This window comes from Theropithecus gelada, chromosome 1, assembly GCF_003255815.1.
Source record: "Theropithecus gelada isolate Dixy chromosome 1, Tgel_1.0, whole genome shotgun sequence".
Taxonomy (NCBI): Eukaryota; Metazoa; Chordata; class Mammalia; order Primates; family Cercopithecidae; genus Theropithecus; species Theropithecus gelada.
The window spans coordinates 38,528,071-38,650,699 of NC_037668.1; the positions used below are offsets into that span (position 1 = coordinate 38,528,071).

Genomic DNA, 122,629 nt, shown 5'->3' on the forward strand with positions numbered 1-122,629 from the left:
GGGGGGGGGGAGGGGGGAGGGGAAGGGGAAGGGAGAGGGAAAAGGAAGGGGAGGGGGAGGGGGGAGGAGGAGGGAGAGGGGGGAGGGGAAGGGGAAGGGGAGGGGGAAGGGGAGGGGGAAGAGAGGGGGGAGGGGAGGGGGAAGGGAGGGGGAGGGGAGGGGGAAGGGAGGGGGAGGGGAGGGGGGAGGGAGGGGGAGGGGAGGGGGAGGGAAAAAGAAAGAAAAGAAAAACTGTATGACCCAGATATTCCACTCCTAGGTATACATCCAGAAGAAAACAGGTACTCAAATACTTATGAATGAATCATCACAGCAGCACTATTCACAACAGCCAACAGGCAAAACCATCCTAAAACCTGCATCAACAGATGAATGGACAAACAAAATGCAGTCTATCCAAACAAGGAACCATAAAAGGAATGAAGTACTGATAAACTACAAAATGTGTGAGCCTCAAAAACATGATGAAACTCAGAAACATTCAGCTAAGTGAAAGAAGCCAGACATAAAAGGTCATGTATCATATGATTCCCCCATTTATATGAAATATCCAAAATAAGTAAATCCATAGAGACAGAAAGCCGATTAGTGGTTGCCAAGTGCTGGGGGCAGAAGGGAGTAGCGAATGCCTGTTTAATGGGTATGAGGTTTTCTTTTGGGATGACGAAAACATTTTGGAACTAGATAGAGGTGGTAGTTGCACAATGCTGAATGTACTAAATGCCACCGGATTGTACATTTTAAAATGTGATGCTGGGGCTTCCAGTTTCCAGTCCAGCATGTTACGAGATTAGAAGTTGCTACTCTGTCCTAATAACAAGTAAAAAAGCCAAACAAACTGAAAAATCAAGAACTATTCTTAGATCCCTAAGAAAAGTGAGATCACAAAGCAATTGCTACCCCCAAAACTGGAGACACAGGCTGAGTGTGGTGGCTCGCACCTGTAATCCCAGCACACTTTGGGAGGGCAGGGCGGGAGGATTGCTTGAGCCCAGGAGTTTGAGACCAGCCTGGCAACAAAGTGAGACCTCATCTCTACTAAATCAAAATAAATTAGCCGGGCATAGTGGCACGCACCCATGGTCCCAGCTACTCAGGAGGCAGAGATGGGAGGACCACCTGAGCCCAGGAGGTTGAGGATCCAGTGAGCCTTGATCATGCCACTGCACTCCAGCCTGGGTGACAGAGCAAGACCCTGTCTCAAAAAAGAAAAAAATAAATAAATTTTAAAAATTGGAGACACAGGCAAATACACAAGGAATCACAATTTACAGAGCAGAAACCTCCATGGAAACCGGTGCCAGGGCAGGAAAACCTAAGCTGTAATTGACAAACTGCTGGAGCTCAACGTGCAGAACTCTGAGAGTTAAAAATTCCAGGGAGCCGGGCGCGGTGGCTCATGCCTGTAATCCCAGCACTTTGGGAGGCCGAGGCGGGTGGATCATGAGGTCAGGAGATCGAGACCATCCTGGCTAACACAGTGAAACCCTGTCTCTACTAAAAATACAAAAAATTAGCCGGGCTTGGTGGCACACGCCTGTAGTCCCAGCTACTCGAGAGCCTGAGGTAGGAGAATGGCGTGAACCCAGGAGGCGGAGTTTGCAGTGAGCCGAGATCCTGCCACTGCACTCCAGCCTGGGCAACAGAGCAAGACTCCATCTCAAAAAAAAAAAAAAAAAAAAAAATTCCAGGGAAACCCAGTCACTGTCCCTCCTATGCTTTTCTGAGTTTAACCTCCAGGAGCTCTACCAGGTTCTCATAATAAATATCAAAGAAAATAATCTCATACTTCTAGCAGGGTGGAGGGAAAAATAACCATTTGGAAATATGCCAGAGCCTTCTGTTCTTCTTAACACCTTAAACATTTAGAAGAATAGAAATTATGCAATGTCTGCAGCTCTTACACCACAATGGAATTAAACTAAAAATCAACAACAGAAAGATAGCTGGAAAATCCCAAAATACTTTGATATTAAACAACATATTTGTAGGTTGGGCACGGTAGGTCACACCTGTAATCCCAGCACTTTGAGAGACCCAGGCGGGCAGATTGCCTGAGCTCAGGAGTTTGAGACAAGCCTGTGGAACACGGTGAAACTCTGTCTGTACTAAAATACAAACAATTAGCCGGGCATGGTGACGTGCGGCTGTAGTCCCAGCTACTCAAGAGGCTGAGGCAGGAGAATCACTTGAATCCAGGAGGCGGAGGTTGCAGTGAGCTGAGATTGCACCACGGCACTCCAGCCTGGGCAACAGAGCAAGACTCCCATCTCTCAAAAAAAAAAAAAAAAGGCCAGGCCGGAGACTCACGCCTATAATCCCATCATTTTGAGAGGCCGAGGCAGGCGGATCATGAGGTCAAGAGATCCAGACCAGCCTAGCCAACACGGTGAAACCCCGTCTCTACTAAAAATACAAAAATTAGCTGGGCGTGGTGGCGGGTGCCTGTAGTCCCAACTGCCTGGGAGGCTGACGCAGAAGAATCACTTGAACCTGGGAGGCGGAGGTTGCAGTGAGCCAAGATCATGCCACTGCACTCCAGTCTGGGTGACAGAGCAAGACTCTCTCAAAAAAAAAAAAAAAAATTATAAATAACACATGGATCAAAAAAGAAATCTCGAGAAATTTTAAAATGTTTTGAACTAAATTAAAAAGAAAATATAATTTATCAAAATGTGTGCGATGTAGTGAAAACAGTGCTTAGTGGAAAATTTAAGCATTTAATACATATATTAGAAAAGAAGAACTAAAATCAATTATATAAGCTTCAACCTTCAGAAACTAGATAAAGAGCAGCAGATTAAATACAAAGAGAACAGAAGAAAATGAAATAAAAACTGAAACAAAAATCAATAAAACTGAAAAAGGAACTCAATCGAGAAAAGCAACAAAACCAAAAGCTGGTTTTCTGAAAAAAAAAATCAATAAAACTGATAAGCCTCTAGCCAGGCTAACTATGAAAAAAAGAGAGAAGACACAAATTCCTAATATCAGAAATGAAAGAGGGAACACCACTATAGACTCCACGGACATTAAAAAGATAAATAAAGGGGCCGGGCGCGGTGGTTCAAGCCTGTAATCCCAGCACTTTGGGAGGCCGAGACGGGCGGATCACGAGGTCAGGAGATCGAGACCATCCTGGTTAACATGGTGAAACTCCGTCTCTACTAAAAAAAAAAAAAACAAAAACAAAAACAAAAAAATTAGCTGGGCGTGGTGGCGGGCGCCTGTAGTCCCAGCTACTTCGGAGGTTAAGGCAGGACAATGGCGTGAACCCAGGAAGCGGAGCTTGCAGTGAGCCGTGATCGTGTTACTGCACTCCAGCCTGGGCAACAGAGCAAGACTCCATCTCAAGAAAAAAATAAAATAAAATAAAATAAATAAATAAATAAGAAAAAAATTCAAAAAAATTAGCCAGGAGCGTGGTAGCATGCACCTGTAATTGCAGCTATTCAGGAGGCTGAGGCAGGAGAATAGCTAGAACCTGGGAGGCAGAGGCTGCAGTGAGCCAAGATCACACCATTGCACTCCAGCCTGGGCAACAGAGTGAGACTCAGTCTCAAAAAAAATAGATAAATAAGAGGCTGGGTGTGGTGGCTCACACTTGTAATCCCAGCACTTTGGGAGGCTGAGGCAGGGGGATCACCTGAGATCAGGAGTTCGAGACCATCCTGACCAACATGGAGAAACCCCATCTCTACTATAATCTCAAAATAAATAAATAAATAAATGAATAAATAAGAAATACTATGAACAACTCTATGCCTAAAAATTTGATAACCTATATGAAATTTATCAATTCCTTGGAAGATACAATCTGCCAAAACTCACCCAAGAAAAACCAGACAATCTATATAGACCTGTATCTCTTAGAGAAACTAAATCAACAATTAATAACCTTCCAAAATGAAAAGTACCAGACCCAGATGGGTTCACTGGTGAACTGTACCAAACATTTAAGGAAGAAATTCCACCAATTCTCTACATCTCTTCCGGAAAACAGAAGCAAAGGGAATACTTCCTCACTCATTCTATGAGGCCACCATTATTTTTTGTTTGTTTGTTTTTTTGTTTTTGAGACAGAGTTTCGCTCTTGTCGCCCAGGCTGGAGTGCAATGGCACGATCTCGGCTCACTGCAACCTCCGCCTCCCGGGTTCAAGTGATTCTCCTGCCTTAGCCTCCCAAGTAACTGGGATTATAGGCATGTGCCACCACACCTGGCGAATTTTTTCTACTTTTATTAGAGACAGGGTTTCTCCATGTTGGTCAGGCTGATCTCGAACTTCTGACCTCAGGTGATCCGCCCACCTTGGCCTCCCACAGTGCTGGGATTACAGGCGTGAGACACCACATCCGGCCTCGGCCACCATTATTCTATCAAAACCAGACAAAGATGTTACAAGAAAACCACATACCAGTATCTCTCACAAACACAGATGCAAAAACCCTCAACAAAGCAAACAAAAAAACCGCAAACACACGTTTACTATAGTATTCTAAGTCCTTTACAAAGTTGGTTCAATCCTCCCACCCACTCTGTGAGGGGGTATTATTATTTTCATCCCCATTTTACAGATGAAGAAACTGAGGCACAGAGAGATTAAGCAAGATGTCCAAGATCACACAGCTAACGAGCCGCAGACCTGCGGTCTGAACCTCAACAGTTTGGTTCAGAGTTCATGCTCATAACTGGTCCACTACGCTCTTGTAGTGCCAACATTTAGGCAGAACTGAGACCCTGGACTTTCTGACAAGGAATGCTTCCCTCCAAAATAGAAAGACGTTGTCTGATTAGAAGAATTCCAGCAGGGCCTGGCTAACTGATGTCAGGCCGCGTTATGAAGAGGATCCTACATCAAAAGCTGCCCCAGCCAGACCATTTCTAAAGCTCTTGTCAACTCTGCAACTGTGAGTTCCACAGAGTGTGCAAATTTCTGAAATGTTCACATTAAAAAGTGCTACAAATTTTCAAATAATGGGACTTTGTTAATAGGATGCACTATCCATCCAGACTTTTTAAACTCCACTCTAATTTTATAATCTACTTTCCTGACTCAACTGTACATGAAAGAGGCACAGACTCACCCGAATGTTCTCTATTATAGGGAAACAGGGTTAAAGACACCCCAGACCAGATCCCTCTGTTCATTCCTCCCTGCCCTACTCTGAACTACCAAAGTACCACACTGACAACAGTAACAACTTCACCTGTTTCCTCTTTGCTAAAATGGGCTGACTGGGCTAAATGATTTCTCAAGCCCCTTCCATTTCTAGAATTCTAGCTATATAATTCAGGAGTTGATTTTTTTTTTTTTTTTTTTTTGGACAGAGTCTCACTTTGTCACCCAGGCTGGAGTGCAGTGGCACGATAAGGGCTCACTGCAGCCTCAAGCTCTAGGGCTCAAATGATCCTCCCACCTCAGCATCTCAAGTAACTGGGGCCACAGGCACCCACCACCATGCCTAGCTAATTTTTTAATTTTTGTAGAGACAAGGTCTCGCTATGTTGTCCAGGCTGGTCTCAAACTCCTGAGCTCAAGCGATCCTCCTGCCTCAGCCTCCCAAAGTGCTGGGATTACAGGCATGAGCCACCACGCCCAGCTAAAAGTACTTAACATTCTAATGCAAAAATAATATACGAGCAAACAGAGCTTATTTAAGTGGGAAGGCACGCTGCCAGATTTTAAAAGCAAAGGATTCTATCATAAAAGGGTGGAAGGGATTAGATAACCTCTCAAGGGGAAACTGGATTTATGGGATATAGTCTAGGCAAAAGCCAAATCATTGGTAATCAAGGACAACACCAAAATAAACCAACAAAGCGCCCAGAATAGCAGCTCTCAACCTCTCCCACCAAGGCCAGCAGCCCGGGTACAGGCCCATGCACAGCTATTCCATGCGTAAAACCAGATTCTGAGAAAAGCCGAAAAGATTTTTCATAAAAACAAAGCAAACAGTAACACAAAGGTCTTCTATCGTAGTAGTTATAAAAAGTGTTTCACAGCTGGGCGCGGTGGCTCACGCCTGCAATCCCAGCACTTTGGGAGGCCAATGTGCGTGGATCACTTGAAGTCAGGAGTTCAAGACGACGAGCCTGGCCAACATGGTGAAATCCCGTCTCTACTAAAAATACAAAAATTAGCTGGGCGTGGTGGCATGTGCCTGTAATCCCAGCTACTCAGGAGGCCGAGGCACAAGAATTGCTTGAACCCAGGAGATGGAGGCTGCAGTGAGAAAGATCACGCCACTGCACTCCAGCCTGGGTGACAGAGCAAGACTCCATCTTAAAAAAAATTAATTTTTTTTTACAAAGTGTTTTACAATGACATCAGCCATTTAAAGATCTTACAAAGGCCATCTCATGAGAAAAAACAAAAGTTCTAATCTTTTTCAACTATTGAACTTTTTTGCTAAAGCCTTGACCTTTTTGTAGACCTCATGAAAATATTAATATGGTGAAAGGATACATTACCAAAGAATAAGCCCAAATAAACCTGATTTTAATGTTTACTTATATTTTTGTACCTATTCTTGCCTTTCCCTTATTAAAAAATTGTATCCTATAATAAAATTAAAAAGGTGGCGAGGGTAATAATCCACAAGCACACAGATCCTGACTGCACATGGGAACGGGCACCACCTGTCCACCTGTGAGGGCCTCCCTGGGAGTAGCAGCAGGTGCTCTATGTTATGGGCAATTCCAGGCCTAGAGCCAGAACTCCACCCAGCTTCTCCACTCAAGAAAGCAAGGAGTGGCCGGGCACCATGGCTCACGCCAATAATCCCAGCACTTTGGGAGGCCAAGGCGGGAGGATCACTCAAGCCCAGGATTTTGAGACCAGCCTGGGCACCACAGTGAAACCCCATCTCTACAAAAAATACAAAAAAATCAGGCAGGCATGTAGCCCCAGCTATTCAGGAGGCTGAAGTGAAAGGATTACCTGATTTCGGTAAGTCAAGGCTGCAGTGAGCCGAGTTTATGCCACTGCATTACAGCCTGGGCGATGGAGTGAAACCCTGTCTTTAAAAAAGAAAGGTCAGGTGCAGTGGCTCACGCCTGTAATTTCAGTACTTTGGGAGGCCGAGGCAGGGGATCACGAGGTCAGGAGTTCCAGACCAGCCTAGCTAACATAGTGAAACCCCGTCTCTACTAAAAATACAAAACTTAGCTGGGTGGGCATGGTAGTGCGCACCTGTAATCCCAGCCACTCGGGAGGCTGAGGCAGGAGAATCACTTGAACCCGGGAGGCGGAGGTTGCAGTGAGCCGAGACCGTGCCACTGTACTCCAGCCTAGGCGACAGAGTAAGACTCCATCTCAAAAAAAAAAAAAAAGAAAAGAAAAGAAAAGCAAGCAAGCAAGGGGCAATGTAAACTATGAAGAGACATAATTCTAGGAAAAAGCTGAATTAACTCTCATTTCCTTTCTAAGTAAATCACTAGTAAGCTTTGCTTTGTTACTTCAACTATTATTTAGAAGCAAAATTACTGGTGACATGTCCCCTCGTTGTATTTTGACATCAACGACTGCCCTAGAGCAGCAGATGATCTAAGGACTCCTGAGAGGGGGCCCCCAAAGCTCTCCATTTCCCAACTATTATCTGTGTGAAGCCGAGTTTTCTTCATCTGCTTCAAACAGATAAGACAATGCAGAATCTAGCTGTTTTCTCTTAAGTAGGACATTAATGAGATCAGCAAAAACTTAAAATGCCAGTCTTCTTACTAAGTTGTTTCTGGTTTTTGGAAAACAGTTAATTTTCACTAAAAATATGTTATTTAGGTTGGGCACAATGGCTCACACCTGCAATCCCAGCACTTTGGGAGGCCGAGGCAAGTGGATCACCTGAGGTCAGGAGTTCAAGATCGGCCTGGCCAACACGGTGAAACCCCGTCTCTACTAAAAACATAAAAATTAAGCAGGTGTGGTGGCGCGTGCCTGTAGTCCCAGCTACTCAGGAGGCTGAGACAGAAGAATTGCTTGAATCCAGGAGGCGGAGGTTGCAGTGAGCCAAGATTGTGCCACTGCACTCCAGCCTGGGTTACAGAGCAAGACTCTGTCTCAAAAAAAAAAAAAAAAGTTATTTAAGTCACCATGCAATGGGCTTATCATTGCTATTTTAAATAATTTAATAATTACATTAATAGGTTCTCACTTTTCATTTCTAATAAACATCCATAGATAAAACCCACATATGGCTGGGTGCGGTGGCTCAAGCCTGTAATCTTAACACTTTGGGAGGCCAAGGCAGGTGGATCACCTGAGGTCAGGAGTTCGAGACCAGCCTGGCCAGCATGGCGAAATCCTGTCTCTACTAAAAATACAAAAATTAGCTGGGCATGGAGGCGGGTGCCTATAATCCCAGCTACTCCAGAGGCTGAGGCAGGAGAATTGCTTGAACCCAGCAGGGAGGCAGTGCGTGGAGCGCATGTTGCAGTGAGCCGAGATCACGCCACTTCACTCCAGCCTGATAAGAGCAAAACTCCCTCTCGAAAAAACAAACAAAAACACAAGCTCTTCAAAGTCCACGGTAATTTCTGAGCCCAGGGGTCCTGAGACCAAACAATCTGGGAACCCTAAAGGGTTAGGTTGGGTTCAATTCTACTACACACCATACCTGGTGCAATGTCTGCTGAATGAATGACTTTAAGAGATCGTTACAAAATACCCTGTAGAATATGATTGCATTTTGTTTAAAACTTTATGTAGATAAATTTTTACAAAGAAAGAAATCTATAAAAATAGACACAAAATGTTGATGCTAATGATAGAGAGGCAGTATTTTAAGTCATTTTACCTTACTTTCATTCTGTTTTGGACTGTGTTTTCTCGTTCTACAGTAAGGACGGGGGGCGGGCCTGGAGCAGCACTGCCTAAAGTGTGTTCCCCGGGACACTGGTGCCACAGGTGTCACAGAAAGAGTCCCAGATCAAGTAGTTGGTTTTACCCCCGGCTCAGCAATTCCTCCAAGTACACTCAAGACTGTGAGAAGCCCTGCCGTAACGAAACCTGTTTAACAGCGCCTCCCAAGCTTACATGACCAAGACCCCACTGACCTAACCACACCTGTCCACGTCACACACCTAGGGAGACCCATCTCTCATCCTAGATGAGTTTCAAGGGGAAGCCTGCAATTGATCACTGCATTCTTACATTAGAAGTCACTACGTGGACTATGTCACCATTTTTACAAAGGACAACTTCTGGCAGAGATAATATTAAATGATACATGATACACCCCACTGGAATATCTGGGAGTTATATCAAATACATTTTTTACACTGACTTTAGTAAAATGTCTCTATACAAAGGAGTAAATTTACTTCATATATATTTAGGAACTTGGTAAATTCAAGTAACGATTTTAAATAGCAACACTTCAGTTAAATTCTTTGATGAAAAACACTAAGTGTGTCTGGCCCTAAGTCATTCCTCTACACAGCGTACAGCAGTGAGCATCCCCTGAAAGGCGTGGCCACCGTGCGGAGGCAGTGCCTGCAGAGGCGGCTGCTTTGCAGAGGGCCCACTGCCCCCGCTTGTGCTTGCGGCTCTCCTGCCTCTCCTCCACCTCAACACCTTCCTGCCCTTAGAGGCGGCGCCTCCCCCTGGGCATGGGGGCCCCTCCTCCCTGGGCTTCCTGACGTCCTTCTGCAGATCCCAGTGGCAGGCTACTTTCTCGCTCCTTTTCTTCTCACTGGCTCAGTCACCTAGGACTCCAGGAACAAGGCTTCTGCCTCCTTCACAACCCTGCTCTGGTACCTCAGTCCCCTAGCCCCTTCATCCAAGGTGGGAGTCACGGGGCCACTGATTGTGGCTGCCGCCCCCACAGAATCCTGCGGCGCTGCCACTCCTGTGCCTCCCATCACTCCATCTGAACCAGCGCCTCACTGCTGGTTTACAGAATGACAGTGGCTTCTCTGTACCCGCCAGGGTAGTGGTTCCAGGACCCCAGTCTATACCCGAATCCACCAGGACCCCAGAGTCTATACCCGAATCCACCAGGACCCCAGAGTCTATACCCGAATCCACCAGGACCCCAGTCTATACCCGAACCCACCAGGACCCCAGAGTCTATACCCGAACCCACCAGGACCCCAGAGTCTATACCCGAATCCACCAGGACCCCAGTCTATACCCGAGTCCACCAGGACCCCAGTCTATACCCGAATCCACCAGGACCCCAGTCTATACCCAAATCCACCAGGACCCCAGTCTATACCCGAATCCACCAGGACCCCAGTCTATACCCGAATCCACCAGGACCCCAGAGTCTATACCCGAATCCACCAGGACCCCAGTCTATACCCGAGTCCACCAGGACCCCAGTCTATACCCAAATCCACCAGGACCCCAGTCTATACCCGAGTCCACCAGGACCCCAGTCTATACCCGAACCCACATATACTGAAGTTGTTGGTCCTGCAGAACCCAAGTATTCAAAGAGCCAGCGCTTCCCATATGCAGGTTTCACAGCCCGCAAATACTGTATTTTCCATTCACGTTTGGTTAAAAAAAATCCACTTACAAGTGGACCCCTGCAGTTCAAAGCCCAGTGGTTCAAAGCTCAGCTGCACTGTACCGTGACAGTGGGTGAGCGTGTACGCACGTGCATGCATGCGCTGGATGTTTACTGCCAATTTGCCCAATTTCCACTTGTTATGGGTTAAGTATGTTTCTGACAGTCACTTTTGGGAGCTTTATAAGCACTATTTATAACAAGTTTCCATGGGGAAGATACAATTTGGGTTCCAACTTGAACTCCAAACAGACCAATATGAGTTACCTTTTCAAAAGGCTTAGGTACCAGGAAACAATGTATCAAGACAAAGCTAGGTTGAGGCAGTTTGCCAGTGATTGCTAAAAGATCCCATGAGTGGAGGTGGTCAGGAATGTCAGCAAGGGGCGAGTTCAGTTTACCCAGGCCTGGGGATAGACTGAGTGGAGGAGTAACATGTGCCGAGCTCTCAGGAAAAAGACCTCAATCTGACCAGAACGAGGCATGGACTCACACTGGTTGGCCACTGCTGTGGGGCTCAGATGCCAGGGTTCCATCACTGCTCTCTGCACCCGCTTGCCCCAGCTTACCTGTCTGTACTTGGGTTTCCAAACGATAAGACAGTACAGGCAGGACTGCTCTACCCTGAGCCAAGGCTGCTGTCCCAAATCCTCATCTGGTCTCCTGCGCCACTGGGCTGAGTTTCCAGATATAACAGAAACTTCAGGAAACCCTTTTCCCTTCTCCCTCAGGCCTAAGCAACAACCAGATCCGGCCGAGGGGCCTATGTTTGTTCTCCCTTTGCCCCTGGCTTCACTCTGTCCACCACAGTGAAAACCTCACACCCAGAAAACACCCACAGCCCAAGCTGAGGGGAAACAACGGCCCTCCAGGCTCTGCCCTGATTATCTGCCAAGACTTAGACCTCCGGCCTTATGCTGTCACTGTCCGCTGGCCCCAGACGCCTCCCAGAGAGTCCTCCCTGAGAAGACACAGGATGTGAGTGACAGCCCATCAGACACACACCGCCCAGCCTCCAGGAGCCACTCTGAAGCGCCCACGCAGACCCAGATCTTCCTTACTCGCCTGATGGTCTGTCCCCTTCCTGGGTCAGCACCCAGCCCTGAATAATTCAGTCCTTCGATCTCTGCAGTCAGGCTCCTGTGCAAACCACTCTGCACCACGCATTCCTGAAGATAACATGAACGGCCTCTTAATCACCAACCCACCTGCCTCTCCTCGGTTCTCATGCTTGCATTCACTTCTCTAACATCTAAACTGGGTCGGGCAGGGTGGCTCATGCCTGTAATTCCAGCGCTTTGGGAGGTCAAGGAGGCTGGATCACTTGAGGTCAGGAGTTTAAGACTAGCCTGGTCAACACGGTAAAACCCCATCACTACTAAAAATACAAGCAGTGGCTCACGCTTGTAATCCTAGCATTTTCGGAGGTCTGGGCAGATGGATTATGAGGTCAGGAGTTCGAGACCAACCTGGCCAACATGGCAAAACCCCGTCTCTACTAAAAATACAAAAATCAGCCGGGCATGGTGGCGGGCGCCTATAATCCCAGCTACTCAGGAGGGTGAGACAGGAGAACTGTTGGAACCTAGGGGACGGAGGTTGCAGTGAACTGAGATCACACCACTGCACGTCAGCCTGAGAGAAAGAACAAAACTCTATCTCAAAAAAACTACAAAAATACAAAAATTAGCCAGGCATGATGGTGCGTGCCTGTGATCCCAGCTACTCGGGAGGCTGAGGCAGGAGAATAGCTTGAACCTGGGAGGCAGAGGCTGCAGTGAGCCGAGATCATGCCATTGCATTCCAGCCTGGCCAACAGAGTGAGACTGAGTGAGGAAGGAAGGAAGGAAAGAAGGAGGGAGGGAGGGAGGGTGGGCAGGCTGGGTACAGTGGCTCATGCCTGTAATCCCAGCACTTTGGGAGGCTGAGGCAGGTGGATCATCTAAGGTCAGGAGTTCGACACCAGGCTGGCCAACATGGTGAAACCCCATCTCTACTAAAAATACAAAAATTAGTCAGGTGTGGGAGTGTATGCCTACAATTCCAGCTACTCAGGAGGCTGAGGCAGGAGAATTGTTTGAACTCGGGAGGCGGAAGTTGCAGTGAGCCAAGATCGCGCCACTGCACTCCAGGCTGAGCAACAGATGATACTCTGTCTCAAAAATAAATAAGTAAATAAGTAAAGGCTGGGCACAGTGGCTCACGCCTATAATCCCAGCACTTAGGGAGGCCAAGGCAGATAGATCACCTGAAGTCAGGAGTTCGAGACTAGGCTGGGCAACATGGTGAAACCCCAACTCTACTAAAAATACAAAAATCAGCCAGGTGTGGCGGTGTACGCCTGTAATCCCAGCTACTCAGGAGGCTGAAGCAGGAGAATCTCTTGAACCTGGGAGGCGGAGATTGCAGTGAGCCGAGATTGCGCCACTGCACTCCAGCCTGGGCGACAGAGTGAGACCCCATCTCAAAATTAATTAATTAATTAATTTAATTAAACAAATAAATAAATAAAAATAAAACCTAAATTGTTGTGACCACATCTATCTAGAATGCCTCATTCCACATACCTCTGGATCCTCTTTCCTCTCTGTTCTCTGATCAATTCTCTTGCTCTTGGGACCCTCACAACAATGTATGACATACTTTACATGCAACAAGAAAAGTTCAGTCAACACAATCTGCTCAGACCCACTGCCATATGCATTGCTTTAAGTAGCGGTAAAAAGCCCAAACCTTCTAAGAACACTCAGAGAAAGTCTAGAAAAAGACAAGGTTAACAAACTTTACCAATTGAATCTGCAAATATGTATTAACCAGTGGCATTAATGACCTCTCTAAAACATTATTTCATCCAAACAGACATTAACGTCACAGTTGTTATTAAAGTCACCAGAAGGGAGGGAAAAGGCTGTGTTATGAAACTATCCCAGTGGTACGTGCTCCAATTTAGAAGAGGCTTTAACATGTCAGATTTCATATAAAAAAGCATTTAAGCCAGTATTTATTCTCTATTCAAGGCTCTGAATGTTTAGAAGACACGTATTCGCTGCTTCCTAGCTGAACAAGAGGCGGCTCTCATACACTTGGGCATGGACTTTTTAAACCCTTGCCAAATGAAAACGTTTTCTACAGGAATCATGAGCTGATATCAATCGATATTTACAGACAGCTCAGAAGCAAGCTCTGACCTTGCCAACTTAGGGCTTTATAATCAGTCAGGATTATCAAGGTCCCCTACCGACTAGTCACAAGGCACTAGTAACTGAGGGGCTCGAAAACTCAAAACGACTGTACCCCACCTGTTACTCCCCACCCCCACTGTTCCTTTAATAATTTAGCCCAGAGTGAGGGAGCCTAAGGAGAAAATGAAATTCAAGTCAGTTCATTTTACTATTTACTTACTAGTCTGATAAATGCTTGAAATGCATGGCAAGAAAAAAAAAAAAAAAAGATTAGGGATTATCCAAGAATTTTAATTATTTGTTATCCTTGTTACTAATTCTATAGGTAATAAGAAACTAGCATGAGTTAGTTAAAGCATTTTAAAAGTAAACATAGGGCCGGGTGCGGTGGCTCACACCTGCAATCCCAGCACTTTGGGAGGCCAAGACAGGCAGATCACGAGGTCAGGAGACCATCCTGGCTAACATGGTGAAACCCCGTCTCTACTAAAAACACAAAAAATTAGCCGGGCATGGTGGTGGGCGCCTGCAGTCCCAGCTACTCAGGAGGCTGAGGCAGGAGAATGGTGTGAACCCGGGAGACGGAGCTTGCAGTGAGCTGAGATCCGGCCACTGTACTACAGCCTGGGTGACAGAGCGAGACTCTGTCTCAAAATAAATAAACAAATAAATTAAAAATAAAAGTAAACATAAGCCAGAGCGGTAGCTCAAGCCTGTAATCCCAGCACTTTGGGAGGCCAAGGTGGACGGGTCACGAGGTCAGGAGATCGAGATCATCCTGGCTAACATGGTTAAACCCCATCTCTACTAAAAATACAAAAAATTAGCTGGGCGTGGTGGTGCGTGCATGTAATCCCAGCTACTCGGGAGGCTGAAGCAGGTGAATCGCTTGAACCGGGAGGCGGAGGTTGCAGTAAGCCGAGATCCCACCATTGCACTCTAGGCTGGGCAACAGAGCGAGACTCAGTCTCAAAAAAAAAAAAAAAAAAAAAAGTAAACATAATCTACTTAACACAAGGGCTTTAATCCCACAAATCAAAAGCGACCCTAGTTTTCCATGAGCCTCTGGCTACCATTGGTTCTCACTGTCTACTGAGAAAGGAGTAGAGCCGGTCCTTTGCTGGGTGCTGCGGACGGAAAGATGACGGGGAAGCCTGCACCCTGAGGCCATGGAGAAAGAAAAGCAGGCGACTTCTCCCAAGGGGAGGGAGGAGCATCAACCAGAGGTGCAGCTGCACAGGGACACAGAGGACAAGCAGCTCTGGTGAAAATCTCAGGCCCTGGGCCCACAATTCGACTATTAATACTCTGTCATCTAAGTTTATCAATACTCAGGACCAGTTCCCTCCAGGTGCCAGGAGTCAGGCATAGAAGGGCCCCTAGGTTGGTTTAAAAACCTACTGCCAACCGGGCGCAGTGGGCTCATGCCTGTAATCCCATCACTTTAGGAGGCCGAGGCTAGCGGATCACCTGAGGTCGGGAGTCAAGACCAGCCTGACAAACATGGAGAAACCCCATCTCTACTAAAAATATTAAATTAGCCAGACCAGTGGTGATGCATGCCTGTAATTCCAGCTACTTGGGAGGCTGAGGCAGGAGAATCACTTGAACCTGGGAGCTGGAGGTTGCGGTGAGCCACGATCATGCCATTGCATTGTAGCCTAGGCAACAAAAGTGAAACTCCACCTCAAAAAAAAAAAAAAATCTATTGTCAACCAGGTGAGGTAGCTCAGCCTGTAATCCCAGTACTCTGGGAGGCTGAGGCGGGAGGATCACTTGAGGTCAGGAGTTCAGGACCAGCCTAGCCAACATGGTGAAACCCCCTCTCTACTAAAAATACAAAAATTAGCCGGGCATGGTAGCGGGTGCCTAGTAATCCCAGTTACTCAGGAGGCTGAGGCATGAGAATTGCTTGAACCCAGGAGGTGGAGGTTTCAGTAAGCCAAGAATGTGCCACTGCACTCCAGCCTGGGTGACAGGGTGAGACTCTGTCTAAAAAACAAAAGAAAAACCTGTTGCCATCTTGACATTTTTTATAATTTTTGGGCCAGATGCAGTGGCTCATGCCTGTAATCCTAACACTTTGGGAAGCTGAGGCAGGTGGAGTGCCTGAGCTCAGGAGTTCGAGACCGTCTTGGGCAACATGGTGAAACCCTGTCTCTACTAAAAGTACAAAAAATTAGCCGAGCTTGCTGGTGCATGTCTGTAATCTCAGCTACTTGGGAGGCTGAGGCACCAGAATTGCTTAAACCCAGGAGGACGAGGTTATAGTGAGCTGAGATCGCACCACTGCACTCCAGCCTGGGCAACACAGTGAGACTCTGTCTCAAAAAAAAAGAAAAAGTTTTAATAATTTTTGAACAAGGGGCCCCACACTTTATTTTGCATTGGCCCCTTGGATTATGTAGCTAGTTCTATCAATCTTCATCATTAACTACATCTGAAATATGCAAAAAAAAAATCAGTGGGACTAGATTCTGCATTTCAGATGGAATTAATTATATTCTTTAAAAGCCACTTAATAGACAACCTTATACAAATCATTCTAAAGTTTTACATTTCTTCAGTTTAAATTTATAACATTCAACTGTTTTGAAGTGGTCCTCAAAAGTACTATATAAGAAAAATTTTAGGCTGAGCAGGGTGGCTCATGCCTACAATCCTAGCACTCTGGGAGACTGAGGCAGGCAGATTGCTTGAGTCCAGGAGTTTGAGACCAATCTGGGCAATATGGTAAAACCTCATCTCTACAAAATAATAATAATAATAATAATAATAATAAATAAATAAATAAATAAATTAGTCAAGCATGGTAGAGTGTGCCTGTAGTTCCAGCTACTCAGGGGGCTGAAGTGGGAAGATTGCTTGAACCTGGGAGGGCGGAGGTTGCAGTGAGCCGAGATCGTGCCACAGAACTCCAGCCTGAATAAAAATGTCTTTGCTATACTTCAAGTATGTAAACAAAGATGATATCCATTTTTACTGAGTTTTAAAATTCCCTTTGAATATAAAGACATATTTCTAAGTGTTTTCTATGTTTGAAGATTGGGTAAACGAGGAATAGTTAATTAAATAAAATCAAAGGACCAGAAAAAATAATTTACTTTTAAACAAAGCACATTTTTAGCCAACTAGCATAACAAAAATGTAATGAATGAATGAAATGTCGGCTGGACATGGGGGCTCACGCCTGTAATCCCAACACTTTGAAGGGCCAAATAGGGCAGATTGCTTGAGCCCAAGAGTTCGAGACCAGCCTGGGCAACATGGTAAGACCCTGTCTCTAAAAAATTTTAAAATTAGCCAGGTGTGGTGGTGTGCACCTGTGGTCCCAGCTACTGGGGAGGCTGAGGCAGGAGAATGGCGTAAACCCGAGAGGCAGAGCTTGCAGTGAGCCGAGATCGTGCCAGCACTCCAGCCTGGGTGACAAAGCGAGACACCATCTCAAAAAAAATAAATTAATTTAAAAAGAAAAAAGAAAAAAAGGAAAGAAAATAAAATAAAAGAAAAAGAAATGTCACTTTCTAAAGTAGCTGCAGTTTGAGAATTGTCATGTTTTTTCCAGTCCCTTTCATTAAGTGAAGCCCTGCTCCTGGAAGCGGGATACTGACTGTGTGTGTGACTGGGTGGGTGTCCCCCAAACACTGCACGTGCAGCCCTGTGCTAGGCTCATTCCTGAGAAATCCACAGAAATCAAGGCCCAGGCCTCAATGCTCTCGGCCTCTCTTAATGTGTGAGGTGGTAAAAACAATGAACTGTAGGCCTGGATGCCTGCAAAAATACGAAGGCGTGATAAAATTCAGTCCTAAGGAAACCTAACCAAAGGCTCAATGTTTTTAAGAAAAGGGTTGCTCTGTCAGCTAGCAAGAGCCCCGTAGCAGTAGAGTTCAAACAGAGGCTGAATGATCAACACACAGGGACATATGAGGAAACGTCTGTTTTACAGGGAAGGCTATTTAAAGTATAGAGGAAAGAACTTTCAAAGTTCCTTTCAACTCAAAGTCTAAAGTCCGGGATAAAAATTATATGAGAGACAATGGCAAAGGAAGGAATTGGTTAGATGAAATGCCAGTTTGCACCTAGACTAGGAAAAAATTCAACTTAAAATTCTAACAAACTAGAAGACTGTGAAATGTGTATTTGATTAGGAAAATGCTCCTGTGAGTGATGACGGAGGTCAAGTGGATACAGGATGGTGCAGCCACTTTGTACAACCAGCCGTAGTTCCTCAAAATGTTAAACACAGGCCGGGCATAGTGCTCACGCCTGTAATCCCAGCACTTTGGGAGGCCGAGGCAGGGGATCATTTGAGGTCAGGAGTTGGAGACCAGCCTGACCAACATGGAGAAACCCCGTCTCTACTAAAAATACACAATTAGCCGGACATGGTGGCACATGCCTGTAATCCCAGCTACTCGGGAGGCTGAGGCAGCAGAATTTCTTGAACCCGGGAGACGGAGGCTGCAGTGAGCAAAGATCACATCACTGCACTCCAGCCTGGGCAACAGAATGAGACTCCATCTCAAAAAAAAAAAAAACTTTTTTTAATTTAAAAAGTTAAATCTAAGACTTACCCTAAGACCCAACAATTCCACTTGGGTGTATATCCAAGAGAAATGAAAACATACGTCCACACAAATTCCTGTACAAAAATGTACATAGTAGTATTTTCCAAATACAAAGTGGAAATAACCCAAATGTCCATCAATGAGTAAACGGATAAACAGAATGTGTTATATCCCTACAAGGATATATCATTTACCTGTGAAAAGAAACGAAGTCCTGATACATGCTACAACATGGATGAACCCTGAAGACATCACACTAAGCAAAAGAAGCTAGTCACAAAAGGCCACATATTATGATTCCCTTGATATGAAATGTCCAAAATAAGCAAATCCATAGACAGAAAGTAGACTCGGGGTTGCCAAGGGATGGAGGAGGAGGGATATGGAGAATGAGCACTAACAGATATGGGGTTTCTTTTGGGGGTGATGAAAGTGTTCTGAAATTCGATAGTGGTGGCGGCTGCACAACTTTGTGAATATGCTGAAATCACTGAATTGTATGCCTTAAAATGTTGCATTTTATGGTATGTGGATTCTATCTCAATAAAGCTGCTTAAAAAAAAAGGAGTGGATGCAGAAAAAGGTGGTTTGGTTTGTTTGGTTTTGTTTTGAGACGAAGTCTGGCTCTGTCACCCAGGCCAGAGTGCAGTGGCATCATAAAGGCGGTCTTCCTTTTATTTTGAGATGGAGTTGTGCTCTTGTTGCCCAGGCTGGAGTGCAATGGTGCAATCTCGGTTCACTGCAACCTCTGCCTCCTGGGTTCAAGCAATTCTCCTGCCTCAGTCTCCCGAGTAGCTGGGATTACAGGCATGTGCCACCATGTCCAGCTAATTGTGTATTTTTAGTAGAGACGGGGTTTCTCCATGTTGGTCAGGCTGGTGTCGAACTCCCAACTTCAGGTGATCCGCCCACCTCAGCTTCCCAAAGTGCTGGGATTACAGGCGTGAGCCACCACGCCCAGCCGGTGGTCCTCCTTTGTCCTACACAATGACTCGGAGAAAGTACAGATCAAGGTAGGCTTGAAAAGTGGCAGACTCAACAGAAGTTCTTGTCAGGGGAGAATCAGACAGAACGAAAACAGACAGCTGAAAGACGATTCTTCGGCCGGGTGCGGTAGCTCACGCCTATAATCTCAGCTCTTTGGGAGGATGAGGTGGGAGGACTGTTAGAGCCCAGGAGTTCGAGACCAGCCTGAGCAACACAGTGAGACACCATTTCTATTAATTCTTTTTAAGATGATTATTCATGTCTGACCAAAAAAGTAAAAAAGCAAAAACATGACTCTTCTTCTGATATGCCACCACATACTTCTTACTGGGGTTCCGGAATGGGAAGGAAGTTAACTTTCAGATTTTTTTTTTTTTTTTTCTGAGATGGAGTTTTGCTCTTGTTGCCCAGGCTGGAGTGCAATGGCGTGATCTCGGCTCACCACAACCTCCACCTCCCGGGTTCAAGCGATTCTCCTGCCTTAGCCTCCCGAGTAGCTGGGATTACAGGTATGCACCACCACACCTGGCTAATTTTATATTTTTTAGTAGAGATGGGGTTTCTCCATGTTGGTCAGGCTGGTCCCTAACTCCCGACCTAAGGTGATCTGCCCGCCTTGGCCTCCCAAAGTGCTGGGATTACAGATGTGAGCCACCGCACCTAGCCAACTTTCAGATGTTTTAAAGGTATTTAAGCTGCTTTAAACTCTGTTACTTTGAAGTACGTGAATCTCTGCCAAGAACCTTTAAAAATAAAAACTTTAGTAACAAATCTCGTGAAAATTTTTAATCTAATAATATCCTAAAACTAAATCAAAAAATAAGCAAAAATACACCTAAAACATAGGAGAAAAAGAACCTATCAAATCAGACAATCAGCATTCTAGTTCCCAGGCGGTGGCAGCTCTTAGGGAAAAGATGGGTATTGTATGTCAGGCTGACACAGTGGGGAGGCTGTCACCATTTGAGGGTTCCTATATGGCCTTTGCATAGCCTTAAAACATCACTTTTGAGGGCTTGTTAGTTTGGCTTTTTTTTTTTTTTTTTTTTTTTTAGAGACAGAGTCTTGCTCTGTCGCCCAGGCTGGAATGCAAGTGGTGTGACCTTGGCTCACTGCAGCCTCAACCTGCCAGGTTCAATCAGTTCTCCAGCCTCAGACTCCTGAGTAGCTGGGACTACAGGCATATGCCACCATGCCCAGCTAATTTTTTTTGTATTTTTAGTAGAGATGGGGTTTCACCATGTTGCACAGGCTGGTCTTGAACTCCTGGACTCAAGCAATCCACCCATCTTGGCCTCCCAAAGCACTGGGATTAGAGGTGTGAGCTACCATGCCTGGCCATTTGGTTGGTTGTTTTTAGTTTGTTTGTTTTCTTTTTTTTTTATTATTATACTTTAAGTTCTAGGGTACATGTGGATAACGTACAAGTTTGTTACATATGTATACCTGTGCCATGTTGGCGTCCTGCACCCATCAACTCGTCAGCACCCATCAACTCGTCATTTACATCAGGTATAACTCCCAATGCAATCCCTCCCCCCTCCCCCGTTTGTTTGTTTTTTGAGACTGAGTCTCACTCTGTCACCAGGCAGGAGTGCAGTGGTGCAATCTCGGCTCTCTGCAACCTCCGCCTCCCAAGTTGAAGCGATTCTCTTGCTTCAGCCTCCCGAGTAGCTGGGACTACAGGTGCACGCCACCACGCCCGGCTAATTTTTGTATTTTTAGTAGAGACAGGGTTTAATCATGTTGGCCAGGATGGTCTCCATCTCTTGACCTCATGATCCACCCGCCTTGGCCTCCCAAAGTGCTGGGATTACAGGCGTGAGCCACTGTGCCAGGCCTTGGTTGTTTCTTAATGCAAAATCATAACATTGTGTAAATCATTTCCACCAATCTTGAATCTGTAGTCCTGAAACACTACTAAAATCCGTATTTTGTTGCAAATCAACATTGTAAATTTCACTTATAAAGACACATTTCTTCAAGCAACTCTTTTTTTTTTTCTTGCGACAGAGTCTCACTCTGTCACCCAGGCTGGAGCGCAGTAGCGCGATCTCAGCTCACTGCAAGCTCCGCCTACCAGGTTCACACCATTCTCCTGCCTCAGCCTCCGGAGTAGCCGCCCCGCCATCAAGCCCGGCTAATCTTTTGTATTTTTTTTAGTAGAGATGGGGCTTCACCGTGTTAGTCAGGATGGTCTGCATCTCCTGACCTCGTGATCCACCCACCTCGGCCTCCCAAAGTGCTGGGATTCCAGGCATGAGCCACCGCGCCCAGCCCCTTCAAGCAACTCTTCATACTAAATTAAGACCCACTGAAAACACAAGTTTTAATGATCTAAGCCCTCAACCAGAATACATAAGAAATAGACTCTTGGTGGTTTTTTAGGATAATCAGATCTCTATTTTGTTTCAACTCTTATAAATGAAAACTCTATCCAAAAAAAATTAAAAAACATATTTTCCTGTCTCAAAGCAATAATCAAAATAACTCAGCACTTTTTTCCTTTGTTCTAAAATTTTAACGTATCTCAGCTTCCTCATTTTACACTTAGACTTGGTTTAATAAGCTTCACTAAGTCTTGCAGCTAGTTCTATGAAATTATAGCATTTTCTAGTTTCAGTGTAATAATTATATTTTATATCCCACAAAAACTTCATTTATTGGTCATATTCTTCATAACTAAAACTGAAATATTAGTTGCTGTTTTTGGCTTAAATATCAAATACTGGCACATATAATGTATGGTATCACCTCCTAAACCTTCCTTTTGAAAAATAATTCCGGCCGGGCATGGTGGCTCACGCCTGTAATCCCAGCACTTTGGGAGGCCGAGGCGGGCGGATCACAAGGTCAGGAGATCGAGACCACAGTGAAACCCCGTCTCTACTAAAAATACAAAAAATTAGCCGGGTGTGGTGGCGGGCGCCTGTAGTCCCAGCTACTCAGGAGGCTGAGTCAGGAGAATGGCGTGAATCCGGGAGGCGGAGCTTGCAGTGAGCCGAGATCGCGCCACTGCACTCCAGCCTGGGCGACAGAGCGAGACTCCCTCTCAAAAAAAAAAAAAAAAAAAGAAAGAAAAATAACTCCTATAAAACTGCTTGGTTTTATGCTTTTTCTCCCAAAAGAAATATCCAGCCAAAGGATGAATTCCAGCTAACTGAAGGTTCCAGTTAACCGAGTTAATGTTCTAAAATTGGAATATATTCAAAATTGTTCATATTTTATTATTTCTTCAGCAGTTATAGGTCTCCTTTGAGAAATAAATGTTATTTACTTTCATTCAGTATTAACAATGTTAGACTACGGGTAATACTGAGGTCTATATTCGAATGACTTTTTTCCACATCATTACTTATGAAAAACGAAGTAACAAATTAAGAAACCATCTTCCCAAAAAAGCTGAAAATTACAGTATTTTTTTAAAGGGACTGACAGGTGTAGCCACAGAGCTACAGCCTTCGAAGGCCAAGACAGAGTGTCATGATCTAATATCCCCAATACTGCAACCAACAGAATGGATCCTTGAACTTTTTTTTTTTTTTTTTTGGTATTTTTGTAGTGACAAGGTTTCACCATATTGCCCAGGCTAGTCTCAAACTCCTGCACTCAAGTAATCTGCCTGCCTAGTCCTCCCAAAGTGCTGGAATTACAGGTATGAGCCACTGAGGCTGGCGCCATGATCCTTGAAAATTTACCCACTAATGAATTCCCACATCCACACTGCAGAAATTAAGTTTGGGCCAGGTGCAGTGGCTCACAACTGTAATCTCAGCACTGTGGGAGGCACAGGCAGGTGGCTCACTTCAGGTCAGGAGTTCAGACCAGCGTGGCCAACATGGTGAAACCCTGTCTCTACTAAAAATACAAAAATGAGCCCAGTGAGATGGCATACGCCTGTAGTCCCAGCTCCTGGGGAGGCTGAGGCAGGAGAATCTCTTGAACCCGGGAGGCAGAGGTTGCAGTGAGCCAAGATCTCCCCACTGCACTCCAGCCTGGGTGACAGAATGAGACTCTGTCTCAAAAAAAAAAAAAAAAAAAAAGAATTTAAGTTTACTTTACACTATGTAATTTTTTTCACTATGTAGCATTTATCTGTGAAGTGAAAATTAGGATGCAAAGCTACTACGCTGTCTAAACTGAAATGCTGTTATCCATCTACCCATTCATTCATTCAATCACACAATACTGGCATGCCTCCGGTGTGCTGGTGACGGGAAACATATGCAAAGCAGACACCCTTCCATCTTGGGGCATATGTTCTACAGAGGGGAAACAGACGGTAAACAACTCAATAAGTAAGCAACAAGGCATGTTAGAATGGGCTAAGTGCTATGGAAAAAAGAAAAAGTGTTGCAGGGAAACAGGATTTAGGGGTTCAGGAAGAGAAATGATTTCAAATAGGATGGTGAGAAGAGGCCTCACTAAGTCTGTGTGCAAATGGAAAAATAACCGTGATTTTTATTTATTATGTGGCTTCGAAAAGCATTACACGGTTGCGTTTTTCAAATATTCATATAAGCTTTCTATTTTCTCTGCTTCACTGTTCTATTTCCTGATCTCCAAGAAGAGGGCAGGTAGCCAACGGACATGACCGTCCAGGGCACGCCAAAGATATTTCTTCTAATATTTTGGCTTACTTACTTTGTTTTTAAGACTGGAGTCTTGCTTTGTCACCCAGGCTGGAGTGCAGTGGCGCAATCTCGGCTCACTGCAACCTCCGCCTCCTGGGTTCAAGCAATTCTCCTGCCTCAGCCTCCCAAGTAGCTGGGATTACAGGCACCCACCAGCACACCCAGTTAATTTTTATATTTTTAGTAGAGACAGGGTGTCACCATGTTGACCAGGCTGGTCTCGAACTCCAGACCTCAGGTGATCTGCCAGCCTCAGCCTCCCAAAGTGCTGGGATTACAGGCGCGAGCCACTGCGCCCAGCTCTACTCAACATTTCTTGAGAACTACAGCTATAATTAAAATAAAATTTGAGGGTCTCTACAAAACTAATAGTTCAAGATGCAATTTATATTAGAAAATTTATCATTTTCTCCAGCAGTCTCTACGTAATCTAACATTAACGATTACTAAAGGTACCTACAGCATGAACAGGAGTTCATGTCGTACTGCCTTACGGCAGTAAAAACTTCAGATAGGAGTTGAAATGATCTCTTAAAATGAGCCCACAGAGTATCTCCAAACTGTAAATTTACATATGAAATTCACTTGTAATATTTCAAAATGAAATTGTTATTAGCATTTTGTGTAATAATTCCAAGACATTTTCTAACTCGCAACCTGAAAAAAAAAACAATGCGACCAAATAACTGATGTGTAAAATGTCTTTATTCTGAAGACTAAGAATCTTGAACTACTGTCTAACGGCACCAAGAAAACTTTAGAGAAAGCAAATCACAAATGACTCAACTAGTCAACACATCTTTCACACCACATTTCTGTAGGTCTCGGGTAATGAAGATATTCAAAGTTGAAATGTATGCTGTTTAAGTAACCAAGGCAATTAAATAATGACTAACAAATGTAGGTGCTATTTAAGAAAGCACCAATTTTAACAAGAAATGGTATCACTGACTAAACTAAATATACTTAAACTGTTCCCAAAATACCCAATCCAAGCACATATTTTTAAAATGTGTGGGTTTTCCCCAAGAGAAGCAAAACTTTGACATTTCTCTTGGATATATTAGAGTTTCAGACCTACATCTGGAAAGAACATTTCAAACTTAGTTTGATGTTACTTTTAAAAATCAAATGGCCAGCAATGAGATACTTAGTGACTAAGATCTGAATTTGACAGAGTCAACAGAATGTCAGAAATGAAATAAAAGAAGTATTCAAAGTTTATCATCCTCGATGTTTAGAAAGGAACATGGAACAAAAGATGCATTTGCCGCCTCTGCCCTTTAATTTTGTGAACACCATACTTCTCTCCTTATGTCACGCCAGGGAAGGGAAAATAAGAATTTTTTTAAAGCTGGCTAAATTCAAATATGACCATTTCATCTGGATTTCTATCAATCCTCCTCCCCAAAATGTCTTTTGATTAAAAAAAAAAAAATCAGAACAACAGATTTAAGCCTACAGTAGATTCTACAGACTACACCTAGATTACTTTGCTCTAAGGCCAAGGAAAATGTTTACGATTTCAAGATCCACTCAGAAGCAAATACTGTATCTGCAATGCGTAAGCTTTTCGTTGGCAAGACCAGTCAATATCAGAGAACACGCAAGGTTTAAAAGGGTAAGTGGATGAAGGTTAAAAGCTAATAATAAATTAGCCAAGAAATATTACTTCCCACCAAGCCATAAAATAATTTCGGTCCTACAATCCTAAAGAATCAGAGGGATTTCTCGTTTTTGTAGAGGGTATCTAAGCCTCCACGGTCTAAATGACCGTCAGAAAATCTGCACCAAGGCACCAGGGGTAGCAGAGACGGAGATTTCTAACACTGGGTGAGCCCGCGGTCGCAAATCTCATCGCGATTTCACCTTTGGGTGAAAAGGTGGGAGGGAAGTACGAAGTTTCAGCCTCGGCTCCACTGGAAACAGACAACGTCTGAAGGACCCTGGGAGGAGGCGGAAAGGGGCGAAGTCGTGGTGTCCGCGGTGCAGCAACAGAGAATCGGGATCTTGGAAACGGGATGCGGAGGAGTGGGCTCTTATGTAAGCACACACCAAAACTGTGCGTGCACCCCCCGCCTGATGCACCTCTGAGCACACGTACACACAGCATCTCACCCAGGGGTGCAGCCCCAGCCTGCGTGCGCCGCTGAGCAGGGCGGACTGACCCTTCCTTCGGCCCGTCTGCACGTCCCCCCAAATCAGCGCAGCCACCACCCCGGGCTGCAGTGGGGGCGGCCCAGGCCCAGGTGCCCCGCCCGGGACCGAGCCTGGCTTCCCCGGGACGCCCGCAGCGCGCGCCCGCAGTCTCCTGCGCCCCTGCCCCGGCTCCGCGAGCCCGACCCCCAAGCCGAACCCCACGCCCCGACCCGGCTCCCTGCGCTCGGACCCGACTCCCCGCATCCCGGCTCGAATCCCGGCATCCGGCCCTACTCCCGCACCGGGACCCTAATCCCCGCAACGGGACCCGAATCCCGTACCAACCCAGCGGCCCAGCCCGGCCCTGGGGCTTACCTCGCGCGGCCCAGACCCCGCCGCCGCACAGCAGCCCGGCCAGCAACAGCCGGGCGGCCGGGGCCAGCGCGGGCGCGGGGCGGCGCAGCATCGCCAGCCCGGGGCGGGAGCGGCAGGGAGGCGCGCGGGACGCCGAGCGGAGCTCTCGGAGCTCTCGGGGCTCTAGGGCCCGGGGCCGGCTGCTCCGCGGCGCGGCGAGCTCCGGGGATCCAAGGAGGAGCCGCCGCCGCCGCCGCCGTGACGCTGGGCCGCGCGCTCGGGACGCGGCGCCCTCCCCGCCTCGGAGCAGCGCCTTGCTGGAGGCAGCGGCAGCAACTAAGATGGCGGCGACGCTCTCTCTCGGGTCCGGCGAGGGTACCCGGCCGGGGGCGGGGTGGCGGCGGGAGGGGCGGGGATGGGGAGCGGGGCGGGGATGGGGAGCGACGCGAGGCGCGCGCGCGGCGGACCCGGGGAGCGCGCGGGCCCGGGAGGGAAGGGGCGGGGAGGTGAGGGAGCGCGCGCGGCGGACCCGGGAGAGGGCGCGCCTCCGAGCCCGTCGGCCCCGCCTGGAGCGCGCGCCCGCGGGGACGCGCCTGGGGTGGGTTCCAAGCGGCCGGGAGGGGCCCGGGGGACTGTACCCCTTTCGGCGGCCGCAGCTGGAGAGCCTCAACTCCGCGTCCCCACGCGCGCTCCCGGACTCCTAAGGCCGGGCGAGCGGTACCCGGGGACCCGCGCCTCCTTCTCCACCCCGAGGAATCATCCTTCCCACCCGCTCCGCCGAGGAGCGCAGACCCCGGCGGGGGAGTGCGGCCCAGGACCCTTGTCACTTAGGGCAGGTCGCGTCGCCTCCCAGAACCTCGGGGTCCTCGTCTCCCCGGTGGAGGTGATGAGAGGAGTCATGAAAGGGGGTCCAGGAGACTAGGTCAGCGAAACGCGCCTGGTAAACAGTCAAGGGCCGCACAGCACTACCCGCACCGGCTCCCGCCCCGGGACTTGCCCCCAGGGAGTCTGTCCTGACTTGACTGAAGGAATCTATTTGAGACTTTCTAAAGGCGGCTGGTGTGCGCGCTCTTTCTCAGTGACACAGTGCGATGCTGGTTCTTAGAAAAGCGGAGGTCCGAATGGATAGAGAGGACAGAGGAGTCCTCCCCCTCTACCATGGATCCCTACAGGGATCTTGGGGTCCTCCCATTTTCCCAGCGTCCTGCGGCCCCCTCCTCCTCTCCTCTGGACCCCTGGCACCCCCCACAGTGGAGGAAAGGCCTGGAACAGCTGTGGATGGGCGTGTGTGCAGGCACCGTACCCTATGAGACACTATTGGCTCCATTTTGCAGATAAGGAAACTAAGTCAGAAAGGTGAAATGACTTCCCCCGTTGGGACAACTATTGTAAAAAGAATCAGCCCTCAAGGACAGGATGTTTGCATTAGAGGGACACCAACAGCAAAAAGTTGAACACTAAAATGTTCATTTTTCGAGACTGCTAGAAGAGCTATCCATGAATGTCATTGCTCCAGGTGGGGGTGGAGGAGGCTGGGCAGCACTGGAGGTTGGGTGGAGACTGGTTTGTGGGGCGCAGAGGACTTATTTAGGAGAGTAGTGGGCAAAGAGCCCAAAAACATAGATTGAGGCCAGATTGGGGGAATGGACTTGATCCTACAGTCAACAGGAAGACCTGGAACGGCTGGGAACAGCGGTGTGATGTGACCTGGGGAAGGCTTCAAAAGCAATCTAGAATCCAGCTCCCTGCACCTTGTTCCCTGTAAGCGTCCTGCACCAAAGCCTAAAGATTCCATCTTGCTAATGTCTCTCCTTCCTTCCCTTGCTCCCCCTCCCCTAGGTTGAGGAAGACCAGACTCCCCTTGGTTGGACCCTTCCCAAAGCACCTGCCTGGCCCGGCAGGCTCCAAGCCACACCCACCACTCCTTCCAGCCAAGGCTTTGAGTCATCCTCTCCCCTGGTGACGGATGTTGCCATTGCTTCTGCCCCTCCTGGAGTTATAAACTCAGTGAGTGCCTCCCTGCTGCCACCTCATCAGGTCCAGACATCTCTGCCGGGCTTCCCATCCTCCACCCAGCTGACCTCAGGGCATGCTGTCTGCCACTGTCTCCTCTCATTCACTCCCCTCCCAGGGTCAGCATCACACTTCCTCCTCCACCCATACCCCGAGCCTTAGGTCCTTACAAGGAGCTTCTGGGCTGTCTCCTTCAGGAAGTCCTCCTGCCAGCCCTCTCTCCCCAGCCCCCAGCTGCTCTAACCAAACAGTTCAGCTTTATAATCTGCTGCCTGTGCTGTCGACTGACTAATCCATCAGTGTCCTTTTCTCCTCCCCACTGTATTCTAGTGGGAAGGACCCAGATGGTCTAGTCAGACAGGACTGGACTTCGGTGCTGGCCTCTGCGACTGCAAACGACCTTGGACAGGTTATGGAACTTTCAGAATCTCTTTCCTCACCTGTGAAATGGAACAATCTCTACTTCTTAGAGTTGTGAGAATTAAATGAAATTATGCCACATAGATCTAGAAATACTAGGCTCTATGTGGCAAATAAATGAAAGTGCCACATACAGCCTGGTATTTCTAGATATAGGAGTTTCTTTTTCCCTCAAGAAGAAGACTTCTGTGCTTCTAGTATACCAGCGAACACAGTAGGTACTCAATAAATAGTGATGAACTCAATGAATTGCTAAGTTAGGTTTTATTATTATGGAGATCACATTTCAGAGGGTGAAAAAAAAAATGTACCCTGTAGATTTCCAGGGACCTTCGAGATTTGCAAAACATAAAATTGGAAAGGTTTAATCTCAGCACTATGTTTGCAGTCCATAGGCTGATGATGCCAAGAGGGGAAATTTAATGTGTTCAGTTCTATTAAAAACACAAACAAAAGCTCTTCAGTGTCTGGAATCCTGATCCCTTTATCTTCTCACCGTTACTGTCCCTTAAAGAAACAAAGAGATAGATCAAAAAGATCCAGCGTCAGATGGGGCAGACAGACGGCTTGGTGAGCTCAGTGCAACCTGCACCTGCTGGGATTTCGCCCACATGAGAGTGAGTCCGGCCACAAGGCTCAGCTTGAAAGTCTCGGAAATGGGGGAACCAGTAAACTCGGTTTCTGCTCTGCCTGACAATAGCCTCAGCCACATTGGCACATTTCAAAGGTTTCCCCCACAATGGATTAGTTAATCCTCCAAATGGCCCTGAGATGGGGATCGATTCAGGCTTATGCTGTGGTTAGCTGGGAGAGGGGCCTTGCCTGAGCTGAGCCAGCCACTGACAAAGCAGCAGCATCAGGGTCCCTGGAGCCATGGGGAATGAGGCATCACCCAGGCCGGTCCTGAGCTGGGAACATAGACTTGAGGATAAGGAGATGGCTTTGTTAGCTGGTGGAGGAAGATCTGTACTTTTGAATGGATAGTGAATCTATCTGAGACAGTAGATGAAGCGAACACAAGAAAATTTTCCAAGATGCTGCACCTTCTGAGATGACTGTTGCTGATACCATATCACGATAATAACATATCATCTGTGCTTCCAGCAATCCTTTACAGAGGTACTTTTGGCCAGGCACAGTGGCTCATGCCTATAATCCCAGCACTTCGGGAGGCTGAGGTGGGCAGACCATTTGAGGCCAGGAGTTTGGGACCAGCCTCGACAACATGGCAAAACTCTGTCTCTACTAAAAATACAAAAATCAGCCAGGCGTGGTGGCGGGCACCTGTAATCCCAGCTACTTGGGAGGCTGAGGCAGGAGAATCACTTGAACCTGGGAGGCAGAAGTTGCAGTGAGCCAAGATGGTGCCACTGCACTGAAGCCTGGGTGACAGAGCAAGACTCCAACTCAAAAAACAAAAAAAGATACTTTTATTGTTCCTATTTTACAGATGAGGAAAATATCAAATTTGCTCAAGAGTACATTGCTAGAAAGTTGGACCCCCGAGATTCAATTTCATGTCCATCTGAACCCAAAACGGAGCCTTAGCCTCAGTGTGAAATTGCCCCCACAGATACCAAAATAACCCCTGCACAGGATCCCACAGCTTGGAGCCAGCCTGCTCCCCAACAGTGAGAAGGTGGGGCTTCAAGCAAGCCCTGGCTTTGCCACCTCCAACTGTTGAGGCCGATCTCAAGCCTGAAGTTCCTCACGGAGGACATGAGTTCCCAGGCCCGGAGTTGCAGTGAGGATGAAATGAGATCGCATGCGGGAAATCTCTTAGCCAGCAATGTGGCCATGCGGAGCCGCGGAGTCATTCTGAGGCGGGAGTGTTATTACTGTTTTGCACAGTGTGGGCTTGGCGGGTGTTTGTGGAGCGGAGCCGGAGGCAGATAAGCAGTTACTATGGCTGCTTTCCTAATAATGTGCTCGGGAACAAACCCACTGAAGGCAGCAGCAGGAGAAGGTTATGAGAATCTTGATTAAAGCAACTGAGTAGAAACTCCTGGAAGTTCCTTTTTTTTTTGAGATGGAGTCTTGCTCTGTCGCCCAGGCTGGAGTGCAGTGGCGTGATCTCCACTCACTGCAAGCTCCGCCTCCTGGGTTCACACCATTCTCCTGCCTCAGCCTCCCGAGTAGCTGGGACTACAGGCGCCTGCCACCACAGCCGGCTAATTTTTGTATTTTTTACTAGAGAGGGGGTTTCACCGTGTTATCCAGGATGGTCTTTTTTTTTTTTTTTTTTTTTTTTTTTTTTTTTTTGAGACGGAGTCTCGCTGTGTCACCCAGGCTGGAGTGCAGTGGCGCGATCTCGGCTCACTGCAAGCTCCGCCTCCCGGGTTTACGCCATTCTCCTGCCTCAGCCTCCGAGTAGCTCGGACTACAGGCGCCCGCCACCACGCCCGGCTAGTTTTTTTTGTATTTTTTTAGTAGAGACGGGGTTTCACCATGTTAGCCAGGATGGTCTCGATCTCCTGACCTCGTGATCCACCCGCCTCGGCCTCCCAAAGTGCTGGGATTACAGGGTTGAGCCACCGCGCCCGGCCCAGGATGGTCTTAATATCCTGACCCCGTGATCCAGCCGCCTCGGCCTCCCGAAGTGTTGGGATTACAGGCGTGAGCCACCGCTCCCGGCCAACTCCTGAAAGTTCTTTACTGAAAGAATCACAGCACCCAGAACCACCACCAGGGTCCACCCGGAACCCCAGAAAGTACAAGGTGTGGCCCCATCTCTGTGTTCTCGTGTCCTGGCCAGGTCATTTCGTTGCTGTTAAAAGGGATAATTAACAAGAAGGAAAATGATGCTGTGCTTAGGAGCAAAGACTCTCGTTGGACAGAATGGTGCAAACCCATTTCTGTCCACTTCCTTCCTTTTGGTAAAATTTCAATGTGATTTTGCTTTGTAGAATATTAAATATTGGGCTGGGCGCTGTGGCTCACACCTGTAATCCCAGCACTTTGGGGGGCCAAGGCAGGCAGATCATTTGAGGTCTGGAGTTTGAGACCAGCCTGGCCAACATTGCAAAACCTGGTTTCTACTAAAAATACAAAAAAAAAACAAAAAAAAGGCTGAAGCTGGCAGATCACTTGAGGTCAGGAGTTTGAGACCAGCATAGCCAACTTGGCAAAACCCTAAGTTTAGTCTCTACTAAAAATACAAAAATTAGCCGGGCATGGTGGCGTGTACCTGTAGTCCCAACTACTACTCGGGATGCTGAGGCAGGAGAATCACTTGAACCCTGGGAGGCAGAGGTTGCAGTGAGCTGAGATCTCACCACTGTGTTCCATCCTGGGCGACACAGTGAGACTCTGTCTCAAAAAAAAAAAAAAAAAAAATTAGCCCAGCAGGTGCCTGTAATCCCAGCTACTAGGGAGACTAAGGCAGGAGAATCGCTGGAACCCGGGAGGCAGAGGCTGCAGTGAGCCAACTACACTCCAGCCTGGGTGACAGAGTGAGACTCTGTCTAAAAAAAAAAAAAAAAATTTCCATGGCTCCAAAGTCATATCTAGAAAGCAGGGTGTTCAGAGAAGCCTAGATCTATTCCTGTTTCCTCCTCCCTATCTCCTCCTTCTTTTATAGGTTACCATTTCTTCTATTTTTAGTTTATCTTTCCATTGTGTGTTTTTTTTTCTTTAGAATAAGCAAATAGTTGTATATATGTCTTTCCCTTTTCTTAGCTACAAGGCAGCAAATCATACCCGCTACTCTGTATCTTGCCTTTTTTACTTCATAAAACACCCTGGAGATCACTCCATTAAAGTACGCAGTACATACAGTCTTCTTTTTTTTTTTTCTTTTTTTTTTTTTTGAGATGGAGTCTTGCTCTGTCACCCAGGCTGGAGTGCAGTGGCACAATCTCGGCTCACTGCAAGCTCTGCCTCCTGGGTTCATGCCATTATCCTACCTCAGCCTCTCGAGTAGCTGGGACTATAGGCATCCGCCACCACACCCGGCTAATTTTTTTTTTTTTTTTTTTTTTTTTTGTATTTTTAGTAGAGATGGGGTTTCACTGTGTTAGCCAGGATGGTCTCAATATCCTGACCTCATGATCTGCCCATCTCCGCCTCCCAAAGTGCTGGATTACAGGCGTGAGCCACCGCGCCCAGCCTTTTTTATTTATTTATTTTTTTTTTTGAGACGGAGTCTTGCTGTGTCGCCCATTCTGGAGTGCAGTGGCGCAATCTCGGCTCACTGCAAGCTCTGCCTCCTGGGTTCACGCCATTCTCCTGCCTCAGCCTCCCGAGTAGCTGGGACTACAGGCGCCCGCCACCACGCCTGGCTAATTTTTTTGTATTTTTAGTAGAGACGCGGTTTCACCGTGTTAGCCAGGATGGTCTCGATCTCATGACCTCGTGATCCAGCTGTCTCGGCCTCCCAAAGTGCTGGGATTACAGGCCTGAGCCACTGCGCCCAGCCCTTTTTTTTTTTTTTTTTTTTTTTTTTAGAAATAGGGCCTTGTTCCATCACCCAGGCTAGAGTACAATGGTGATCATTGATCATAGCTCACTGCAGCCTCGAACTCCTGGGTTCAAGCAATCCTCCTACCTCAGCCTCCCAACTCACTGGGACTTCAGGTGTGCAACCCCCACACCTGGCTCAGCATTTGTTTTCCTAGCTTCGTAGTGCTGTCCCACGTGGATTTACCAGTTATTTAATCAGTCCCCCTTATTGAGGAATATTTTTCCCCTGTTGATGGGTCGTTTCCAATCTTTTGTTTTTACAGAATGCTGCAGTGAAGCCTTTTTGTACCTTTTGCCATCTGTGCCTCTTTCTGCCTGTGTGACCTTGGGCAAGGCCCTTCACCTCTGCAATTTCAGCATCTCCATCTGTAAAACAGAGATGAGCCCTCCCTACTGGGTGGTTTCGAGGAAGAGATGAGGTGATGTGCACAAAGCAGAGCACAGGGCCGATTCCTAGAAGCAGGTGTTAACCACCATCTGCTATTACCAGTACCCATTATTGTTCATGGCTAGGAGCCTTAAGCTACTCTGGCAGTGGCAGCAACCCTAACTTAAGAAGGGGCACTTCAGGCCGGGCGAGGTGGCTCATGCCTGTAATCCCAGCACTTTGGGAGGCCAAGGCGGGTAGATCATGAGGTCAGGAGATCGAGACCTTCCTGGCCAACATGGTGAAACCCCGTCTCTCTACTAAAAATACAAAAATTAGCTGGGCGTGGTGGCGCATGCCTGTAATCCCAGCTACTCAGGAGGCTGAGGCAGGAGAATCGCTCGAACCAGGGAGATGGAGGTTGCAGTGCGCTAAGACTGCACCACTGCACTCCAGCCTGGTGACAGAGCAAGACTCTGTCAAAAGAAGAAGAACAAGAAGAGGAGGAGGAGGAGGGAGGAGGAGGAGGAAGAGGAGGCACTTCTGTGGTCTCCAGGAAGTCAGGATATACTTTTTTTTTTTTTTAAGACGGAGTTTTGCCCAGGCTGGAGTGCAGTGGTGTGATCTTGGCTAACTGCAACCTCCACCTCCTGGGCTCAAGTGATTCTCCTGCCTCAGCCTCCCGAGTAGCTGGGATTACAGGCATGCACCATCACGCCCAGCTAATTTTTGTATTTTTAGTAGAGTTGGGGTTTCTCCATGTTGGTCATGCTGGTCTCAAACTCCCAACCTCAGGTGATCTGCCCACCTTGGCCTCCCAGAGTTCTGGGATTACAGGTATGAGCCACCACACCAAGCCTATTTCAGACTCTTTCTAACGCTCTCTATGGCTCCTCATTTGCAAAGGAAGAACTAAGAGCATTCCCAAGCATGAAGCATCAGCTATTTCTGGCTGGTGAATTTCCAGAGAAAGAAAACCTCACCTTCCCCAGAGGCCAGGCAGCTCATGTCTGCACCCCCAAAGGTGGGACGAGGATTGGGGTTTTGTGCTCATGCTCCCTCCCACTGCAAAACCAAAGGCAACACACAGCATGTTCCCCTTCCCTCTGTGGATGGGCAGCCGGGGGAGGTCCCTTGTGTGTGTGTGTGGTGGTGGGGAGGCGGCGGCTATTTTATTCTGCAGCACGAATTATACACCCCAACGCACTATGCAGCACACACAACATGTAGGCAAACGTGATCCCTACCCTCTGGGAATACACAAGCCAAACACGACGTGCCTGTCCACACATAGTACCCCAGTGCCAAGGGACTGGGCTGGGTTTGCAGGAAGGAGCAAGAGAGGAGGGAAACGGGGGCAGAAGGGTCATGGCTTCCCCTACATTGCAGAGGAAACGGCACAGAGGAAACAGCACCAAGCTTACAGTCAGGAGACCTGGGTTCTATCCATAGCTCTGTCATATATGTTGGAACTGGAGGAGGCTGTTGGGTATGGTGGTTTAAAAAAAAAAAGGCCGGGTGCAGTGGCTCACACCTGTAATCCTAGCACTTTGGGAGGCCGAGGCGGGCAGATCACAAGGTCAGGAGATCGAGACCATCCTGACTAACACAGTGAAACCCCGTCTCTACTAAAACAAACAAACAAACAAAAAATAGCCAGGCATGGTGGCAGGCTCCTGTAGTCCCAGCTACTCAGGCTGAGGCAGGAGAATGGCGTGAACCCGGGAGGTGGAGGTTGCAGTGAGCCAAGATCATGCCACTGTACTCCAGCCTGGGTGACAGAGTGAGACTCCATCTCAAAAAACTAAATAAGTAAAGAAAGAAAGAAAAAAAGAAAGAAAAAAAAGTCTAGGCTGGCTGCGGTGGCTTACGCCTATAATCCCAGCACTTTGGGAGGCCAAGGTGGACAGATCACCTGAGGTCGGGAGATCGAGACCAGCCTGAACAACATGGAGAAATCCCACCTCTACTAAAAATACAAAAATTAGCTGGGCATGGTGACACACGCCTGTAATCCCAGCTACTCAGGAGGCTGAGGCAGGAGAATCGCTTGAATCCGGGAGGTGGAGGTTGCAGTGAGCCAACATCACACCACTACACTCCAGCCTGGGCAACAGAGCAAGACTCCATCTCGGGGGGAAAAAAAGAAGTCTAAGGAGGAGCTGGGCACGGTGGCCATGCCTGTAATCCCAGCACTTTGGGAGGCTGAGGCAGGTGGATCACCTGAGGTCAGGAGTTTGAGAGCAGCCTGGCGAACCATGGACAATATGGTGAAACCCTATCTCTACTAAAAATACAAAAATTAGCCGGAGCAGTGGCAGGCACCTGTAATCCCAGCTACTTGGGAGGCTGAAGGAGGAGAATGGCTTGAACCTGGGAGGCAGAGGTTGCAGTGAGCTGAGATCACGCCACTGCACTCCAGCCTGGGTGACAGTGGGAGACTCCGTCTCAGACAAAAGAAAGGAAGGAAGGAAGGAAGGGAGGGAGGGAGAGAGGGAGGGAGGGAGGAAGGAAGGAAAGGAAAGGAAAGGAAGGAAAGTCTAAGGAGATGATGACGCTATCATAACTACTTTCATGTAGGATGTCAGCATTTGCATTTTTAAGTATACTCCCTTTTTCAAAGAGCATCTATATGCATTTGGGTCTAATAGGAATCTCCTGGATAGAGGTTCTTATCATTCCCCTTTAACTGGTGGGAAGCAGGAGTTTAGAGGGGTTGAGTGGCTTGTCAAGACCATTCAACTGACCAGGCACAGTGGCTCATACCAGTAATCTCAACTCTTTGATGAGGCTGAGACGGGAGGATAGCTTGAGGCCAGAAGTTTGAGACCAGCCTGGGCAATATAGTGAAACCTCATTTGTACCAACAAACAAACAAACAAAAAAGTTAGTTGGGCGTGGTAGCAGGTGCCTGAGTCCCAGCTGCTCAGGAGGCTGAGGCAGGAGGATCACTTGAGCCCAGGAGTTCGAGGCTGCAGTGAGCTGTGATGGCACCACTGCACTCCAGCCTAGGTGACAAAGCAAGACCCTGTGTCTCAAAAAAGACCTTCCAGCTTAGAAGTACCAGAGCCAGGCCTCAGATGAGGCTTTTCTGGCTTTTTGGTGCTTTTTCCTTGACCTTGAAACTCCCTAGGCCAGAAAGCTTCAGTGAAAATCAGAGTCAGACTTCAGGACGTCTAGTCCTCTCCAGCCTCCCGCTCATGTAGTTGTTTGCGGACACAGCTCTTTTTCCTCCTTCCTCTTCTGGGTAACGGATTAACACCCATCCCACCCCCAGAGATCTAGAAATACAAATACAGCCCACACATTGTTCTGTGGGCTAACCCTCCAGGAAACAATCTACATTCATTTTCTGATTTCATGCTGGTGGCAATCCCATGCAATCAATACAATTATTATTATTATTAATTATTTTTGAGATGGAGTCTCGCTCTGTCATCCAGGCTGGAGTGCAGTGGCATAATTTTGGCTCACTGCAACCTCTGCCTCCCAGGCTCAAGTGATTCTCCTGCTTCAGCCTCCCTAGTAGCTGGGATTACAGGCACCCGCCACCGCACCCAGCTAATTTTTGTCTTTTTAGTAGAGATGGGGTTTCACCATGTTGGCCAAGCTGGTCTTGAACTCCTGGCCTCAAGTGATCCACCAGCCTCTGCCTCCCAAAGTGCTGGGATTACAGGTGTGAGCCACTGCGCCCGGTCTTATGAATACAATTAGTATCCTTATTTTACAGAAGAGGACACTGGGGCTCCGAGAGGTTATGCAATTTGCCCAAAATCACACAGCAAAGTGGTAAAGCCAGGATTCAAACCTAGATCCGTAGCCTTAAAGCCGACGCTCTTCTCCACATTACTGCTTTGATGGTGAACGTTTCTGCAAGGCCATGAGAAGACAGAGGGGCACCAAGGTGGAAGAACTGCTTGGCTGCTGGTGTCCATCCTGTTTGATAGCCCCCTCCAGCTCTGAGAACTCATTATATGGTGGGTGTCAGAGTTGAGCCAAGGCACGGGGATGGAGCAGTGGCGGGAGGGGGACCTCTGACCATAGGCTGCCAGGAAGTCCTCTCTATGTAAGGACAAACCTGTCTTGATCATCTCAAGCCAGAGCACGCACTCACACTTGTGCAGACATGCCTCCTCACTTGCAAGCAGCCCTTTCAGGTGTCCACACGCTTCTCGAACCTTCTCTCATTTAACCATTTAACCCTGGCTCTGCAACTTCCTAGTTCTGTGGCTTCTCCTGTCTATTTTCTCATCTACAAAACAGGGACAGTAATGACACGGGCCTCATAGGGATGTTGTGTAGATTAAACATGATAAAGCATGGGCTGGGCACAGTGGCTCATGCCTGTAACCCCAGCACTTTGGGAGGCTGAGGTGGGTGGATTGCTTGATGTCAGGAGTTTGAGCCTGGCTAACATGGTGGAACCCCGTCTCTACTAAAAATACAAAAATCGGCCAGGTGTAGTGGTGTGCGCCTGTAATCTCTGCTACTTGGGAGGCTGAGGCAGGAGAATTGCTTGACCCCAGCAGGTGGAGGTGCAGCGAGCTGAGATCGTACCACTGCACTCCAACCTGGACAATGGAGTGAGACTCCATTTCAAAAAAAAAAAAAAGGCCGGGCGCGGTGGCTCAAGCCTGTAATCCCAGCACTTTGGGAGGCCGAGACGGGCGGATCACGAGGTCAGGAGATCGAGACCATCCTGGCTAACACGGTGAAACCCCGTCTCTATTAAGAAATACAAAAAACTAGCCGGGCGAGGTGGCGGGCGCCTGTAGTCCCAGCTACTCGGGAGGCTGAGGCCGGAGAATGGCGTGAACCCGGGAGGCGGAGCTTGCAGTGAGCTGAGATCCGGACACTGCAGTCCAGCCTGGGTGACAGAGCGAGACTCCGTCTCAAAAAAAAAAATAAATAAAAAATAAAAAAAAAACACATGTATAAAAAACAGCAACAACATAACACATGAAATGCAGGTGTCTGAGGTGTCCAGCCCACTGTGAGTGCTCAGTGAATGGTGGCTCTCATTCTAGCTAGGACCATTACTGGGCATCCCGCAACCCCCAGGGCATGGACAGGGTAGGCGTGGCTGATCCTCCTCCTCTCCTCCTCCCTCTACCTGGCCAAATCCTTCTAATTTTTTGAGTTGCTGAGGACTAAGTCCCTGGGTCTCTGATGAGGGAGACCCAGCTAGGTGCCTTCCTCCCAGAGCCTACCCTCCCTGTGGAGCTGACCCACACCCCCAGAGATCTCCAGATGCCTGATCTGGGGGTCCAGAACGTCCCAGCAAGCCTTGTGGACAGGAGCCTGCCACTGCCCTATTCCCTGTCCAGCCTGTGGGAAAAGCCGGGAAGGGAACGCTTACCCGGGGAGGGACGTCTCTGCTTCTACTCCTGTGTGCGCCTTGCTGCCAGGGATCCCCCAGGGCCTCTGCTTTCCAGTTCTCCTTGGGCCTGAAGGGGCAGCAGGAAGGGAGGGCAATTCCTGCCTCCTCTCCCTTCTCGCTCAGCCGGCCTCATTGAAGTTGCGGCGCTGGGACTTTGATCATCAGAGGGCATTGATTTAGGGGATGCAAATGAGACCGCTGGTCTGAGGAAGACAGGCTTCTCCCCTGACAGCCAGTGGATGGGGCTCCAAGAATTCTCAATGAGCCTCCCTGCAGCTGGCTTAGCAGGAGCCAGGGAGGCAGCCCAGAGCAGCCTGGGAAAGGCAGGGAGGCAAACGGCAAGTGCGCTGGAGCAACATGGGCTCCTCGCCCTCTGCCCGGACCATGGGAAGTAGGGATGACCTAGTGGCCCGGAGAGGGGTGGTGCTGAGGAGTCTGTGAATCCCCTTCCTCCTCTGATCCTTGGCAGCACAGGCCCAGCTTGGAGCTGTGCCGAGTGGGTGAAGAAAGACCACCTGAGCTGCGGGCTGAAGCCTCATTCTGTCCCTGGTCTGCTGCAGCCAAGCCAGGGAGCTGAAGGAGGAGGCAGATGGGTAGGCCGAGGGCAAGGAGCCCCCACACATGGTGGAGGTCGGGGGAGGCTCTGCCTGGCGCCAGCGCTGGGCAGGAGGTGCTGCATGTTAAGACCACAGCTAGTGCCAACTTCCAGGCCTGAGCAGGACACCTTCCAGCTGCAGGAGGCAAGCACGGGCAGGACAGTCTCCAGTAGCCTGTCTCTGGAGCCACAGAGACACAGAGCACTCAGGCCTGCTGCTGAGATGGGCACCAGGAAGAAGGGACACGAGCATCGTGCTGCAGCACTCGCACATCTGCCCCTGGACCTGTCTGCCACTCTAGGGATGAGGAGCAATGGCAGCCCTGAGCGTTATGTCTCCAAAGTCAACCCAGACCTGCCCCAGGGCCCCAAATAGTCCTCACCTGTATGTGAGTCACACCATGCTGCAGAGAACAACCCCCGAAGCACCTGAGTCACTTCCTCCCTGAGCCAGGTGTCTGCCAAGGTGTCTGCTAAGGCCCCAGTCAGGCTGCCACAGTGTCGAGTCTGCAGCCTGAAGCTAAGAGGCCCTTGGACACCTTTATCTTACCTCTAGCCACAAAGGCCAGGTTTTGGTGCCTGGCCCCAGACAGGATCCAACCAGGGTGCCCCACTGTCCTGTCCGTCCCCACCTCTGAGCTTCCCCCAGAGATTTGCCCTGAGCAGGATGAAGGGGAGCTCTGGCTCTGCAGGGGGTGTGGTTTAGGTCCAATTCTGTGCGATTAGTGGATTTCTTCTTTGTTCTGTGGCATATTAATTGGAGATCTGGCATTGTGGCAATTAACACAATTATGGGGTCCTTTTCTCTTCCGGCAGGTTGTAAGCTACATGCTTTCGGCCAGGGAGTTTGAACCGGTGACGAGGGGGATACCCCCGGGGAGAATGTCCACTGTTACATGGGTTCAATTATGTCCCCTCCCCCCAAAATTTAGATGTTGAAGTCCTAACCCCCACTACCACAGAATGTGACCTTATTTCGAGACAGGGTCTTTACAGAGGTTATCAAGTTAAAATTCAGTCATTAGGGTGATCCCTAATCTAATAAGACTGGTGTCCTTATAAAAAGAGGAGGTTAGGGCTGGGTGCGGTGGCTCATGCCTGTAATCCCAGCACTTTGGGAGGCCGAGGCAGGCGGATCACGAGGTCAGGTTATTGAGACCATCCTGGCTAACACGGTGAAACCCCATCTCTACTAAAAATACAAAAAATTAGCCGGGCGTGGTGACGGGCGCCTGTAGTCCCAGCTACTCGGGAGGCTGAGGCAGGAGAATGGCATGAACCCGGAGGCGGAGCTTGCAGTGAGCCGAGATTGCACCGCTGCACTCCAGCCTGGGTGACAGAGCAAGACTCTGTCTCAAAAAAAAGAAGGAGAAAAAAAAAAAAAGAGGAGGTTAGGAGGTTAGGACACACTCACAGAGGGAAGATGACATGAAGAGACATACGAGGAAGACGGCCATCTGCACGCAAGCCAAGGAGAGAGGCCTGGGACACCTTCCCCACAGCCCTCCGAAGGAGCCAATTACTGCTTGGGCGTCTGAATGTAGAATGAAAGAGAGAGAAAAAAATAGAGAGAGAGAGATAAAGAAAGGAAGGAGAGAAGAAAGAGAAAGAAAGGAAAGAAGAAAAGAAAAGAGGGAGGGAGAGAGGAAGGAAGGAAGGAAGGAAGGAAGGAGGGAGGGAAGGAGGGAGGGAAGGAAGGAAGGAGGGAAGGAAGGAAGAAAGAAAAGAAAATTTTAAGGCTGGGCACAGTGGCTCATGCCTGTAATCCCAGCACTTTGGGAGCCTGAGGCCGGCTGATTGTTTGAGCCCAGGAGTTTGAGACCAGCCTGGGCAAGATGAGGAAACCTCATCTCTACTAAAAATACAAAAATTAGCCGGGCACAGTGGCGGGGGCACCCGTAGTCCCAGCTACTCGAGAGGCTGAGGCAGGAGAATTGCTTGAACCCGGGAGGCGGAGGTTGCAGCGAGCCGATATCATACCACTGCACTCCAGCATGGGTGACAGAGTGAGATCCTGTCTCCAAAAAATAAACAAATAAATAAATTTTAAAAAGAAAGAACGGGCCGGGCGTGATGGCTCACGCCTGTAATCCCAGCACTTTGGGAGGCCAAGGAACGGCAGATCACGAGGTCAGGAGATTGAGACCATCCTGGCTAACATGGTGAAACCCCATCTCTACTAAAAATACAAAAAAAATTAGTCAGGCGTGCTGGCAGGCGCCTGTAGTCCCAGCTACTTGGGAGGCTGAGGCAGGAGAATGGTGTGAACCCGGGGGGCAGAGATTGCAGTGAGCTGAGATGGCGCCACTGCACTCCAGCCTGGGCGACAAAGCGAGACTCCATCTCAAAATAAATAAATAAATAAATAATAAAAAATAAAAAGAAATAACAAACCATGTTGACCTTTTCTTTTCGTTTTTGTTTTGAGACAGGGTCTCGCTCTGTCACCCTGGAGTACAGGGGTACTGTACCTCAGCCTCCCAAATAGCTGGGACTACAGGCGCACGCCACCATACCCGGCTAAGTTTTTAATGTTTTGTAGAGATAGGGTCTTGCACTCCTGGGCTCAAGTAATCTACCCGCCTTGGCCTCCCAAAATGTTAGGACTGCAGGTATGAGCCACCATGCCCGGTCCGTGCTGACATTTTAATTTCAGACCTCCAGTCTCTAGAATTGTTAGAAGATGAGTTTCTGTTGTGTAAGCCACCCAGTGTGGTACTTTGTTACAACAGCCCTGGCCAACTAGTAGACCCACCTCTGTCCCAGGCAGTGTCTGCCAGGCGGGACATGGAAGCAGGTGTGGGGCCCCGAGTTGCTATCTGTCTAGAAGTCGCGAGGAGAGACCAGCTGCTGTAGTACCTGCTCTTTGGCATCTCCCCAGGGTTTGCCCATCAATGTCACCTCTGTTCTCCCGGTCCCTACGTCCTTTTTCTTTTTTTTTTTTTTTTTTTTGAGACAGAGTCTCGCGCTGTGTCACCCAGGCTGGAGTGCAATGGCGCGATCTCGGCTCACTGCAAGCTCCGCCTCTCAGGTTCATGCCATTCTCCTGCCTCAGCCTCCGAGTAGCTGGGACTACAGGCGCCCGCCACCACGCCCGGCTAGTTTTTTGTATTTTTAGTAGAGACGGGGTTTCACCATGTTAGCCAGGATGGTCTCGATCTCCTGACCTCGTGATCCACCCGCCTCGGCCTCCCAAAGTGCTGGGATTACAGGCTTGAGCCACCGCGCCCGGCCCCTACGTCTTTTTTCCCCAGGGCATGGCTGCTGGAGTCCCTTCTCCCCTCTGCACCCTTCGCTAAGTAGTCACCTGGCCCTGCCAATCCCAGATTCATCACTTCCTTTCCCCTTTGTCTCCTAATCCTGAAGGCAGAGGGTTACCTGTCCTGTAAACAGAGTATATGCTATTTTCCAAGTTAAACTAATTATAATAGGTATCTGTGCAGTGCTTTACAACCGATAGCATTCCTATCAAAGATCTCTTCTCGGTTGGCGCTGGGTAATCCCAGCACTTTGGGAGGCCAAGGTGGGCGGATCACGAGGTCAGGAGATTGAGACCATCCTGGCTAACATGGTGAAACCCCACCTCTACTAAAAATACAAAAAATTAGCTGGACGTGGTAGCGGGCGCCTGTAGTCCCAGCTACTCGGGAGGCTGAGGCAGGAGAATGGCGTGAACCTGGAAGGCGGAGCTTGCAGTGAGCTGAGATCGTACCACTGTACTACAGCCTGGGTGACAAAGCGAGACTCCGTCTCAAAAAATAAATTAATTAATAAAAATAAAAGATCTCTTCTCATTCCATACTTATAACAACTTATGGAAGTTGACTTTTCTTTTCTTGAGACAGGATCTTACTCTGTCACTTAGGCTGGAGCGTTATGGCATGATCGCCGCCTCACTGCAGCCTTGACCTTCCGGGCTCAAGCAATCTTCCCACCTCAGCCTCCAGAGTAGCTAGGACTACAGGCGTGTGCTACCACGCCCAGCTAATTTGTGTATTTTTTTGTAGAGACAAGGTCTCGCCCTGTTGCCCAGGCTGGTCTTGAACTCCTTGGCTCAAGCACTCCACCCACCTCGGCCTCCCAAAGTGTTGGGATTACAGGCACGAGCCACCGCACCTGGCCAGAAGTTGGTATTAACACCCATTTTATAGATGAGGAAACTGAGGCTCAGAGAAGTCACATATCCATAAGCAGCAGAGCTCGGACTTGAACCAGGACCTCTGATTTTACATGTGGTTTTCTTTCTTCGCACCAGCAGTTCTCAAGAGGCATTCCACCAAATATTTAAAAAGGACTCTGTCAGCTGGGCGGGGTAATCCCACGCCTGTAATCACGCCTGTAATCCCAGCACTTTGGGAGGCCAAGGTGGGCGGATCACCTGCAGTCAGGAGTCAATCAGAGATCACCCTGGGATTGTTTTGTGTGCTGGGAGAACAGCCTCCTTTCTACTGAAGTTGCCGGGTCATGTCTCCCCATAGAGGAGATGCCAGTCTGTCATAGGAGATAATGAGGCCAACAGGCAAAATCAAGCAGAAACAGAATAAATGCTCCTAAAGGGAAAGGGTATTTGGGAAGCAGTCCCTGAGGCCCTGGTCCCTGCACAATTGCCTTCATCCTATGAGCTACCTTGAGAGCCTTCCAGCAATGGGAGCCAGCTGGAGTTGGGTTTCTGTTGTCTATAATCCTAGTCAAACCAAAAAGTCTGCCCAGACAAGTCCTCAAGCCCCTTCAGCAGCCCAGAATTGATTTATCAGCCAAGACAGGCTCACAGGGGTGCCACACGGTGCCAGGGCCCAGCCCCACTGAAACATCCCCTAAGGGACATGAGCTTGTGAAGCCAAGAGGATGCGCTCCTCTCCAGATCCCAGATTTCCTTGTTGGCAGCACCACTTTGGTTCAGGAAATAGGATCAGGCTACCTGTGGGCCACAGAGGGTTCAACAGAGAAGTCACTCAAAGGTCATGATTATTCAGTCATTTACCGAGCCCTTGTGAAAAGCCCACTAAATAGCAGGTGCCGAGGACATGGCAGTGAAGAAGCCAGACAAGATCCAACCATGCAGCTTGGCTTCTGGCGGGAGGAGCGAAACATAAACAAGTAAACAAAGAAATTCACAAATAAAAAAATAAAACAGGGAAACAGGAGTGTGTTACAGAGTGGAAAGCAAGGCCGGGCGCGGTGGCTCACGCCTGTAATCCCAGCACTTTAGGAGTCCGAGGCAGATGGATCACTGGAGGTCAGGAGTTCAAGACCAGCCTGGCCAACATGGGGAAACCCCATCTCTACTAAAAATACAAAAATTAGCCGGGTACAGTGGCACATGCCTGTAATCTCAGTTACTCGGGAGGCTGAGGCGGGAGAATCACTTGAACCCAGAAGGTGGGGGTTGCAGTGAGCCGAGATTGTGCCACTGCACTCCAGCCTGGATGACAGACCAAAAAAAAGAGTGGAAAGCAAAATAGGGTGGTCAGTGTGGACACTCTGAGGGGGTGACATTGGAGCTGACATCTGAACATGGAGAAGGATTCAGCCATGGAGGAAGAACATTCCAGGCAAAGGAACAGCAGGCACAAAAGCCCCAAGGTGGGAGACGCTCAGCATCTGAGGAACAAAAGGAGGCTGGCGGCTGGAGTGGGAAGAACAGGGGGATGACAGGAGATGAGGTTGGATTAACAGGAGCCCTATCACCATGGCCTTGGGCTGCGCATGCTGAGAAGGGCAGATTGAGTCCTAAGAGTAAAAGGCAGGGCTGCCTTGCAGGGTCCAGGATGGGGACCAGGACAGCCTTACTTGTGATGCCAAAGATGCCAGAAAAAGCAAGTGACTCTCAGTCATGACCTTTTGGGGAAACCCTTGGACTGGGAACAGAACAGCAAGAGCCGGCACCACGTGACCTCAAGGGCTCCAGAGATCACCGGTGCAACCTGAGTGGTCAGGAGAGGTGGGTTCTGCTGCAGAAACAAGCAAGCCCAAGATGCCCAGGGCATGAAACAACACACTTCCTCTTTTGCTCGTGGCCAGGACTCAGGCTGATGGGGCAGCCACTTCTGGAACATTACAAAATGACTCTCACTTCTGCCCACATTTCATTGGACAAACAAGTTAGGGCCACACTCAAACTAAAGTGGGTGGGGAAATACAAGCCCATTAAGGGCCTGGAAGGCAGAGAGCTGGGAATTTCTGGGGAACAACATTAATGACTCTCACAGCCCCTGGAGGCTCAGACACACAGGATGGAGTTACCCAGGGTGAGTGGCAGAGTGGGCTGTAGACCCACCTGGGCTCCTGGACAAGCACTCTCTGCCATGCCACCCTCCCCTCCCCACGCTGCCCAGCCTCCTCCACTGCCTAATGACCACTAATAGCTTAATCTCCTAAGCCTCTCGGCCCCTTCTGCGCACCAGCATCTGCTCATCCTCCCAGCATCTCAGAGGAGGGATGGGGTGAATCTCTGGTTACCACCCAGGGAACTAGGACACCCCTTCTTGCCCTTCTTCTCCCTTAGGACCAATGTCTGGGCCTCGAATAGACCACACAGCCTGGGGAGGGGGTGGGAAGAGCAAGCCCCGCCCAGCCCTGGCAGCTGCATCAGCAGCTTAAGCAGGAACCCCATCAGGGCCTGGGCAGCTGCCAGGTTTGAGCCTAACCTCCCAGGCTTGTCCTGACAAAATGCCCTCCTAACATGTTCTGCTTCTGAAGCTGCTTCCCAGGGGACCTCCCTGGGAATGTGCCAGAAAAAGCAAGTGGCTCTCAGACACGACCTTTTTGGGGAACCCTTAGACTGGGAACAGAACAGCAGGAGCTGGCACCATGTGACCTCAGAGGCTCCAGAGATCACCGGTACAACCTGAGTGGTCAAGAGAGGCGGGCTCTGCTGCAGAAACAAGCAAGCCCAAGACAGAAATGAGCAAGCCTCCGCCCTCTCTGAGTCCAGCTGCCAGAGAAGAGTCAGGGACCAATGGTCCCCAGTAAACCCAGAGGCCTCTGTGGCCACCCTGCCCTGACCGTCCCATGAGCCACATCACAAGCCAAGGAGAAGTATGCCCCTCACCACCCTGGGCAGGTGCAGGAGCTCTGAGGGACCCTCCCAACCGCCTCAGCCCCCTACAGGTGAGCCTGGGACCACCAGCTCCAGCTCCCTGGCATGGATGTTCCCTTCCCGCAGGGCCCTGCCCCGTTGCTGCCTATTTGCACATCAGTCCCGTCCAGTAGCCTCAGTCCCGCATCTCACTTCCCAGCCCAGTACCCAGTAGGTCCTCAGCCAGCATTTCCGGATGGGCTCAATGCTCCGCAGGGGCCCAGCTGGCTCGGGCTAGGCTAGTTAACTCTCACAGTGCCTGGGGGAGTCCTGGGAGGCAGCCAGACAGCTCAGGGCTCACCTCCAAAGCCAGCCAGAGGCGCTGGGAGGAGCTGCGAGAGCTAGGAAGGAAGGTTCCAGAGAGAACCCTGAGGGGCAGAGTCTGGGCTGTGCCTCCCAGGGTATGGCCTCTCTACAGTCTCAGCCCTTCTGATGGGGTAGAGGGCTGAATCGGTCAGAGAAGTCTACAGACCGTGTGGCAGGATTCTACCCTGGGATGCAGGACCAGCCCCAGACTCACTCCCAAGGGACAAGCTGGCAGAGGCAGTCCAAGCTGGGCCTGGGAGGGTGGGCAGGAGTGCCACAAGCCTCTGGGCTGGGGGCTGAGGCTGAGCCTTGCTGAGGGAACATAGGTACAACCACACCATAGGCCTGGCTGGAGGGGCCACCTCAGGCCAGTGAGGCCATCAGATGTTACCTGGGGAGGCTACGTTGGTACTGCAGGGGGGTTGAAGCTCCCCCCAACCGACTCTGCCCTGCCACTGACTCTACCAGGTCCCTTCCCCACTGGAAGCTCAGCCCCTCCACCAAGCTGGCCCCTCTTTCACACAAGGACACACAAGGATGTGCACCTACAGTAAACAAAGGGCTATTTTTATAGCCTCATTGTTTCCTCTGGCAGCTTCCTAACTCCCCAGCCAAGGTACACCTCAGTCCTCCCTCTGGGCACACTGCAGATCTCCAGCTCTGCAGGCTCCGCCCTGCCAGGTGCTGGCAGCTCGGCCCCTACCATCCCTCAGGGGCTGCGCAGAGGAGGCCAGGACCCAGGGTGCAGCCAGGGCCCAAGGCAAGGAGCTGCGGCGTCTTCCTGTTCTGCAGATGGAGGCCTGAGGCTGGGAAGGGGCACTGAGGAGTCACTGGGGCATCACCCATTGGTACGGGGGCATCTCAGCCGGGCCCACCTAGACCTATGCCCTGAGCCAGCAGCCTGGCCTCTTGCCCAAAGAGAAGGTCAAGTGTTGGGGGTGGCCGTGCTGTGCCCCAGGGCTAGAGTAGCCTGGGCGTGGAGGCAAAAGCAAGCAAGCAGATCAGACCGTCAGTTTTAGTGTTTTGAAATTCTCTCCAGACAATACACCCCCTTATTGCCTGAACCCCAGGCAGGCTGCTTCTTTGTCCGTGCCCCTCTACCCTTGGCACACCATTGGTGGTGCCCACCCACTGAATTCAGACAACCACCAATGAGGCAGTTGCCATGATTGTTCCCACGTTCCAGATTAGGAAACAGGCTCGGAAACGTCGAGTGACTTGCCCACGACACACAGTAATTGGCAGAGTCTGGATTTGATCCCAGGTCTGCAGTTCCGGAGACTGGAGTCCAGGCCCTGCCTCCTTGGGCAGGATATGGGCCTCCCCCAACAGCAGCCACCCTCCCAGCCTCCCCATCTTTGGGGTGAGGGGTGCAGAGTCTCGGGGCCCTGGGGGTCTGGGAAGGCAAGAAGAGGGGCTGGCCGGGAGGGAGGGGTGCTGGGGCCCAAGATGGCTCTGTCTTCCTCCTCCTCTTCCTTCTCCTCCTCCTATTTGCTCTGAGGCAGAGCTGGCTGCAGTGAGAAGAAGCCGCTGGCTGTGATGGGTTTTTTTTTAACCACTTGATCATGATCGAGGATTTAATTTTATCCCCTTTCCTGACTGGCTGTGATTCTATTTGGAGTTTAAGCACGAGGCAAGCAGGAGGGTCCCTGGAAAACAAGACTTCCACCCCCCCACCCCCAGGCTCTGCTGAGGTCCCTCCCTGCCTGTTCAGCCGTGACAGAGTCCACCCTGAGGGGGCACCCTCCTCAGCTGGCAGGTTTTGGGGAAGGCGGAGGGGCTGTGCTCCAGTGAGCACCCAGCCCCTAGGCAAAGCAGCTCAGCAGAGGGAGAGGCTCAGGGCAGGGGCTGTGGAGCTGGAGGCAGCTCTGGCCTTGGCTTCTACAAAGGGATCATCTGGGCTCCTTCATTCTCATCAAAGAAGCGTTTCCTAAGCGCCCCACGGGACCTGGAGCTGTGCTCCTCCCCACGCCAAAGGCTGCAGACAAGTCCTCGCTCTGTGTGACTTTTGAGTTGAGAGGATGGGGTGGAGGGACACCCGCTATGGTGACTTAACAATAACCCTATGTCCTGACCCCCCACTGGTCGAAGGTCACTTTGCTAAGCGTGTCATATGCATTATCTCCTTAGTTGTCACCAACAGCCTATGGCCCTGATGCTCTTATGTTTTCCATTTTTTTTCAATAAGGTTCATCATTCACGCCAAGTCACACAGTTGCCAAGTGACAGATTGAGTCCTGCCTCCAGTCGGCCTCCACAGTTCCCACTCTAAACCATGATGCCTCCCCAGCCCCCAGCTATGTGGATATAAAGATTTATGCTGTGGGGGCAAACAGTCTAAACCTCGACGATTTAAAGTGGAAGAGGAACTTCTGGCAAAACCAGCTTAGCTTGGAGGTGAAGTGCTAGGTCCGCATGGGAGGCTTCAGAGAGGCCCAGGGAGCTTCAGGACAGCCTAGGAACATAACTTGCACGTGATTGAGTATGCACCTTCACACAGGTACCATCCAGTCAACATTAGCTGTGTTATGAAGACTGGGACACGGCCGGGCGTGGTGCCTCACGCCTCTATAATCCTACCACTTTGGGAGGCCAAGGCGGGTGGATCACGAAGTCAGGAGATCGAGATCCTGGCTAACACGGTGAAACCCCGTCTCTACTAAAAATACAAAAAAATTAGCAAAGCGTGGTGGCGGGCGCCTGTAGTCCCAGCTACTCAGGAGGCTGAGGCAGGAGAACGGCTTGAACCTGGGAGGTAGAGCTTGCAGTGAGCCGAGATTGCGCCACCGCACTCCAGGCTGGGCGACAGAGCAAGACTCATCTCAAAAAAACAAAAAACAAACAAAAAAACACTGGGACACATGGCTGGGCCCGGTGGCTCATGCCTGGCCAACATGGTGAAATCCCGTCTCTACTAAAAATACAAAAATTAGCTGGGTGTGGTGGTGGGTGCCTGTAATCCCAGCTACTCGGGAGGCTGAGGCAGGAGAACTGCTTGCACCCAGGAGGCGGAGGCTGCAGTGAGCCAAGATCGCGCCACTACACTACAGCCTGGGTGACAGAGTGAGACTCTTGTCTCAAAAAAAAAAAAAAAAAAAAAAAGACCAAGACAAAGATGTTTGTGAAGATCCACCTCCTTCCACCGGAAGTGGCATGGTCAAGACCAAGCGTCAGGCAGTGGAAACTCTCAGAGGCTCTGGGTCTGAAGTCACCTCCTCTGGGGTCGTGCAGGGCGGGGTGGGGCTCCCACAGGTGTGCAAACAGGGACGGCCACCTGTTGCACACATGCCTAACCTAGGGGCTCTAGAAGAGAAGCAGATGGGGCAGGGTTGGTAGGGCGTGGCTCGTCCCTGTGTCAAGAGCGCTCATGACTTCTATGCTGGCAGGACTGGAAGGCCCCTCTGGGAACCATCTGTGATGGGGAAAGTTCCAATGTCAAGGAGAAAAGTGAAAGCAAGATACTAGTTGATATTCAAAAAGCATTTCACTGCCCTTGTCCCCTTAAAAGGACTTTCTTCAAATTAGAACTCACCCCTAACTTGCCCTGCAAGTTCCCCCAAATCTCTCAAACATCAGTTATTTCCCAGAAGATCAAGTTCTTTCAGTGGACACTGCAGAGCGGGGGAACGCTTTCTCAACACAGCCTCAGGTGAGTCGGTTAGTCTGGGTGCATTTTATCCTCTGGGAAATGGAAAGGGTTGGGTGGTCAAGGGCAACCCAGAAGAGGGAGGGAGGGTGGGAGAGAGAGAAACGAACCTGCCCTGCCCAAGCAAAAGCAGCACGTGAGTGGTGTCGGGGTCCCCTGGGACCAGAGCTCCCCCTACCACCAATGGAGGGGATCAAATTCCCTACTACAAAAGACCCTCTTTAAAGGCTGGGGCCAGCCTGGATTCTCAGTGCTGGTATTCACCTGCAGGGATGGGGAGAAGAAGCGCTTCATTCATTCTCAACAGCCTGCCCCCTAGGCCTGGGAAACACCAAGAGGCACAGTCCTCAGCCTCCCCACCCCAGGCTCACCCTGGCCCCCTGCTGTCTCTGGCCACTCTGCCTCCCCCACACCAGGCTCACCCTGGCCCCCTGCTGTCTCTGGTCACTCTGCCTCCCCCACCCCAGGCTCACCCTGGCCCCCTGCTGTCTCTGGTCACTCTGCCTCCCCCACACCAGGCTCAGCCTGGCCCTCTGCTGTCTCTGGCAGCTCTGCCTCCTTCCCCCCAGGCTCAGCCTGGCCCCCTGCTGTCTCTTGCCACAGCAGTCCCAACACTGCCTGTTGGGGTCGTTACCCCATCCTGTACCTGGGAAGGTGACCCAGGAGGTTGCCTGCTTTGTGGGCTGAGGGAGCCTGAAAGACCCAAGGCTGTCCCCAGTGTTTTTCCTTTGCCTGTTGCAGTGTCCCTGACTCATTTATGTGGCCTACTTCCCATGACAGTTTAGGCAGCTTAGACAGGTTACACAGCACCGGGAGGACGATCCCGCTTGGCTCCGGTTTCCAAGCTCTCTGCTGGGGGCTGGGCAGGTGGGACCACGGCCAGCCGGTCAGTCCCTTGATCTACTCAGTGGCTCAGCTTAGAAGAGCTGATTAACTACAAGGCTGACGGTGCCACTCAGAGTGCTGGGCAGGGGGTGGATTCTGCATGAGCCCTTGGATGTGTGTCTCTACGTAACTTCTGGTTAACACAGCGATCTTTATTTGTCTTTCTCTCAATGACTACAAACTCCTTTCTGGACAAGAAGTTACAGAAAAAGATAGATCAACTCAACATAAGGATAAGCATAGGTTACATGATTATGCTTATAGGTTATGCTCTGGACTAACTTGTGAGGTAGTGAGCTCCCCAACTCTAGACAGTATTCAAGCAAAGCCTGGACAAAGTATTTTTGGAAATGTTTCAGAGGGGCTTGCGCATCTGGCTACTGCATGGGCGGCTAAAAGACCCAATATCTCCCCAAACACAAAGATTTAATGATGTTGGTTGTGCCATTGTACTCATATTCTGTAAACTTCATAGCCTCTAGGACCCAGTGAAATTCTTTGAAAAGGAAATAGAAACAGTGAGACCATGTAAAGAGGGGAAAAAAAAAAAAAAAAAAAAGACCCAAAAATGAGTTTATGAAGGGTGGAAATGAAAATTTCTAGAAAATGCTTCCGAAGCAAAAATTCTTGAAGCAGAAATGATTTCAGCTTCCAAACTTGTACATCCAGCTGAAAACCAATACATCTTCCACTTCTGGGATGGTGGAAGGGACAGATACTCTGTCTGGGTGTCTGTAACAAGCATTCTAAGACCGGTGCCATCACATCAGGATGTTGCGGTGCCTAGGATGGCGGGATCCCCACACCCTGATGGAGTGCTTAGTGTCTTTTCATAGGTGTGGAAGGATGAGGCTGCCTCTGAAGTTTACTGGTCTCAGTTGAATCTGGAATGATGTTTAAAATCTCCAGGTCAAAAAGGAGGTTCAACCTTCCTAAGGACCCTCGAGCTGGGCTGGGTACATCTAGAAATTCTTCCAAACCCTGAGCTCAACTCAGGTCACAGACACTTCTCAAACTTGGTGTTGTCCTTCCTGGCTGTGCCTCCCTGGGAAGGAGGGGCCCCGCAGCAGCAGAGCCCACGTGATGTAGGGAAATCAGTCAGAGCGCCTGATTCCGAGGGAGAAACCAGCTCAGCTCACACACCAACCTATGAAAATTCTTTATTGTTAATTTCTTTCTCCAACAGATATATTTTTAGTTGAAATATGAAGCCACAGCAACACTTTGACTTTTCCTCTTCAGAAGATGAGACAGGCCGGGGTCGTCGTTGTTACAAAAGCAAGGCCTGTGATTGTGACAAGGACAGGCTGGGGCAGAGACCACACACTCAACCAGGTATCCACCAGGTGTGGGCCCTTTATAGGAGCTACAGGTACAAAAAGGGGGCAGCCAGCAGTGTGGCCTTGACACCTGACTCCAGGCACGACGACCTGGAGGAGGGAGATGAAAGAACTCACCTTTCCCCAGGGCCTCAGTCAGACCTCCAGGCCACTGAGCTGGGAGAGTGCGTGTGTGTGCACGTGTATATCTGAGTGAGAACACGGGTGTGCTCACTCGCACAGCACATGCACACATGCGCTGCCCCTCCTGAGAAGATGCTCTCAGGTCCCTGCCAGGGTAGGGTTGTAGCTGTGTTCCCCACAGCTGACTGTCAGCTAACCAGGGCTAGGGGTGAGTGCATGGTGGAGGACACAGGGTCTTAGCCTGAAGCTCGATCTGGGACAGGCTGATGGTGCCAGAGCACAGCGTGAACCACCCACTGACCATGGGGCTCTCCAGGGCTCAGTCATTTGGTTCCTGTGCACTTCATGACACTCAGGAGCCCCTATGGCCCGAGCCCCAAGCCCCAAGAAAGGGGAAAGATTTGGTTCTGAGACGGTGCCCCTGGCTCTGGGCACCTAGGGGCCTCAGCATCTACCAGCGTAGGGGAGGGTGGCGGCCCCCTTCCTGAGGACTGTATCTTTCTCCATCCCCTCTCCCCAGATCCCACACCTGCCAGTGATCCAGGGAGCTAGGAGGACCACCCCCGTCCCAGGGAAGGCGGTGGCAGGTGGGAGGACTTAGGGTTCCTGCAGGAACACTAGACCTGCCCCTCACCCCCCACCTCCAGGACTGCCATTCTGAACTGAGTTTGCCAATTCTGGGCCTGAGTTTGGCTTAAGGGTCGGTCGAAGGGACTTGCTTGGTGAAGGCCCAGCCAGATGTCCCAGTGGCACTTCATAAACAAATGACACTGTCCCTTCCAGGCTGACGTGGAGAGAGACCCTTCCAAAGGCAGTGGAGTGGAGGGCACGGGCCTCCAATGAGAGAACTCCAGTGCTGGCCAGGACGTATTGCGCTGGCAGCAGACAGGTGGGAGCCTGGCTGGGGTAGGTCAGGGGTTGGTGTTTAGAGCTGGAGGTCTCCTGGGCCTTGTGAGCCAAGCTGGGGCTTTTACATGGGTTCTGGGCTCCCAAGCAGAGACCTCTGCTAGATGACCTCCAGAGCCTTTTGGGGTCTCACACTGGGAGAAGCTCCTCCCCTTTCCAACAGAACCCCCAGAATGAGGCCTCAGGAAGTGGTACACAGAGGGATGGCCAAGAGGGCAGAGCTGGGTAGTGCGCCTCTGCTGGGCCCGGCCCGGCTGGCGGGGCCTGGACGGTGCTCGGCAATCCCTTTCTCACCAAGGGACGCTGGCTGGTTGCCAGCTCATGCAGGCAATGCACATAAACCCCGACTAACGGTTACCTCTAGGCTCTGGGCTGTTGGGTTCAAGACGACACAAAGCTCCTCGGGGGCCCAACTTTCCAGCTGCTCAGGGTCCTTGGGATCACCTTGCTGGTGGAGGCAGGTGCACTCATTAAAGCAAATGTACTCTCCAGGTGGACCCTCAGGCCCAGAGCCGGCAGCAGAGGGGGGTGAATCCATGGCAACAGGAGTCACGGGTGAACCAATGGGAAACCAAACACATGCACCGAAAGCCAATCAAACACAAACCCCAAATGTGAAGGCAGCAGCAAGTTCTTTGTGTAATAAATATTGCAAAGCGCACTTGGTTTCTTTTCAAGTCAAATATAACGACTAATGTCCCAGACCCTGTTTTCTGCATTCAAAATAGGGAAGCCGTTGATATCAGCAGAACACCTGCAGCCAATCAAAGAAAAAACCGTTTCCCATTAACCAGCCAATCACAGTCCCTTTCCAGTTTAAGCAGCCAATCAGACCTCTTCACATTTCTAAAAAATAACCTAACTAAAGCACCAGAGCTCGGAGAGCTTCCAGGGAAGCCAGATACCGAGGCGCAAATTTTTTAAAAAATAAGAGTCAGAAATAAAAATAAAAGGTTTCTGTTGGTCAAGATTTAAAAAATAAAAAAGTTTCTTCCTGCAGCCAATCACAAGTCCATCCCTTTAAGCCAATCATAAACGCACCACTGGTGTCTCCCTTGATGCCAGCCCCACTGAGTAGCTGTGAGGTGGGATGGGGCAGGGCAGGGTTGGGTAGGGGAAGTGGGAGGTGGGGCAAGGGGGTCTGCTGCCACTCAGCCGGCCCAGGAGCCACACAGATCTCTTGGCCCTCAACAGCATCCAGGGTGTTCCAAGGGCTTTGCAGCTACTGCCTTCGGTCTTCTGTCTCCGACCTGGAAAACGCCATCACCACGTCCTCTGCACCTGCAGATAAGGGGACAAGGATCGCTGATGGGGCTTCCAGCATTGGCTTATGAGCAGGACAAGCAAGGAGGCTGTGGCCAAGCTGGAGCTCCCGTCCACCAGGATTGCGGCACTTTCCGAGGACAAAGTGCGTCCGAGGAAGTCTTCCTCCCCTCTGGGCTTCCCTGAAGCCTGGCTGGGGACAAGGCCTGCAACCCTGCTGTAGGGCTACAAGGCAGGGCTGCCAGGGTGAGACTCAGAGGCTTGCTCAAGGCTACACAGCTGACAGGTGAGCCATGATGAGGCCCCAGGTGACCTGGAGCAGGGCTCAGCTCTGCTCACAGCCCTTGCTCCTGAGTTACCAAAGCTGGAGGCGGGGTGGCCCCTGGGAACCTCCCTCTTTCTTCTCAAGACTCACGTCTTGATGCCTTCAGAGGGTCTGGCTCACTGTAGTTTTAAATAGCCATTCCTCTTTGCAGCAGCTTCGCCTTCACCCAAACCCAACACTTCTTCCAGGGAGCATGGTCGGGCCCATGTCCAGCCTCCTGTCCACCTGGCTCTGACTGAGACAGATATGCCCACAATCCTTCTTTTTCTTTTTTTTTTTTTTGAAATGGAGTCTCGCTCTGTCGCCCAGGCTGGAGTACAGTGGCGTAATCTCGGCTCACTGCAACCTCTGCCTCCCGGGTTCAAGCGATTCTCCTGCCTCAGCCTCCTGAGCAGCTGGGATTACAGGCACGGGCCACCACACCTGGCTAATTTTTTTGTATTTTTAGTAGAGACAGGGTTTCACCATGTTGGTCAGGCTGTTCTCAAAACTCCTGACCTATGATCCACCCACTTTGGCCTCCCAAAGTGCTGGGATTATAGGCGTGAGTCACTGTGCCCTGACAATCTTTCTTTTTCTTCCTTTCTTTTCTTTTCTTTCTTTTTTTTTTTTTTTTTTGAGACGGAGTCTTGCTCTGTCACCCAGGCTGGAGTGCAGTGGCGCGATCTCGGCTCACTGCAAGCTCTGCCTCCCAGGTTCACGCCATTCTCCTGCCTCAGCCTCCCGAGTAGCTGGGACTACATTTTTTTTGTAGTTTTAGTAGAGACGGGGTTTCACCGTGTTAGCCAGGATGGTCTCGAACTCATGACCTCATGATCCACCCACCTCGGCCTCCCAAAGTGCAGGGATTACAGGCGTGAGCCGCCACGCCCGGCCATCTTTCTTTTTCTTAATCCTGAATTTGAGATTCTGGCCCAGGCACTTGTGAAATCACTTCTTTTGTTTTGTTTTCCAGAGGACAGGTTCTGATGAGCGGCCAGAATAGGCAGTGGCAGGAGGGCAAAGCTCGAAATGCTGACCCGCTGCCGACACCCACAACTGCCTGGGGAGGAAGGGGCTGATATGGCTGGGGAGGGGCTGTGGGCCAGAAGGTGATCTGCAGGGTCCCACCCTGACTCCCTGATCTGGTCCTGCTACTCTCGCCCCCTTTGTAAAAGGGCAGATCTTCACTTTGCCCCAAAAAGTACCAGTCTGGCTGCCCGTTGTCTTTCTGACATCTTGTCTGTACTACTGCAGGCATTCTCGCTGGGAGGGGGTGGATCGGAACAGGAGAGACAGGAAAGGCCACCCGAGGGTGGGCCAGTGTGGGGGGTGTGAAGTGAGGCTCCTGGCGTGTGAAATGGAGTGGCAGAGTGAGCTGGCCCCCACTCAGTGAGCCAGGTCTCCCCCACAGCCAGCATGTGATGACCTCCTTCCAACTGCTCTACCAAGAGAGGGAGGACGCACCCAGTCATCGGGAGGCCAGAGACGGAGGGCCCAAATACAAAGATGCAATGACAAGACACACCTTCTACCTGGCACTAGAGCACCAAGGTGCTGCTAAGGGAATAAGCCTTGTCACCTCCCACCGCCAGCCTGCCTTCATGGGGTTCTGGCTTTACCAGCACAACCTCCATTGCTCAGAAGGGAAATCAGCATCTAGAAGAGGGCACGAGTCGTCTGGCTTCCTGGGATGGGGCTCCCTCATTTGGGAAGCCCTGTGAATCCTTCCCCTGTCTTCTCGGGAACATTCTGTTTTCGCCTGAGCCCTAGGACCACGCAATATCACTGCAGGCAGAATTTTCCTAGCAACCACAGAATCCAAGATTACATCATCCCCTGCATGGCAGCTGAGTTGGTTACCTAACAGATGCCGACTTTTCCTGAGTGCTGCTTGCCCAGCTTGCTAATCAGAAGGGGGCTGGCAGAAGTCTGTGAAAGGGGAGTTGTCAGCAGAAGATGCCTTAGTTGCAGTGATGGTGGCAGCCCGCTCGCTCCTCTCCCTGCCTGCCTCGTGGGCTTTCGCTCAGGGACCTTGGGCCTCTTAGTGAGCTGCAGGTGCAAAAGTAGCACGGGATGCCCCAGGAGGGAATGGTGCGTCTATAGAGGGAATGGGCCATTAGCTCCTCGGAGGAGCCCAGACCTAGGGACCAGGACTCCTGACTCCACAGCCTTCCCAGTGTGTGTGCCTGTCCTGTGCTCTGAGGGTGCGAAGGAAGTAATCTTCTCCAGGTCACACAGGGACTCTGATGGCTATTTAACAAGACAATTGAAGTAAAGGATTTGCAAGAGTCCTACCCTTCCCACACTGCCAGCTGCCACCCTCTTCCCTGGCGGCATTTATAGAGCCTCCCACTGTGCTGCTGGAGCCCTGCAGAGAGGAAAAGGCCTGCAGAGCTGCGGCCTGTCTGTGCTCTCTTCTGTTCCTTAAGGATGTTTTCCAGGCTCTACCACAAGGATCTGCTTTCCTTTGGGACCAAAAAGAAGGCAGGCTCTCAGTTCTTCCAGAACATTCTCTGACCTATCCTTGTCACTGGTCGGCCAGGTATTTGTCATTCAATAAGGTCTGGCCATGAACCTGACAGGCTTCTAGCTGAGGACACTGGTCCCCCTTTCCTCTTCTCTATGAAATTTGGGCCAGTAAGCGAATAGGGAGGGTGAGCTGTTACATTACGATCATGACTCCATCCCTCAGAGCTGGAGTTTTAGAGCCAGGAGGGACCTCAGAGGTCAAGTGCTACAGTCTTTCCTTTGAAGGCCAGCATATGGCAGCTCCCTCAGGTATTCTCACTGTCTAGATGTACTGCAAAGAAGGCAGCAGGCCAGCCCACTACCTCCAGGCTGCCAGCTGGGTTTCCTATCCTGTTTTACAGATGAAGCTCTGTCTTCCCTCTTGGTACCTCTGCTGACACTGTCTGAACTTGAGCTCAGAACTTCTATTTGTCCCTTCCCACTAGATGCAGGTGAGCGTAGGAGGGGAGAGGTTGATCTGTCTCTCCTGTTCCACATTCTAACACATTAAAAGATAAGGATAGCCAAAACCCGATGACAGTGTCAGAAGAAAAGAGAACTACAGATGAGTATCTCACATGAATATAGATGCAAACATGCCCAACAAAATGCTAGCAAACTGAATACAACAACATATAAAAAGGATTCTATACCCTGACCAGGTGAGATTTATCCCAGGAATGCAAGGTTGGTTTAACATCTGAAAATCAATGACTGTAAAACACTGTATCAATAGAATAAAGGACAAAAACCATACAGGAAAAGCAGCTGATGAAATCCAACATAATAAAACCACTCAAGGCTGGGTGTGGTGGCTCATGCCTGTAATCCCAGCACTTTGGGAGGCAGAGGTGGGTGGATCACCTGAGGTCAAGAGTTTGAGACCAGCCTGACCAACATGGTGAAACCCCATCTCTACTAAAAATACAAAATTAGCCAGGCATGGTGGTGCATGCCTATAATCCCAGCTACTCAGGAAGGCTGAGGCAGGAGAATTGCTTGAACCTGGGAGGCGGAGGTTGCAGTGAGAGGAGATCGCGCCATTGTACTCCAGTCTGGGCAACAAGAGCGAAACTCTGTATGAAAAAACAAAACAGGCCGGGCGCGGTGGCTCAAGCCTGTAATCCCAGCACTTTGGGAGGCCGAGACGGGCGGATCACGAGTTCAGGAGATCGAGACCATCCTGGCTAACACGGTGAAACCCCGTCTCTACTAAAATACAAAAAAATTAGCCGGGCGAGGTGGCAGGCGCCTGTAGTCCCAGCTACTCGGGAGGCTGAGGCAGGAGAATGGCATGAACCCGGGAGGCGGGGCTTGCAGTGAGCTGAGATCCAGCCACTGCACTCCAGCCTGGGCAACAGAGCCAGACTCTGTCTCAAAAAAAAAAAAAAAAAAAAGAAAAAACAAAACAAAACAAAACAAAAAACCACTCAACAAACTAGAATAGAAGAGAATATCTTCAATCTGATAAAGGTCATCTATGAAAATCCCACAGCTCTTATCATATTTGTGGTGAAAGCTCTCCCCTACCAAGATTATGAACAAGAAAAGGATGTCCGCTTTCACTGTTCTTATTCAATATTGTCTTGAAGGTTCATTCCAGGTTAGGAAAGCTAAGAAAAAAAGATAAAAGCCATCCAGATTGGAAAGGAAAAAGTAAAACTATCTCTATTTGTAGATGACATGATCTTATATATAGAAAATCATAAGGAATCCACTAAAAAAAATTTTTTTTTTTTGAGACAGGGTCTCACTCTGTCACCCAGGCCAGAGTACAGTGGCATAATCTTGGCTCACTGCAATCTCCGCCTCCCAGGCTCAAGAAATCCTCCCACTTCAACCTCCCGAGTAGCTGGGACTATAAGCGCATGCCACCACATCTGGCTAATTTTTATATTTTTTGTAGAGATGGGGTTTTGCCATGTTGTCCAGGTTGGTCTCGAGCTCCTGAGCTCAAGTGATCCACCCACCTTGGCCTCCCAAAGTGCTGGGATTACAGGCTTGAGCCACTGCACCTGGCCCACTAAAAAACTATTAGAACTAATAAACAAGTTAAAGGTATAGGATACAAGGTCAATCTACAAAAATCAATTGTATTTTTATACACTAGCAATGAACAATCTGAAAGTAAAATTAAGAAAATGATTCCACTTATAATTGCATTAATAATAATAAAACAGGAACAAATTTAACAAAGTGCAAATTTTTGTGCTTTGAACAGTACACAACATTACTGAATAAAATTCAATACATGATCCCTATCAAAATCCCTTTCTTGGGGAGTTTTTAAAAACTGCCTTTTTTGTAGAAATTGACAAATTGATCCTAACATTCATATGGAAAGGCAAGGGACCCAGAATATCCAACACCACCTTGAAAAAGAAGAACAAGTTGACTCACACTTCCCGATTTCAAAACTTACTACAAAGGCAACGTCAATGAGACTGGGTGGTACTGGCATAAGGACAGACATAGATCAGTGGAACAAAAATGAGCGTTCAGAAATAAACCTTCTGACTATGGCCAGTTGATTTTTGACAAGGGTGCCAAGACAATTCAGTGGGGAAGAACTGAACTAATGGGTGCTGGGACAACTGGATATTCACATGCACAGGATGAAACTCGACCCTTACCTTGCAGCATCTACAAAAATTAACCTGAAATGGATAAATGACCTATATATAAGAGATAAAGTTAGAAAAATCTTGGAAGAAAATATAGAAACAAATTTTCACGACCTTGGGTTAGGAAATGCTTTTTTTTTTTGGACAGGGTCTTGGTCTGTCACCCAGGCTAGAGTGCAGTGGTACAATCAGCACTCACTGTGCAGCCTTGACCTTCTGGACCCAATCGATTCTCTCACCTCAGCCTCCTGAGTAGCTGGGACCACAAGCGCACACTGCTACACCCAGCTAATTAATTTTTTTTGGCCGAGGTGGGCAGATCACTTGAGGTCAGGAGTTTGAGACCAGCCTGGTCAACATGGTGAAACCCTATCTCTACTAAAAATACAAAAAAAATTAGCTGGGCGTGGTGGTGCATGCCTGTAGTCCCAGCTACTTGGGAAGCTGAGGCATGAGAATTGTTTGAACCCAGGAGCTGGAGGTTGCAGTGAGCTGAGATCACACCACTGCATTCTAGTCTGGGCAACAGAGTGAGACTCTGTCTCAAAAAAAAAAAAAAAGAAAAAAGAAAAAATTGTTTTGACAAATGAGGTGTCTTCCTGTGTTGCCCAGGCTGGTCTTGAACTCCCGGGCTCAAGCCATCCTCTTGCCTCTGCCATGTAAAGTACTGGGATTACAAGCATGAGCCTCCACACCTGGCAGGAGATGGTTTCTTAGATATGATAGCTAAAGCACAAGCAACAGAAGAAAAAAATAAATCGAACTTTATCAAGATTAAAAACTTTTCTGTTTCAAAAGACATCATCGAGAAAGTGAAAAGACAACACAGAATGAAAGAAAATATTGACAAATCACATATCTGGTAAGGGACTGTTACCCAAAATATATTTAAAAAACTCTTTTTTTTTTTTTTTAGAGGGAGTCTTGTTCTGTTGCCCAGGCTGGAGGGCAGTGGCGCGATCTCAGCTCACCGCAACCTCTGCCTCCTGTGTTTAAGCAATTCTCCTGCCTCAGCCTCCAGAGTACCTGGGATTACAGGCGCCCACCACCATGCCTGGATAATTTTTTTATTTTTAGTAGAGATGCGGTTTCACCATGTTGGCCAGGCTGGTCTCGAACTCCTGACCTCAGGCAATCCACCCACCTTGGCCTCCCGATGTGTTGGGATTATAGGCGTGAGCCACCATGCCCAGTCCATAAAGAACTCTTAAAAACTCAATAACAGGCCGGGTTCGGTGGCTCACGACTGTAATTCCAGCACTTTGGGAGGCTGAGGTGGGTGGATCACCTGAGGTCAGGAGTTTGAGACCAGCCTGGCCAACATAGTGAAACCCTGTCTCTACTAAAAATAAAAAATTAGCAGGGTGCGGTGGCACAAACCTGTAGTGCCAGCTACTCAGGAGGCTGAGGCAGGAGAATCACTTGAACCTGGGAGGCAGAGGTTGCAGTGAGCCAAGATCACGCCGCTGCACTCCAGCCTGGGCGACAGAGTGAGACGCCATCTCAAAAAACAAACAAACAAACAAACAAAACTCTCAAGAACCCCAATATTAAAAAATGGGTGGCCGGGCATGGTGGCTCACGCCCGTAATCCCAGCCCGAGATGGGCAGATCATGAGGTCAGGATATCGAGACCATCCTGGCTAACACGGTGAAACCCCATCTCTACTAAAAATATAAAAAATTAGCCAGGCGTGGTGGCGGGTGCCTGTAGTCCCAGCTACTCGCAAGGCTGAGGCAGGAGAATGGCGTGAACCTGGGAGGTACAGCTTGTAGTGAGCCGAGATTGCACCATTGCACTCCAGCCTGGGCGACGGAGTGAGACTCCATCTCAAAAAAAAGAAAAAAAAAAAAAAAAAGGCAAAGACTTCAACAGACATTTCTCCAAAGAAGGTATATAAATGGCCAATAAATACATGAAAAGATGCTCAACATCATCTGTCATTACGGAAATGCAAAGCAAAACCACAACAAGGCCAGGCATGATGGCCCACACCTGTAATCCCAGCACTTTGGGAGGCTGAGATGGGCAGATCACCTGAGGACAGGAGTTTGAGGCCAGCTTGACCAACATGGCGAAACCCCATCTCTACCAAAAATACAAAAATTAGCTAGGCATGGTGGAGTGCTCCTGTAATCCCAGCTACTCGGGAGGCTGAGGCAGGAGAATTGCTTGAACCCAGAAGGTGAAGGTTGCAGTGAGCCAAGATTATATCACTGCACTCCAACCTGGGCAACAGAGTGAGTCTCCATCTCAAAACAAAAAACAAGGCCGGGCACAGTGGCTCACGCCTGTAATCCCAGCACTTTGGGAGGCCAAGGCGGTTGGATCACCTGAGGTCAGGAGTTTGAGACCAGCCTGGCCAACATCATGAAACCTCGTCTCTACTGAAAATACAAAAATTGGCCAGGCGTAGTGGCATGTGGCTGTAATTCCAGCTACTTGAGAGGCAGAAACAGAAGAATTGCTTGAACCCAAGAGGTGGAGGTTGCAGTGAGCCAAGATTACGCCACTGCACTCCAGCCTGGGTGACAGAGTGAGACTCTGTCTCAAAACAAAAAACAAAAAACAAAAAACAAAGCCAGGCACAGTGGTTCACGCCTGTAATCTCTGCACTTTGGGAGGCCAGGGCGGGTAGATCACCTGAGGTCAGGAGTTTGAGACCAGCCTATCCAACATGGTGAAACCCCGTCTCTACTAAAAATACAAAAATTAGCCAGATATGGTGGTGCGCTCCTGTAGTCCCTGCTACTCGGGAGATGAGGCAGGAGAATCTCTTGAACCCGGGAGGTGGAGGTCGCAGTGAGCTGAGAGCACGCCACTGCACTCTAGTCTGGGTGACAGACCAAGATCCCGTCTCAAAAACAACAACAACAAAAACCCAAAACCATAATGATAAACCATTTCACATCTACTAGAATCAAAAAGACAGCTGAGAACAAGTGTTGGCCAGGTTGTGGAGCAACTGGAACCCTCATCCATTGCTGGTGGGAGTGTCAGGTGGTGCAGCTGCCAAGCCTGCTCCACAGTCTCTCCCATCTCAGCTGACGGCACCTCCACCTTCCTGTTGCTCAGGTCAGAAGTCCTGGGGTCTTCCCAATTCTTCTGTCACATACACTCCACACACAATGCATCAGCAAATCCCATTGACTCCACTTCTCTACTTACAAGGTAGATGCTGAGTACATCATCACTTCTGCCACCACCCCCTGGTCCGGGGTGGGTGGACTCCTGAATCCCCGCTTGCCTTGACCTCCTCTCGCTGGTCCCTGATGGTCCAGTCTCCACATAACAGCCAGGGAGAAGTTGTTAGAAACCTAAGTCAGCTCCTACCATGCCTTTGCTCAAAACCCTCCAGAAGCTTCTACTGCAAGACTGCTCATCATACTCAAGGCCAATGCCCATCTCCTCACTGTGGCCCGCAGGACCCACACACACTGGTCTCTGATGGCCACTTCACCTCCCTTTACAACACACCTCTCACCACTCGCTGCGCCAGCTACATGGGCCCCTGGCTGTACTTCAAGCACAAGTCCTTGCACCCCAGGGCCTTTGCACCTGCCGCTTCGTTGCCTTGATGCTCTTCTCCAAGTTTATCTCATGGTTCTTGCACTTCATAGAGGCCCTCCCTGAACACAACTTCTAAAATGACCCTTGTGTCTCAATCCCTCAGGTGAATGAGGTCTTTGGCACCCTCAGTGCTATTCACAGAGCTCTATATTGAGCTGACCTTCCTTTCTCCACTGGCACGTACACCTCATGTGATCAGGGACTTGGTTTTGTTCACTGACATAGTTACAGTATCTGGGCAAGTACCTGGGACACAGGATAAATCTTTATAGATGAGGAACCTGAAACTCAGAGAGACAAAGCAACTCAGTGAATCAGAGGCAGAGAGAAGACCCAGATCCAGAATCCAAAGCCCATGACTTCACCCTAGAAGGAGAAAGGAAACCACGGACCTCTCCACTTACCCAGAGCACTAAGTCTCATCTGGCCTCCTAGCGTCTTAGTTCCATCAGAATGGAACTACGAACCAGGGCTTAAAAACACCACCAAAGCAGCCCAGGGACACCTTGGAGATAATTCAACATGGAACCCAGAGTGTCAACCTAAGAAGAGCCCTGGCCCTGGCCCCCTGCCCCTACCTGGTCCCCACTTCCTATCTTCCCGGAGCCCTGCTCCCTATCTCTGCCTACTGCCCTGCCAGACACCTCACTAGTCCCCTGGCTCACCTGCCCTGGAAACCAGGGCCAGGACACTGGGAAGGGCGTAGCTTTCCAAACCAGGGCAGGGCATCCAGCAGACCCTCCCATCCCATGCTCAATGCCAGCTTTGCCCCTTTAGTGGAGCCCAGTCAATTGACTGGGGAGAAAAAATGACAAATATGCAGGAGCTTAGAAAAGGGAAGCTGGCCCCTAACCAGGGGGCGGGAGAGAGACAATGGGAGCTCAGGACGAACTCCCACCAGCATGCTGGAACCAGCTCTGCTCCCGCCAACACTCACCCTAGGCCTGGCCTGGCTCACTCAGGCTTTTGGAGAAAGCCTCCTGGGGGCCTCTGACAACTCCCAAAGTCTGCTGAGAATCACTCTTGCTATTTGAGACTCTTAAGCTGAAGTCCTTCAAAGGTCCTTTCCTGAATATACTGGGCAGCTCGATGCATTTCCTGAACTGCCAGGGCAGGCTCCTATTGGCCCTGCAGGATTATAGCTGGGTCAGCAATAGTGGATGAAAAAGAGGAACATGGAGATGCTAAAGCCCCAAGGCCAATCCACGGAGCAAGGGCATTTCACAGACCTGGTTGGGGAAATCTTGGCGGAGCCTAGTGCTGCACTAGCTCCTAATTTGCAAACTTGGAAACAAGCCATTCCCAGGCCACATGGGTGAAATGTAGTAGACAAAGGCCTGTGACCCTGATCTGTGGACCCTGTTTCCACCTTCACTGTGCCTCCCTGGACTATCCAACATGGTGGGGTCTGCTTTCACAGCCAAGAGGAGGGCTTGGTCCTGCCTTCATTTCACCAAAGCATCCAGGTGTGGGAGGGACAAGCTGACCTCCTACCCTGCAGAACTTCTCCAGATCCAGGATCCTGCAAAGTCCAACTCAGCACAGGTGCTCAGAGGTGGCCAAGGAGAAAGAAAACAGACCTGAGCACAAGTCCTTCCTCCAAAATTGAGGGCACAAAAAAGCCTGGCTAAATTCCCAAAGGCCGCAGGCCCTGCAGGCTCCGCAGATCAGGCAGGGCACAGCCCTGTACAATGTCCCTGGAGAAAAAGGGGGACTTCAGTCACAGATGGACATTCCTGCATCACCCAACTGAGAACTAGGATTCTAGGCTGGGTGTGGTGGCTCATGCCTGTAATCCCAGCACTTTAAGAGGCCGAGGCAGGTGGATCACCTGAGGTCAGGAGTTCAAGACCAGCCTGGCCAACATGATGAAACCCCGTCTCCACTAAAAAAATACAAAAGTTAGGCCGGGCGTGGTGGCTCAAGCCTGTAATCCCAGCACTTTGGGAGGCCGAGACGGGCGGATCACGAGGTCAGGAGATCGAGACCATCCTGGCTAACCCGGTGAAACCCCGTCTCTACTAAAAAATACAAAAAACTAGCCGGGCGAGGTGGCGGGCGCCTGCAGTCCCAGCTACTCGGGAAGCTGAGGCAGGAGAATGGCGGGAACCCGGGAGGCAGAGCTTGCAGTGTGCTGAGATCCGGCCACTGCACTCCAGCCTGGGCAGAGCGAGATTCCGTCTCAAAAAAAAAAAAAAACAAAAGTTAGCTGGGCATGGTGGTATAAGCCTGTAGTACCAGCTACTTGGGAAGCTGAGGCAGGAGAGTCACTTGAACCTGGGAGGCGGAGGTTGCAGTGAGCCGAGATCGTGCCACTGCATTCTGCATTCTGGCATGAGCAACAGAGCAAGACTTCATCTCTCAAAAAAAAAAAAAAGAATCAGGATTCTCCCAGGCCCAGCTCCCCACAACCATGTGCCCTGGGGACAGGGAGCTTCTGCCACACCATCCTGCAAGACCACTACTGAAATCCTCACCACCCCCCTTCCTTGCTGGCCAGAACTTCCCCGGACAGTGTCAGACATCCTGGGGTCAGGTATCTGGAGGCCTCCTGAACTCCTCAGGAGCCTTACTCCTTCCTAAAGAGGGTAAAAATGTGGGGTGTGAAAACTCAGAAATGTAACCTGAAATCTTCAGGGTCTGCAAATTCTCAGGGCTGATACGGGGAGCTCCCTTTGTGAGTCACCATCAGCAGAGGGAGCTAACTTTGGCTAAGTGCTTCACAACTGTCCAGGGAATGCCACCTGGCAAGCCCAGGGCCCATCCTTGACACACATGGCAGACCAGGCTGAGAGGGAATGCGACCACATGCTCCCAAGTGTCCAGGACAACGCCCACTCTGTGTCTCATCCCCTTCTCTGACCATATGGTTTTTGGTTGTGGTACCTTTTCCTCCTCCCATGAGCTCATTAATCTTGCTATTAATACCAACTAGCATCTGCTACCTGGCTTTCCAAAACAGCAGTGGCTAAACCACCAGCTCTAGGGAAAAGCTACCTGGAAAAACAGGACCCAGACGCTCCTCCAAAGGGAAGCATTTCTGAAGGGGACACAACTTAGGTACCAACCTGGACTGGGCCTCCTCCCAGACAAACCAAGACCTGCTGGTGGCATGTGCTGTTTTCAGCAGCTTGGGGCTATGAGCTGGGTGTTCTATACATCTCAGCTCTGATGCCCCCAAGTCCCCAGGGGATGACTTTTACCCAGAGACAGCTTGACACTCGGGTTGCTATGGGGACGGCGGTCACTGATCCACCAGGGCCTTAGCAGCCAAAGCAGCACCAGGCTCAGGGGGGCCTCCTGGGCTCCAGGCTGACAATCATCACGGGCACAGGAGGCTGCTGGGCGGTGGCACTGCAGCAGCCAGTGCTGTGTGGATGTGCACTGAGTCGCTGAGCTGCTGAGCCAGCTCCCAGCAGAGACACCAGGCCTCGTGGAACAGCCAACAAGAGCTCAGGAGGCAGCTAAAGGCCCTCCCAGGCTTGGATCCCTTGTGGTACCCCAGTACCAAGACCCTGGAGCTGATACCCAGCCTGGGTCTGACTCTGACTAACTGTGTATCCCAGGGGGAAGTCCCTGCACATCTAGCCTCAGTTTACTCATCTGCAAAACGTGATGAATCTATCCGCAATCCAACTAGCCACAGGATAACAGCTACAGCATAAAGCATCATAAACGACATCCCGCAGGGTTGCTCTTGGGGCTCTATCCCTGCTCTGTTCCAATCCCAGACGTGCTCCCCAAAATCCATCTCACTGTGTTCCCACCCTCCCATCCCTGCTGAGCCTGACACACACATGACCTTTGTGATACGTCTTCCCAGGTAAGGTGGTCATTCCCTTTATTCGAATTCCTTGGTTCCCCAAAATATAAGCTCTCATAGACCAGGAAGCTTTGATTGCCAAGAAGGGACAGAGATGACCAGTTCTTCACCTAAAACCCTGACATATCCTCTCTCTCTTTTTTTCTTTTTCTTTTATATATACACCTTCAATACAGACAGGGTCTCACTATGTTGCCCAGGCTGGTCTCAAACGCCTGGACTCAAGTGATCTCCTACCTCAGCCTCCCAAAGTGTTGGGATTACAGGCATGTGCCACCGTGCCTGCCCCATCCTTGCATATTCTCAAATTTTAGTGGGCATCAGAATTGAATCACCTTGGGAGTTTGCATAAAATGCAGATTCCCAGGCTCATCTGGCAGGCATTCTGGGGCTATGGCAGGGCCCAGGAGTCTGCATTTTAACAAGCACCCTCAGTGATTGAGGTGTGCAAATGTGTAGAGCATGCTCTGAGAACTCAGTGCTACAGACTGTCCCCTGACCTCTGCCCAACCCCAAGCTGTCATGCCTTCTTGCCCAGCATTCTAGAGGAGAATCCTGTAGCATCCTTCCCACCAGTGTCTCTACATGCACGTCCGCATGCATTCTCCAAGGCCCCATACAAACAGCACCTCTTCTCTATGGCTTCCTAGGTGGTCTCCCCTCCCTCAGCCCAAAGCCCTTTATGCATCAGTTCACACGCCCGTCTGCTCTGCTGGTCCAGGAGGTCACAGGGAGTGCTGTGGGGTGGCACCATGCCTAGCACACAGCAACTGTGGCCTGATGTGAGCGGAACTGTCCAGCCGTTGGATGCAGCAGCCCTCAATGCCCCTCTCTGACAGGGCCCGCCTCTTACTGAGGCTCGATGGGGGAAGTGTAGAGTCACACAAGGACTTCTCTGAGGCCATTCGGGCGTCTGTTTTCAGTTCTAAACAACAGAACCCATGACGCTGGGTGATGGGGTCAAAGCGACCCTCCCTGGAGCCGCAGCCAGGTGCTGAGTAAGCGGCTGGCCCTGCACTTCAGCACATTCCTCGCTTTTCTCGGGATTCTTTTTCCCCCTTTTTCAGTGACACAACTTATACACCAAATCCTCCTGGCTGATTTCTGTTCAATTCAATACATAGGTGATTTTGGGTTCAATTCTGTTATTAGGTTACAGGTAATTCTCATGTAAGTGTTGATTAAAGTTAAAAAAGATTAGCTTCCCATCCCATAGACTAGAATTCTCCCTGGGCCTGACTGTAATTTCGGTGCAGCATCTGTTACCGCCTGGAGCCCCTGGGAGAAGCCTCCAAGCCACACTCAGGGAGACAGGGGACCCAGAAAGCTCAGCAGATCACCCGCACAGCACCGGGCTGGTGCAAAGGAGGGGCCCAGCCAGCTGCCCCCAGGGAGGAGCTGCTCGAGCAGCCTGGCCCTGGAAGGCGCAGTCCAGGCATCCATCCAGCAGACACCTACACTGCACCAGAGGCGGGACGGGGGACTCGTGTGTGATGGTGAACACGGCCCAGACCCTGGCCCCAAGGGGCTCCCGACGTAAGACTGGCATGGAGCTCCAGGACACATACTGACTTGGAAGGGGTCAGAGAGGGCTTCTAGAAGGAAGTGAAAGAACAGAGGCTAGAAGGCTGTTGAGGGGGATTCCAGGAAGAACTTTCCACACTGAGCTGTAACATGGAGATCAGGCCATCACCCCTAAAACAGGGCAGGGCCGCTGAGGGGGTCAAGGGAGCAGAGAGCTGCCTCCCTCATGCCATTCTATGAAAGGAGAAGCTGTTTGCTCACAGCCTGGTTTCTGCTGATCTACCCGTGACCACAGATATTTTAACAAGGTTCCCAGTGTAACCCTCAAGCCAACTGACCTAGTTTAGGCTCTCTGGCAGCAGACCCTGAACCAGCAGCCTCAGCTTCCAAAGGTGAAAGCCTGGCTGGCTGCAGCTGGGGGAACCTTCCCTGGAAGGTCTCTTGGAGAAAGAGCGTGATCAGGTGGAGGCAGAACAAGCCTGGGAGCCCCCGTGCCAGCACACAGCTCCCAGAGACAACAAGGGCAGCAGCAGACCAGGGCATGGACCCAAGAGGTCCCCAGGCAGAGAAACAACAAGGAGCTTCCTTGACAAAATGAGCCAAGTCTAGGCAGCGTCCCTCTCAGCAACACCTCAACCAGGGCCTATTCTTTTTTTTTTTTTTTCGAGACGGAGTCTCGCTCTGTCACCCAGGCTGGAGTGCAATGGCGCAATCTCGGCTCACTGCAAGCCCCCGCCTCCCAGGTTCACACCATTCTCCTGCCTCAGTCTCCTGAGTAGCTGGGACTACAGGCGCCCACCACCTCGCCCAGCTAATTTTTTGTATTTTTAGTAGAGACGGAGTTTCACCATGTTAGCCATGTTAGCCAGGATGGTCTCAATCTCCTGACCTTGTGATCTGCCCGCCTCGGCCTCCCAAAGTGCTGAGATTACAGGCATGAGCCACCGTACCTGGCTGGACAAGGGCCTATTCTGAGGCACTGTAGGAGGATGACAGTTCTACAGGTGACTGGCCATGGGTGGCCTTTTCAAAGAGCCATCAGAGGCCTGGAACTGTACTTGCTGGGCACCACCCCAGTGCGGCACTGAGGCAAGAACAGACCCAGAGCTTTCAGGGAACCAGCATATCGGAAGGCACCCACAGGTGGAGGGCCCAGGGTAAAAATGCAGCAGAAGGTGTTCCCTGTTTGTTCTGCCCCTTTCTGAAATACCTAACCGCCCAAATCATACCTGTTCCTCAAGTAAACACCGTCCTGCTTAAAAAAGCATGTGACCGGGCTGGGTGCAGTATCACATGCCTATAATCCCAGCACCTTGGGAGGCCAAGGCGGGCAGATCACGTGAGGTCAGGAGTTTGAAACCAGCCTGGCCAACATGGTGAAACCCCATCCCTACTAAATATACAAAAATTAGCTGGGCATGGTGGCATGCGCCTGTAATCCCAGTTACTTGGGAGGCTGAGGCAAGATAATTGCTTGAACCTGTGAGGCTGAGGTTGCAGTGAGCCAAGACAGCAACACTGCACTCCAGCCTGGGTGACAGAGTAAGACTCCGTCTCAAAAAAAAAAAAAAAAAAGTTTTCTTGGAAATTATTTAAGAGCACAGCAAAATATAGTAAAAAATGCATGTTAAAAATGGGTATTAAAGCTAGGTGCAGTGGCTCACGCCTATAATCCCAGCACTTTGGGAGGTCGAGGTGGGTGGATCATGAGGTCAGGAGATCGAGACCATCCTGGTTAACAAGGTGAAACCCCGTCTCTACTAAAAAAAAAAAAAAAAAATTAGCCAGGCATGATGGCGGGCACCTGTAGTCCCAGCTACTCGGGAGGCTGAGGCAGGAGAATGGTGTGAACTCGGGAGGTGGAGTTTGCAGTGAGCCGAGATTGCGCCACTGCACTCCAGCCTGGGCGACAGAGCAAGCAAGATTCTATCTCAAAAAAAAAAAAAGGGGGGGGGGTATTAAGGTATTAAAATGTTTATGGTCCTGGCCTTGTGCTACCGATGTATGCATGTTTGTGAAAGGATGACAGGAAGCTTAACAAAGGGTAAGAGAGATTATGGCTATGTAGTAGGATTCAATGTTTCCAACTTTTCGGCTCTTTCTCTCATTCCCCAGTTTTTTACAATGACTATGCACAATTCTATAACTGGGAAAAAAGAATCATTAGCCGTTAGAGGGAGCCACACTGGCCATGAGAGAGGCCTGGACTCAGCACTCCACAGGGCCTGCTTCAGGAAGCTCTGGCCCTCCCCATTCCTGCAGCTGCCCCTTCCCAGCCGGGCAACCTTCCTGAGAAGTACTGACTTCTTCTGGTTCAAAGCCGAGTTCCCCTGGTTGCCAGGTCTGCTTAGACACCCTTGGGGACTAGAACCTAGTTCATTTATTTGTCCAAGCCTGACTAGGGGCTTAGTGGTCCCACCCCCACAAATAATAAGACAGAAGCCATAGTTCCAAGCTCAAGGAGCTCAGAGTCTGGTCAATAGATGGATTAGGAGACAGTGTGGGTGCAGCACAGCTGAGGTGCATGCACATGTGACAGGAGGGCCTGGCCCAGGCTGCAGGGGGCAGGGGAGCAAGGTGGGGATGTAGGCTGGTTCCTGATGGCCAAGAGGCAAATGCAGTGGCAGAAAGGCATGAACACGGCCATTCACTACGGCCCTTTACAGTGTGAGGTCAGGTCTTGCTCGCCAAGCTAAACAGGCTGGATTTTATCTTCAAGGCAGTGGGGAGCCACCGAATGATTTTAAATCGGGTGGAGGCCAGGCATGGTGGCTCCTGCCTATAATCCCAGCACTTTGGGAGGCCAAGGTGTGTGGATCATCGGAGGTCAGGAGTTTGAGACCAGCCCGGGCAACATGGTGAAACTCCATCTCTAATTCACTGAGTATGGTGGTGGGCGCCTGTAACCCCAGCTACTCGAGAGGCTGAGGCAGGAGAAACACTTGAACTGGGAAGGTGGGGGGTGCAGTGAGCTGAGATTCCGACACTGCACTCCAGCCTGGGCGACAGAGCAAAACGCCTTCTCAAAAAAAAAAAAAAAGTTGAGTAGAGACCCACTAATGTCACTCTAAGCCTCCAAAAGTCTCTCCAGCTGTCTGGGGGTAGAGGGTAGACCTGAGGGGGCAAGATGACAAGTCGAGATGCCAGATAGGAGTGATCTGAAGCAGTGAGACAAGAGTGAATATGGGCTCAGTCCAAGAGGGGGCTCGAAAGGAGAGGGAGAGAATGAAGCAGGTCCAAGGAGCCTTACGATGGACTCAGTAATCAATCAGGTTCCTGGGGAAGAGAGGAGTCCAGGCTGAGTCCTCAGGTGCTGCATACTTGCTGGGCATTGGTCAGGGCAGAGCACAGGTGGAAAATCCATGTTGGCTGGGCATGGGTGGTTGTGGTGATGCTGGCCAACAGTCAGCTGACCATGCTGTCGGTTGAGGTCACAGGAGTGCGTGTGGGACACGGAGAAGAGAAGAGGCAACCCTGGAGGATGCCAGTGTGACTGAGGGAAGGGAGTGGAAAACAGCTGGTGGGGGTGACGTGAAGGACAAGGGAGGGAAAGGAGGCTGTCATTGGTGGTCTCAGCCCAGCAGAGGCCAGGCAGGCTGGGAAATGGCGGGCCACTGGGGCCTCTGCTGGAACCACTGGTGAGGCCTTAAGGGTAGGCCCCCACCCCCAGGGTCTCCAGCACCTGCCTGGCTCCCCACAGATACTCAACAAATGTGACTGAGGAAAGAATCGAAGAGTGGGGGGTAAAGGGGTGCCTATGGCCCCCTCCCTGGGCCTCAAGGAAAAGAGCAGTGCCTTAAGTACCAGACCCCTCCAGCCCTGGAGGGGAAGCATGTGCAGGGCTAAAGGTGGCGGCCAGACCCTCAGGACCAATATCGGGTGCTGTCTGTTGGAGGGTCTGCCTCAGACCCCCTGCTAGGGGAGTCCCCGGGGACATGGCGTCTCCTCTGGCTCAGGGAACACTTAGAGCAGCCTGGAGCATTTGCTGAGAGACATCGCCACCTAGTGGGCAGGAGGTGCGCAGCAGGCCATTATCTGCAGGCTCCAGGCCTTTGGAGTCCATCATGGCAGTCCCGGCACCCTGCTCTGGCCCCTGCATCCTGCCCCAATCCCTGGAGACAACAATCCAGGGCTTCTGCCACCTAAGCAGTGTCTCCGCCTCTGACAGCAGGACCCTGCAGCATCAGCTGAGATTGGCTCTGCGATGGAGAAGGTTGGCAGGTGAGATTTTAACAGAGATTCATTTGGCCACATGGCGCAGGCAGAGATGCAGGGTCCTGCCCACACATGGTAAGTTCATTATGGGAATGGGTTGACTGCAGTTCTGTTGTTATTGTTGTGTGTGTTTGTGGTGTCGTTAGGCTCGCAAAGAAAATACTATCCTTGTGAAACGCTTCCAGGCATAGCTGACCCCTCCCCTCTCCACTCCCAGTCCACAGAATTCTCAGAGCCTCCTGCAACTCAGGTCTCCTGTGTGGCTCAGGCCCCGGCAGCCAGGTCAGAGGTAGGGGCGCCCCAGCAGCAGGGAATGACTCCCACCACCTATTCCCCAACAATTCCCTGGGGTCCTCCCTGGCTCCAGCTTCAGCTCCAGGAGCCCTCTCTCTAGAGAAAGAAGTAGCTGTGGACACCAACCACCCCGAAGGGCCCAGACTCCACAGCCCACACAGTTGGTCACAGCTGCCGGCTTGCTCCGACTGCTCAGCAGTTTCAGGGCAAGGTCAACAGCTAAGTGGGGTCACTGACTTTCCTCAACAATTTGGCAGAGTTCATTTTTATTCTCAACTGTTGGTTCAGGTAGGCAAGATAAAGAGTTCTCCTAAAATATTTTAACTTTCCCTTATGACAAAGAAACAAATGTACAATGTTAAAATATCTGTTTTACAAAAATGTGTGTCTCAGAAAGTTAAAGTTTCTTATATAGTCCCATCCCCCTAACAATTTTTTATTGTTGTTTGAGACAGAGTCTTGCTCTGTCGTCCAGGCTGGAGTGCAGTGGCATGATCTCAGCTCACTGCAAGCTCCGTCTCCTGGGTTCATGGCCATCCTCCTGCCTCAGCTTCCTGAGCAGCTGGGACCACAGGCACCTGCCACGACGCCTGGCTTTTTTTTTTTTTGAGATGGAGTCTTGCTCTGTTGCCCAGGCTGGACATGCAGTAGTGAGATCTCGGCGCACTGCAGCCCCTGCCTCCCAGGTTAAAGTGATTCTCCTGCCTTAGCCTCCCAAGTAGCTGGAATTACAGGTGCATGCTACTATGCCCAGCTAAATTTTGTATTTTTAGTATAGATGGGGTTTCACCATGCTGGCCAGGCTGGTCTCGAACTCCTGACCTCAGATGATCCACCCACCTTGGCCTCCCAAAGTGCTGGGATTACAGGCATGAGCCACGGCACCCGGCCTATTGCTGCTTTTTATACTGACATATGATCCTACATTTTGATGTCTCTTATTTTGATTTTTTCCCAAGAGTATTCAACTGGAGGCTTTCTTACCATCCCAGCTCAAATTCAGGTTAACTCAGTGACCAAGACCAGGTGGGAAGGAAGGTGAGTCCCCAGGGACTCAGAAGCCTGAAGGTTTCAGGTTGACATGAGTCAGAAGCCAGGGTAGAGGGTGCCATGCTAGAAACCCAGATTAGCCCTGGAAGAGAAGAGACCTCACCCAAGAGATCCCAGGATGGGGCGGAAGCCAGCGCCACACAGAACAGGCTGCTGCATGATCCAGGAGGCACACCTGGGCAGACACACCCAGGCAGGCTGTGCGTGGTGAGCTGCTGTCCCAGGGAGCTCCCTGAGCTTCTGCTGAGTTTCTGCTGAGTTGGGTGCACAAGCCAGGTCACACCCAGCATTGGCGCTTGGGAACAGGCCCGTGTGCCAGGGCAGAGCCCTAAGATATCCAGGAGAACAAGGGTTGGCTGGTGATCTAGGTCAGGCCCCGCATGCCAGCTTCATAGCACAGCAAACGCAGCCGTCAGCACTCTGCTTCTGGGCGCCCGCTCGTGTCTGGACATGCCACAGGTTGCAATATTTCATGGCCAGTCATTCCAACAAAGCATAAAGAGAATAAAAGGAAAGGACTCTATGGAGATGCTGGTCAGAATACTGGGCCTCCATGTCATGATAAGCCTTTTAGAGAAGAAGAACCTTGCTAAGCAGCCAAGGGACATGGAGCTGTCCAGTAGCCATGTGGGTCATGGGCAAGATGGCAGACAGCGAAGCGCTCCTCAGGCACAGGTGCACATCCTGGGACTCCCAGTAACCAGCTAGCTGCATGGCCAAGTGACTTACTGCTCCCAAATCCCAGTTTCCTTGCCTGTTAAGTGGAAGCATTAATAATACAAATTGTAGCTACCCACAATAGAATGAAGCAATGGTGCTTGCTACACAACTCACACCCTGCCTGCTACCATGCTGATTGGTTGAGGTCACCCAAAAAAGATAGAACTCCCTCAGGTGCACAGAGACATCAGGCCTTTGGCACATTCCTCCTGGCCACAGCCAGCACCACACCACCTACAATGTGCTCAGGACAACAGTGACAGCATTGTCCTAGCACACAAGGGCAGTTTCTCTCTCCTGGACAGGGTGCTGGGTGGGTAGGGGTCAGGCCAAAGGTTAAGGAAATGCAATAAGCAGTCTCTGCAGTTATGAGGGCACCCAGACATCTCCATTTCCTGCCTCTTCCTGCCATTTGTCTGGTAGAGTCTTTGGCTCCCACCTGAGGAAGGAGATGGGATCAGGTGGGAGGCTCCGGAGGCTCCCTGGCTCAGCTCTGTGGGTGGAGGGAGCTGTAGCCCCTCCTAGGCAGTCCTGGGTCTCATGGATCACCTATCAAAAAGGGCTGGAGCTACACTTTCTAAGGGAAGCCACTGCCCCAGCCCCTCTGCCGCCGACTCACCCTGGTCAATGGAGTGCGGAGGCAGCTGGCTGAGCTGGCTGTTGACCACCCCTGCATAGGTGCGCAGGAACTCCTCCTCGCTGGCTGTCAGCTGCAGGAGAGAGCTGTGGTGAGGGGCAGCATGCACCTGTTCCCTGAAAGGCACCTGCACCCCTAGAGGCACCGCCCAGGCCTGCTTGGTTCCTGGATGGTGCGTCCTCCTTTGCTCCTCAGGCCTCTGTTCCTGAGATTTGACCCCTTTGCTTTCAGGGCCAGCACACCCCGCTCCCACCCTGCTTAAACTTGGTCCAGGGGTCCAAAGGCCTTGCCACTCAGACTGAATCTGAGATTAGGGTATGGTCTAGTACAGGTCAGTGGAAGACATAGGTCCTGCCCAGAAGGCTGAGGGGCGATTTCATGTCCCTCCGCTCTTTTTGAGAAATACCCCTGTACCCGCATGCCTGCTGCCGTCTCAGCTCCTGTCCTGCCAAGTTGTCCCTGAGCTGCCCCCCTGGGAGAGAAGACTTTCGGGGTTGCGAGGGGGAGAAAAAGAAGGTCAGGGCCTTGAGGCTCTCACCCGTCTGGCCCCAACCCGGCATGGGGGTGGGCAGACTGCCCAGCAGTGCCCCTAGAACTCGAAGCGCTAGGCTCTGTGCCTGGGGGGCCGGAAGCAGCCCTAGAGCCAAGCCATAGGCCCAGCGGCCCCTCCTCAGCCCGTGGCTCCGCAGGAGGCAGCTGCAGTGGCTCCGCCCCACAACAGCCCAGCAGGGCCCCTCCCTGGGAGCCCCTCCCTGGGGGCCCACTGCCTGACATCCCGCAGGCACTCACGTTTGATCCCATCTTCCGCAGCATGAGCAGCACTCGGACCTTCTGCTGAATGTACATCTCCTCCGGACTCTTCCCGGGAGCTCCCTCGCGGTTCATCCCCCTGCCCGGCTCTGGGGACTCCTGCAGAGCAAGCAACAGCATCAAAAGGGAAGAGATCAGGATGTGACATACTGGGACACTGACACCTGCTAGTGATCCTCACTCCTCCCAGGAGCCCCTTTCCACCCACAGTCTCCCTTCTGGGAGCGTGGGGCAGGTGGCGAGGTACAGGGTTCCTCCCTCACCCACGCTGATCCCAGCCAGCTGGACTGAGCAGCTCTGTTCTCCAGCACGTGCTGCAGGGGCTGGCCTGCCTGCTTCCTCTGTGCATGGAGCTGCTGGGTCCAGGGAAACTGAGATGACTGAACTGCTGGTTATTTCTGCCTGCCAGTCACCCCAGAGCAAAGCTCCTGCTATAAGCCCTAAGACACGTGGTGCATGAAGCCCCAAATGTTCCAGGTTTTCAGAAGAAGCAACTTCCACAAGGGGCAAAAAAGTGATGGGATCAGAGGCAGCTGGTTAGGGTCTTTGGCTCAAGAAACCGTGCGATCATTGCCCAGCCCCCAAACACTGAGACGGCTCCCTCGGCAAAAGCCCCTGACAAGTTTAAGAGGCCAGGGTTGTGGCTCCTGGGCTGGACTCCAAGAGGTCCCTCGATGGAAAGACAGTGGCCCAGGGCTGTAGGGCTTGCTACCTCAGCCCTCACAAACCCACCCCACCTGTCAGAGGGTAGCTCCTGCAGGCAGCTGGGAAGGCCAGCAGCGTGTCCACGTGCAGCAGGGACCTAACCTGTAGAAAGCCCCAGGAGAGATGTCCAGAGCCCCCTCCCTCCAGGAGGAGCTGGAGGAGAGGAAGCTGGGTATGGAGGGGCTTGGGTTACACACTGGTAACTCCTGGATGAGTCAGAAATAACACAGCAGCTGCTGGGGTGGAGCCTTATCAGCCCTGGTGCCAAGGAACTGCGCTCGGGGAACCACAGAACCAAGCTGGAGAGCCAAGAACACTCCTTGCACCATCCGTCCCTCCAGGACCAGCAAGCCCTGGACCAACGGGCTTTCCCAGGCAGGGTGGCTCTCTGTGCAGAGGGCAGCCTCAGCAATGTGCCAGAGCCTGGGCAGCAGCCTCCCTGTAGGTACTTGTCAACTGCTCATTCCCCATAAGCTAATGGGGCCCTCGCCCTAAAAGTGCACACAATAAGCTAATAGCAGCTGCATGCTTGATGTGGCACAGGTCTCTTTCCAGCAACTTCTGCTAAATCCCTATAGCACAGACTCTCTTACTCTGATGTTTGCTCCTCTTCCACCTCCTCCTGGGCTCAGAAAACAGCCTACGTGGTAACTGGGAGCTAGGAAAGAGGAGTAAACTGCCCCAGGAGTGGTCTCTGATGAGAGGGACCCCCAGCCACTCCCCAGGGCCAGGGTGCACCCCAGCGTGGGGAAGGCCGTAACTTCCTGTGCAGCTGAGCAGGGAAGCTCTGTTCTGGGGCATTACTCCTCACACTGACCCATTCTCACTTCCTTTCACTTCACTAGATGTGGAGCACTGCGGGTCTGGAGCTGGGCTCTACACAGCCTCATGGGGTGAACCTTGTACCCCAAACCTGGGTGTGGATCTGGGTTACTATGTGACCTCCTCATGATCCCCCCACTTCATTTCTTGTCCTTTTCTCTACACAACAGCCAGAATGATCTATGATTTTTTTTTTTTTTTTTTTTTTTTTTGACACAGGGTCTCCCTCTGTCGCCCAGACTGGAGTGCAGTGGCGTGATCATAGCTCACTGCAGCATCGACCTGCTGGGCTTTAGCAATCCTCCCAACTCAGCCTCCTGAGTAGCTAGGATCACAGGTGCACATCACCACGCTTGGCTCATTTTTAAAATTTTTTTCTGTAGAAAAAGTCTTGCTATGTTGCCCAGGCTGGTCTCAAACTCCTGGGCTCATCCTCCCCAAAACAGATGACATCACTCCCTACTTAAACCTACCTTAGAATGCATTTCACAATCCTTGCCAGGACCCTGCGAGGGCTCCGCTGTCAGCCCTGCCTCCCTCCCCAGCCTGCGTCTTCTTCCTCTTCCCCTTGCTCTGCCTTCCTGGCGCTCGGCCATTCTAGAACATGCTGAGAAGCTCCTTCCCTCTGGCAGCCTTTGTACTGGGTGTCCCCTTAGCCAGGAACTGGCTTCTTTCCATCCTGTGTCTTGGTGTAAAGGCACCTTCCTAGGGAAGCTTCCCTGACAGTTGCTCTGGTGCCCAGGAGTACAGTGGTACGATCAGAACTCACTGCAGCCCTGAACTCCTAGGCTCAAGTGATCCTCCTGCCTCAGTCTCCTAAGTAGCTGGGATCACAGGAGCACGCCACAACACCCTGCCACTTTTAAATTTTTTTGTAGAGGTCTTGCTATGTTGCCCAGCCAGGTTGGTCTCAAACTCCCGGCCTCAAGCAATCCTCCTGCCTCGGCCTCCGAAAATATTGGAATTAACAGGCATGAGCCACCATGCCCACCTGTCCTGATTTTCTGAAAGTGCCCTGTTGGAGAACTTGCTTATTGTCTCTCTCCCCTGCCTACTGCAAGGCCAGGGCCCCCTCTGCTGTGCTCACTCCTGTCTTCTGGGAGCCTAGCACTTGGCAGGCACTTAATAAATACTGTCCGCTTAGCTAAATGGAATATAGTGAGAGAGCCTGTGGTGTCTGAGCTTCTCCCACTCTGCAATATCCACACCCATCTAGGCCCAAATGTCATTGTGTTAACAGACCAAAGTACCTAACCCAGTCTCCCATAACCAAATTTAGCTTTTACAAAGGACTCACACTTCCAAAGTAGTGTGCCTTGGGCTATGGTGTTCTCCAAAGAACATCTTAAATGCTCCAGAAAGCCTTTGAGCTGGGAGTTAGGACTTCCAGGAGTAAAACCTTCCAATTCTGTCCTGTGCCTAAGGGCTAGTTTTCATTTGCTCTCTCCTGGTGAGAGACAGGGTGAAATACAAGGAGCTGGCCACTAGGTGTCGCCACACACAAAAGCACCAGCATTGCTTCCTCCCCACTCCCAGCAGGTTCTCCCAGGGCTCCAGACCACGCGGTTTAAGCCCACCAGTCTTTAGCCAATGTGGGAAGCAGATCACTCCTGCTCTGGCTCTCCCTATTCCAATCCTACTATCACAAACCACACTCCAGCCCCGGGTCCCAGAGAGCTATTTGTTCATTCAGAGATCCAGCCCTGCCCAGGTAAGGATTGGTGTCTGGTTTTTGCTGCCGCATCCACACAGGAGCCAGTGGTCCGGGTACACAGTAGGTGCTTCCCAGAGGAGCGTCAGTTCCGTATCAGACTGCTTCCATCACAGACCACCTCCATGGGGCCAGCTTTACAGAATGTTGCCCTCTCCAACAAGCTATCTATGAACAGCTCGCACTGATAGGTGCCGCCCCGTCTTCCCGGCTGGTGCAGCGCCTCACGCTGGGATTCCTAGGGCTTGGGCTGCCCAGCTATGGGCCTGTGGTGTCACTGGTGCCTGCATTTTGGAGCCAGGTTACTCCTGCTTCAATTCACTTCCCTGGAAGAGACAGTTCTTCTTGCTTCAGAGAAGACCCTTGACTTGTCTTTTCTAAAAAGTGTGGTCATGGAGAATTCTTCCAGCTCTAGTTTGAGCTGATTCCGCCCTGCTGCCTAACAAGAGGGCACACTCAGGGCTGGATCTGAAGCAGAAACGCAGCCAGGAGCACATGTTCCCAACCTTCCCATTCCAACCCAAACAGAAACACCGTGACTGGCTTACATAATTCTCTCCTCATCTGCAGTAAGGGTGTCAGTGTGGAGCAAACTCGTAATTGGAGAGAATAAATCATAATCAACCCAAACAATATAGACATTTCAGTCATGGTATGCTATGAATATATTAAAGTATGTCTCTGTCACCTATACAAGCAAACGTGCTATTAAATTTTTATCACAATTCTGACAAGCATCAGGTTCATTTCACTTGAGAAATCTTATTTTCCCCTGCAGGGATCAAAAACTGGTCTCCATTAGACTATGTTTAAATTACATAAACTAAAACTGCAACTAAATTAGACACACTAATTATTCATCCAGTCCTTGAACGTGAGAACCAAAGTAATGATGGTTCTCAATTATGGTTTCTTGGCTATTCCCATAAACATTCCAGCGTCTAAAATGGGGCAGCTTCCACTCCAAATCCTAAGAAAATTTCTGTTAGCCGCCCAAGTCAGAGGTGAGCCAAAAAAAGGAAAATGAAAAGAAACAGGCCAGGCACAGTGGCTCACGCCTATAATCCTAGCACTTTGGGAGGCCGAGGCGGGCAGATCACCTGAGGTTAAGAGTTTGAGACTAGCCTGGCCAACATGGTGAAATCCAGTCTCTACAAAAAATTAGCTGGGCATGGTGGCAGGCGCCTGTAATCCCAGCTACTCGGAGGCTGAGGCAGGAGAATCGCTTGAACCTGGGAGGCGGAAGTTGCCTGGAGCCAAGATCACGCCATTGCACTCCAGCCTGAGCAACAGAGTGAGACTCCGTCTCAAAAAACAAAAACAAAAACAATAAAACAGAAAAGAAACAACAGGCAAGTATTAACTATCCAAATTAATGGTGAGGGGACAGGTCTGTGGTTATATTATGTAGTAGACAACCACACATTCTGCAAAAAGTGGGTGCCATCCCAGAAAATGACATCTGATTGGGGCAAACACAATGAAGAGACATTAAGGTACATATCTTCAATTTAGATAGAGACACACTCCTGCTACACACACACACACACACACACACACAAACACACACACACACGGTTTGGAGCTGCTCTCTGTTGAAGGAAGCTTGGCTGGTCAGGAAAGGATGGTGAGGAAGTGGCTCCCGACCACTGTGAAAGGTACACACAACAGGAGAACTGGCCTTGGCTTCACAGGCCACACCACATTCTCAGGGAGACACCCAAGGGCATCTGTAAGAGGCACGCTCAGATACCACACTCCTTCCCAGCCTTTGCAGGGACCTAATCTCGACCACCATGTAATCTCCAGCTTTTAAGCAGTTGATCTCACTTTAGAAGAATTAGGACGTAGTACAAGAGGAACCTGGAGAACAAGACTGCTGAAAGTCACATGTGGCAGTTGGAGGCTGGACGGCTGTGGCTCCCTGTATGGGTCTCTGTCTGGAAAATGCAGCTCATTCTAATAAAGAGCTTTGAAACCTGGCCTCACTTTGACAGGCACGAGTGGCCCTGAATACAAACACAGCCACCTGCACTCCTTTTTATTTTTAAACTGGAAGCTAATGCTGTTGAACATCCACATTTATCTATGTTAGAATATCCACTTATACCCAGGGTGGTCTTGCACCTGCTAGGAAGATGTCAAGTCAGCTCAGGCGAGGCCAGGCAGCAAAGCTGCTCCCTTAGACACACGAGCTGCCTCCAGCCCCTGCACTCATCTTTTGTTTTGCCCATTTTAAAACACACTGCGATAGATTCTAATACATTTAAAAACATACAATTTACATTTTCATGATGTTTACATTGCAAAAAACACAACGCCACAGAATTGGTGGTTCCTAGAGCTTATATGAAATATTATCCAGAATCTGCACATGTCTTAGCCTAAAAGAAATCAGCAGCACCCTAACATTCTCCAGAAGAACCAACACATCTGGAGAAATGAGCACCATTAGGGCTCATGGTGAAAGGTAACAGATGAGCTAACTTCATGATCAGCCCTGGAGCCTGGCGTCCAAGACAACTCCTCACCCCCCACCCCACACTACCATATGGCCACATTACAGAGTCCTTCCCCTGGGGGCCTTACCTGCTTCTGGAAATTGACTTCAGGCAAACAGGTGCTCAACTGTGAGGGGAGGGCTGTGGCCGGGCAGAAGTAGGAAGGTGCCGCCCTGCGGAAACACAGAACGTGGGTCATGGGAGGAGTCAGGAGGGCCCAGGCAGCTGCCAGGGCTTGGTCTGGAGCACACGCCCCACGCTGAGGATGCACAACTGCTGGCGGGAAGCTCGTGGAGTCGGGCTCTGCCGCAGTCCTGAAATACCTGTGTGTCTGGCAAGCCCAGGAAACCCGTACCCACGCCTCTGGGATAAATAAGGTGCTGACGGCAGCTCGGCTGGCCTGGCATTTCCGGCCGAAGCAGGTCAGTCCGCTCAACACCACACACCCTGCTCCCCTTGGCTTAGTCACCAAGTCTGATTGAGACGCTGTGTTCAGAGACACTGTGGACCAGAATGCATCACTCCAGGACAGCTGATGCCCAAGTCCCGCACCTGCACGAGAGAATGCCCCACCTACCAAATCTAACATGACAAGCAAGGCACAGGTAGCTCAGCACCCCGCAGCCTCTGTGTTCAGTGCATATATATGTGTCTGTGTGCTTGGTGAACACCTACAGTTGTGTACATAAACATCAACTAACACAGACACATGCTAAAAACACATGAAAAGCACAGTTGCAGCTTGTTCGCAGACCTACAGCCTAGCCGCATGTCTACATGCCCCCAGTACACCTCTGGCAGGAATCTGAGAACACTGCCTTCTTTTCTTCTGCCTCCCACACACGAGCTCATCGTTCAGGTCACCTGCACAGGTTAATGGAGCAGGAGCATGGACTGCTGAGGGGGCGGAGACACAGGAGAAGCAGGAGGCTGCGAGGGGCAATGGGAGCCTTACCCACCCACTCCAGCTGTGCCACCTGCTCTGCTGGGGTGCACGACCCAGTGCCTTGCACCTCCGAGGCACATATCAATCATCCCAATGAATGGTGAGGGCACAGGTATGTGGTTATATATTAATGTGGTAGACAACCACATGTTCTGTAAAAAATGGGTACTTTTGCCGGGCGTGGTGGCTCACGCCTGTAATCCCAGCACTTTGGGAGGCCGAGACAGGTGGATCACAAGGTCAGGCGTTCGAGACCAGCCTGGCCAACACAGTGAAACCCTGTCTCTACTAAAAATACAAAAAATTAGCCAGGTGTGGTGGCGGGCGCCTGTAATCCCAGCTACTCAGGAGGCTGAGGCAGGACAATCGGTTGAACCCGGGAGGCAGAGGTTGCAGTGAGCTGACATCACGCCACTGCACTCCAGCCTGGGCAACAGTGTGAGACTCCATCTCAAAAAAATTAAAAAGTGGGTGCTTTTACACCCACTTTTACTAACCACTCTTCTACAACCACAGGGCTCTCAGCTGTCAGCCTTGTAGTGGGGGAAAGGTTGCCAGAGAACACGTCGAGAAACTGGTTCTGAGAGAGGTGCGGGGCCAATGACAGCTTGGAAACCACTGTCTTCAATGAATGCTGAAAAGAAAGTTGCTCGATGACCTAAGGAAGATGTGGTTTCCATAGAAAGCGGGATTTCAAAAGCCTCCCCTAAAGTCAGACATCGCTGTAAACCTCTGACTCTCTGTTCTCTGTGTCCCTTTAACCAGCAATGGCCCTGGGATAGAAGAGCTGTCACCCACCACTGCCACCCCCTCCACCATCAGACTAACCCTACAGGAACAGGCCATTTATAGCAATTAATTGCTCTTTTATTCCTCTAGATATCAAAGCACCAAAATATCAAGGAACCCTGGGGAACTTTCCACCCAAGTCCCCACATTCTTTCAAAAAGAGATGAAAAGAGAATCTTCCCCTACTTCTGAAGGGCTTTAATTTCTTCTACTACCACAACAGCCAATTATCACTCCTGTCTACAGGGCTCAGACCCTTCCAAGAAGCAGAGGGGAACGTTGTATTCCTGACTTCAAGGGAAGGGGTCAAAGGACAGGGACTGTCCAAGGATTCACGGACAGCTGTTCTATTTGTCATTCAATTTTTTATTTTATTTTTTGCTAACCAAACAGCAGCATACTTGCCGTTTTAAAATATTTATTTATTTATTTATTTATTTTTTACTTTAAGTTCCAGGATACCTGTGCAGAATGTGCAGGTTTGTTACACAGGTATGTATACATGTGCCATGGCGGTTTGGGTACCTATCAACCTGTCACCTAGGTTTTAAGCTTTGCATGCATTAGGTATTTGTCTCAATGCTCTCCCTCCCCTTGCCCCCAGGCCCCCAACAGGCCCTAGTATGTGCTGTTCCCCTCCCTGTGTCCATTTGTTATTGTTCAACTTCCACTTATGAGTGAGAACATACAATGTTTGGTTTTCTGTTCCTGTGTTAGTTTGCCGAGAATGATGGCTTCCCGCTTCATCCATGTCCCTGGAAAGGACACGATCTCATTCTTTTTTATGGCTGCACAGTATTCCATGGTGTATATGTGCCACATTCTTTTTGTTTTTTTTGAGACAGAGTCTCGCTCTGTGGCCCAGGCTGGAGTGCAGTGGCCGGATCTCAGCTCACTGCAAGCTCCGCCTCCCGGGTTTACGCCATTCTCCTGCCTCAGCCTCCCGAGTAGCTGGGACTACAGGCGCCTGCCACCTCGCCTGGCTAGTTTTTTGTATTTTTTAGTAGAGACAGGGTTTCACCGTGTTAGCCAGGATGGTCTCGATCTCCTGACCTCGTGATCCGCCCGTCTCGGCCTCCCAAAGTGCTGGGATTACAGGCTTGAGCCACCGCGCCCGGCCTGTGCCACATTCTTTATCCAGTCTATCACTGATAGGCATTTGGGTTGGTTCCAAGTCTTTGCTATTGTAAATAGTGCTGCAGTAAACATAAGTATGCATATGTCTTTATAGCTGAATGATTTATAATCCTTTGGGTGTATACTCAGTAATGGGACTGCTGGGTCAAGTGGTATTTCTGGTTCTAGATCCTTGAGGAATCGCCACACTGTCCTCCACAATGGTTGAACTAATTCACGCTACTACCAACAGTGTGAAAGCGTTCCTATTTCTCCACAGCCTCGCCAGCATCTACTGTTTCCTGACTTTTTAATAATCACCTATGTTTGTCATTTTTATAGTCAGGTCAATGTTCCCAGTTTACAGAGGAAGAAACTGAGGCTCAAGGCCCCTGGGCCCCAGGGTCCATGTAAGACAGTAAGCACGCTCCAATAACTGGATTCAGTTTTCAGTTCTGCTCTGCCACTGATTGGTTGTGTAAAGCAAGGCCAGTGACTGCTCTTCTGTGCACTTCATTTCATCACCTGTAGAAAGGTGACAGATTGTCACCTCTACCACGTCTTCCCTCAGTGGAGGTGAGACTAGGGCTGGCTTCATGGGCCTGAGGCCTGGACAGTCACACAGGGCCTGTATTCAGGAGGGCCCCATGCTTGGTTTACTGTTCTGCTCTCACCGTCTTGAAATTCTTTTTTTTTTCTTTTGAGAGAGAGGGTCTTGCTCTGTTGCCCCAGCCACAGTACAGCGGCGCAATCATGGCTCACTGCAGCCTTGAGCTCCCTGGCTCAAGCAATCCACCCACCTCAGCCTCCTGCATGGCTGAACCACAGGCACGCACCACCATACCCGGCTAATTTTTACATTTTTTATAGTGACAGGTTCTCATTATGGTGCCTAGGGTGGTCTTGAACTCCTGGGTTCAAGCAATCCTCCCACCTTGGCCTCCCATTACAGGCATGAGCCACCACACCCAGCCTTGAATTTTTTTTTTTTTTCCCCTGAGAACCGAGTTTCGCTCTTATTGCCCAGGCTGGAATGCAATAGCACGATCTCAGCTCACTGCAACCTCCGCCTCCCGGGTTCAAGCGATTCTCCTGCCTCAGCCTCCCGAGTAGCTGGGATTACAGGTGCCTGCCACCATGCCTGGCTATTTTTTAAATTTTAAGTAGAGAGGGATTTCACCATGTTGGCCAGGCTAGTCTCAAACTCCTGACCTCAGGTGATCCGCCCACCTCAATCTCCCAAAGTGCTGGGATTACAGGCATGAGCCACCATGCTGGGCCCTGGCCTTGAAATTTTTAATCATTTCTGAACAAGGGGGCTTGCACTGAGCTCTGCAAATGATACAGCTGGTCCAGAATGAGAAAAAGGTCAAGATGCTTCTCAAACTGCCAAGGGTTCCACAACCTTAAGTAGACACTAACTCAAGAAGGATTTACTGAAACTTTTCTAGGTACACACTGCCCTGAACCAGGCTTGGGGAGCACAAAGTACAGAATTGGGGTGGTGACACTGAACCTGCATTCCAGGAGTTGACTGAGTGGCTGAGGAAACCACACAACACAAGGCAAAGAGAAAACCACACAAATAATACATGATAATGAGCCAAAAAGGTATGTTAGGTCAAGACACAAACCCTCCTAGAATGCCAACCACGTATCATGTACTGTGCCAAGCATCTGCCCCTGAGGAAAGAAGACCCAGGGCCTTAAGCCAGCATAGTAAGTGGCAGAGCAAAGGGGTCTAGTAAGCTCTGCAAGACGGCAGGGGAGAGGCTAGCTGCTGACGGCTCCGGGGAGAAGTCACTGGAGCTGGGCCTTGAAGGAGGAACAGGAGTTGCTGGTAGAGGAAAGGAGAAGGCACAAGACACAGATGTTCAGCGAACAATTACTGAGCATCTATTCTACGGCAGGCATTGAGAATACACAGGTGAGCAAAACAGCCATGGCTCACATGTGATGAGGGGCTTCCAGTGAGCGGGGAGACAGACACCAATCAAGTCACCTAGATCAATGATCTCAGACACTGAGACAAAGAAAATGAAGGTTAAGTTTGAGTCGCCTTGGGGATGTGCGGCTGGGAGCCCGGAGGAGGAGAAGGAGTTGGTAGGGGTGGCATACGCGTAGGAAGGCCCCGAAGCAGGAAGATATGTGGCTTAGGCCAAGTTAGAGCTGGACCATAGGGGCACTCAGGGGGAGGGGAAGAGGTGTTTCAGCAGAAGGAAGTCAAGCTTCAGCTTGAAAAGACCACTGTGGGGGAGGTGTGGTGGCTCATGCCTGTAATCCCAGCATTTGGGAGGCCGAGGCAGGTGGATCACGAGGTCAGGAGATCGAGACCATCCTAGCTGACATGGTGAAACCCCGTCTCTACTAAAAATACAAAAAATTAGCCGGGCATGGTGGCGGGCACCTGTAGTCCCAGCTACTCGCGAGGCGGAGGCAGGAGAATGGCATGAACCCAAGAGGTGGGGCTCGCAGTGAGCCGAGATAGTGCCCAGCCTGGGCGACAGTGCGAGACTCCGTCTCAGAAAAGAAAGAAAGAAAAGAAAGAAAAGAAGGAAAGGAAGGAAAGGAAAGGAAGGAAAGAAAGTAAGGAAAGAAAGGAAGGAAGGAAAGAAAGGAAAGAAAGAAAGGAAAGAAAGGAAGGAAAGGAAGGAAAGAAAGAAAAGAAAGAAAAGCCCATGGAGAAGAGGCTGGGGTGGAGCAGCGGGGAGCAGGAGGGGAGCGGGAGCAACCAGGCAGGGGCTTGGTTGGGTAGAGAAGGGCCAGGAGGAGTGTAAGAGTGCTGTGGTTGTGGCTGTGGCTGTGGGGAGAGGCCTGGCACATGCCCAGGGTGAGGCCCCAAAGGACAGGTTGGACAGCTGGGACTGAGAAGCCCCGGAGGTACAAAAGCACAGGAATGGCAAAAGTCCATGTGCCCTCGGGATCAAGTCAGCACTACGGTGAACATGTGCAGCAGGTTCGGGGGCCAGAATCGAAACACGGTGACAAGCTAGTTCCGGGAAACATCAGGGGCACTTCTGGGGGCTACTTGGCCTGGAGTGAGAATGGGGGGCCTCAGGAAGAAAACACGTGTGAGGCAGCCGCAGGGCAGGGGGCACCTTCTGTGGGCACACAGAGCCAGAGCGGTCAGGAACAACGGGTACCTGGGTGGCAGCAGCGAGACAGCACAGGAGGGTAGGTCAGGGACCAGGGGAAGCCTCTGTCTGGCAGGAAGTCCAACCTGCCAAGCAGGGGGCATCGGGCCCTGGTCAGGAGATGACTTAGGTAGAGTGGTCTCCCAAGAAGACCGGAGTCTGGGAGGATTCATGTGAAGCCCTGTGTGAGGTGTGTGGGAGGGCAGGTGGGGCACCACAGGCAGGACCTCACAAGCCCAGGTGCAGAGCAGAGAGGGAGGAAGGACAGTGAGAGCTGCTCCCGAGAGGCAGGAACCAGTGGGTTTTCTAAGAAGGAGGCAGAGCAGGGCAGGGGAGAGGTCCACCTGCCCCACCCCATGGGCCTTGCCCACTCAGGCCCCACAGGCTCCTGTCCCCATCACAGCCCTCACTAAGCATGGGACTGCCCCCCAGGCACGTGCTTCAACAGCACAGGGGCTGCTTCAGTAGCTGTAATAACCCCTTGCCAGCGTGATCCAGCACCTGGTGTGTGGCATGGCAGGCCCGCAAGGACAGCAGGGAGGATGAGCGGCTTCTGCCCTTCTTCCTCTGCCTAGAGACCCCTTCCCTCCCTCCTCATGGTCCTCCTGGAACTCAGTACTCACCCAGTGCTGTCACCGTTGTCAAGTCCCTGCAAGGGGGAAAGGAAGGGCAGAATCTTGCCTGTCCTTGCCTGGGTGCCCTGGCCCCCACTTGCTCTGCCTGAGAGCTGTGGTCAGCTTCAGGTGAGTCTTAACCTCGGCTTTGCCTCCTCCAGGTGGGTTGGCTGACTTAACGGTGCAGGGGGAGCTCAGGGGAGGTCACCACCAGAAAAGTCAAGGAGGAAGAAGGTGGGGAGAGGGGAGTCTGAAGATGCTGTGGGCGGGAGGGAGGGAATCCATGGGGAAGGAGGAGGAGGGCAGAGAGCAGAGGAAAGGGGGAGTGAGGCAGAGGCACAGAAAAGGCTCCTGTGGGAAGGGGGAAGGCACCTGGGCCAGCAGATTGCCTGTGGTTGGGCCTGTAGGCAGAGCAGGGGTGCAAGGGACCCAACAGCTGCTGGGCAGTGAGCAGGGGCGATGGGACTGGGCCAGAGGCGAGGACCAGCTAAGCTCAGTAAACTGGATGCCCTCTCCTGGGAATGGCTCCAGGCACACTCCCCAGCCCACAGCAGGGAGGGAGAGATCAGCCAGCAGCCAGCCAGGCTTTCTCCAGAGGCCACAGCAGCCCTTGGGGCAGAGCACCACTGTAGGCCGCACAGCTCAAGGGAGGAGGGAAGACGGCCAGGCCTTAATCCTCGAGGGTTGCCCAGTCCCAGGCCTCCCACCAGAAATCAGGATCTGAAAGGAAGACTCAGGCTGCCCAGAGCCACCCAGATCCACAGGCAAAGCTTTTATCTAGCATGTCAAGTCCAGGACAAGGTGTGGGAGCCAAGGGGGCCTGGTCACTGGTTCAGAGTCAGCTGCCCAAGGAACCTTGAGGAAGAGGAAGGTGCCGTCGTGGGAGGACGAGGAGCATTTTCTATGAACTGGAATGTATCAGAGAAAAACCAGCCCCAAATGCCTATGTACATCCTAGAGAGAGGGGAGGGCAGACAATAAAACACGAATGACGGGGAAATCCCTAGCACACAGGAAAAAGACAGTGGCTGGGGCCAGCCCCAGGGTGAATGGGAACAGGAGTGTGGGGGTGGGCGACAGGCCCTTCCTGAGCAAAGAGAGGAAGACAGTGAGGGAGGGAGTCTGGGAGCAGAGCTGGACTGAGGCCCTGTGATGGGGGCACAGGGGTGGCTGGAGGCCAGCACTGGGGTGGGGCTGCAGGGGAACAGGCCCAAGCAGAGGAGGGGACAGGGCCTGTGTTACAAGGGTAGCTGGGAGCTGGGAGCAGAAGAATGGCTGGTCTGACTCAGGGTCCAGGAGGACGACCTGAATGGAGACAGGCCCAGGGCCAGAGCAGAGGCTGTGGCAGGAATCCAGGCAGATCTGCTGGTGTCTCAGGTGAGGGGGCAGCAGCAGAGGGTGAGGGTTCAAGGTGGCCAGCTGGGGACTCGTGGCACAGGCAGACAACAGGATCACCAGGGAGCGCACTGTGGGGTGTGGGGGCAATGGTGGCGGCTCCCGGGTTTTCAGGCTAAGTGGCTGAAGGTCGACATTCCTATCAACTGAGCTGGGGAGAAGCAGGTGGAACAATTTTGGGGGACAATCACGAGCTGAATTTTAGACTTTGAGAGGTTTTTCCGTCTCTGAGCTTTGGTTTCCTTTTCTGTAGAAAGCGGGTGATAACAGCACCTACCTCAAGGGCAGGTTTGAAAATGAGATAACATACAAAGAAAGCACTTGAAGCCTGGGCACATAGTGAGACTCTGTCTCTACAAAAAATACAAAAGCTAGCTAGATGCGGTGGCGTGCACTTGCAGTCAGTTATTCCGGAGGCTGAGGTGGGAGGATCACTTGAGCCTGGGAGGTCGAGGCTACAGTGAGCAGTGATCGTGCCACTGAACTCCAGCCTAGGTAACAGAGCAAGACCCTGTCTCTTAAAAAAAAAAAAAAAAAAAGAAGCAAAAACGAGGCCAGGTGCGATGGCTCACACCTGTAATCCCAGCACTTTGGGAGGCCGAGGTGGGTGGATCACCTGAGATTGGGAGTTCGAGACCAGCCTGACCAACATGGACAAACCCTGTCTCTAACTAAAAATACAAAATTAGCCCGGCATGGTGGTGCATTCCTGTTATCCCAGCTACTTGGGAGGCTGAGGCAGGAGAATCGCTTGAATCCGGGAGGCAGAGGTTGTGGTGAGCCAAGATGGCGCCACTGCACTCCAGCTTGGGCAACAAGAGTGAAACTCCATCTTGGAGAGAAAAAAAAAAAGCCACTTGGCCCAGTGCAAGGGTTCAATAAATCCTAGAAACCATACTAATAAGATGAGAAGATGACACAGACCATGTAAGTAAATGCTTTTTGTTGCAGGATGGGGATGGGAGTAAAAATAAACAGTAAGAAATCAAAGGCTTTTTTTTTTTTTAAGATGGAGTCTCGCTCTGTCGCCCAGGCTGGAGTGCAGTGGCACAATCTCGGCTCACTGCAAGCTCCGCCTCCTGGGTTCACGCCATTCTCCTGCCTCAGCCTCCCGAGTAGCTGGGACTACAGGTGCCCACAACCACGCCCAGCTAATTTTTTGTATTTTTTAGTAGAGACACGGTTTCACAGTGTTAGTCAGGATGGTCTCCATCTCCTGACCTCGTGATCTGCCCACCTCGACCTCCCAAAGTGCTGGGATTACAGGCGTAAGTCACCGCGCCGGGCCACAAAGGCTTTTAATACCCTCAGCTTTTTGTCTCTTCTCTCCCAGCTGCCCGTCAGTCCCCAGCTGGCTCCAAGGAATGATAAGGGATGGAGAGCCAGGAGGGGACCTTACTTCCACAGTCCGAGGGCTGCCCCGAATCACTGGGGACACTTCTCAGCAGGGTGCTGCTGACATTTCAGACTGGGTGCATTTTTGCTAGAGGGCTGTCTGCACATTGTAGAAGCTGAGAGGCATTCCTGGCCTCCACCCACTAGATGCCAGTAGCAGCCACCTCCAGTTATGACAATCAAATATATCTTCTGACGTTGCCGTGTCCCATGGGGGACAAAATCGCCAGGTTGAGAGCACTACTTTAAAGAAGTAGCTGACACGTACTCTGGCTTACTCTGTGCCTTGCACCATTTGTCTTCATTTGTCTTCATTCAGTCTTCGCCACACATGTCCCTACAGGGCTTTACACATGAGCATGCCACGGTGCACAGGGGTGACATCACTCACCTGTCATCGCCCAGCTAGTCCGTATCGGATCAGGATGGAACCCAGACTGTCCAAGGCCTCAACCACTCTGCCCTGTTGCTCTCCAGTATACAAGTACATGGGTAAAAAGTCACACTGAGCCAGCGAGGGGGACAGGAGGCAGGGATCTGCCACGAAGCTCCTGCTAGAGTCCCACACACGGTAGCACCTCAGGTCCTCTAGCGACATCAAAAAAGGGAGTGCCAGAGGGAATTTCCACATGCTCCACTCTCAGTAATTAAACTGCAACAACCTCCCAGACTCTCAGGCCTCAGGAGCAACCGCCTTAATTAATAAATTCCACGTCGCAGCCTCCTCCATCCAGAGCCACGCTCAGTATTCCCGAACTGCACTCCACCAGCAAAGCTAGGGCAAAACAGGCCTCCTAGTGAGGCATGGCATTTGCAGACCACAGCCCCATTCTTAGGGGATAAGCCTGGGGTGGGGAATGTGTCTTGAGGTCACCAACCCCAATTCAAACCTGATGCAAAGCTCCTTCCTGCTCCCTGAAGCCAGGTGATACCACGGAAGAACAATAATTACTGTTGTCACCACAGCATTTTCTAAGCCCAGGCACAGAGTGGCAGAGTCAGTCAGCCCTCACAAGCCTGCAAGGTAGGAATTATTCCCATTTTATGGATGACACAGCTGAGGCTCAGAGAAGTATCCTGCCTGAGGCCATGGAGTAATAAGTGGTAAGCCTGGATCCAAAGCCGTGCTTTCCCTCTCTCTTAACTGCCCCTTCTGGCTCAGGAGTTGACAGACGCATTATCCATTTTAACTGAAATTAAAAGAAAAATCCGGGCCGGGCCCGGTGGCTCACGCCTGTAATCCCAGCACTTTGGGAGGCGGAGGCGGGCATATCAGGAGGTCAAGAGATCGCCAACACAGTAAAACCCTGTCTCTACTAAAATTACAAAAATTATCTGGGCATGGTGGTGCACGCCTGTAGTCCCAGCTACTCGAGAGGCTGGGCGGGAGAATTGCTTGAACCCAGGAGGTGGAGGCTGCAGTGAGCTGAGATCTCGCCACTGCACTCCAACCAGGCGATAGAGCACGACTCCGTCTCAAGAAAAAAAAAAAAAGAAAAAGAAAAAGAAAAATCCACCTTACAGGAAAAAGAAAAACAGCTAGAGTCCAACCCACTGCCAATCAGAGATCAATTAGAAAATAAGATAAAGCTTACAGTGATTATATACCAATACATATTAATTAATTAATTTTTTTTGAGACGGAGTCTCACATTGTCACCCAGGTTGGAGTGCAGTGATGCAATCTCGGCTCACTGTAACTTCCGACTCCCAGGTTCAAGTGATTATCCTGCCTCAGCCTCCCAATAGCTGGGATTACAGGCACCTGCCACCATACCCAGCTAATTTTTATATTCTTAGTAAAGACAGGGTTTCATCATGTTGGCTAGGCTGGTCTTGAAATCCTGACCTCAAGTGATCCACCTGCCTCGGCCTCCCAAAGTGCTGGGATTACAGGCTTGAGCCACCACACCCGGCTAAGTAATTTTTTTTTTTTTTTTTTTTTTGAGACGGAGTCTCGCTGTGTCTCCCAGGCTGGAGTGCAGTGGCGTGATCTCGGCTCACTGCAAGCTCCGCCTCCCGGGTTCTCGCCATTCTCCCGCCTCAGCCTCCCAAGTAGCTGAGACTACAGGCGCCCGCCACCACGCCCGGCTAGTTTTTTGTATTTTTAGTAGAGACGGGGTTTCACCATGTTAGCCAGGATGATCTCGATCTCCTGACCTCGAGATCCGCCCGCCTCGGCCTCCCGAAGTGCTGGGATTACAGGCTTGAGCCACCGCGCCCGGCCTTAATTTTTAAAAAGAAAATATTAAAGAAATAAAGAAAATATTTCTTTTTAATTTTTAAAAAGAAAATATGGCCGGGCGCGGTGGCTCACGCCTGTAATCCCAGCACTTCGGGAGGCCGAGGCGGGCGGATCTCGAGGTCAGGAGATCGAGACCATCCTGGCTAACATGGTGAAACCCCGTCTCTACTAAAAATACAAAAAACTAGCCGGGCGTGGTGGCGGGCGCCTGTAGTCTCAGCTACTTGGGAGGCTGAGGCGGGAGAATGGCGTGAACCCGGGAGGCGGAGCTTGCAGTGAGCCGAGATCGGGCCACCGCACTCCAGCCTGGGCGACTGAGCGAGACTCCATCTCAAAAAAAAAAAAAAAAAAAGAAAGAAAATATGGCCCGGGCGCAGTGGCTCATGCCTGTAATCCCAATGCTTTTGGAGGCTGAGGTAGGAGTATTGCTTGAGCCCAGGAAGAGTTTCAGACCAGCCTGGGCAACATGGTAAGACATCATCTCTATAAAATTAAAAACAAAAAAAAACAAAAAAAACAAAAAACAGTTGTGCATGGTGTGATGAGTCTGTAGTCCCAGCTACTGAGGTGAGAAAAGTGCTTGAGCCCAGGAGGTTGAGGCTGCAGTGAGCCAAGATCATGCCACTGTACTCCAACCTGGATGAAAGGGTAAGCAAGACCCTGTCTCTTAAAAAATAAAAAACTGGCCGGGCACGGTGGCTCACGCCTGTAATCCCAGCACCTTGGGAGGCCAAGGCGGGCAGATCACCTGAGGTCAGGAGTTCAAGACCAGCCTAACAAACATGGTGAAACACCGTCTCTACTAAAAACACAAAATTGGCCAGGCGTGGTGGCACATGCTTGTGATCCCAGCTACTCGGGAGGCTGAGGCAGGAGAATCGCTTGAACCCGGGAGGCGGAGGTTGCGGTGAGCCGAGATCGCGCTATTGCACTCCAGCCTGGGTAACAAGAGCAAAACTCCATCTCATTAAAAAAAAAAAAAAAAAGTGGAGGCCCAGGCACAGTGGCTCACACCTGTAATCCCAGCACTTTGGGAGGCCGAGGCATGCAGCCTGAAAAACACAAAAAATTAGCTGGGTGGGAGGCTCTATTAAAAAAAAATAAAAATTAGCTGGGTGTGAGGCTGAGGCAGGAGAATCACTTGAGCCCAGGAGGCAGAGATTGCAGTGAGCCAAAATCACACCACTGCACTCCAGCCAGCCTGGGTGATAGAACAAGACTCCGTCTCAAAACAATAAATAAATAAATAAGAAAGAAATGGTAATGTAAGGCAAGGGGGAGAGGCCCTGCGTCTGCATCACATCCCAGACCTCCCCATGTTAGCCACAGCCAGCCCTCCTCCAGTGGGGGCAGCCATGAAGCCCAAATGCAGGAGGGCCCTTTCCTCTCTGGCTACAGGTCTGCTGCCGTGGAAGTGATTCTGGAATTCTCAACAGTTTCCCCCCTGCACACTCCGAGCTCAGAGCAGCCCGCCTGTCCCCTTCACACAGTGCCACGCATGCTGTTCCAGATCCAGAGCCCTCTGACGAAGGCCCTTTGGGAAGGTTCTGGGAGCATTTAAATCAAATCCACCTGACCTGATACAATACAGCCTTGCAATGGTCAGAATGCAATGCTGCATCCAGCTAAGCCGCCTACCTACCACAGGAAAGGTACTGACACGGCAACCAGGCTGGGAGGGAGGCACCTGGAAGCACTGGGGCATCCTCCTTTCTGTGAAGGGCTCCTGTTCAGAGTAAGCTCTGCAGACCACCAGCAGGCATGCCACACACACCAAAGTGCTCCAGCACAGGCACAGACCTGCCTGGAGACGGCTTCCCCAGGACCTGCACGCTGGACAGGAAGCAAAAAGAAAGGGCTCCTTCTGTCCCTCCCACGCACAGAGGCAGGCGGTCAGATCCAAGCTTACCCTCATATTCCCTCTACAGCCGTGACTCTCAATGGGGGCGATTCTGCCCCACCGCAGAAATGTGGCAATATCTGGAGACAGTTTTGATTGTCACGACTAGTAGGATCCTGCTGGGTAGAGGCCAGGATCAGTTCCCACCACCAATAATTATCCAGTCCCACGTCCGGAGAGCTGAGGGTAAGAAGCCCTGCTAGGCGGCCGTCTCGGAGCTGCTGATTGCACCAGGTTCCCTCCACATCTCTGGGCCTCTCCATCTGCTATGCTTTCCACTCAGAATTCCTTCCCTCCCTGATTGCTGAGACCAAGCCTCACGGACTGTGCTCTGCCTCGAGGCCTGTGTCTGCACACCCACCTGCATTTCCTCCTCCCGCATCACCGCCCCAACGCTGCACCTGGATATCTGAGACATTTTCACCACCAGACTGGAAGCTCTCTGAGGAAGACCGGCGGTGGTTTTAAGGCCTTTATAAGCCCCAGGGAACCTTATTCTCAGAAAAATACTAAAACTAACCCACATCTCTTATTAAATGTAATCCTCACATAACTCACAAGAGTAGAGGGAGTGATATATTTTTTTCCCACATCGCCAATATTTTGTGGACCCTGGAAAAACTTGTAAGGCTCTGTGCTGAAGAATCTGGACAGGTGAGACACCACTGCTAGCCACAACTGGGGCTCTTCAAGTGCTGAAGTGAATGGGAACCATGAAGGAAGTGCCCCCAGCCTTTGAATGTCCTCACTTCAGATAATCCTAACACATCAAGGAGTTGGAGGAACCTGCATGTTCCTATAACTGGATTGGCATAAGGCATCTGTTTACATCTTCTGGTTTAAAACATTTATCCTTGTGATTCTGGCCCAGATCTCGCTGTCTCTCTAGTCCTGAACTGAGTGAAACCCACCTTTTTACAGAGAGGCAAGAGTACCTGGCAGGCTCGCTCTGACAGCCTCTTGTAATTCAGCTGAAAACAATGCAAACAGGAAAGCAAGTGGAGCCTGAGGAAGTTTTCTTGGCTGCCCCAGAACACTCAGGATCCTGGGCTATGTCCTCAGGCTCTACAGTTCTAACCAAGGTGACATGCTGGTGGAGGTTTTCTCTCTGCACAGTGGGGCAACAAGGACAGAAGGAAAGAAAGGCATCTTTCAGCTTAATTTTAAAAGAGATTCTTTTTTTCTTCCCAGAGAACAGCTGGAGCCCTGGAACCTGGCCAAGTCAGAGCCTGAGACCTGAAGTCAGGAACCAGCACGCCTACAAAATCCAGCCACGGATCTTCCTTTAATTCAGTCTGACTCATGACCTTCAGCCTCTGGCAGGTTCCAGAGGGGTTACTAATGCAGAATCCAGAGCCTTTGTCTATTTATAAGCCGATGGAAGGGCTAGAATCCTAGCTCTTGAGTGGGTACAAGCGCCCCCTCACTCCTGGGTATGAGGTCTCCCAGGCCTGACTGACCTTCCCCAAGGGCTGTGCACCCGGCAGGAAGCTTCCTGAGCAAAGGCATCAAAAGATCCTCTGTGTAAACTGGAGGTAGAGGAACTCTTTTTCTCTCCTGGGACACCAGAGAGGTCCCCAGCAAGCTGACGAAGTCCCTAAAGGGCAAATTAATTTGCATTTCTGTCAGTCTTCTTAGAGACTTAGAGGAGAGGGAAAGGGACCACTTCCAGACCTAGTCATTCCAGGGATGGAGCCTGGCCCAGAGGTTCTGGAGAGCGTGGGTCACCTCCAGAGAGCACAATCAGATTGGAAATTTCGACCTATGGAAGCTCCCTCAACCCCACCGTCAAAAGCTACGCCAGGCCGGGCGCGGTGGCTCAAGCCTGTAATCCCAGCACTTTGGGAGGCCGAGACGGGCGGATCACGAGGTCAGGAGATCGAGACCATCCTGGCTAACACGGTGAAACCCCGTCTCTACTAAAAAATACAAAAAACTAGCCGGGCGAAGTGGCAGGCGCCTGTGGTCCCAGCTACTCGGGAGGCTGAGGCAGGAGAATGGCGTGAACCCGGGAGGCGGAGCTTGCAGTGAGCTGAGATCCGGCCACCGCACTCCAGCCTGGGCGACAGAGCCAGACTCAGTCTCAAAAAAAAAAAAAAAAAAAAAGAAAAAAAGCTACGCCAGCTCAGCCAGGCGCGGCGGCTCACATCTGTAATCCCAACACTCTGGGAGGCCAAGGCGGGCGGATCACAAGGTCAGGAGATTGAGACCATCCTGGCTAACACGGTGAAACTCCGTCTCTACTAAAAATACAAAAAAAAAATTAGCTGGGTGTACTGGCAGGCGCCTGTAGTCCCAGCTACTCGGGAGGCTGAGGCAGGAGAATGGCGTGAACCCAGGAGGCAGAGCTTGCAGTGAGCCGAGATTGTGCCACTGCACTCCAGCCTGGGCAACAGAGCGAGACTCCATCTAAAAAAAAAAAAAAAAAAAAAAAAAAGCTATGCCAGCTCTTTGCATGGTCACAGCTTAAAATTTTAATTACATTGGGACATTTGACACGGTGCTATTTTTGGCAGGGGGCAGGCACTCACTTTTCACCACAAGGTACATAAGGTGCCTTCACTCTGAACCACACTGACATGTTCACGCCACCCCATTCCCACAAGGACAAGCCTCATCCTCAGAGACAGGTCTGGGCATGGCCCGGCCCTCCCAGTGCCCGAGGGTCACCCAGACCTTCTCAACAGTCACCTCTCTCTCCAGCTCTTCTCCCCTTACCCCATTCCCTCCATAGCTTTCCCTCATTAAAGCCTCTATAATTGGTTCAAATAAATAAGCTTCCTGAACTGAGTTCACTGCATCCCCTCAGAATCCCAGGGCTGGGAAACCCTCCAGCTTCCTGTGGTGAGGATTAGGTAATTAAATCAATCGGGTGGCTTGTAGGACTGTGCCCCTAGAAGCAGCCCCCTCCTCATCACCCGGCTCTGGGGATGGCCATCCTCGGGACCTGGCTGAGAGACCCCAGGTGCAGCCTCCTGGGGGAAACTCCTCCCAATCAAACTCTTAGGAAAGTAAGTTTTGCTGGGCACAGTGGCAAACGCCTGTAACCCCAGCACTTTGGGAGACTGAGGTAGGAGAATTGCTTGAGTCCTGGACTTCAAAACCAGCTTTGGCAATATAGCAAGACCCCATCTCTTTAATTTTTTTTTTTTTTGGGAGATGGGGTCTCGCTCTTTCCCTCTGTCACCCAGGCTGGAGTGCAGTGGCACAATCTCGGCTCACTGCAACCTTTGCCTTCCAGGCTCAAGCGATTCTTCTGCCTCAGCCTCCCGAGTCGTTGGGACTACAGGCGCATGCCACCATGCCCAGCTAATTTTATTTTGTATTTTTAGTAGAGACAGGGTTTTGCCATGTTGGCCAGGCTGATCTCAAACTGCTGACCTCATGCGATCTGCCCGCCTCAGCCTCCTAAAGTGCTGGGATTGTAGACGTGAGCCACCGTGCCTGTCCTCTACAAAAAATATTTAAAAGATTAGCTGGGTGCAGGCCAGGCGTGGTGGCTCACACCTGTAATCCCAGCACTTTGGGAGGCTGAGGCGGGCAGATCATGAGGTCAGGAGATCCAGACCATCCTGGCTAACACAGTGAAACCATCTCTACCAAAAAATACAAAAAATTAGCCAGGCATGGTGGTGGGCGCCTGTGGTCCCAGACACTTGGGAGGCTGAGGCAGGAGAATGGTGTGAACCCGGGAGGCGGAGCTTGCAGTGAGCTGAGATTGCGCCACTGCACTCCAGCCTGAGGGACAGAGTGAGACTCCGTCTCAAAAAAAAAAAAGATTTGGCCGGGCGCGGTGGCTCAAGCCTGTAATCCCAGCACTTTGGGAGGCCGAGACGGGCGGATCACGAGGTCAGGAGATCAAGACCATCCTGGCTAACACAGTGAAACCCCGTCTCTACTGAAAAATACAAAAAACTAGCCAGGCGAGGTGGCGGGCGCCTGTAGTCCCAGCTACTCGGGAGGCTGAGGCAGGAGAATGGCGTGAACCCAGGAGGCGGAGCTTGCAGTGAGCTGAGATGGCGCCACTGCACTCCAGCCTGGGTGACAGAGCGAGACTCCGTCTCAAAAAAAAAAAAAAAAAAAAAAGATTAGCTGGGTGCAGTGGTGTGCACCTGTAGGCCCAGTTACTTGGGAGGCTGAGGTGGGAGAATCCCATGAGCCCAGGAGTCTGAGGTTACAGTGAGCTACGATCACACCACTGCACCCCCGCCTGGCAACAGAACAAGACCCTGTCTCCAAAAAGAAAAGAAAAAAGAAAAGAAGTTTTAAGGCCACTGCCTCTTTCCAACAGGCTGTCAGTATAAAGGTATGTGTTAATTTGCATAAAGATATAGGTGTATCTGTTTACTTCGCAAATACACCCATCTGTGCTACAGAGGCCATGGTTCCTGGCTCCACGCATCACATGAGCCACACTGCCTGCTTGTTTGGGTGATTGCTTCTGCTCTACTAAGCAGGAGGTGACCTTCCCGATCCTTCCCCCTCCAGCTACCTCGGAACAAAACATAATCCAAGGAAGGAGGAAACCTCCCCCTAAGAGGCTGTTGAGGACTCAGTTTCCTTCCTCTCCAAATGTTTAACAAGCTAATAATCAAAATCAACAATGCTTTAAACAAAGACCCCTTCAGAATCTCCCGTGTGCTTATCCCATTAACTTACTGGGGGAAATGGTGTCAGGACAAAAACTCCCGATGGGTCACAAGGCCTTGTCCAGTCTGAAGGCAAGGACAGTGGCAGCTGGAGCTGAAGGGAAGGAAGATCAGAAAAGAGCACTTGCCCCAGGAGAGGGGAAAATACAGCACCTGATACAATAGGAATCCACCCACAAACCCTGGAGGGTTTCGTTCAAGGTTAAAGCCACCACAGACAAGCTCAGGAGAGTGGCCACAAGGACAGCCAGTGTAAAGTCTCCAAGAAACTGTCCCCAGTCACAATGGGTGCAGGCATGAACACCCAGATCCGGGCACACCCTGGCAAACTAGCTCAGGAGATGAACCACCATTACCCATTTGTAATGAATGACATCCCCTTTCCCAAAGCCGCGAAACTGTTAGTCACCAAACCACAGAAAGGAAGCAGAAGCTTCTGGCAAAACTGGTCTGTTAAGAGCTCCCCTGGCAAAAAGACTCCAGTTTTTCCAGGCCAACGACTCACCCAAGACTGTCACATTTTACAAAATGAAACCCAGCAGTCTTCACAAGCCCATATCCAAAGAATGTAAGCAGGACCTGCCTTCCAGCAAAACCTCTCCGTTGAGAGGAAAAAGCTTATCTCAAGGGTCACTGGAAGAGGGTTAATTACATGACACATTAGCTTGATGATTAAGATGATTTCTGAGGATTAAGCCATTGTTTAAGTCCTAGAGAACAAAACTTCCTTGCCGATTTCCTTAAAGCACATAATGCAATGTTAAAAAACAAAAACAAAACCAAAAAAGGCATCAACGCACAGGACAAAGCATGCTAGGTCTTACCTGCTTCTAGAAAAGTCATTGAAGTCTGCCAGAAAGATACTAATCACAAAAACTTCAAAATCCAAAAAAAGAATAACTCACCCAAAAAAAAACTTCCTAAGAGAGAGGGAAACTGACTATTGTACATGCTGTAAAAGGACAAAGAAACCAGAAATCCAGGACAATAACCCAGGAGGGCCAGGGCAACCAAAGGACCTGCAATCAAAATCAATTCCAGATGGAACAAAGTTGGTTTTTTTTTTTTTCCCCTCCTCACCTTTTTCTTTTGAAAAATTCCAAAGCCACAGAAGAGCTAAAAGAATAGCACAAGAACATCCACGTACCTTGCCCCAGGAGTCCCACTGTTCACATTTTGCTATATATGTCTTATGCCTCTGTGCTGTGGGTATGTGTCAACGTACAAACACTGCTGCTTTTCCTGAACCATCTCAAAGTCAACTGCAGAGATCATGGTACCTGGCTAATGCCTCAGCACAGATCTCCTGAGGCTATTCTCCTACATAACCACAATACCATTATCACCCCAAGGAATTTTTGTTTGTTTGGTTTTGTCTTTTGAAACAGTGTCTCGCTCTGTCGCACAGGGTGGAGTGCAGTGGCACGATCGCAGCTCACTGCAGCCTCAACATCCAGGGCTCAAGTGATCCTCCCCTCTCAGCCTCCTGAGTAGCTGGGATTACAGGTGTACACAACCACACCTGGCTATTTCTTTTTTCTTTTCTTTTGAGACAGGGTCTCACCCTGTCATCCAGGCTGGAGTGTAGTGGCACAATCTCAGCTCACTGCAACCTCCATCTCTCAGGCTTAAGTGATCCTCCCACCTCAGCCTCCCAAGTAGCTAGGCCTACAGGCGTGCACTACCATGCCCAGCTAATTTTTATACTTTTTGTAGAAATGGGGTTTCACCATGTTGCCCAGGCTAGTTTTGTTTTCTGTTTGTTTGAAACAGAGTCTCACTCTGTCACCCAAGCTGGAGTGCAGCGGCCCAATCTCAGCTCACTGCAATCTCTCCCTCCCAGGTTCAAGAGATTTTCCTGCCTCAGCCTCCTGACTAGCTAGGATCATAGGTGTGCACCACCATGCCCGGCTATTTTATTTTATTTTTTTGAGACAGAGTCTCGCTCTGTCCCCCAGGCTGGAGTGCAGTGGTGCAACCTCGGCTCACTGCAAGCTCCGCCTCCAAGGTTCATGCCATTCTCCTGCCTCAGCATCCAGAGTAGCTGGGACTACAGGCGCCCGCCACCATGCCTGGCNCTCCTGCCTCAGCATCCAGAGTAGCTGGGACTACAGGCGCCCGCCACCATGCCTGGCTAATTTTTTGTATTTTCAGTAGAGACGGGGTTTCATCGGGTTAGCCAGGATGGTCTCGATCTCCTGACCTTGTGATACGCCCGCCTTGGCCTCCCAAAGTGCTGGGATTACAGGCGTGAACCACAGCGCAGGGTCTGTTTTGTTTTTGAAACAGAGTCTTCCTCTGTCACCCAGGCTGGAGTGTAGTGGCAAAATTGCAGCTCACTGCAACCTCCGCCTACTGGGTTCCAGCAATTCTCCCGCCTCAGCCTCCCAAGTAGATGGGATTACAGGCACCCACCACCATGCCCAGCTAACTTTTGTATTTCAGTAGAGATGGGGTTTTGCCATGTTGGGCAGGCTGGTTTTGAACTCCTGACCTCAGGTGATGTGCCTGCCTCAGTCTCCTAAAGTGCTGGGATTACAGGTGTGAGCCACCACGCCCCGCCTAGTTTTGTTTTGTTTTCTTTTCTTTTTTTTTTTTTTTTGAGACACCCAGCCTAGTTTTGTTCTGTTTTCTTTTTCTTTTTTGAGATGGAGTCTCACTCTGTCGCCAGGCTAGAGTGCAGTGGCGTGGTCTCGGCTCACTGCAACCTCCGCCTCCCGGGTTCAAGCAATTCCACTGCCTCAGTCTCTCGAGTAGCTGGGACTACAGGTGTGCGCCAGCATGCCCAGCTAATTTTTTGTATTTTTAGTAGAGACAGGATTTCACCATGTTGGCCAGGCTAGTCTCGAACTCCTGACCTCGTGATCCGCCCTCCCTGGCCTCCCAAAGTGCTGGGATTACAGGCGTGAGCCACTATACCTGGCCTTGTTTTCTTTTTTAAGAGATGGGTCTTGCTACATTGCCCAGGCTGGTCTTGAACTCCTGGCCTCAAGCAATCCTCCTGCCTCTGCCTCCAAAAGTGCTGGGATTACAGGTGTGAGCCACCACGCCCAGCCTTCCCAAGGAATTTAATATTGACCTAGTAGTATCTTTGATATTCACCCCGTATCCAAATTTCCCCAATTCCCCCTCCCCATCAATTTGGCCTTTACTTGTGTTTAATCCAGGACTGGATCAAGGATCTCAGTTGCATTTGGTTCCCATGCTCTTCAACCTACTTAATCTAGAATGGTTTAGCAGCTTTTCTATCAGGGTATTAACATTTTTTAGAGTCCAGGACCCTTGTCTTTAGGATGTTCCACAATCTGGATTTGGCCAATTGTTCCTTAAACACTTTCACAAGAAATTATGTAGCTGATGTATCAGTGATCCATTAGAAGTGCATAATGCCAGTTTGTGCCAATTCTGGTGATGCTGGTTTTGATACCTTGGATTTGGATCAAAGTTTTAAATGTATAAAACATGGAGTGAATGTATTAGAGGAAAACACAGGCAAAGAAAACAGTGGGAGAAGAAAATATGAAATGAAACCTAGAAGTCAGCCGGGTGCAGTGGCTCATGCCTGCAATCCCAGCACTTTGAGATGCCAAGGTGGGTAGATCACCTGAGGTCAGGAGTTCGAGAGCAGCCTGGCCAACATGGTGAAACCCCATCTCTACTAAAAATATAAAAATTAGGCCGGCCACAGTGGCTCACGCCTGTAATCCCAGGACTTTGGGAGGCAGAGGCAGGCAGATCCCAAGGTCAGGAGTTCAAGACCAGCCTGACTAACATGGTGAAACCCAGTCTCTACTAAAAAATACAAAAATTGGCCGGGTACGGTGGCTCACGCCTTTAATCCCAGCACTTTGGGAGACCGAGGTGGGTGGATCACAAGGTCAGGAGTTCGAGACCAGCCTGGTCAAAATGGTAAAACCTCGTTTCTACTAAAAATACAAAAATTAGCCAGGCATGGTGGCACGTTCCTGTAGTCCCAGCTACTCAGGGGGCTGAGGCAGAAGAATCACTGGAACCCAGGAGGCCGAGGTTGCAGTAAGCTGAGATCGTGCCACTGCACTCCAGCCTGGGTGACAGAGCAAGACTCTGTCTCAAACAAAAATAATACGAAAATTGGCCTGGCGCGGTGGCTCACGCCTATAATCCCAGCACTTTGGGAAGCCGAGGTGGACAGATCACAAGGTCAGGAGATCGAGACCATCCTGGCTAACATAGTGAAACTCCGTCTCTACTAAAAATACAAAAAAAAAAAAAAAAGCCGGGCATGGTGGCTGGCGCCTGTAGTCCCAGCTTCTCAGGAGGCTGAGGCAGGAGAATGGCGAGAACCTGGGAGGCGGAGCTTGCAGTGAGCTGAGATCAAGCCACTGCACTCCAGCCTGGGCAACAGTGTGAGACTCCGTCTCAAAAAAAAAAAAGAAAAGTAGCCGGGCATGGTGGCGCGCTACTCTGGAGGCTGAGGCAGGAGAATCGCTTGAACCCGGAAGGCAGAGGTTGCAGTAAGCTGAGATCGCGCCACTGCACTCCAGTCTGGGCAACAGAGTGAGACTCTGTCTCAGAAATAAATAAATAAATAAATAAATTTAAAAAGAAACCTAGAAGTCATATTTAAAAATCTGATTATATGAAAATCAAAAACTCTGCATGAAAAAAATATACAATTAAAAGAACAGTGGGCTGGGCACAGTGGCTCATGCCTGTAATCCCAGCACTTTGGGAGGTCAAGGTGGGCATATCACGAGGTCAGGAGATCGAGACCATCCTGGCCAACATGGTGAAACCCCATCTCTACTAAAAATACAAAAATTATCTGGGTGTGGTGGCACATGCCTGTAATCCCAGCTACTCAGGAGGCTGAGGCAGAAGAATCTGTGGAACCTGGGATTCGGAGGTTGCAGTGAGTCGAGATCGTGCCACTGCACTCCAGCCTGGCAACAGAGTGAGACTCTGTCTCAAAAAGGTTAAAAAAAAAAGAACAGTGACAAATTGGTGAAAATATATATAACACATATCACAGCCATAGGACAAACTTCCTTAATATATTAAAAAAACCTGTAAATCAATAAGAAAAAGACTGTAAACTTAAAAAAGAAATGGAGAAACAATACACAGTTGTCCCTTAATATCCATGGGGGACAGGCTCCAGGACCCCTACACAGAAACCAAAGTCCACAGATGCTCTAGTCCCTTATATAAAGTGACACAGTATTTGTACGTAACCTATGCACATCCTGCCATATACTTTAAATCATCTCCAGATTATTCATAGTACCTGATAACACATAAATACTATGTAAATAGCACTATATTGGTTTTTTACTTGTATTATTTGTTATTGTATTGTTATATTTTGGTTTTTCCCTGAATATTTTTTGAATTTAATTTCATTTTATTTTTTATTATTAAAAACATTTTTTTTACTTCCATAGGTTTTGGTGTTTGGTTACATGAGTAAGTTCTTTAGTGGTGATTCGTGAGAATTTTTCTTGAATATTTTTGTGGTTGGTTTAATCCATAGACGTGGAACCTGAGAATATGGAAGGCTGATAAGAGATGGTTCATAAGCGGCCTTAAAAATATAAAATGAGCCAGGCGCGGTGGCTCAAGCCTGTAATTCCAGCACTTTGGGAGGCCGAGACAGGCGGATCACGAGGTCAGGAGATCGAGACCATCCTGGCTAACACGGTGAAACCCCGTCTCTACTAAAAAATACAAAAAACTAGCCGAGCGTGGTGACACATGGCTGTAGTCCCAGCTACTTGGGAGGCTGAGGCAAGGGAATCACTTGAACCAGGGAGGCGGAGGTTGCAGTGAGCTGAGATCGTACCACTGCACTCCAGCCTGGCAACAGAGCAAGACTCCGTATCAAAAAAAAAAAAAAAAAAAAAAAGGCCTGGCATGGCGGCTCACGCCTGTAATCCCAAAACTTTGGGAGGCCGAGGCGAGTGGATCACCTGAGATCAGGGGTTCGAGACCAGCCTAGCCAACATGGCGAAGCCCCACCTTTACTAAAACTACAAAAATTAGCTGAGCCTGGTGGTGCGTGCCTGTAATCCCTGGTACTCGGGAGGCTGAGGCAGGAGAATCCCTCGAACCCAGGAGGCAGAGGGTGAAGTGAGCCAAGCTTGCGCCACTACACTCCAGCCTGGACAACAAGACTCTGTCTCAAGAAAAAAAAAAAAAAATCAATAGAATGCCATTAAAATGAGTGAGGTGGAGGCCGGGTGCAGTGGCTCACGCTTGTAATCCCAGCACTTTGGAAGGCCGAGGCAGGCAGATCACAAGGTCAGGAGATTGAGACCATCCTGGCTAACAAGGTAAAACCTCATCTCGGCCGGGCGCGGTGGCTCAAGCCTGTAATCCCAGCACTTTGGGAGGCCGAGATGGGCGGATCACGAGGTCAGGAGATCGAGACCATCCTGGCTAACATGGTGAAACCCCGTCTCTACTAAGAAATACAAAAAATAGCCGGGCGAGGTGGCGGGCGCCTGTAGTCCCAGCTACTCGGGAGGCTGAGGCTGGAGAATGGCGTGAACCCGGGAGGCGGAGCTTGCAGTGAGCTGAGATCCGGCCACTGCACTCCAGCCTGGGCTACAGAGCGAGACTCCGTCTCAAAAAAAAAAAAAAAAAAAAAAAAAACCTCATCTCTACTAAAAATACAAAAAATTAGCGCAGCATGGTGGCATGTGCCTGTGGTCCCAACGACTTGGGAGGCTGAGATGGGAGGATCACTTGAGCCTGGGAGGTTGAGGCTGCAGTGAGCTGTGATCGTGCCACCACACTCCAGCCTGGGCGAATGATGTTTTAAATGAAGTGGAATGGGGTCAGATGAGAATGAAAGAACATCCTTCATCTGAGTGGTCCTGCCAGTGCAGTGCGGTGCCTGATGCTAAGCACTTCAATCTCCACTGTCACCACTCATGGACATAACAGGCCACTCCTCTTTAGAGGAGATTAGGAAGTGAGAGTGGGAAGCCAGCACCCAAAGCAAACACAAGGCAAATGGGCAAACATGACCCCTTGTGCCAGTGGCAGCAGACCTCAGAAGCGGGGAAGGAGCCAGGGCTCTGCGCTGCTCCGGCTGCCTGAGCTCCCTTACATCCCACCACAAGCTCTGGAAGACTGCTCTGTGCAGGAAAGCAGAACTGGGGGCCAGCTTGCTTGCCTGTAAGCCCCACCATGTCTTCCAAAAAATCACCAGCACCTCATCTTCCTGCAACTCCAGCGACTGGCCAGAGGAAGGCTATGTGCCCCTGCAGGCTGTGGGCAGTGCCAACAGTATTAACACACACAGAGGGAGAAGGACCCTTTGCTTCAGTCCAGAAGCCGAGTATGAGCACACGCTCAGGAACAGGCTCACACGGCCTAGCCAGAGCTGACCTTGGCAGGTACTTTTGCTCCCTTCTTGGTAAGTAAAATGGGATTATTATTCAGGGGCTCAGACCCACCACTTCACCAGCTTAAGTGCTACCAGTATTAAGGGCTTCACGTATTTAAATCACACCCCAGGTCCCTCCCCAACACACAGAAAAGAAATGTAAAATTATAGAGAATCATTAAAATGTCATCTACCTGGAAAGAATAAAAGCAATCTAGAAGTTCAGAAACAGGTCTTATTTCATATTCCTGCAGCAAAAGGATATTTAGGATATTTGGCAAGGGTGCAAGTCAGGGTCAGGATGGGTCTCCGGGAAGCTAGAGCTGCCTGAGGCAGGTGGCTGTGAGGCCTGTCTGGACAGGGAGGTCAAGGCTAAGCATCTCCTTGGAAACCAGTCCAAGGTTTGCCTGGTGATTGATCAGGAAGAACGGGGTGGGGCCCACATTATGTGAGGTGTTTGATCCACAAGGGACCTAATCTTTGCAGGAAGCCTTTTGCTGGCAGAATCTAGGACTTCAGGGGTGGCAACTTCATCTGCCCTGGGGTGGTTATTCAGTTCAGGTCAAGGACATTGACCACACGATTCCAGCAGCAGAAAACATGTGGGCTGGACACTTGGGTGCTACTCAGGCCTGAAAAAACACCTTAATTGGAGCTGGCTCTCAAAGCCTCCTCCCCAGCTCTCCACGTGGGAGACGATGTGGAAGTGGGTCACAATCTTCCAGCTGAAACAGCCTCACTGCAGGCTCCAATCACACTTGAAGATGTCCAGGTGCACTGAGTGACCTGGCCTCCTCGCTGTGCAGGCCTTGCCCTCCTAATCAGATGCTGGATGCTGCTGCCCCGCCCCTCAGCTTGACGGGGCAGCTGTTTAGCACCAGGAGTGCTATGTACAGTGACACGACAAAGGCTGGTGAAAATAACATCGCACAAAGATACGCCTCGCTGTCCTGGCACCCTCCTCTCACTTCAAATGTGGGTAGCTGCCTCTGCCAGCCCTATGCCCTCTCCACCCAGCCCTGGCTGGAGGGCGAGAGGAACACTGTGTGCTTTCACATGAACTGCTTGCTAGACCTCCCTGACCTTGGTCTTTGAAGACAGATGAAGGCCTGGTGCTTGGGGAAGAAAGAACCCTGCCCCCACTCTAATCTGCATATATTGACCCAAAATGGAGTAGGAGACATAGGTGTCCATGTGCACCAGTTCCTCCAGGAACCCTATGAGTACTGCGGAGAGCCCGCCGGCCACCATATGCCTGCTTTCCAAAGTTGGCAGGGAGAGATGTGTCGGGCAGGAAGAGAACTCTGCAGAGACAAGGTCTGGTGGCCGTTACATAAGAAGCGCGTGTTAGTGGCAGAGCTTCAAAATCCACAGCCCCAAGCAACAACTTTGAAAAGAAATCCTCAATATGAGCATTTCTCCCTGACTTAAACTCCAGTAACAAAGGGTTAAGGCTTTAAGTGGGAAGGGAGTTCTTGCTAACCATGGCTCCCAAGGTGTGCACTGTTTCTCAAGATGTCCATACCAAGTACAGCTTCTGTTACGGGACACGGAAGGGCTCGTTTAACTCGTCCCTTGCTCTTCTGGAAAGCCAACCCAGCCCCTGACCTTAATGTCCACTCAGAGCACGTAGCCACTGGGACTGGCATGTGCATCTGGAGATCATGTCCTGACTCTTTCCTAAGAGTTCAAAGCACTCTCATCAAATCATTCTTTCTTCATTCACATGATCCCAACTATATAACAAGCCTCGTGGTCCTACATTAAGAGCCTGGTATGGGGAAAAACTTTTTTTTTTTTTTGAGACACTGTCTCACTCTATCGCCCAGGCTGGAGTGCAGTGGTGTAATCTCAGCTCACTGCAACCTCCACCTCCCGCGTTCAAGCAATTCTCCTGCCTCAGCTTCCCAAGTAGCTGGGACTACAGGTGCCCGCCACCATGCCAGGCTAATTTTTTGTTGTTTTTTTTTTTTTTGAGACAGAGTCTTGCTCTGTCGCCCAGGCTGGAGTGCAGTGGCGCAATCTCGGCTCACTGCAAGCTCCGCCTCCTGGGTTCACGCCATTCTCCTGTCTCAGCCTCCCCAGTAGCTGGGACTACAGATGCCCGCCACCACTCCCGGCTAATTTTTGTATTTTTAGTAGAGACGGGGTTTCACCGTGGTCTTTATCTCCGGACCTCGTGATCCGCCCGCCTCGGCCTCCCAAAGTGTTGGGATTACAGGCGTGAGCCGCCGCGCCCAGCCAATTTTTTGTATTTTCAGTAGAGATGGGATTTCACCGTGTTAGCCAGGATGGTCTCAATCTCCTGACCTCATGATCCACCTGCCGTGGCCTCCCAAAGTGCTGGGATTACAGGCGTGAGCCATCACGCCCGGCCGGGGAAGAACTATTTTTATCCTGCTTACCACAATATTCCTAGTACCTGTGATGGTGTCCAGATTGTAATAAAGCCTCACTAAATATTTATTAATTGAATCAATGGGTCATTAGAAGGAAGGAAGGAGGGGAGGAACGGAGGAGTAATGGAAGACAACCACCACTTCTTGGTGTCTCTGTGCTCCTGGCTTATAAAAACACATCAGAACCAAGATTAGAAACCACGTCTTTTAATCCCCTCTTGGCCCTGCCATCAGGGGTCCTCAATCATGTTATGATGCACAGAACACACCCCTGTTTACAGGAGCTTACACACTGCAACACAGGCATGCAAAATGAAGCCACAGGTATGACCCTCAATCCTTCAGAAACTTCAAAAGGGGAGAACAATGTTTTTGTCCAGCTATTCCCCACAGAAGGACACCCTTCCCTCTGGGGACTGTTGTCTTTCCCTTTTTAACAAGGCTTCATGGAGGACCAGAGCATAATAGGTCTTTAATAACTGAGTATAACAGTAGTTGGTGCTCAGTTCCCTTTCATGAAAGAAGTTCAAAAGCACTTTGGCTCAAACACCATCATGCCCCTGGGAACTACGAAGGTACAAGTATCATTATTCCCATTTACAGTCAGGGAAAGTAAAGCAAAGGGAGGTTAATTAGCTTGCCCAGGGTCAGACAAGACAGGGAAAGGGCCTAGGATTCAAACCCTTTGGAGCAGCCCACAAGTTAACTCTGACTACCCTAAGAATGTCACCTACGTTGGGCTTAAGGGAGACTTTTCTTTCTTCTCTATGGTTTCTGCTGAGAATCAGTATATGACATGGTGCTCAGAGATCTACTTGGGAGTCACACTGCCTGGTTTCAATCTGATTCTGTTCCCAACTAACTCGACCTCAAACACTTTATTTAACATTTCGAGGCCTCAGCTTCTTAACATACAAAATGGTAATAATGGTATGTATCTCAGAAATCATGAGGATGAAATGAGACAGTGTTGGCCGGGCGCGGTGGCTCAAGCCTGTAATCCCAGCACTTTGGGAGGCCGAGATGGGTGGATCACCAGGTCAGGAGATCAAGACCATCCTGGCTAACACGGTGAAACCCCATCTCTACTAAAAAATACAAAAAACTAGCCGGGCGAGGTGGCAGGCGCCTGTAGTCCCAGCTACTCGGGAGGCTGAGGCAGGAGAATGGCGTGAACCCAGGAGGCGGAGCTTGCAGTGAGCTGAGATCCGGCCACTGCACTCCAGCCTGGGCGACAGAGCGAGACTCCGTCTCAAAAAAAAAAAAAAAAAAAAATGAGACAGTGTATGTAAAATGCCCCTATCATTCCCTTTCTCATTTTCTAAATGAGCACATATCTCTCTCATAATAAGAAAACCAGCTACATGAGAAAAAGCTTGCACTCACTCTGTGTTTAGTTTTTACAAGGCTACAAATGACATATGACTAGCAGGCATTTCAGATTCTGCCAATAAAATGCCCCAGGACTCTGAAAGTGACCTGCAGCACAAGCGTCCTATTTGATTCCCACTAACTCGCGTTGGTCTCTCAAGGTTAGCAGAGCAAGTGACATCGTGGACAATAACTGATGATGGGAGGACCAAAAAGGGATCTGAAAAGCTGGCCAACGGCACTCAGTCTAAAGAGGCCCACTCTGGATTCCTGGTGAGTGGAGTCCCTGGGTTTGAAATGCCATTTCTCTCAGTCCTCTGCGGAGTTACCCAACTCCGCCCAACCCAGACGAAAGACAGCCAATGCTTTCTAGGTGCCATTGTGTTCCTAATCAAGTAATCAAACAGGAGATGGTCAGAGGTGTCAGTCTGGCCCAACCCTCTAGAGAGGGGCCTGGTGATAGCAGGGACTGGCAGAGAAGTGGGGATGGGGTGGGGGTAGGAAAGCTGTCCAGTCAATCTTGGTATACTCCCAACAAAGAAACTGTGATATATATGTATGTGTGCCTCTGACGCATTTATGAAGAATGGCTGCAAAACTCCAAGACTACTTAAGAGTCACTGCCAAGATAAGAAGCTTTAACTCGGCCGGGCGCGATGGCTCAAGCCTGTAATCCCAGCACTTTGGGAGGCCGAGGCGGGTGGATCACGAGGTCAGGAGATCGAGACTATCCTGGCTAACATGGTGAAACCCCGTCTCTACTAAAAACACAAAAAACTAGCCGGGCGTGGTGGCGGGCGCCTGTAGTCTCAGCTACTTGGGAGGCTGAGGCGGGAGAATGGCATGAACCCGGGAGGCGGAGCTTGCAGTGAGCCAAGATCACGCCACTGCACTCCAGCCTGGGAGCACAGCGAGACTCCGTCTCAAAAAAAAAAAAAAAAAAAATTTAAAAAAAAGAAGCTTTAACTCACACAGAGAGGAGCAGAGAACACAGACATTCCACTGTAGCCGACGAGCTGCTAAGCACTGGCAACACTCATTCATTCAACTCAAGAAATGTTTGCTGATGACTTAGGGACTTAGAAAAAAGGAAGCTCAATAAAATGCAGGACACAGAGACACACAAACCAGGACCGTCATCAACCTAGCTGATGCTTCCCTCATCTTCAGGGGACCAGGCCAGAGAAATGAGGAACCTGATGGGAAGAAACTCAATACTCTAGCTGGCCTCCAAAAGCCTCCCAGGACAAGGAGAGCCTCTCCCAGCTGCTCTTCCTAATGTCCTGTTCTGTCTTTTAGTGTGGACTCAAATATTCTCCTAGACCCCCAGGAAAAGTTCCTATTCAGTGACTTCCCACTGTTCAGAATTCAAGAGTAAAATCCAAACTCCTTGCCACAGCCACAAATGTGGCCCCTGCTGATTCATCGCTAACCACACTCCAGCCCCTCTGGGTTGATCATTCTTGCAGTCCTCTCCGACCACAAAGCTGTCCCCCTGGATCACCATCCATGTCTCCCAAAAGCCACCTTCTCAGAGCTAAAGTTATGACCCTAACCCTCATCCCAGCCACTTTCCATCTTCTGTTTTATTTTCCCCCGTATCTCGTTCACCACCCTACACTCTTTTGTTGACTCGTTTATTTGTTTACTATCTGTCTCTCCCACTAGAAGATAAACTTCATAAGAGTATGCATCTTAAAGATCTTGTTCTTGGCTATGTCCGTAGCATCCGCAACAGTGCCTAGGACATAGCTGCTCAATAAGTCATTCAATTCAACAAGTATTTTCAGAGTACTACAAAGTTTAGGTACCAGATTATAAGAGTAGACAAAAAGAGACAAAAATCTCTGCTCTCAAAGAGCTTAAATGCTGGTGGGAGGTAAGAAGCAGACAAAGGCGAAATAATAGTTACTTCAATTTAGCATATGCCAAGTGCTAGGTGGTCTTCTGAATATCTACTAGGTATTACTTAATTTAATCCTCCCAACAACTCCATGAGGAAAGTATTACTATTGTACATATGGGGAAACTGAGACACAGAGAGATTAAGTTACCTGCTGAAGATCATGCAGCTCCTGATGGCGGAATCAAGATCCAAACCTGATGGTCTTAGTACAAAGTCCATGGTCTAATTAAGAGCTACACTTCAGGCCGGGCACGGTGGCTCACGCCTCTAATCCCAGGACTTTAGGAGGCCGAGGTGGGTGGATCACCTAAGGTCAGGAGTTCAAGACCAGCCTGACCAACTAGGTAAAACCCCATCTCTACTAAAAATACAAAAATTAGCCAGACGTGGTGGTACACGCCTGTAATCCCAGTTACTTGGGAGGATGAGGCAGGAAAATCGTTTGAACCCAGGAGGTGGAGGGTTGCAGTGAGCCAAGATTGCGCTATTGTGCTCCAGCCTGGGCAACAAGAGCAAAACTCCGTCTCAAAAAAAAAAAAAAAAAAAGAGCTACACTTCATATTTGCTAAGTGTCAAGTGACTACTTGGTCAGCACCGCAGCAGCTGTTCCCCACAGGCAGGGATGGAGCGAGCAGATCCATCAAGGAAGGGCTGCCCTGTCATGTGAGCCCTGTGAACAAGAGACTGCTGGGTTTACACTATATTGCACCCCAGATGAGGCGTCTACAGGAAGCACGGTCTGATGAAAAGACGGGGCAGGGGCAGGAGTCTTGGTGCCATGAGATACCCAGGCAAGTCAACCAATATTTGAAGAGTTTACATTGTGTGCAGGGCACTGATTCAGACACCGTGGACGATGCAAAGACAAACCCAGTAGAGATCTGGCCTCAGAAAGCTTAGAGTCACACATGTACACACGGACCTGAAAGAGGGGGTAGAAACTGGCAGACATCATAAGAAAATGCATAAACTGCTATAGGGCTTCAAAAGAGTCAGCTTCTAGGGGCCACAGATGCTTAACCATAAAAGAAGGAGCTGGCCTGTGTAACCCCCAAGGTCCTCTCATTCTGACATGTTTTGACAACACAGATTTGGAAGAGCATGGAGATCAAGTTTTATTCTGTTTTTGTTTTTTGTTTTTAGACGGAATCTTCCTCTGTCGCCTAGGCTGGAGTGCAGTGGCGCAATCTTGGTTCACTGCAACCTCCAGCTCCCGGGTTCAAGCGATTCTCCAACCTCAGCCTCCCAAGTAGCTCAGATTACAGGCACCCACTATCATGCCCGGCTAATTTTTGTATTTTTAGTAGAGATGGGTTTTCACCATGTTGCTCCTGGTCTCGAGCTCCTGACCTCAGGTGAGCCGCCCACCTTGGCCTCCCAAAATGCTGGCATTACAGGGGTGAGCCACTGCACCCGGCCTCATTCTGGTTAATAGCTCATTTGTGGCCAATGAATCTTTCTCCCACCTACCATGAGAACAGGCCCAATTTCTTGGTGCAACATCTTCCAACAGAAGCAGTAATGTTCCCATTTAAATAATACAACCGGATGTGGGAATGAAACCTGGTGTATTCTGCCCTCCTCCACCTCTAACTGGTTTTTAAACCCACAAACCCTCTCCAATCGAGGAGGCGGGGACCTGTTCTATGAGCACATTGTTATGGGACATCTAACTCTCAGTCTCCAAAGTTTTGCTTTGCAGCTCTCCCAGAGGGAACACACTAATTCCACCTCTTCGTTTCCACTGCCACTGCCCCGATCCCTCAAGCCACCATCATCTCTTGCCAGGTAGCTGCAATAGTCTGTCTCATAACTGGAATCCCTGCCTCCACCTTTGCTCCTTAGAATCCAGTCTCTATACAGCAGCCAAAACAATCTTTGGGAACAAATCAGACTTTATCCTTTCTCTGCTTAAAACCCTCCAATGGCCTCTGTGTTTGGAATAAAATCCTAACTCTTTATTACAACCTACAAAGTATTTGTTTTGATCTACAGGTTATTTTTCCCCACCGCCCCCCAAAACGGAGTTTTGCTCTGTTGCCCAGGCTGGAGTGCAGTGGTGCGATCTCGGCTCACTGCAACCTCCCTCTGAGGTTCAGGAAATTCTCCTGCCTCAGCCTCCCAAGTAGCTGGGACTACAGGCACGCACCACCACACTCAGCTAATTTTTGTATTTTTAGCAGAGACGGGGTTTCACCATGTTGGTCAGGATGGTCTCAAACTCCTGACCTTGTGATCCACCTGCCTCGGCCTCCCAAAGTGCTGGGATTACAGGCATGAACCACTAAGCCCGCCCTGATCCACAGATTCTTGTATGTAATCTGGCCCCTCTCCACCTTTGCAGCACTTAACACTACTGAAATTACTTTGTCCACTTGTTTGTTTACTCACTTACTATCTGACTTCCCTCCTGTTTAGAATGTCATCTCTAAGGAGGGCAGAAACCGTGTCTGTCTTCACCACTAAAGCCCCAGTACTTAGAATGGTGCCTGGCACACAGTAAATGCTCACTACTGAATGAATGAATCTCCATCCCATAGAGGTGATTTGTATTTACAAGGGAGGACCACGAACTCCACCAGCAAACCGTGAATGACACATTGGCATTTAACAGCCGGCACCTTTATTTATGATCCAAAGACCTACTTTAAATCTGAGGAAGCTGCTGGTATCTCTGGACACTTTAACGGCACAAGAGATCAGTTATCACTTGGGGACACACGCCAGGAACTGGAGCCCAGTGGTTGTAGCAGGGAGCTAAGAGCCACGGCTCCTGAGAACAGAACCTCAAGACAAACCCTGACTTGCCTCCAGGTCCCTTACCCACACACCCTGTGCCTCAATTTACCCAGCAGTTGGCCGGACATGTTTCTCTCAGTTCTGTGAGTGACAGGAGACAAAATAATTCACAGCTGGAGCATACTGAGATCCTCAGATAGGAGGTGCTGCAAGCCACACGTCTCATTATTCATAGAACTCTTGATTTGCTGCCAACACGGCCCCCGCCGCCTTCCCAGGGGCTAACCTGACAACAGGTACTGCTCAGACAAGTTCAGCTCACAAGGCAGAGAGAGGGATGGAGGGCCTAGCAGAGGCTGGGTGTCGAGACCTGAGTGTCTCAGTTACCAGGTTCCAAAAAAAGGAAGGTGGTTGGGGTGGGGTGATGAAAAGGAGGTGAGAGGTGCAGTTTGGGGCTCCAGGTGGTTAATTTTGCAGGTTCGTGCATACACGGCCGCCATCCAAGTGAGACATGTGCCTTCACCAGGTACCTTCCAGGAAGGCTCACCGGGGAGGGGTGGAATCGGGAGGCGACAGTTCAATCAAACTACAGAGGGAGGAAGGGCGGCCCAGCGTTTGGTTTGGGGAAATATGGAGAGTGAGAGCCTGGGAGTGGGCGCAGGTGAGGGAAGAGGCAAGGGCCCAGAGGTGGGGAGGGCGGACTGGCGATGACAGCCACCCGGACGCGGTGAGGTGAGCAACAGGGTGGGCGGCGCGGACACCTGTAGAGGCGACCCCCGGGCGAAGGTGAGGGAGGCGGGAGGTGGTCTGCGGCGAGAGGCGGCCAGGCCCAGACCAGGACGCCGCGCCGCCGGGGCGGGCAGGGGTCCGAGCGGGGTCGGGGGCGCTCTCCGCGGCCCCTCCCCGGCAGACAAAGAGCTGGCCGCTCCCCCCAGCCCCGGCGCGGCGCAGCGCGGGCCCAGGCGCTGCAGGCGCGGCCCGGCCTCGGCGCTTACCTGGGCCGCCCGACCCGGCCGGGCCGGCGGGGGCAGCGGGTCCGGGGCGCAGCGCGCGGCGGCCTGTTCCGGGGCGTGCTCAGCCCGAGCGGCCGCGGCGGCGGCGTCAGTAGCAGCAGCGGGAGCGGCCGCCTCAGCCTCCGCCTCCCGCTCCGAGAGTCACCGCGGTGGGGAGGGAAGGAGGCGCCAGGCCGCCGAGGGAGGGACCGGCGGAGGGGGCGGCATCTGGCTCCGCGCGGGCTGCTGAAGCGCGGCCGCGGCAACGCCCCGGAGGGAGGCGGGCGCCGGGGTCCGGGCGTCGGGGCGGAGCCCGAGGGCGGGGCGGGGTCCGGGGCGGAGCCTGAGGGCGGGGCGGGGTCCGGGGCCGCGAATTGGTTAACTCAACATGTGGGCGGGGCTGCAGCCCCGGGGCGGGGTATTGCGGTAAACGTGAACGCTCATTGGGCCCTTCTGAAAGGGGGCGTGACCTTCGTGTAGGGGCGGGGCTACGAAGTGGGCGGATGGCACAGGGCGCGGGTAGTGAGTGGCCGAGTCCTCGCCGAGAGCAAAGGGGAGGAGCGGGCCGGGGGTAGGCAGGGAAGGCGGGGTGGGCGCGAGGAGGAGGCGGCGGCCTGGAGGAGGAGCCGGGTAAGGATGAAGCTGGCGCTGCGGTAAAGCCACTCTTCGTGTCCCTATCTGCTCCAGGAGCACAGTGTTCCGGAAAAATAATGCCCTCTCCCACACACCGGTCTGTGTTTAAAAACGGGAGCAACCAGAATGGGCAGAATCCTTGGTGAGGCCAGTTTACCCAGAACCCCGGAAAATTCTGAAATGGACGAGGTTGCAGAACATTTAGAGGCGTGGTCTTCCTGCGTCGTTGAGCTGGGAACGTTGCTACCTCTGAGTTTGGGGCCTAACCTCGGATTAACCGAGCCCAGAGAGCCCAGGGACGGGCCTCCGTAGGTCCGTTAAACTCAGAAGGTCGTGTGTACTGGTAGTGAGTGCATTTTTGGGGGAAACGGTGCCCCTGATTAAAATGTTTCTACAGAAAGTCTGGCTGTATTTGGAGAGCGTACAGGGAGAAGCAGCCCATTTTAGGTAAAATGCAAATTGCTTTTAACATCCGCCTTCCTTTTAGAGGGACCTGCATATTTAAGTGTGGTCTCATTTTCAGCAGTTTAAATTACCAGTACACAGTGTGACACTAACCCCAGTTCAGAAGCCCTCCTACCCCGCTCTTTCCACAGCCTTTCTTTTTTTTTTTTTTTTTTTTTTTTGAGACGGAGTCTCGCTGTGTCGCCCAGGCTGGAGTGCAGTGGCGCGATCTCGGCTCACTGCAAGCTCCGCCTCCCGGGTTCACGCCATTCTCCCGCCTCAGCCTCCGAGTAGCTGGGACTACAGGCGCCCGCCACCACGCCCGGCTAGTTTTTTTGTATTTTTAGTAGAGACGGGGTTTCACCGTGTTAGCCAGGATGGTCTCGATCTCCTGACCTCGTGATCCACCCGCCTCGGCCTCCCAAAGTGCTGGGATTACAGGCTTGAGCCACCGCGCCCGGCCTTTCACAGCCTTTCTTTTTACACCTTTTCTGTGCCATCCTCCTCCACTTCGCTACATTTCTTCCCCTTCCCTATGCAAAAAGAATACGAAGTCCCTTTTTTGTTTGTTTATAATATCCACATAACTCTTTACTCATTTGGGGGGTTTTTTTGTTTGTTTTTGAGACGGAGTCTCGCTCTGTCTCCCAGGCTTGAGTGCAGTGGCGCGATCTCGGCTCACCGCAACCTCCCCCGGGTTCAAGCGATTCTCCTGCCTCAGTCTCCTGAGCAACTGGGAGTACAGGCATGCGCCACCACTCCCGGCTAATTTTTTTTTTTGAGGTGGAGTCTCGCTCTGTCGCCCAGGCTGGAGTGCAGTGGCCGGATCTCAGCTCACTGCAAGCTCCGCCTCCCGGGTTTACGCCATTCTCCTGCCTCAGCCTCCGGAGTAGCTGCGACTACAGGCGCCCGCCACCATACCCGGCTAGTTTTTGTATTTTTTTAGTAGAGACGGGGTTTCACCGGGTTAGCCAGGATGGACTCGATCTCCTGACTTCGTGATCCGACCGTCTCGGCCTCCCAAAGTGCTGGGATTACAGGCTTGAGCCACCGCGCCCGGCCTAATTTTTGTATTTTTAGTAGAGATGGGGTTTCTCCATGTTGGCCAGGCTGGTCTCCAACTCCCGACCTCCAGTGATCTGCCCGCCTCGGCCTCCCAAAGTGCTAGGATTACAGACTCGGCCTCCGGAAGTGCTGGGATTGCAGGCGTGAGCCACCGCGCCCGGCCTGCTCACACTTTTTCATACTTACTAGGTCCCCCGCCGGGCGTGGTGGCGGGCACCTGTAATCCCAGCTACTCAGGAGACTGAAGCAGGAGAATCGCTTGAACCCGGGAGGCGGAGGTTGAGGTGGGCTGAGATCGCGCCATTGCACTCCAGACTGGGTAACAAGAGCAAAACTCTGTCTCAAAAAAAAAAAAAAAGGGTCCCCAAGTGGGTTTCTCCTCCAAGGTCCCCACCTTCAGTAACTGGCACCACTCTACCCAGTTGCTTACACCAGACACTTAAAGTGTACCGTTGACACCACTCTTTCCTTTATTCTTAATTTCCAGTCCATGTTGTTTCCAACTCTAAATGATATCCTTAATCTCTCCACCTCCTACCATCTCTACCCCTCTTTCCCAGTTTAACCTGCCACTAGCTGTCACCTTGACTCCCGCAGTAACCCTTCAAGCAGTCTCTCCTTTAGGCTCTCCTTACACCCCCATCCACTGCCCACAGCAACTAGAGGAAACTTCTTAAAATCTGTCAGACCTGCGGTATTCAACGACTTTTCTTCATTTTCACGAGGAAGTTCAAAGTCCTTAGCGTGGCAACAAGGCCTTGCAGGATCTGGCTACAGCCTGTTCTTGAACCACTTTTGCCAACTGGGCTTTAGCTGCACATGGGCCTTCTCCCTGTTCCTTGATCACAGGGAGCTCTTCTGTGCTTCAGGTCTTCTGATTGTGCTGTTGCCTTGGCCTCAATGGCTCTTTTCCAATTTCTCCCCCACTTCACCTGCCTGAATGTTTGGTCTTCTTCCAGGAGACCTCTTAACCTATGCTAGCTTAGCTAACCTATGCTTAAATTTTAGTCCCACAGCATGGCTATAAACTCCAGGAGGGCAAGGGCCATGCCACCAAGAACAATACCTGTATCCAGAAATATTACTGCAGGAACAAAATGAATGTGTAAATACTGCATCCAGTACTTTCCCTTCCATCAACCAGCCACTCCTACTCCCCTACACTCCCCAGAGCTATCAGTCTTCTCTTCCTTACTCTTCTCTTACTGCATTTATGGTTCGATATTTTCTCCTTTCAGCTCTGGAGAGGGCCTCCATGTGGTCCCAGAACATATATGAGTTATCTTTTTTTTTCTTTTTTTGAGATGGGGTCTCCCTCTGTTGCCCAGGATGGAGCGCAGTGGTGCAATCTTGGCTCACTGCAACTTCCACCCTCTGGATTCAAGGGATTCTCCTGCCTCATCCTCCTGAGTAGCTGGGATTACAGGCACCTGCTACCATGCCCAGCTAATTTTTTTGTATTTTTAGTAGAGACGGGGTTTCACCATGTTGGCCAGGCTGGTCTTGAACTCCTGACCTCAAGTGATCTGTCGGCCTCAGCCTCCCAAAGTGCTGGGACTACAGCTGTGAGCCAGCATGCCGGCCTATTAAGTATCTTTAAATAGTTGCTTTCTGGAGCAAAAAAGAAAAAACGCTATTTTTTTCTCTTTTTTTTTTTTTTTTTTTCAGATGGGGTCTCGTTGCCCAGGCTGGAGTGCAGTGATGTGATCTTGGCTCACTGCAGCCTCTGTGTTGGCTCACAACCCTCTTGTGTTCAAGCGATTCTCCTGCCTTAGCCTTCCTAGTAGCTGGGATTACAGGCGTGCGCCCCCATGCCCAGCTAATTTTTGTATTTTTAGTAGAGACAGGGTTTCACCATGTTGGCCAGGCTGGTGTCAGACTCCTGACCTCAAGTGATCCACCCGGCCTCAGCCTCCCAAAGTGCTGGGATTACAGGCATGAGTCACCGTGCCCAGTCAAAAAACTGTTTTCTACAGCAAAGGATAACTATAAGAGTAAAATTTTCAGGCGAAGTATGAAATAACAGTGCAACCATAGCAGGCTGCAGGGAAGGAGAACTATTTTTTATTTATTTAGAGATGGGATCTCCTTCTGTTACCCAGACTGGAGCACAGTGGCGTGGTCCTAGCTCACTATACCATAAACTTGTGGATTCAAGCAATTCTCCTGCCTCAGTCTCCGGAGCAGCTAGGGCTACAGGCATGTGCCACCATCCCCAGCTAATTTTTTTTCTTTTTTTAAGACAGAGTTGCCGGGCGCGGTGGCTCAAGCCTGTAATCCCAGCACTTTGGGAGGCCGAGACGGGCGGATCACGAGGTCAGGAGATCGAGACCATCCTGGCTAACATGGTGAAACCCCGTCTCTACTAAAAAAAAATACAAAAAAGTAGCCGGGCAAGGTGGCGGGCGCCTGTAGTCCCAGCTACTCGGGAGGCTGAGGCAGGAGAATGGCGTGAACCCAGGAGGCGGAGCTTGCAGTGAGCTGAGATCCGGCCACAGCACTCCAGCCTGGGCGACAGAGCGAGACTCCGTCTCAAAAAAAAA

General features: G+C 50.6%; 2 protein-coding genes across 7 annotated transcripts in view; both read right to left on the reverse strand.

The window, feature by feature from the left end:
* The window catches only part of CLSTN1 (calsyntenin 1), a 97,007-nt gene extending 69,711 nt beyond the window's left edge, over positions 1–27,296 (reverse strand). For all 3 annotated transcript variants that reach the window (XM_025401034.1, XM_025401045.1, XM_025401025.1), the window contains exon 1: positions 26,399–27,296. In XM_025401034.1, coding sequence (XP_025256819.1) covers positions 26,399–26,489 — 91 coding nt within the window. In that variant the 5' untranslated portion in view covers positions 26,490–27,296. The remainder of the gene's footprint in view (positions 1–26,398) is intronic.
* A 25,376-nt stretch (positions 27,297–52,672) lies between these two features.
* On the reverse strand, positions 52,673–118,155 carry CTNNBIP1 (catenin beta interacting protein 1). 4 transcript variants are annotated; one of them, XM_025401108.1, is made up of 6 exons: positions 117,936–118,138; positions 89,591–89,616; positions 83,071–83,155; positions 77,223–77,342; positions 76,416–76,506; positions 52,673–55,178 (listed from the first exon to the last, which is right to left on the reverse strand). In XM_025401108.1, the coding sequence occupies exons 4-6, from the start codon at positions 77,316–77,318 to the stop codon at positions 55,120–55,122; spliced, it is 246 nt and encodes an 81-aa protein (XP_025256893.1). In that variant the 5' UTR covers positions 77,319–77,342; positions 83,071–83,155; positions 89,591–89,616; positions 117,936–118,138; the 3' UTR covers positions 52,673–55,119. The 4 variants fall into 4 exon arrangements, with proteins under 4 accessions (XP_025256893.1, XP_025256883.1, XP_025256861.1 ...); XM_025401098.1 differs by lacking the exon at positions 89,591–89,616 and having other exon boundaries at positions 117,948–118,155; XM_025401076.1 differs by lacking the exons at positions 89,591–89,616; positions 117,936–118,138 and adding an exon at positions 101,176–101,404 and having other exon boundaries at positions 54,513–55,178.
* Positions 118,156–122,629: the final 4,474 nt, after the last annotated feature.

Coding starts and splice junctions, on each gene's coding strand:
- CTNNBIP1 (XM_025401098.1), bottom strand. CDS start 77,318: ATGAACCGCGAGGGAGCTCCCGGGAAGAGTCCGGAGGAGATGTACATT. Junction 76,507..77,222: donor TGCGGAAGATGGGATCAAAC/GTGAGTGCCTGC, acceptor TCTCTCCTGCAG/CTGACAGCCAGCGAGGAGGA. Junction 55,179..76,415: donor TCCGCACTCCATTGACCAGG/GTGAGTCGGCGG, acceptor CCTTATCTGCAG/GTGCAGAGGACGTGGTGATG.